The 137,763-nt window shown below is 38.4% G+C and overlaps 1 protein-coding gene across 7 annotated transcripts; it reads left to right on the top strand.

Moving 5' to 3' along the window:
• Positions 1-16,083: 16,083 nt before the first annotated feature.
• ZDHHC14 (zinc finger DHHC-type palmitoyltransferase 14) lies at positions 16,084-110,779 on the top strand. Of its 7 annotated transcripts, XM_059841915.1 has the most exons (10): positions 16,084-16,225; positions 17,156-17,684; positions 69,253-69,425; positions 78,344-78,502; positions 89,297-89,434; positions 93,080-93,128; positions 96,657-96,759; positions 98,851-98,960; positions 101,395-101,497; positions 109,538-110,779. In XM_059841915.1, exons 2-10 carry the CDS (start codon positions 17,434-17,436, stop codon positions 109,937-109,939), a joined length of 1,488 nt encoding a protein of 495 aa, XP_059697898.1. In that variant the 5' UTR covers positions 16,084-16,225; positions 17,156-17,433; the 3' UTR covers positions 109,940-110,779. The 7 variants fall into 7 exon arrangements, with proteins under 7 accessions (XP_059697898.1, XP_059697902.1, XP_059697897.1 ...); XM_059841914.1 differs by lacking the exon at positions 16,084-16,225 and having other exon boundaries at positions 16,375-17,684; XM_059841916.1 differs by lacking the exon at positions 16,084-16,225 and having other exon boundaries at positions 16,377-17,684; positions 69,253-69,413.
• The last annotated feature ends 26,984 nt before the right edge of the window (positions 110,780-137,763 follow it).

The following is a 137,763-nucleotide window of genomic DNA, read 5'->3' as shown; positions in this document are numbered from 1 at the left end:
AGGAGATGACTTTTTTTGGTAACTCAGACAGGTTCCCACAAAAATAGTCAGGCTGAGATCAGACTGGCTGGAGAGATTGTACAGTTTCTTTTCAAGGAAGATTTCATGAGGATAAAGCCATGAGTGAGCTGCTCTGAGCACACAGCTTGAACCTTCTTTGGGAAGGAGGTTGCACCAAGACCTGGGTGTCTGGTTTGACTCCTCCACAATTATGTTCATGGGCAAACACAACTTCAAGCTTGGCTCTGATGGAAGCCCCCAGACCATGGTGGCTGCAGGGTGGGAAGGGGGTGCTGCTGGCACACACTACTGGGCAGCAAAGGGTCCCTCAGAAGCTGCTGTGTGGCATGTACCTGTGGGAACGCTGCTGTGCCTGCCCCATGCCACTGGCCATGCTCATGGGGACCCTCAACAGTGGTATGTGCTGCAGAGGGAGAAATTGGACTGGCATTTCATTTATTGTGGGGAGGTGGCCACTATAAATTTGACTTGTATCTGCTAGTAGTATGTCACCTGCTGAGAAAGCCAACTGTAGAATTAATTGTCAGGAATATGAGATGTGTATTTTTCCTAATTAGCTCTAGTGCAATTATATCCAAAGGCTAGGTTCCTGATTAATTATAATTATCACTTTGTGTAGATGGATGGAAAACATTTCTAATTAAATTAGTCTTGTTACATAAATTAATATTGTGCTCTGGATAAAGCACTTCTGATTTCACATCTAAAATATTTTTAAGAGCACCAAGTTTGTGCCAGAATTTTACTTGGCTGGTCAAATTGTCTTTTAAAATTACTTGACTTTTCAGTAGCATCTTATGATAGGTTTCTGCATTGAAGATGTTTGGCAATGACAGAATGATTCAAGGGTAGGACAGCAAATAAAGTAAAATACAATAAAATAGAGCTATGCAACTAGCATAATTTCCTAGTTCTGTGAGCATGGGGGATTCACAGTCTGAATGACAGGAATTCATAGCATGACTGTCACACATTTTCTTCCTGTATTAATTTCATCTCCATCTGAGGGAGTTTGCGAGACATGAACCGCTAATCTAATACTTTGAAAACAGGGAAGCTCATTAGCAGCTTTAGGGAAGGGAGTGAGATGGGTGAGGAAGGTGGAGGTCATTAAAGGTTTAAAAGTAAAGGAAGTGTGAAAGTTTTAAGAAGGATTCCTCCATGTGCAATCTGTTTGTGCTCTGTAAAAACCCAAAGATTATTGTATATCTCACATTTCTTTCTCATTGAGAAGACCTGCTGTGAATAATGTAAGCAGGCAAATGGAAAGATGGAAAGGTGTCAGCTGAAGATGTCAGGCTGCATTTCAAGGAGTAGATTACAGACAGTCACTCCCTGATGACCAGCAGCTTCATGGCCTAGTACATGCATCCAACACGTCGAGTGTAGAACGTGGCCCTTTCCAACAGGCCTCATCAGACATTCAGTTTAAGTTTCCTGAGCAACTGGAGTCTGTGACCCCAACAAGGCAGGTATTTTTCAAGAGCATAACATGGGAGATAGAAGGCCACTTTCTGGCAGAAGGTAGTGGGAATACTGTGTCAAGACACTCTGTGCATATGGAAGACCGTTCCTGAATTTTTCTGCATGCATGCCCCCTTGTGTATGCAGTACATTACAGCTTACCATATATATCAAAATTTGGCACTACTGTATCTCCCTAAACATCGCATTAATCCATCTGTCTGTCACCATGGTAACAAGGCTCCCTATTGATGACTGAAGAAGAGCTAAACCATTAAAACTAAATGTACACTGTTTTAAAAAAAAATCAGTAAGCTCACTTGGAATAGCACCACAGAGACACAAATGGTCAAAAATAGGCTAACTAATATTTTTAATGCATTATTTTTATAGATTATGTGTATTATGGACCTGAAATAAAGCCTGTTATTGAAATGATCCTTAAATCTGATATTTGCTTCTTCATTTCTACTTTTTATATAATCTGCTGGACTCAATATTAAAAATTGTGCATTTTTTCAGAAATTTGCATGCTCCATAGTAATTAATCCTGGAGGATGGAAAAATGAAATTAATATCCTAAAACCACCACATACAAAGCAGATTAGAAAGATCACTGAATATTTTACTGCACTTTTTCTTTCTCTCTCTTTCTCTCTTGTTTCCATATTTGTAACTTTGCCAAAATAAAATCAGTAAAGTGCACTCATTCATTAAAGGATCAATGTCTAACTGAGCACAGTTAGTTAGTTGGATCTGAGACTTTTTGAGAATCACGATCTTGTGGAAACTCTGACATGAATTACTGGACTTCATAAATCCTTCTTGGGCAATGTATTTCCATTTCTTATTACACTGGCGCCATGCATGCTATTAATGGTAGACTTGAGTCTATAATTCTATTAGGCTTTACAGAGGCCTTTGATTTTAGAGCCAAAATAGAACTTCAAGCTAACAGCTGACTTCTCATCTCCTTCTGTGTTCACTGGATGGTGCTTTTGGTTCTCTAGAAATGAGAGGACTAGAGAAAGAAATGGAAATACTGCGTTTAAGAACACTCTGTCGCATTCACTGAACTGAAAGTATGAGTATTCTTGCTTATGTCAGGATTGATACCTGGTTTAAACTACAGCTCTGATCTTATCATAAACCCTTGGGTCAGGAGGTAGCTCACAAGGGTGCTTTATCAGCCCCACGAAAAGCTGACAGGTTGGAAGGTCAGATGGGGTCATTGCTCTGTCTGTTTGTGGGGATATGGCGTTTGTACACGTGCATGTATGTATATCACACAGATTTTATTAACTCTAATGTCCCAGTGGGCAAACATGGATGGTTGGTCCTGTTACAGGGTATATGAGCCCCTGGAGGACAGGAAAGATCAATTGAACCTGGAAGATCAACTTGGTAGAACCAGGAGGCACAGATGCTACTAAGCAGCCTAGAGTTTCTGATTAACATCTGACATTTAAAATGTTTTCGGCTCAGAAGAAGCCACAGAAACTTACAGGTGTGGAGGAAAGCTCCCTTGCTCTCTCTTTTCTTTTCTCACTTCCTCTTCAGGTGGGTGAAGAACTGTGATCCCTTGAACTGACAAAAAAGGGTATTCCTGTGTGATATGAAGCAGACAAGAAGGCATCAACCGAAGAGAGTCTTCCTAGTCTCATTTTTGACAGAAAATAAAAGTATAATTCTGAACTTTATAAACACCAGGGTTGTGACATGTGGGTGGACAAAGACATGACAAAATGATCTGACAGCAAATGCTTTTGGAGGGCATAAAAGTGGCATTTGGCCATGCAGATGATGGACCCTTGTGATGTATGTTGTGATCTAATTTGTGTTGGTTCCAAGCAGTACATCACTACCACTGGATACAGCGTTTCTCAGTGTTCTTCCAGTGAGCTAAGCTGTTTCTGATTTTGAGGAGATCTTTGTTGGTCAATACAATTTATTTTGCTTTCCCAAATGTTAAAACAGCAATGTAGTGTGTTTCACTGATACAATTAATTTCAAATAGTTTATTATATAAAGAATAATACAGAGCAATAGCATTCCTAAGGATGGAAGGAACTTTGCTTTTTTACTTACAAAATTATAAATTGTGCCAACTTTTTAATTAAAGCTCAAAAGAGTGTGTTAATATTCAAAATTCAAAATCCTTACCATTAAAAATTAGTAATCCCATTCTAATTATTACTGAAAAAAGAGTACATTCTCTCAAAGAGAGCATTTTCAAAAAGAGTATTCTTATTTTCATGATTTTCAGAAATCACACCATATCTCTTTGATTTTTTTATTTTAATTGCATTTTTCAAGATCTAGACAACATCTTTTGTCACTCCAGTGAATTCCTTCCTCTTTTGAAGGAAATGTGAAAATTTCCTTCAAAACAGGAAATTGTATGCCATTGTAATAAAAACTTGGTTTGAATCCTCAGCTAGCATGAGAGAGTTATTTCCCTCCAGCTGTATGTCTGTCTTCAAGCCATGCAGTAGTGATGTCCTCTCACTCCTGGTGTAAGAAATTTGAATGTCTATAGAGGATATACTTCTGCACTGCTGGTGGCTTTAGCTGCTAGTCATATACCATGGAGCGTTTCTTCAAAATCTCTTTTGGCACCTTCCCCTTTTAAAAGTGACTTTTCCCCCTGTTAAAACCCCGTCCAAGGAGGAGCTATGTGGGTTCTGTCAGCCCATCAAGCAATAGAACTAGCTCAAGCATCTTCCAGCCTGAGCATCCCTTATCCATGGTGGCCAAATCTGGTCTTTCTTTTCTGAAGTGGTCTCTGCATAGCGACACTAGATGGAGACTTAAGACAAAAGCACCTGGGTTTATTTAATTCAAGGGGGTTAATTATGATGAACTCTTCTACTTGTAGATCTGCATGTATTGTGCAACATGTTTTTATTTAAAGTTTTCTGCTTGCCATCCATTTTGAGTGAGGTGTTCGAAGGCAGGTGTTTTCTTCCTTCATCTCAGCTCCATGGCTGGCCTCCTGGAGGGGGATAGTACAGAATGTGGGCTGCCTCTGTCTAGTGGGTAAATGGAGCAGGAACAAAGCAGTGAGATACAGCTGATCTGCCCAAAAGAGTCTGGGTTTTGTTTTTGTGTGAGCCTTTCAAGATACAGGCCTGATCACTGACCATCAAAAAAAGCATTCCAACTCCTCGGAAGCAGGGGAGGAGCTAATCTTACCAAGTGTAAGAAGATGGGGAGCTGTATCCTTCCGGTAGGTTGGTGGAGAGAAGAGATAAACTGGTGGTTTTCATGAGTTTGGAAGGAGGTGGGAAAAGGAAGTGGGAGGATTGATTTCTTTTTTTTTTTTTTTTTGGCCTTTTTGTATAGAGAGGAAACTTGTATTTGTCTTCTTAAGGAGGTGCAGAGGAAGGAAAGAAATGAGTACATTTTTTTTACATGTATGAAGAGAACAATTATGCCCTGTAAGCACCGGTTGGAATGAACATTCATTAAAGTAATGCCTTTCTTGCCCTTCAGACCCAGGTGGTACTTGTGAGGCTGTGTTGTCGCTAACACATATTTGCCTACCATCCCAGGGCTCAGAATTGCCTAGAGGCTGAGATAGATATAGACAGACTGAAAGACATCATTTTACCAGGCTATTCCACATTGAAGGGTTCACCAAACCCTGCATACAGAGATAGTGTGGGATGTATCCAGTCATAGGAATTCTCACAGAATCTGGGAAATTGACATTCCATGAATCCTGGCAGTCCACGTGGTCAACAAGCTGAGTGCACAGTCCCTCACAACCCAGCATGTGTGCAGGTTGGCTGGGTGCGAACACCATCCAAGATAAAAAAACCAGCAATGCCTGAAATAAACACAAACTCTCCAGCTTTGCAGAAGCTGAGGTTCTGCAGTGGGGGAGAGAGTGCCAGCTACCCACTCTGGAAGAGTAGAGAGCTGACAATGAGTGATATTTTCTCTCTTCAGTGTAGTTGTAAGAACTGCATAGACACATCCTGTGGGAATGTGAATCCTGTCTTTTGTTCCCGGCAGTGGGGGAGTCCACACTGGGCAATAGCTATCAATATTTTCAGTGTTGCTGAAGATTATGTAGGGATATAAATTGTGGAGAATGGCTTTGAAGATCTTGACTGAAAACAGACCCTTGGATTTGCTGAAGCTCATCTGTACTAGATGCCTCCTGAATATGCATGGCTGCCCAGAATGCCAGTTCCTGCTGAATGGCAGGTGCTAACTCTGAGACAGGCATCTGGCATGCAGAGAGCTTTTGATTATCTGCTGCTTGTTCCAAATACAGACCATAGCATGGTGCCACAGGGAATGTTAGTCTTCAAGATGCAAAACCTTGTAAGTTATGAAGTTATTGAAAAAAAAATGTATTTCATATAATTCTAGAAGTTCTTGCAAGGTATTGAGATGTGATATCTACAGTTGGCTTATCTGGCTCAGGCAGGCTGAGGAGAGGCCTGAGATGCTGTCAAAATTTCTTGAGCTGTTGCACAAGGAGCAGGTAGAGTGGCAGCCAGCAAGCAAAGCAAAATAACAGGAGGTGGGGTGTTTGTAGTGTAGGCTGCACAAAGGTGACGGGTGTGCCTGGCTTATTGTGAGCAGCATGCTGTGGTTAGGGACTGCGGCTGGAGCAGACAATTGCTGAGCGTTGTGCATAAGGCATGACAGGCAGGGCTGTGGCATGCAGATAAAAACAGCGTGGGATGGATTTTGCACTAAAATAAGCTCTGTGAGTGTGAAGCAAGCCAGCCCAGCTAGGGCTCTCCCAGTGGAGCCAGTCCGCTAGGAAAGCCCTAGCTTTGACCTGTGTGCCAAAAGCTACTCTGCACCAGATGGTTTGGATGAAGAGAATCACAAAAAAAAGGGAAGTTAAACTGGGTTCTCCTAAATCCCCGTGAGCTGCCCCTTCATGCCACCAGTTATTTGCTTTTTGTTAGAGTTTCTCTGTGGAAGAAATCTTCCAAATTGAAGTTATCTTCAAAAGTGGAAAAAAAAAAAGGCTAGTTTTTAAAGATTATTTTCCCTCAGAAGGTGTTCCTTCTGAGTCCCTAAAAATCCACCTGCAGTTTCTCCCACGGGCAGTGAATGCCAGGCTTTTCCCCTGTTGATATCCTCTGTACCTAATCCTCAGCTCTGAGTAGCCACCTGAAGATTCAGCCATCAACTTTACCAAGTATCCACCATCTCTGAGGCATCAAGGGCTGATGCTATTTGCATGAAGGACTCTCAGTCCTCATGGAAGAAGACTTCATTCTTCTATATGAAGCCCCACTTAATGCATTTTTGCATATAAATATTTATATTTGTATATCAATATTAATTTTTTTTCCTATTTTATTCCCTCTGGTATTCTGTACCTACACTTCTCTTAATCAAATAAAACATACCAATTCAGAATGCCTCCAAGACTAATCTTTGAATATTATTTATTGCATGAATAATTTTCTTTAGAATTCTGAATAGTTTTCCTGGATTTGCTGGTTACAGTTTTATTGGTTTAAAATGTAATTATACTCCAGACTGCCATTTGCTCATTAGAATTAATTTAGATGAATTCTAATAGATTAGCACTAGAGTTAGATTAACTCTACAAAAACATCAGATTTACAAGTTCACTGTCCTATTATGGTGCAAAAAATCCTATGTTCTAAAGTATTTACAATCATTCTCAGAACCTTGGCCAAAACATTCTCTTGACCATACGAATAATCCCCTAGCTTTTCTTATAAGAAGTTCTTGAATTTTTTAAAGAATAATTATTGGTTAAAATAATTAAGGTTAATAAATCTTACAGGAAAAAATAGAAATAGGTCTAATGGCACCCACATGGACATATTTGAAAAAGACAAACTTCTGAGAACACTTAAAAGTGAGCCATTATGTTGATTTCAATATGGAATATGCATTTATTAAGTGAAAATCAGATTTCCATCAGAAGATGTACTAATAGAAGAAGTACTTGCTAAAACTCTGCTTCCATAAACATACATAGTCAGGCACACACTTGTGAGCAAAGTCCATCCCATTTAAGTGTTCACAGAAATATCAGAATGATCACTATAGTAAATACATGAACAAAAATAAAAGAAAAAATGTTTTTGTTTTATGCTTCTGACCACATTTGTGTATGATCTATATCACATTTCTGTTAATTGTCAGACTTCCTTTCTTACTGCAGTGTTGTCAGCCATATGATTCATGAGTCATATCTAGTCTTTTGTATACAGAGCTCATTGAATATTCAGATTCCACAGAGTCTAAATTACCAAGTAAATGAACTAATTATTTTTTTTTTTATCCTGTTTGGTGAGGGGGAAGGGAAGGAACTCAGGCTTTCCAAATTTGAAATTAATTCAATCATTGCAGTGCTGCACCCCTGAGCAGAAGTCCTGGCTTATTCTTCTGAAAACAACAGCTCTGAGAGGTGTAAAATTACCTGCTCTCCCTTATTCTTTTTACTTATTGTTTTATGTTAGGAAGGTGGGAAAGAGGGCTTGGTATGAAACCTAAGACCAACATTGCTGTTTGCTGAGATAAAGTATTTACAGTGAGAGAGGGCAGGCCTCAGACACAAAACCAAGTGGAAGGCAGAGAAGGGAAAGAAAAGAAAGGCTCAAGAGAAAAGCAATGATATAATACTAAATTTTTCCCGGTAATGATGCTGAACGTGACAATGGGATGATTTTTGCCAGCAGTTAGCTCCATTATGAGATGGCCTAGTTAAGTGTTTCATGATGCAGGTAGCCCCACTCTGGGATTCACAGAAGTCTCTAACTGCCTGATTCCTCCAGAAAGCCTTCTGTGTATTTTGTGTTAATCCATATAAGACATCATGGATGTGTTCCACTGACAGCAACGGGTGGTTCTTCTGTAAATGCTCAAAATGTGTAGTCCAAAACACTGAAACAGCCCACAAGTATATTATAAAGAAAGCTTTTCTCAAAATGAGTGTCATGCTCCCACATAAGCTGGATGGAGTCACTTTCTTGCACTCCACAGCAAAGCATAAGTTCCTACTTTCCCACAGCACTGTGAGTGGGTGTTTACTGAGGCAGCAGAGAAGAGAAGGAAGAGGCACAAGGAAATATACACAGAGGGGGGCAAAAAAGGTTGTAGATGAGATAAACCGGAGTGTATTTGCAATTGTTTTGTCAACCAGAAGTACAGTTCCTTCTATAGCCTCAAGCAGGAAACAGGAGGGGAAAAAGAAAACCTGTAAAAGGGATACTTTTTTAAACAGGAGATACTAGTTAAAGAATAGTATGAAAACATTTTTACTACATTAATTAGTTAATCAAAATAATTGTAGTTGACACCATCCTTTTAATTGTGTGACCCTTTGTAGGTGTGTTCTTTGTTTTGTTTCCTATGGGAACAGACTTTGGCAATTGTTTTAAGTGTCAGTCTTCTGACAATCTTCACAGAGAATAAGTTGAAACTTGCTCAGCTGAATGGAAAAGAGAGAAGACGCTTCAAGTTTAACTATATTTTTTAAAAGTTTCTAGAAAATCAATGAAAAAAAGACAAATTGATGCCACCACTTATTAAAGTACTTGGGTGTGATGTACTACCACCCCGGGCAAGTCATGATGAGCTGGCTGATCTAACAGCCCATCACTAGGGGATACAAAGTCCTGCTCTCCCTTCCTTTTCTGTCTTTAAGCTGTGTCTTGTGTCCTCATGTTTTGCCAGCTCTTGCATCCTGTGGAATGCTTCCATGAGTACATCTGGTTGAGCCTGAAGTTCAGTGGCAGCCTAGACCAATCCAGCTGCCGTCTACAGCCTTACTCTCTGCCCCTTTACTTTATATATATTCAAGTTTATATAATAGATATTTTTTTCAAGAGGAAAGCTCTTTTTTCTTTCACTTCCCTTTCCTTGGGCATTCTGTTCCTGCCCCTCCCTTGTTGGAAGTCCTTTGTCATGCTTTGTCATGTCCTTTGCCAAGTCATTTCAGCATGTTAAAGCAGAAGAAAATGAACTTCCTGAAAAAGGAAAAAAAATAAATTTTTTTTTTTTTTTAATTCTGCTGATATTCTTTACCAAGACAGCTCTGCAAAACATCCCATAAGCTGTGGTGAGACTGCAAGGGAGAGGGTGGAAGGATCTGAGGAGAGGACAGGCCAACAGCCACCCTTCAGTGCAGGTTCAGGCACAAGGAAATGTGGATCAAGAGAGGCTGTCCTCCCCTGGTGCTGGTGAGCTGCAAGCTCTGCTCAGCACTCGCCCATCTTTTGTCACTTCACTTTTGGTGATGTGGTGGCAGCCAGCTGGCCCCTGGTCAGCCTGTGGGCAGGCTCCATCAGCCACAGTGCAGAGCGTGGTGGGCACTGTGGGGCACAGCCAGGTGGCTGTGATGGGAAAGGGAAATCCAGCTTGCTTCATCCACTGCCCCCACTGACACTTGTCTTTACATTAATTGTGCAGAACGCAAAGAATGACACCTGGCTCCATGGCAGGGAGTTGAAAACAGCCAGAAAACAGCCAGAAACTGAAAAGCAGGTGTGTGGTAAGGAGTACAGATAAGTGTGACCCATCATCATTTGTTTATTTCTCTGAAGTGCTACCTTCATTTCCCATACATATTCCTAAAAAAAAAAAAAAAAAATTAAAAAAAATATTTTAAAGAGGAAGCCCACTGGGAAAAAAAACAAACAAACAACTGGTTTGATGAAGTAGGATTAGGATACTGGAAATTTCTGTACAGTACCAACTTAATAAATGATACTGTTCTGCATCTACAAGGCTCTTCACAAGGGAGCAAAGCATCAAACAAACTGTAATTCACTCCACTCTTTGTGCAGCGTATTCTACTAACACATGATGGAAGACTAAGGAAAATTATTTCCTGGCTCCAGTGAGGGAACTTCTGATGTGACTGGTAACACTGGAAAACATGGGGGTTTTCCTCATGTAAATGTACTTTCTTGGCCTTTTCTTTTGGCTGGCTCATGTTCTGTGTCAGCCTCCCAGAATGCTTTTTTTTTCCCTTCAGTCAATTTAGAGCAAGACAAAATGTTCAATAGGCTTAAAATACCACACTGACAACTTCATGCTCATCTTTATTTTTTCAGTTGAAATTGTAAGATTTTGAGGCCGTCTGCATTCATCTTTGGAAATGATCAGGGAAGCATAGCCAATCCCAAAAACTTCTGGATTTTAATTGCATTTTAAGGAGAATTCTCATTTTATTCTGCTGGAATAAATTAAAATATCCATCGATTCTGATTTCTATCCAAAACAATGAAATTGTAGAAATGGTAGAAGGCCAAAGTCAGAAGTTGAAAACCAACCAAAATATTCCAGACTTTATACGATTAGGAAATTTCAGATTTTTAACTTACAAACAACTGTGTTTCTAATGCTTTGAAACAGGGGTGGAAAAAAAGTCACCCCAATCAAGAGATATGGTTTCAACATGCAATGGATAAATGTAAATACAAAATTGATTCTGGTCTCCAGAACTTGCAATGAAATAGCTCTGTTACCTCATCTTGCCTTCTAAACTCACACACTGCAGAGAAGTAATATATGTTGCACTTTGTTAGAAGGCTGTTCAGTAAATGACAGTCATCTTGGTCTTTCAAGAGCAAGACTTAAGAGACACTTAACTTTTTGGACCTAAAAAAATTTTTTTTTTTTATTCTTTAGAGAGATTCTGATGTGCATTCTCACTCTCCATTCCTGCCATCTCCTATGAAATGTAATATTTCTAGTTTGCACAAAACCTTTTTCAAAGAAATTAAGTATTTTCACAAAGTCAATAGTTAATAAGACTCTAAAATGATGGCAGGGAGAAGTAACTTCTGAAAAACAGAACAGAAGAAAGGAGAGAAATATTTGGTCAGAAAACCAGTTATATTGTAGAAAATTCTTAGGATTATTTGCTCTTAACATTGTAAACTGGCATGTGTGATGTACTGTAGCATACAGCAAGTATGGAATGTGCAAGACACTGTCAGTGTCTTGTATGGCTATGGTATTATTGCTACTTTGTTTGAATTTTTAAAATGTATTTTTCAAAATTAATTGTGAAGGGTGTCTGAAATGTGCCTGGAAGATGTGTCCACAGCAATGCCTAACTTACTTTCCATATGTAAGAATAGCAGGATTTTCTGTTCAATATTTGACACTTCAAGTATTTTAGATTTTTGTTCATATAAGCCCTCTTTTTTGATTGGAAGCAAAAAGCAATTTGGCAGTGTTGGATTTATGATGTACAGAGACCTTAAGTCCAAAATGCTAAAGTTTGCTAGTTTGTGTTTATTCAATCAATTAAATAATTTCCCTGATACTGCTTCCATCACATTCAAGCAGCTTCTGCCATGAAGTATGCTAACAGATATTCTATAAATGTAAGGTGACATGTCATCAGAGCAAATTAGCTTCCCTGTTGTTTCAAGACTTGCCCTTGTGACACCTCCACACTGTAGACAGGGTAAGAGACAGGAATTTTCAGCAGCAACAGCTTTTTCATTAGCATTTGCCTAACAGAAAGATAGTCTGTCTTGGTTTCTTTTAAGCTACGTAACATTGCTGCATCATATTCATCTTTTGTGTGAGATCAACCTGAGTCACAGCAAAGAAATTGGAAGAGTACATACTGCAACACATGAACCTAAAAGTTTTTTGAAAGGAGAATATTTGTCCTACCTACTGTAAGATTTCAACTATTTAGTGCCTCAAACCAATTTTCATTAATGTGATAAACAATAAGTACTTTGAGGGATAATGTTGAATCGTGTGAAATATTTATATTTAGTGCTTTTTGTAGGGGAGTTTTCAAATTGTTTTCAAAAAAACTTCAAAGAGGTATTGATATAAAAGATAAGATTAACACTTTAAATTCCAATGCAATACTAGTACTGATTAGGGACTAAAATAGGCTATCATGAAAAGTATAATGTGTAGGACTGGATGATCCTGGTAGAATCAAAATAGAGTCACTATTGAAAATAAAAGTGTGTTTGTTCTCCGAGTTTGACTTTTAGAATTATTCTTCCCAGCACTCCTCAAATTCCTTTATGTATTTCTCTCAGTTAATATGCCTATGGTTCACTTCTCAACTACAATGCCTTAAAATCCAAGGAAAGACTGTGGCATGAGACAGCAGCTTGAATGAGGTGCTGGTATTGTTTACAAGTGTTTCGCTTTTGAAGAGTGTTTCTGAAATTAGCCTGAGTGCTACCTGAGAAGATAAGCCAACAATGACATTTTTGCATAAACCATTAGCTCTATTTGTGAATGTCTAAAATATTCCATAATCTCAGGAGAGAACAGTGCCATCTGACATGATACAGTCATTAATATTGTCAAAGCACAGAAGACAGAGCTCCAGCAATATGCTAATAGAAACCTGATGAAGACTAAAAATGCTTGTCAGTGAACCAAAAAAATCTGTCAGCAGCCTTCTGAATACATAGGTCCTGTATTCATTAAGAAAGAAAGAAAAGTTATTAGCTGTTTAAAAAGACCATTTCAAAGAATAAAAAATGCTGTGATATCTAAGTTATGAGACTGCAGGCAAACTGTTGACAACAGGCACTACAAGAGGAGAGGGAGACGGGAAGGAATAATGTACCTGCATCTATTATATGTGTGGAAAAAGGATGCCAATGCATTTTCATGAGAGATGATATCAGAAACTATTTTTACATCCTGCTGCCAAAGGCCTTCTTCTTTACACCTTGCAGAGGGAGACGCCCCCCTCCCCCCATATTTTTCCCATGTGTCATTAACGTTGCTGGAATTATTTCTGTGTATCAATAAAATGGATTGTAGAATCACCAGCAGAGGGTCTACCAGGCTACTCAGTGTAATTTGGTTACCAAAATAATTAATTTCCTCCAAGGAAGGGGAAGTTACCCAGCGCTGGTCAGTCTGTTCCACGGTCCATTTGTTATCAGGCACTGCTTATGGATAAAGAATTAGCTCATTGTATTAAAGGGATAAATATTCCATTCCAAAATTCAAAATGAAATTATGAAAAGAGAAAACACACTCAGCTGCATCCTTACGTGTTTTTGCTGTCTCTCCTAGGACAACATTCAGTCATGAGAGATGCAGGTGATTGTAATCAACTTTTTTCCCCAACTTTTTACAAAAGTTTGCTCAGTTTGCTTGTGGCTTTTCTGAACTGTATTGATTCCTACCGCATGTCCCAAACTAGCCCACTCTCTATAGCTTACACAGCTCTGCTAGTAAATTGCAAAACTGTAAAAGATGAATCAAAATGAATCTTTGTTAGCATTGGTTTATGCCTGCTTAGCCACTGCAGATCATAAAATTATAGAATAGTTTAGTTTGGAAAAGAGCTTTAAGATCATTGAGTTCAACTGTAAACCTGGCACTGCTAAATCCACCATGCCCCAAAGCACCATATCTACCGTCGGTGGTGATTCCATCACTTCCCTGGGCAGCCTGTTCCAATGCTTGACTATACTCCTAGTGTAGAAATTTTTCCTAATATCCACTCTAAACCTTCTCTGGCACAACATTAGGCCATTTCCTTTCGTCCTGTTACTTGTTACTTAGAAGAGACCAACCCCAGCTGGCTACAACCTCCTTTCAGGTAGTTACAGACAGCAGTGAACTCTCCCCAAGCCCCCTTTTTTCCAGGCTAAACAACCCCTGCTCCTTCAATTGCTCGTCGTAAGGTGCTCCAGACCCATCACCAGCTTCATAGCTCTTCTTTGGAGAACGTACTAGGCAGAAACAACAGCAAGCAGCTTGCCTTAACTGTGGGAAGCCTCCCTGGGCTTTCTGCACACACCCCTGCCACCAGTGCCCATGTAAGAAGGGCTTGGTGCGGGATGGCATTTATAGGAGTTTTCACTTTGTGGCTCATACCTTTCCAGGATGTGCAGTACTTTCTGGGATATGCAGTCAGGACACAGTGAGGGTCTGTACGAACATGTCAGCATTGGTGGACAAACCTTGTACTTCCAGCAATATGCCCCAATGTCCATCCTGGCCTGCATCAGGAATGGTGTGGCCAGCAGGAGCAGAGAGGTCATTCTTCCCCTGTACTTGGCACTGATGAGGAAGCACCTTCAGTGCTGTGTCCAGTTCTGGGCTCCTCAGTTTAGGAAGGATGCTGAGATTAGGAGCATGTACGGAGAAGGGCAACAAGGCTGGTCTGGAACACAAGTCCTAGGAGAAGTGGCTGAGGGAGCTAGAGTTGTTTAGCCTGGAAAAGAGGAGGGTCAGGGGAGACCTTATCACTCCCTACAAAAATCTGAAAGGAGGTTCTAGCCAGATGGAGGTTGATCTCTTCTCTCAGGCAACCAGCAATAGGACACGAGGACACAGTCTTAAAGAGTCTTAAGCTGCCCCAAAGGAACTTTAGGTTGGACATTTGGAAGACGCTCTTCACAGAAAGGGTGACTGAATATTGTAATGGACTGCCCATGGAGGTGGTGGAGTCACCGTCCCTAGAAGTGTTTTTAAGGTAAGACTGGATGTGGCACGTAGTGCCATAGTTCAGTTGACAAGATGGTGTTACTTCACACGTTGGACAAGATGATCTCAAAGGTCTTTTCCAACCTAGCTGGCTCTGTGATTCCAGCAGCAGAATGGAGCATGTGGATGCCGCCGGTGGAGCAGTGAAGCACTGGCACGCAGGAGAAGCAGGGACAGCCGCGCTGGCCCTGCACCGGGGCTGTCGAGCGCTTTGGGCGGGGGACAGGAACCACCTCTGAGTTACACCGGCTGACCCGGAACGCGGCGGGGCGGCGCCGCTCCCGACGGGACGGATTGGGGGTTCCAGCGCCGGCCTTCCGGCCTGACTGAAAGACAAACTCGGACGCAGTCCTTCGCGGCGGGGGAGGGCATATACAGCTGCCCGGGAAAAAGCGAGGCCGTGCATGGGGCGACGGATGCAAGGCAGGCCGGGGAGAGTCTCCGCCCGCCGAGACAAGCCAGGGCAGAGCAGATCAGCCCGGCCCGGCCCGCCCCTCCAGGACGCCTCAGAAGGCATGCTGGGTCTTGTAGTCCCGCGCGACGCCGTCCCGCCTCCGGCGGCAAAACTACAACTGAGCGAAACTACAACTCCCGGCGGGCGGAGGGGGCGTGTCCGAGCGCCGTGTCCGAGCCCGCACGGGGCGGGGGCCGATCCCGCTAGGTCGGGCCGCACGGGCGGGGCTTCTCCGTGTCCACCGTTCGCTGGCGGGACTCGCCCGCCCTCGGCCCGGCAGCGGAGCGGGGCAGGGCGCGGCTGCCGCCTGGGGCTGGCGGCACACACCGCTCGCGGCTCAGCGGAGCGTGGGTCGGGGGCGCCTCGGCTGAGCGGGAGGCGGCGGCAGTGGGAGCGGGGCTCCAGCGCGGACACCCGCTGCCTGGCTCGCTGCCCTGCGCTTCCAGCCCGGCCGGCGAGCGGCTGCCTGCGGGGAGGTGGCGATGGAGAAGAGTTAGTGCAGTCACCGCGCTCCAGTGGCCGGGGAGAGGACCGGGCCGGGCCGGGCCGGCTGGTGCGAGGGACCTGCTGCCCTGTGGCCGAGAAGCGGCTGAGTGACCGACCGGCCGAGAGCGGCGGAGGGTGCGCGCCTGTGTGGTCCCGTCCCCCGCCGGCTCCTCCCGCGGGCGGGCGGGCGGACGGGCGGGCGGGCGGCCGGCGCTGCGGTGGTTACCGCCTCCCCCTGAAAATGAAGAGGTGGTGGCAGCTGCTGCTTCGGGGTCTGGCTGCCGGGGGGAAACCTGGATAGAGGCTCGTAAAGAAGGGTGAAGAGAAAGTCGCCGCTCTCTGGTTCGCGAAGGGGGAAGCCGGGCGTTTTTCTCACCTTGCTGCGGGGCCAGAGCGCAGCGAAGCCAGGGTCGCCGGCGGGGAGCCGCTCTTGTGCGCCGGGGGAGGGGGCGGGATGCGGGGGGGCGCCCGGCACCGCCGCGGGCCGTGGGCGAGAGCCTGCGGCGGGGCGGGGTGCGAGCGGCGGCGCTGAGCCGGGCGGCGAGGATGGTGCGGGGAGGGAGAAGTCCTGGCAGAGATCTAGCGGCGGAGAAGCCTCCCTGTCCCCTGCCTCCCACCCTCCCTGCCGCGGGGCCGAGGCGCTGGGGAGCATGAGGCGGCGGCGGGGACCTGTTGTGTAGGGGGAGGCGCGGGCAGGGAGGATGAGGAGGACCCGCTCCCGAAGCCCTGGTGTCTGTCGGCGACCGGCCGTGCCCCGGGCTGCCACGGGCTCGGGAGAATCCCTTCCTGTGGAGTGGTGACAGGGGAGCTCTGCGCCCCTCGGTCTGCGCGGAGCGGCGGCCGCTTCCCGCTGAACTGCGGCTTCGGGAAGAGGAGAGCTTCAAGTGTTCTTCGGAAGCTGGAGTTGCAGCCTGGTTCCTTACTTGCCTTTTTTTTTCTTTTTTCCTTTTTTTTTTTTCCGTCCCCTCCCCCTTAATGATTCGTTTCGCGTGTCTCTCGAGGGAACGTCTTAGGAATGGTCATTTTTAGCAGTGGAATCTGCTACGCAAAGGAGGATTATAACAAATCTCTATGAATGATAGACTCGATTGCTAAACCTTGCCTTGACCAACCTTCTGACCCTCGGAGAAAACTCTCAGGGTGTGCGTGGGAAGGAAAAACCTTTCCCATTTGAAAATAAACTTGATTTTAAAAGACTGATTTTTTTTTTTTGAGAGCCTAACTGATTTATAATTACTTTTTTTTTTTCTTTTTGTCCTGTTTTGTGATAAGTTGTTTTTAAAAGGATTGTCCTACGTGGCTGTTTTGTAACTGGTGGAGAAAGGAAGGATCCCTCTCAAGCGTTTCTGAAATGACAGCTTTGGTTTCTGAAGAGTTAAGTGGTGTTTGCATGATACACCTATTGCTAGTCTGGTAGCAGACTTTTCATCGTTTTATTTGCTTTTTTTATTAACTGGGGCTGGTGGAGAGGGCTCTCTTGGTCAGAAGAATATTTGCACATATTTGTATATATTTTTGGTGGGGTTCTCCCCACATTTTATTCTTTCTTGATGACTCCTGGAGGTGGTAGTGGGCCCATGAAAGACTGTGAATACAGTCAGATCAGCACACACAGCTCTTCGTCTCCCATGGAGTCTCCCCATAAGAAAAAGAAATCAGTTCCCAAGAGAAAATGGGAGGTTTTTCCTGGAAGAAACAAATTCTTCTGCAATGGGAGGATCATGATGGCTCGACAGACTGGAGTCTTCTACCTGACTCTTGTTCTCATCTTGGTCACCAGTGGACTCTTCTTTGCATTTGAGTAAGTGACTTTAAAGTCTTCATATGTCCCTTGACCTCCTCTAGTTATTTATTTTCTGGCTGAAAGCAAAATTAACGTTTTTATTTAGGAGAGGATGCTGACTGAATTCCACCAATATTGATTTATGTAATTGAAAATACCATCTGATGAGATGCTGAGGTGTTTGGGTTATCATGCTCTGTGGAAAACTAATGAGAATTAAAGTTGCAGTTGATTTTGTACCACAGGTTTCCAGCTCTTGCTGGTGTTGAAAGAGGAGTGTGAAACAGCAGGTTTGGGATGACTAGGAAATTATGAGGCTCCTTATCTGTCAGTTGCTCTGAGAAACAAAACTTGCACATGCAAAAATACTGACCCTTTGTCACAGAACTGAAGGCAAGAAAAGCAGTATTTTTCATAAGTTTATTAATTGGGCATGACTTTTTTTCTCTTGACATCATTTTAATAGCTTGTAAATGAGAATTTGAAGTGAGGAGAAAAAAAAGAGCTCAATTTTGCATGTACCTAGCTTTCTACCACTAGGTAACAGCATTACCTTCTCTTTGTGATAACTTGAATGGGAGTTTTGTCTTAGTTTAAGCTACATTTGCTTTGGAGGTTTTGACTGTATTTTTTTTAAGTAAGCTTCTGGCGTCCTTCTAGGGCCTTTTTCTCTGTAGCTCTGGAGTCCTTTTCATCTGTATAAAGTGAACACACAGTGACAGCAAATCAAATGTACTGATTTTTGCTCTTATGTTGTAGTAGTTAAATTAACTACACATGGCAGTAAAGAATTAGGCACTTGATATGAGCAATATTGTGTAACTTTTATTTGCTTACTTTTAATTAGGAACCAAGTACAAAGAAGTTCACACTGCTAAAATACTTCCCATAAGAATAATTGAGTTATCTTAAGGGGTTAGTAGTGCTCCTTTATCTGCTTTAAATTATTGTGGTTTGACTTGTGGCAGTAAAATATCTTCAAATTACTTTTTTTCTGCAATAAGAACTATTATTTATAACTAAACTTCAATGCTGCCTCCAGAAATTGTTTTGCTGAGCAGTACAGTTGAAAACCAAAGGCCCTTCATTACTTGGTGCCTTCAAGCCAGAAGGACATTAGCAAATCCTAAATTGTACCTGTTAAATGTAGATGATCTTAACAATAGTGGTAGCAGTAAAGAAGGTAAAAATGCTCAGCAGGTAAGCAGTAGCTAAATGTATGTGTGAGCTCAGTAGATGAATTGTCATTAGTGGGCTCCAGGTTACTTTTGAGGGCTATATTAAGTGTAAATTCTTCTGCGGACATTATGAAGCAGCTTAGGTATCATTTGAGTAGTTGAAATAACACAGACGATGATGGTATCCACACTGCAAGTGTGTTTACTTTCCTGGTTTTAAATGGGTCTTAAAGGTGTAACCTTTATTAGTATGGTAGTATTGCATTAGGACTGGGTGCTACTTTCTTCTCTTTGCCATGATTAAGCTTTTGGAAAGCTTTTCTATGTGGTCTGACACTTCTGTCTGTGTGCAGTCTCATCACCTTCAGGACAGCCTCTGAAGCCTGCTAGACTTCCTGCAGATACCAGAACATTGAAAGTATAATGTTTTATAATTAGGATTGTAAAACTGATTTATTAAGCCACCATTTGCGATTTATTTATATGTTTTAACACTTTGATCTTCCAGAGATAATTTTTTTCCAGCTGCATGATTCAGAACTTCTAAAACAGGATGAGCTACTAGCTGTTCATCACCTTCTGATTTCATCACTACTGTGAGCTACATGCTCTACCAGTCTTGAATTCTGCAACTTCCATCGCATATTTGAGAATATTTGCAGTGTAACCATATGTGATTGACAAGAATTTTAGTCAAGGATTTTCATTTATACTTGGTGCTTACTCTTACTGGCAGTCTTGAAGCAGGGAGGAATCTTGGGCTTTATGTAATAGAACTGTATAAATTCTCTGTGTGTGTACTGGTCTTGAGTCATTCTTGTATCGCTTGCACTCCTAAGGAAAATCAAAGTAGAAAGTGACAATGGTATTTCATTTTTATAATGATAAGGTAGATTTTGGTCTTTAGAAAGCCCTTGCATTGAAAAATTATTACTCATCCTCTGAAGGCTAATTAAACCCCAAATCTAAAGACTGTGAGAATTGTGTTCAGTATGTCTGTGATAGTTAGACTGCAGAGGATTGTTAATGTTAGAAAGAGGGGAGTCTCTTACTGAAGAGTGTTATTTTCAAGCAGTTTATACTTGTGTCTGTTTCTAGTAGTGTGAAGTTACTGTTGATTGATCAGTGATAACATCCTGAGTGTTAAGTGTCGCTGCCATTATTGGCTGATTTGATTATGGCGTTCCTCATTAACCAGGCATTTATTGAATATGACAGAAATGTCTTTCAATTCTTCATGTACCTGTGGAGCAAAGTGGTTTGTAAATGAATGTGTGCCCTGTGTGTCTGAAACATAAGGTCAAGCTGCCATTGAGGAGGAAGGTACCCTGTATGTTCTTGGAAGTGTTTGGTTGGTTTTTTTTTTTTTTTTTTGCTACAGTGAAAATAAATTATTTTGTTCCCTTTGGTTTTGGAAACTTGAAAATGGGTACTCATGGTTCAAGTCATTCCCCAGTTACAGGCTGGGAAGGGGGGAAGTAGGAAAGATTACTTTGACAGCTAATTCCTTGGAAAGCATCATGCTAACATAAACATGCTGACGTGTCCTTTACACTTTGGCTTCGTTTGTTCCTTACGTGTGATTTCCCTCCCTTCTATTTTACTCTTGATATCCATACATCCAGAGCTGTATCTCATGTGCTTTGGAATACTCTTCAGGGAAGAAATAGATTTCTCAGAGTCAGCAAATCCTATGTCTCCAAAAGCAGATGTATGTCACACATCTTGACCTGTATAGCTTTTGACATTGAGTCATGCCTTTGTAATCTTTCTTTCTTTATATTTATGCTTTTGTGCTTTTTTTCCTGCCTACTTTCTTCAGCTCCTGCTTTCAGCTGGTTTTATTCCTTTCTCTCTGTTGACTTTTATCTCTCATATACTCAAAGTGCATTGCCACTTCTTTTATCATTTCACTCTTCTTTTTCATTTTCAAAGACATAAGCCAGAATTTGCTTAAAAGAAAAACAACAAACCATGAGTTTTCAAGCAGGTAAAATATTTATAAGTCCTGCTTCCCTCCCTTTCCAAAGGAAGAGATTGCAAATAACAAGCAGTTTTATTTCTGTGACTTGTTTATTAAATGTAATGCGAATGATTTCAAGCACCTATGGGTCCTAAGAGGGATGCTGTGCTCAGCTGATCTTAAAAACTATGCCTATTTTAAATTGCTCAAGATGAGACACCACAAATTACTGGATTTGTCTTTGAAATTTGGGTATGTTACTTTACCTTGAAATGTTTTTCAAACCCTGAGTTATTTAGCTGTTTGTTCTTTTTTCTCGTAAATTTGGCCTTGTGTTGCATTTTGGTTTTTTCCTTTGCCTTGCACCAGTACACAGAGATGTATATTTTCCCAAACTATTTAGCACTCATTTATCAAGGTAGATGCATTTAAAGCTTAGAAAACAAATTTCTCTCCACAGAGCAAGAACAGCATTTGTAACTGAAGGACAGATCTGTTGCTGTGTGTAGCCAGTTCAACCATTGTATTTACATGTATTTAAAGTCCTTTATTTGTGCAATAGAGGCAGAACTAACATACTTCATACTTACTGCACTTAGCTAGGTATACATATTCAAAAGAAATAAGAGCCTTTTATGCTTGTGGTCATTTGGGGTCCTGTTTCTGTAGGTTACAGGAAAGAAAATGGAGCCTGGGTGACACATGTAATGCAGTAGGATTTGTGAAACAAACGTATTGTTGTTAAATGGCAAATCTCATGTGGATGCACAAGATTACCAGTTCCAGAGAGGTGGCTGACGACCTCAGCTATGTTGCTACTGTGAGTTGCCTCTGGGTGCTCCCTTTCCTCTTGGGCCTTGCAGGGGAGGTAGCAGGAAGGAACATGTCTCCACCTGAGCTGCTTCAGCTCAGGCAGGCAGATTAAACTTACCATAGAACGTGGGTTTAAGGGAAGATGCCGACTGAACTGAATTGACTCCAGCAGAGTCATGTTTTCTTCTGTCAACTTATTTGCAGGGTGAGTGGCTCTGGAAGAAGGTTGAAACAGATGGTAGGATGCTGGAAGGGCTGAAGCAGTGCAGCTTTTTTCTCTGTAAATGTGAATCAGAGCTCTATCACTTCTGATACCATTTGACGCTTGCACTGATTCAGCAAGCTGGAGGGTTTTTTAGTTTGTTTTGAGCTAACTAACACTTGATTTTTTTAATTTTTTTTTTTTTTTAGTGAGCATTTGTGTAATTGCATTTTCTTCCGAAGGATGTATGCTGGAGAATTATTTAAACTGAGGCTGTTTATGTGCATACGTGTGTACAAACCATTGATTTCTGTGCTCTCGCGGTTGCTGGCAGTCTGCTCCGTGCCTCCCACTTTGAAAACCGGTGTGACTGGAGGACATTGATGAGTCACACTTTCTGATGCCATGTGTGGATTGTTCAATATTGAACTTCTATGGTGGAGTGGTGTAACTTGCTGCTCACTGCAACAAACCTCTCTGCGTAAACACTGGTGTCAGTAAGCTGAGCATTTTTACTGTGGTATCAACAACCCTTCTCATCTTATGGCAGGTGTTTTCTGCTCTTGCAAGAGGTGGTCTCTTAGCATGACGTTGAATGCCAAGTAGGTGGAATGTTCCTCTAATAACCTCCTTTATCTTTGTTCCTCTGCTCTTAAGACAAGTAAGCTACTTGTGCCTCTTGATGACCCTGTCATTAAACTATGAGTTCTTAGAAGAAAGTGCTGCCAATCCGACTTCAACTGTTAGGGGCTGTTCTAAACTTATAGGGCATTTCTAGCTGAAGATGTCAAAATGGATTTTAAAGAAAAAATCGTAGTATATAAACTAAAATTATTATTCAACAAGAGAACTGCATCTTTTCTACATGGAAGGCAGTCACTGCCTAATTGTGCATGGTGACATAGGTGAGTGCAGTGTTGAGTAGGTGTTCTTTTCTTGCAGTTTTACTTTGTTGTTTTTTTTTTTTTTAAACCTGTCATTAAAATTAAATCAGAGGAATATTTCTGTTCCTTATTTTGTCATATTATACACCTCTGACAACTTAGTGAAAAAGACATGGAATAGAGTAAGTCTAATCTTTAGGGTTTACACTTTGTATTGAGCAAATGATTTCTAAGGAACCATATGCATTCCAAGCAGAGTGTTTATTCTTTGCTCTTAATTGCCCTGAAAATGTTTACTGTCAGAATCAAATATCTCCCATCTACTAAGTATATCTAATACTATCTTCTTGATGAGGGACTTTTCTTCGTTACAAAAGAAGAATCTGCTAAGTTTCTCAGTGATCTGAACAAGTGAGTCTGCTGAAGTTTCTCCCTGGCCAAAAGAGAGTAGTTTTGTACTACCATGTCTCAAAAGTAGTGCATCACTGAGCAGGTATGTCAGTATAAACTTGTAAACCTGCTTTGAATGAATTGTATGACATTAAATGAAATAATTCTGCCCAGAAATTAACTAATGGCATTTGACATTATGTCATGCACTTCTGTTTTTCAAGGCTAGGTCTATTTACATGGAAATGGACAATGATTAAGTGCTTCATTTTTCACAGTAAAATTCTGTGAGGATAACAGAAGGAAGGATAACCTCTCATGTTTTTAAAAGTTGTGTCTTTACTTCCCCTGAAACTGCAGAAACTTTTAATGGTTTTGTAACACTAACCCGCTTTCCAAAAAAGCTTTTTTTCTTTCTTTTTGGGTGTGTTTGGTTTGGTGGTTTTGGTTTTGAATGGGGATTTTTTTTTTTTTTGCATTCAGCTTAGTTGATGGCCTTTATCTGCTGTTTCATGGAGAAGTTTTGAACACTTCTAAAACATTTTTCTACTGATATTTCCACCTTTCCTTTGTGGAGGTGCAGGGAAATAAAAATAGGGACTAAAGTGGTATAATGGGATGTTGGCTTCTCAGATACTATATCATTTGGGGACCTCGAGGAAATCATTGTGTAGCTTTGAATCATCAATACAATACACATGCATGTTCAGAGTGAAATTAATGGTCAGCTTTGCCACCCAAAGCCTTGGGAAATTCAATCACTGCTGGTTGGTGGGTGATTTCTAGGCTTACCATAAGTCTTGTAGATAGGTTTAAATCTTTATCTGGAATATTTTATGTTCATTCCAGAGAAGGGGTAAAAAGGTAATTTTAATAGTTTAGTTCTTCTTTTATATATTTATATATATATATATATATATATATATATATATATATACACACACACACACTCATATAGGTGTGTGTATATGTATGTATATATATGTATATATTCAAATCTTTACAAATGCTGATGGCTAATACTTCTCTGCATCTTGAATCTCCTGAATATGAGTTTTGACTTGTAATCTTGTGACAGTTGTTTGATACAATCTATCTTAATTTATCACTGAAAAGTGTGAGGTTTCTGTTATGTGCGTATTATGCCTGTTTTATTTTGTCCTTCCCTGAGTAGGTGCTGTTATCCCTTTGTCTGAATGAATGTGTGTTAAAGGTATAAAATGTATTTTTTGGAGACTAGTGTAGCCATGTTAAATAAATTTACACTATTGAAATCTCTATCTGTTCTTCTTGGAAGAGTGGTATTGCCATGTGGCTATCTGGAAGTGTTCTCATATCAACTCTGCAGAAGTTTTCATATGTGTTTTAAAGGAAAGATGGTCTTTTTCAGGTGTTTTTTTCAAGCTGGTATCTCAGGAATCATGTTATATGTTTAGGTTCATATAAACTATTCTTTTAATTCATGTTGAAAATTGGGCTAATTATGCAAAAAATGCCTTTGTTGCTATATGATTTAATTTCTGTAATACCTGTCATGTTGCATTATTATTTTGTAAATTGCATTTCAGACAAAACAAAGTATCTCAGTGAATCTGGATGACCAAGAAATTTTCTTCTGAGTGTGGGCAGGGGGAGGGATGGTAAAATACTGTATTAAAAATATCTGGGGTTTTTTTTGTAGATTTTATCACCTAAGTTTTACTTTTTAAGTAGTTAAAAACCCCAGCAGACTAAAGTTTCTAATGGAAATGGCCTCTCCATTCTAGTGCAGCATTGAACTGTGGACTATAACACTCAAACACGAACTAATTAATGAGAGTGAAAATTACTGCAGAAGAGGAGAAATCTGAGAATATTTTTAACTTTCTAAGCTGCATGCTTGTTTCAAAATGGCCCAGTCAAAAACCCTTACAACACTAGCCTAAAATACTGGAACATTCTGAAAAATTGCTTAAAAAGTTGAACAGCTTTATCTAGGAATTTTTTTTTAACCTGATAGGTGATTCTTGCAAGTGAGGCTGTAGCTGATGACCACTTCAGGTCCAGGCTGCCAGTAAAGGTTTACACATAGCAGTGCAGTTCATCTTTCATGTGACAAAGCTGATGGAGAAAGGGGGAAATCCCCTGAAGTGAGTTGGAACTACCAAAAGTTTATTAAACTTCATATAATTACAGGTCATTTGTTTTTCAGAACTTAATACAAAGCTGTAAAGTGGATACATTTTTTACAAAGCAAAGAGACAAAATGAGAAATCAAGATGAAGCCTATAGGTAATAGCCCCAAATAAAATTCTATTCATGTTTCTCATGTTGCAGAAGTACTAAATGTTACTAACATAAAGCATACTTAGGGAACAATGCTGAAGTTGTTTTGAAGTTTCAGTTTAGGGCAACACACACCCTGTCCCTTACTGTGTGGTTTCTGTTTGTATTTGAGTTCCTGCTCATATGGCAGTGAATAGTCAAAGGGGGCTTTTTGCAGTGTGCATCAGTGGAGCTCTTACCCAAATGGATCCTAGAACTTCAACTACTAAGTTGACAGTGTGCTGTAGTGATTATATATGATGATTGTATATGATTATATATGATGATACAATTCTGTGTATGATCACTTCCATTTCATCAGTGTCCATAGGGTTTATTCGCACCAATGTGGGATGGTGCCTAATGAGGTCATACAAAATGAGCTTGGCTAATGAGATCACAGCTGCTTTTGTTTTATGTTTTTCCACCCCTGCCATCCCCTGAAGTTGCTTACTGCAATAAATACTGGCAATGTGCATTTGTTGTAGTAAATATGCAGTCAGTTCAGCTGCTTCTAAAAATTTTGCTCTTATTAAAAAAAAAAAATAAAACAAATAAAATAGAATACTGAAAATCAAATTGAAAGCAGAAAACCTGAACCCATAAGCTGATGTACATTACATCTGAAGAGAATTTTGTTGTTTAAGTGCAAGATAACCTTTTTACACTTTCTGCATTGAATGAATCTATGAAATTAGTTGGAAGGCTTTAGTATATGTTTCTTGTACATACGATCAATATATATCAGCTCTTAAGAGCAAGGAACAGATATATTAGAATTCATTAATATTTTAACATAAATACTTGGCATAATACTGCAAATTATGAATGTAGATTAAAAATGTGGTTAGGAATTAGAAGCTTCCTCTTCCCACCACCTTCCAAAAGGAGTACCAATACAAAATTTCTCTGATTTTGATGAATTTTGTATCCCCTCTTTTTTGGACTGTATATCACTGTCTATATCAGGAGCTTGCAGTCCTGGTCTTGCATGTCCATTGCACTTTTGAGGTACCCCACTGGTTATGAGTGCCATAATTCCAGGCAGAGAAGGAAGTGTCAAATCAGCCTGTACTTAAATTTTGCTGGTATGCTTGTTTGTGCTCATGGTGTGGGTTTTCATGGCACATCTATGCATTTTCCTTAGTAAACACTTGCATTAGCAAAAAGGGTTTTCTAGTGTTCAGTTAGTATATGGAAGAGTTATAATTCCTTATTTGGAACTGTGTAGAGCAGTTAAAAGTACTAGGAAGAAAAGTAGAAGCTAGAATAGCTGTTGTTTCTCGTCAGCACTGTAACTCATTAATAAACTTGCTTCTTCTGAGTGTGGTTTCCTTAGAGCTGAAGCTCACAATGCATCTATATGAGGCAAAAATTCAGTTTTTAAGATACTTTTATTATTTAACATTATTTGAACTCTTTCCAGGGCTGAGAGGCGCAGGGTGTGGGAACAGCAAGTAAACTCTGTCATTAGTCAGGGTAGATGGGTTCATGAAGTGTGCTGCATGGTGTGACACCAAAGATTGGAGTGCACAGTTAAAAGAGGATATTCACTTCTGATTTGCTTCAGCGCACTAGTATGGAGGAGAGAAAGCTTCTGGGGGAATCCTATTTAACAACTACCTGATGGGGGAGAGGGAATGGAAAAAAAGAGCCTTGGACCCTTCTCGGTTGTGTTCAATGACAAGACACAGAATAAATTACCTTTAAACCAGAAGAAAGAAGGGTGGGGTTCTTTGGTTATTTCTTTTTTTTTTTAGTCTGCTTGCCTGTTTTGTGTTGATTTGTGCCTTTTTTTTTTTTTTTTTTTTTTTTTTTTTTTTTTTTTTTTGCGTTAGGGTGATTTGGCATGGGCATAGGTTGCCCAATGAGACTATGGACACACTGAAAACCAGACAGATATAGACCTGAGCAGTCTCTTCTAGCTGACCTTGCTTTGATCTGCAGAAGTTAGACTGAATTTTCAGAATTCCTATCCTACCTCAGCTGCTCTGTGTTATCTGTGAAAATCAGAGAACTTACCATATCTCAGCAAAGCAAGATGTTTTTAATCTAGCAAGATAATTTTAATCTTGTTTTGATGACTCATTTATCACCTGCGTACTTTGTGAGAACTTCAGTTTTATCTAGTCGTAAAATATGAACCTAAAGTCTCAGTCAAACAAAAGTGAAAGTCATAGCTGTTCTTTTTGACCCTTCTCTTTTCTCACATTTGAATGTGGCTTTCTCAGTTCAAAGTGCATTTTCTAACAGTTTTTGGAGGTTCTTTTCCTGTTTTTTTCTGCTGTTCCTCACCAAGCTTTGCCCTCTACTATTCATCTGGCTTTTGCTGAATTATAGTTAGTATTTTCTTTTCTTATAAATAACAGCAGTAAGTTTTAATAAATTTCATACAGAAGAATGTCTCTGTATACAGTTAGATGTTAGATGTTCATCAGGTTGTCTTAGTCTTGCTTTCATAAACTTTTCCCTCCTTCCATCAGTATTCCTATATACTTGTTCACTTTTAATAGGCTAAGATCACTGTTGCTGTAGGAGTGTGAAGGCAGTAAAGTTGAAAGACTTAATTTTTCTCTTTCCATAGTCATAAAAAATGAGCCTATTTTTTTTCCCTGTAATCTGCATTGTTTGCTTATATCATTATGCAGCTATGTGAAATCATGGGGTCTGTCTCCTAGTGCTTGAGCAGGGTCAAAAAGTCCTTCAGATCCTGAAGGTTCAGCTTCCTTCTTGAGCCTGCTACTTGACAAGCTCACCTTCTGTACCTTAGATGATAGTGTGTTCCAGCTTCTAAAGTTCTAGATATGAATGAAATGGCTTCTCTGAAAAGCTGCTAAAGCTGGATTAGTTATCTTTGGGGAATGGAAAACACCCTAGATATGTCAGATTAGTCCAATCTCCCTTTAAAGGGTGATTTGCTAAAAAAAAAAAATAAATGTGTAAATAATTCCAGCAAGGCAGGTGTCCAGTTCTGGATTAAAAACTGGAAATAAAATAATAAGAGAAAAAAGCTTAAATGGTCCAGAGCGTATTTTACTGAAGCAAAATATATATATACGAATCTCTATGTTCCATAGCAGCTATCAGAATTAAGTTTCTTCAAGGCTGGTGAAAGCCAAGGGGGACATCTTCCCATACCACATATCCAAAGCACTCATTTTTTAGAGTGAACTTCATGTCTGTAGAGCTGCCTGCTTTGTTTGAGAGGCCAGAAGTTGACATTCTGCTCAAGAATTCAAACAAAACTTGAGGATTTTATAGGAGTGTCCCAGTTTCCTTTGTGTTTACAAGTCTCCATTGCAGGAAGATAAATCTGATGGTTGTAGAGTGCTGAAAAGGATGGACCCACCTCTTTCCTTCTCCAGGCCTCAGATGTCACTTCTTTTGTCTTGTTCTGCTATTTTCCCCACCCAGTGGTGAGCCACTTCAGGGAGTTCCCTTCCTGCACAAAGACTGTCCTTTCCTTCTGCCCACACAAAGAAAAGCTTTCTGCTGCTTTAGATCACTAAGCTGAATCTCTAAAAATTCAGAAAAAATGTTACTGTAGTTTGTAGAACACCAATTGCAGCATCTTTCAAATAGTGCCCCTTAGTTAATGTCTTAGAGATTTTCTGATTTTTTTTTTAAAGACATCCAATTTGTAACACAACATGGGCAGTAACTGAAGCAATGTTTCTTCCTGCATCATTTCCTGGGTAGTCTGTGTTTCCCATTTCCAGACTACCGAGCCAATGCGTTGTATTTGATAGCAGAGCCTATGGAAAGCTCCATGAATGCTTCTTGGCTTTAGTCTTTATAAAAACAGCTGAGTTAGCTCAAAATATGCTAAACTGAACCAGGATGGGAGTACTGTCAGTCCTTGCCATTTCTCCCAGCTTCAGCTGAGATAGAAAACCACGTAGGGAATTGCATGTTTCTTCACAGGCCCATTTAGTTGCCTGCTTAGGTGGGGCTTTTGTTTTCTTGGTTTGTTTACTGTGGTAAATGTTGAAGCTTTCAGCTTAGGAGGTTGTAGGAAGGATGATAAAGCAGTTAATGGAAATCTGAACAGCATGCAAGAGACTGTTGGAGTGTATGTCTCTATTCACAGTGCGATTAAAAAATGGCCTTTAAAATGATTCTGTTAAATAAGACACCTAAAGCTAATTAGAGCAGAAGGAATTGTCTATAGAGCAGAAGACGGGGAAGAAGCTGTGGACTGAAATCTGATGGAGATTAATATAATTCAATATAAGACCTTGAAAGGGTAATCATTCTTTTACAAGACCCAAAGCTCAGAAGGCTCTCTTCACCTTGAGGTGTGGAGGCTTTGACACTTCTCATCACTGATGAGGTCAGTGTTCATCTTTAGAGTAGAATATGGGTTTTTTTCCTCCACAGACTTTTTTAGGATCAAGCTGCCCTGTGCATTGTTTTTAATACTAGCCTATGAAAGCTGGAGTCTCATTTCTAGCACTTGAGTATATCACAAGTAGAGTGCTGGAGGGCAGAGGGACATTGCAGAGGAAAGCCTACAGGGACTGGGTGGAGTAAAATAATTTTGCTTTTTTACTCAGCTCATACTTGAGAAGTGTTTCGGAAACAGGCAATTGCCTATGAATGTGAAAATCCAAACAGTCTGATATGTGAAAAACAACTGACATACTTGAGTCCCAGTAAGTGAAACTGTTATGGGCTGATATCCAGCTCGATTGAAAGGTAAACATGCCCTTCTCAATGCACATACCTTTCTATTATTGCATCCTAGAAAACTTTAACCAACAGTTCAGACTGCTAAATGGTGCTCTGAAGGTGCATTTACCCAGTGGTTGACTGTTCTTGGTGAAAGTAAGTTTATTTTCTGTTCTGAAACTTTTATAAACAGTTGTTGGCACTAGTTCTTGTTGTCGCAACAAAGAAATGCCTTTTGCAAAAGGAGATCAAAAGTTTGTTGCTTCTTCGTTCAATACAAAAGAAGTGTCATTTTATTGAAATAATACTGTCACATATAATAATATTTTAATTTCAGCTTTATTGCAGGTGTTATTTCTGACTGCCTAGTAAAGGTGAAAAATTTAGGGGGCATATAATTTGTTACTGAAGTTGACCCCCACAGATAAAAGTTGCATAGTTCTGTTACTCATTCAGAATGAGTGCAACCCTCAGCCAGCTGTACTTGTCCTCATATTCTGATGAAAAGATGGACAATTTTGGAAGGTTGTTCAATACATGCAGAAGAGTTGTGGGTTGAGGGGAACAAGGAGAGAAAAACTGAACTGCTGTAGTATTTGCTTCTGGAAATAAATTTCGTATACTCAAGGGAAAGTTGTTTTGTTTCCATATATCCAAAGTTATAACTTTGGATAGGAGTGCTGGATTTTTCAGTTGCATCCAGTACTGTAGACATAGTTGGACTGTACTCTTCAGTTGCTTATGCATGTTGTGTCCTATCAACATCCCTCTCACTTCAGAGCCTGAAAGTAAGAAATAAGCATATGAAAAATAGGTGTGAATAGATATGAAATGTTGACAAGACACGTGATGAAATGCTGTCAGTCCTGCTTCATCAGTGCAGAGTTAAGAATGCTGGGAATGACACCATGGGGCATAGGAAGAACTTTGGTATTGTCTCCTTTGCAGTTTGGTGATTTATATATTTGTTTTAAGAGTGGGTCAGGAAAGACAGCTGTAATGGACAGTTATACTGGTAGTGCTTCAAGGTTTCAAATTCTTTTTTGTGGGGGTTTTTTTTTCAGTCCAGAAATACTCTGCCCTTTTCTTACCATTCTTGATTTCTCTTGTGCTAATCTTTCATGACAAGGAAACTCTGTAGCTCTTCTTTTTTGATTTCCAGTACAATAATGGTGAGAGAGAGTGGGGAGACTGGCTTGCAGGTTACATGTAGAAGAGATAGTGGGTTATTCTGACTCTTGGTTGTACATAGGCAGGAGTTTGCAAGTGGTGGTCCCTCAAAGATGTGTGTTGCATTGTCTTCATAAAAGTACTGACATTTGCCAAAACTTGATTTTTAACAAGTAAAATTTGATACCTGTGCCTCTGCTGGACATGCCTCTCTGAGGGCAAGGCAGAACTCCTTCACTGAAATAATGGTTTTGAGCAATGCCAGCTTAAGCACGAGTTTGGTAGCGCAGCTGGTTTTGGGAATTAGGCTCTGCTCTTTGGGGCTGCTTTGACCTGTGGCTGTAGGCAGCATAAATGAACAAACTCTTTAAATTGCTTCATTCACCACTTGCCTTCCAGTTTCTGCAGTCTCGAGTTCTGTACAGTGCAGAAATCATCTTTGTGTGAACTCCAGTTCATCTCCAGAACTGTCCCACCTAAAGGCGTAAGGGAAGCAGGATTCTCTGGAGGCATTTGAGGTGGAGGTCTTAAAACTAAAAGGCAGAAGAAGGGGAGCCTGGCATAAGAGTATAAAATTTACCTTCTACAGGCATACTGGCATTTTATTTCTTTTTGGCAGTCTTGAATGTAGCAGTCTTACACATTGTTTTAGAATAGCTTTTCTGTGTGTAGTTATTAGACCAGTAAGTTCCCAAACAGGCAGTATTTCTGTTCTTTTCCACGTACTCCCTCCCAAATCATTATCTTCCCTTCTCTTCTCTTGTAGTACTAACACCTTGCATGTGCTTGTGCTTTACTGTTACGTTCTGTGGATTGATGCTTCTTCCTCTGGGTCTTTTCAGAGAGCCATAAAAGGGGCAGCACTGCCTCTTCTGCTCAACAGTGTAGTTACTCACGGTAGTTACTGGGAGAAACTGGGAGATGCTCTTTGCAGGCAACAGAGTACATTTGTGAATGAATGGAATTGGGTGTTCTGCACAGGAGGCTACTGCTCTGCTGTGTAAAACAAGGTGGCTTGATGCATCACCTGTTTTTCACGTGGTACCTAATGCATTGTACAGAATACTTGATCAAGTGTGGCTAAATGCTGCTTGTATAGGAATTAAAATATAAACCCTACTTTGTAACTCTAAATACTGATGCTGCTTTTCAGTCAAAGTTCTGAGCAAGTTGCTGTTTGATTTAAGTGCACATCAGGTGTGAAACATGGTGTTCAAAAGTGACCAGTGAAACTGCCTAGGTCTTGATGACATGGAATTTGTAGCAAATGTAGGTTAGCAAGGTCCATGACAAAATGGTTTTTAGTGTTTATACTTTTCATTTTGTGACCATTTTATGTGCTTAAGATGCTATTCTTCACAAGGTAATGTAATGCAGATAGTTTGATAATTACACCAGCCCTATATTGACTGGTTTAGATTTTCATATTGTAGTGCTTCAGAACCTTCTTGTTTGCTATCATTTTTTGTCATTACTTCCAACATAATTCCTGTGTTCTGATTCTGACAGTCAGCTTTCATGTGTGCTTTTTATATATCAGCATTAATTATTAATGTGTTTTGTTTTGAACGTGCAGAAAATTTACTGCTTCAGCTTTGGTCATATATCATAGTTCTAAATTTATTTTCAGTTTGTAAGATGACTCTACCTTTTGAGTAGACAGCTTGTCTTGACTGAAGTGGACTAAAGTTCATTTACCAGTGGAGGAAACTGAGGAGATCAGCTTGGTTCTCCAGTGACAGCACTGGTCTAGTATGGATGAAAAAAGAATAAATAGATCAAAGTAGTGTTTAACTGTAAGTAATAATTGAAAGAGGGTCAGGTGCTGATCAGACTACAGGCAACTCAGAGGTGTGTGCATGTGTGTGACAGACATGCTGGATGACAATTTTTGCTCCAGTACAGATTTTTTTCAGCTGTTGGTCAGCAGGCAGAAAACCTAGTTAATACTAAACAGCTGTCAGGATGGAGAAGCAAAACTACTTTTGATTTGCTGTTTGTTGTTATTTATTATTCCAGTCTGACTTGGAGTAGGTTTTTTTTTGCAGTAAGATTGGCACTGGCTTCCTCAACTAGTTATGAGGGCTCCCTGCCATTTTGAGTTTATTTTTCTTGCACAAAGCCTGGGAAAAAAGATGAACCTTGTTCTGAAGGTCACTGTGTCCAGCTGTCTTTCTGAGCAATGGGAGTGAATGCATTTCAGAACTACTGACCCTTCATATAATATTGTGCCACTTACTGCCCTCATTTCAAGCAAAGACCCACAGGAGACTGAAGGGATTGCAGCAGTGGTGGAAAGAAATGAGGAGCATGTCCTGTTAAAGTAGCTGAATGCCATGGATTCTTGTATTGGCAGGTTCCACTGGAATTCTGTAATTTTCTTTAAGCAAAAATTCATCCACAAACAAACCTTTTTCTTTATTTGATGACAGCAGAGTTTTAAAGGAGTTATCTTTTTCTTCTGATAAGACGTCGACTAAATTTTCCTGCTGTTTGTGGCTTTTGGTACATGAGGCTGTCTGCTGGGAAAACTTGAGTTCAGTAATCTGCTTCTGTCTCTTCTCCATCTCGTGGTTGTGAACTCAGCTGTGTCATCAGTTTAGTAAAGTATATCTGTAGGGTGGAGTTTGACACATGAAAAGGAGAAACTGGCCACGGAGAGATGCACGATTTTTTTTTTTTCTTCCCTTTTTGACTGGGGACAAGTGACGTCCTTTACTAAGAGGTAGCTTACACGTAGTTGTGTTCTAGAAACGTGGGGTTTGGCACAATTCATGCTACAAATTGAAGGCCAGCTCTAAGGTTTTATTTATTACAACCAGAAATATCTTTTGTGAGGCACTGTATCTTAAGGTGTTTTTTCTACAATCTTCTTTTTTTCATATGCTTATACTTCCACTCGTTCTTCAAAATCTCTGTTTTCGGTTTGTATTCTGCCAGTAGGACTAACATAGTCAAACCAAACCCTTCAGAATAGTACATTTCTCCTTGCAGCATTGCTTGCTTAGGTACAGCATAGCAATTCAACAAATTGTGTGCTTTTTGTTGTGCAAAACAACAATGCAAAATTGGTAAAGAGAAACCTATTCTTAATGAGGGGCACTGACCTATGACAAATAGGGCTTTAAGAATCCATTCAGAGACCAGATTAGATCAGATTATTCTTCTCAGATTTGAATGATGATTTCTGTGAAGTGATGTCTTCCAAATCTTCACATATTTGGAGGACATCACTGGCGCAGTGCTTATGATTTATAGAAAAATGGTTAAATCCTGTTAGCATCAGTGTAAAGTGTTACTGTAGATCAGAAGTGGCATGTGTTTAATTACTTGAGCATGTTGCTTTTACTGGAGAACTCACTCTCCTTCCTAATAGTCCTGATGGTGCCTGGCATTATAATATACAGGCCTATATATATTATAATGTCTATAGGCATTATAATATAATACCTGTAACATACAGGCAGTATAATGGAAGATACTGTATTTCCTTGGGTTTTGCTTTCTTAACAATGGATAGGTTAGGTTGTTAAATTGAGAAATGTTTTGAATATTTTTGTTTCAATTTTCTGAACACCTTCCCTTTTATTTCTCTCAAAAATAGAGAACTCATCACTAAAACTGGCAGTTTTCTTAATCACAAGAATTTCTTCCTTCTTCCCCCCTTCCCTCTCATGACCTCAGGTAACTTAAAAAAGGCTGGGGTTTGTTTTAGTCAGAGGGGATGATGCTGAGAGAGTTACATTTATTCCTTTGATTATGTAGAAATATGATAAAAAAATAGTTCTCACATTGTTTAGGATGTGACAGGACATTTTGACTTTTAAGTTGCAGGAGGAAGAATTCAACTTAGAGCTTAGTAGACATTAGGAGAAAAGAGCCTTTTCCAAGAACAAGTATGGATGAGAACTGAAATAAATTTCCTAGGAAGATTATGGAATTGTCATCACTAGAAGTTGTTTGCAAACCATGGCAAATCTGAAGAAATTAGTGATCTTTTCTTGAAGAAGAGTAACTTCCAAAGATGGTTCCACTGCCATTATTAATGAATCTATGAAATACTAGAAGGATTTCATGTGGAGCTGTTGTTTTTCATGTCTTTGTTATTAATGCAGCACAGCTGGGAGTCGGGAGAAGGAGTGTGCTGTATATTGAATAGAATATAATTATGTCAATGATGTAATGCATTACTACATAGAGGGGATATTAGAAAGTGAACTTTCAAAAACAGAGATGCTCTTGTGACTCATGTAAAAGTTTTAAAAGGAACCTACAATCTGGAGTTTAAGGTAATCATAGTAGACTATTTATGTCTGAAGAAATCAATGTAAATACTCACTGATGCCTTAGGAAAGGTAATTCATGAAATATGACATGAAAAATTTCATAGGTTGCCAAATTGATTAGGTGGTATTTTCCAGTCTTAATATATTTTAAAAACCCATTTTATTGTAAAACGTACAATTTTTTTGTCTGTTCTCATTAATCATGTAGTTGAAATGTATTTTATTGTTAGCAGGAAAAATCACACCCCTCCTAGTGAACATATAGCTTGCTCATTGCCCACTAAGGTGATTCATTTGTCTATCTCTTGCAAAGCCCGTGGGGTTTTTGAAACAGATGTTACTGTAGTCCTGGGCATATTTTTTTCAGATGTCACCTATGATATGTGTTCTGTTGTAATAGGGAAGCGTTGGGCTTCTTTATTCCCCCTGGAAGAATAATGACAGAAGAGAAGAGCTTGGTGATGCTCACAGCTTCTTTGATGGCTGGAGGTAGGCTGGACCAGGTAATTAGAAGTGGTGTTTAGCTCTTGCCTGGCTGATTTCTTGAAAAGTGTGTGCATAGTTTCTGGGAAGCCTTGGAGCTGTTTATGTACACTTATCAGCTGTCTTGACATGTGACATGGAAAGGGCAAGTGCCTGCAGCCATATTCTGCCACTGGGGAAGCTTATACAGTTACCTTATTAGAGACTGTGTGGTCCAGTATCCTAAATTTATTGAACTAAGATCAAAGGTAGGATGAAACTTGCAAAACTTCCAAAGGGCTTCCATGTGATTTACAGAGCTCTAAATATGTGAATTTCTAAATTATAGTATGTGTCACCTTCCAGTGAGTTAGAGCAGCATTGACAAGAAATATATTCAAAATCAATAGTGTGTGAAAATATGTTCGATATGGATGATATAAAATAAATGCTTATGGAATCTGTTCTTACTCTTTGCATTACTGAACTCCTAAATTTTAATGAACTAGTACTTAGGATTATCTTAGCAGGTTTACCTGTCCTGTGTTAGCTTTGGAATCAGAATGAGTCATGAAAACCTCAATTTAGCCAGGTAACTTAGAGTCAGACAAGGCAGGCGATGAAAGCGTAGGCAGACAAACTGCAGGAGCAATCTTGAGTTGACTGGCAGGACAACAGACTGGCCCACAATGGCACGTGGAGGGTGGTTTGCTTCTCTTGCACTGTTAAAGTACATTTGGGACGAGGCTTTTTATGGAAATAATCTCTTAAATAAGTGAGGCCAATTTGACACTGAGAAAACACCTGGGTCTTGCAGCATGGCTGTGATTACTATGCTCCATTTGAATGTTCAGCTAAGTGATTTGAGTAGGTGACAACCACCTCTGAACTGGTTGTTTCGCAGATCTTTGACATCTGGTTTGTGAGTTGTTCTCACTCACTTCTGCTGATAGTCTCTACAGCACTCAACAAGCAAAGACCAGCTGACCTGGTCTGTTGGTTACAGGTCACTTGTAACTCGTTTCCTAAGGAGCAGAATCCTGCCCTCTTGCTACTCTCTATCTGTGACCACGGCTGTGATGGTGCATTAAAAGGGAGAGAGGAGAGCTTTGTGTTATGAGTAGAAGCCAAACTATTTTACTTTGTGTGTGGTTCTGTTATTTTGTGGCTGTAATGTTTTATGTTATAAAAAAAATACTTAATGTTAAGGTAACTATATGGGAACAGTAAAGCTTTCACAGCTGAATGTTAAAAATTTGTGGGGTAGAAATGGGTCATAACTGCCTGGTATCATATTAATTGTGCATCTGTCTGAGGAGGGAAAAAGGCTATCTGTAGATTGTAAGTTCAAATATATTCCTTCCCAGTGCATGCCTGTTAAAAATACTGCTTTTGAGGCATCCTCTTCACTGTATAAAAATTATAAATGAGTTTCTTTGTAGGCCTGCCTTGTTTCCTGACAGTGGGACTTTGCAACTAATTTCATCTTTGTCCTGTTTTGTTGGGTTTTCTTCCTTTTTTTTCCTAAAGCCTGATGTACTGTGGCAAAGACAAATTGAAGGTAAATAGTGTTACCTACTTTTCAGATGTGGTAGATTAATTGATTTGTAGGCTCTAGTGAGGTAATGTGTAGAAATAGGAACATATAGCTGTGGATGATGCCAGACAAATCAGTTAGGGCTTGGTGTTGTCCTAACCCATTTCAGTTGGTCCTTTCAAGAAGTTCATAATGTTTTCTGAGAAATGGAATTGAAATTGGTAGTGGAATTACTACTTGGATATGTTTGAGAATTAGTCAATGGAAGGGATAGGGCCATGGTTCTCCTGCCATCTTTCTTCTGCTCCCATTGACTGATAAACATACATTTTGAAACCTTTAATATTAGCTGACAAAGAATGACTTGTATCTCAAAGATTAGAAAATAATGTAACATACAGAATAAAGATACAATTCTTGCAATGGTTTGGTTCTAAATTCATAGCTATGCTTGCATAAATTTTGTGTGTGTTTATCAAGATCATAATGTTCTATTTTTTCTATTAACTACTTGAATATATTGTGTTGAATTTTTGACAGAAAGCACTTCAATTTTCTGCCACTCTAGGAATATTTAGTTATAGATTGAAAAATTGTAAATATTAGGAATACTTGAAAAAAAATCCTTTTCAGTAGATTTAACCCCCTCTAATTTATAATACTTCATTGAGATCGACCCAAAATCAGGTAGTAGTCATTATTCTCAGTTGGTATTTTCAGGTGTATAACTTCAGATTAGGTGAAAACTTTGTGTTAAAGAAACCTAGGTGTCTCAGTGCCTTTAAGCCAGCAGGCAGTTTCTTCATATATTCTGCTTTTTTTTTTTGTAATGCACTATGTAAATAGCCCTCATAGCTCGGACTGGCTTAGTGACTTAGAGAACTTTCTTTGGGGCACGCTTCTAGTCTGCTTTATTTACTTTGTTGGGGTTTTTTTCTAACACTAACTTATGTGAGGCCTCATTTTGAGGTGTGTACAAGTGCAATTGGTAAAATTAATTGGGAAGTCTGTTTCTTACATGTCATTTCATGATGATAGAATTATGTCTTTGTTATTTTAGGTCCAGAATGTAGTCACCAGAGTACTTATCTTCCTAATTTGGCAGCCATTAACGTACTTGGATTTTGTATGTGAGGTTTACCAACATCACAATTTGATTCTGGAAAGTGAGTAGACTAGATTGTTTTGTGTTTCCAAAAGCATTGATTTAAAAATATTCTTATAATTATAGTTCTTGGGAAGGAGAAAATAGGTCATCGCTTGAATAATAGCCAGTTTCACTACTATTGAAAGATACTAATATTTCTGTGAGTACTATCAATTGCAGAATTTTGCAGAGACAATGGTGAACTCCTTTGATAAAAACCAAAAGGTCACGAAATCAATGAAATGTGGGAATTGATTTTTTTTAACTTTACCATTGCAACTTTTAAGGTTTTCATTAGGTTAACACTGAGTAACTGCTGGCATAGTCAAAGCAGAAACATAAACTTTTTGATGAGCAAGTTCGTTATTCATCCCATGCTGCCTGTTCTTGCCTTTTTTTGAAATCCTATGTGGATCTTTTCTAACTTTAAATATTTTGCTTTATTCTGCACTTCTGTATGTTAAAAAAGACTTTTTAATGCAAACTTTTTTCTGATTTTTTTCTGTAGTACAGTCCTCTCTCAATATCTGAAAAATGCAAATTGAAGTTACCTTCTGATCATTTTCCTAACTTAATAAAATGCTGCTGCAGAGTCCATGAATTTTCTTTCTCTGATTTTCCAAAGTTAAGGAATGCAAGTGTGAAGTAAAGCTTTCTTCCAGGTTTTTCTTTGGAGTTTGTTGTCTACTAATTTGTTGCTGATTTAATGCAGCAATATGCCAGATAGTTCAATTAATTTCTTTTGTATGCCTCTCTTTTCTTTTATACACTTAAGAGCAATCTGAAACACTTTGAAATTAATCAGAATGGGTATCTGCAGGGTATTCTAGAAATCTAAATTAAAGTTTGTTTTGGTTATCTTTTGGAATACGTATTGTTATCGTGTCTTCTATGTGCTGTAGTTGGGGTTTGAGTAGATCCTGTACTTTGGCTAGCTGAGCCAAGATTATGTTGTATGGAATTTGTTTAAATAGGTCTGGGTCTCGGTTTCTAGCAGATAATGAAGATTATATTAAATCAGCTGTAAAATCTCCTTTGCAAATGAGCCAGTCTGACTTCCTTCTCAGTGGAAAAATAGGTTGACTTCTCACGATTTATTTTGTTGATGCAAACTATTTACAATATAAGCAGTATACATGGAAATATTGTTTCATTTCTGCCTTGCCTCTCTTTAAAAAGTTTCTGGAAAGGGGCCAGGCTGTTTTCAGTTTTTGTTTATGGATGAGATTATCCAGAGATAAGGGCAGGGAGAGACAGGACTATAAGGACAGTTCATTTCTAAACCTCGACAAAACAGTCAATGCGCCTTGGTGAGTGGAAGATGACTAGAAAAAAATATAATCATGGAAGACACAGAATAGCATAAAACCTATTGCTATCTTTGCGTTGGCAACTCAGACACATCTGACTGTGCAGGTGTTGATCTCTGAGACTCATTCAGTGGCATCTTATTGCAAGTATCTGGCAACTCAGGTTTAGCAGAACTAAAACAAAACAGCCTCCTCTTTCCACATCTTTGATCAGTAGTAGCAGTAAAATGTACTTCCTAGAGATTTTTGGCTTGTTGGCATTGAGTGCTGGCCACTGGACATGCAATGACACAAATGGATTTCCCTGACTTGCCTTTTCTCATCTGGGATGGCAGTAACAGCAGTAGATTTTGGTCTTGTGTGTAGGCAGCGGGAAATACTCTATTACTTGAGTTCTTTGTATGTGTAGCCCCCAGCTCTCTTGCTGCTTGCACAGTGGTTTACTTTTGGTGTCCTGCTAGATGTTTGCTGGGATTTAGACATATACAGAGGAAGAGGGATTTGTAAAATGTCTGCTGTAAACTCATGGAAAGGTATACAGGAAGTACTGTTATAGATGACATGGTTTATATTTGTAGAAATGTTTATAGAGAGTGCTGTATTTTTCAAAATTTTGCTGAAAGGGTGTAAAAGCTACCTTTGTACATGAAGGAAAACTAATTTGGGACTATTTTATTTCATGGCTGTCTGTAGACCCTGACATCTGTTTGTGGAGTTCTGTCCTGAATTAATCAGTAATATGTGGTCAGGAGACTTTATGATGTTAAAACAAATCTACTTAAAGATGAAGAAAGGAAGTGGTCCCATTTTGTGGACCAGTTGTAGTCTTTATAAAGTAAGCATGTTTTTGTGCTGCTTTTCAGAGAGCAGGAGTCCAGATCCAGGGATTCTTCTGAATACTGTCATTACTAAAATCTGCTCTTGTATAGTTGCTTACAGGAGAAAGCAAACGTCTCTTTGTTACAGTCAGCAGAAATATGAATAACTCCCATCAAAGTAAGCATTAATCCAAATTATTTTTTTGGGTGTGTCAATCATTCCACAAAGTAAAGAGTGGTCTGTTTTGGCACAGTTTCTGACTTCATAAATTTAGCCTTGTTATCAAATTTGTTTTCCTCCTTCCTTGCAGGCAAGGAATTACATTACACGATACTTAACAGAAATGCAGCAGAAAACACAATCTTATTTACCCACTTTCACAATAACCACCATTATTTTTCCCTTATATATTTAATAAACTCTTCTTTTTTAAGTTGTCAACCTGTGTTTTCATTGCTCCTGACATATATACTCGGAAAAAGGCATTTCTGTTTAAAAGCGTAATTTTATAAGAAGAAAGTAGTGAAGCTGCTTTTTAAATCTTCCATAAAATCCTTTTAAGATAACTGAATCTCCTCTCTGGGAAAATGCCATGGAAAACCTTCAGATATAACACCTGCCCCTAGCACCCTCTTACCCTTCTCCCACTGTATCTCCAATATAAAAGCTATTTAGTGGAATACTAACTTTTTTAGCACCTCTACATTTTGATTTTAATTAGAATAAGCAAGTTGTTAGATATTCTTTAGTTCTTTGTACTTTCTCAAAATCACGTGGAAGGTTTGTCCCAGTCTTTTGGAAGTTATGGAAAAGAAGCTGGAAAAGAGAGAGTAGATGGACAGCGTGATTGTGTGCGCTCTGGTCCTTCAAATGTCTAATGTGACAATAAAATGGTTGAACTTCATTTCAGTTCTTCTTCACCTTCCTTGTGTGGTGAAATGCCCAGCAGAGAATTTTGAGTGGTTTTTGTAGGCATGCACACACTGTACACGGTGTTTTAAAGTGAGGTGAAAATACTCAAATGATATTTAATGTAAAATGTAATTAATGTGCTTTTGTATGCTTTTCCCTTATTTTCTCTCTGTTGAATTTTTTTAATCAGAGGTAGATAAACAGTTGAAACTTTAAAATGTTTTTGAAAACTGGGAGTTGAGATGGCATGCTCCCTCAATTTAGCCTGTGATCACAGTCTGAGTGGAAGGAGAATGGCCCAAAATCCTGGAAGTGCAGATCACACACAATGAAATGTAATACAAGTGAAAGAGTGATACTGTCTTGGATATACTCCAGTTTTCTCGGATGAAAACAATATGCCAAATGCAACAATTTGCATTTTTCCTCATGTCTTTTCCCAAAATCATGTCTTTTTTTTCCCTGAGATACTTCAAGGCTATTAGTTAAAATCTCAACAGTAAGCCATATAATAGTTTATATCTGCCTCTTTCATGAAAATATCTATGTTTGCTTTTGGATGTTCATTTGTATATACTCTAAATTATTAGAAAATGTGTGAGAAAGTTGTGTAATCGTTTGCCCGACTTGGCCGAGGGGTTCTGAGGCAGCTGCAAAGGCTGGATCTGTAACTACGGAGAGGAACTGTTGCAGCTGATGGTCACAGAATGTTTCTTTGGCATTTATACTGTTACCTGTCTTCTCCATGAACGGGAGTACAGAGACACGCAATGCTTTGGCTGCATCCTGTGGTTTCGTGTGTGTCTGACTGAGACAGATGCCTCTCAGCTGCTCAACTAAACATTTTTAGTTTGAGAACCCTCTGAACTTGCGTGCACAACATGTAGTTTAAGTGTTAGCTAAGCCATACAGATTCTTCTGCTTATTTTTCACTGCTGCCTAGGTTTAATGGTATTGAGCTCTGTAGAGGACAGAGGAATTGGCAAGTTTGTTTTCAGCAAACACATGTCATCCACTTGGCATAAACAGGATGCTTGTATGTATTTTTAGCATAATTGACTGTCTTTCTGGTAACTTCAGATATGTAAACTCCTGGTTGTGATGTTTTAATGAGGTTTTTTTATTTGAAATAAATCGTATCTTAAATCATGCTGCTATTTATTTTGCTTTTATATAACAGCAAAAATAAACTGTTGCATCTTTCTCATAATAAAGTTGATCCCTATTGGATTGTTGTACAAGTGGACTTGGGTGCACAAAGATGTTCAGATTCCTGGCTTCCTGATGGAATCATTAGAGATTCAGAGAGACACCTTGAATGCATTTTAGAACCTGGCCACAGGTAGTTTTAATGCTTTTTAGGCCTCATCCTAAATAGTTGTGGTAGTTATTTATAGTGATCACTAGGTGAACTCTTCTTTAGAGTGATTACTTTATTGTTTAGAACTGTAAGGTTCTCTTGTGAGAAATATTGGTATGATAACTATGTATCACAGCAAGAATAACCATATTTCAAAAATTTTATGTAGATCTGTATATACAAGCAAAGTTTTTTTTTGCTTGCTGCCAAAGTGCTGCACAGTTGTGTCCTTTAAGGGTAACTTGACTTTGCTTTAGGAGCTGTGAGAGACAGTTACTGTTTTGGTAAATAGCCATGGTTTGAATATTATATTAAGCTGCCTGCTGACAGAAATTATTTTAATTGAGAATGTAATTAAAAAGAAAAAAACTAAACAAGACAGCAGCAACAACAAAGCTGCTCTCCTAATTTATTTAACCTTCTTTAAAAAAGAACATCAGTGTTAGTGAGGGAGATGAAGATGGAGGAGTAAATATGATCAAGTACATAGCAAACTGAATATCAGGAAGGAGGATGTTTAGCATCCTCAGGGTGCTATTCTGCCTTGTGGATAACACCTCTGAAGGAGATCTTTACCTCTGGCAAAGAGGATAGTGATGAACTTTTAGGGTAATGAGTGTGGGCTTGATTAAATTACTTGTAATAATGTATTTATTACATGGTTTTCTTTGGGAGAATTCTTCATGGAGTTTGTGGCTAGAAGGGACCATTAAATTGCCAAGTCTGGCATCCTTTACATACAACAAGTCTTTATCTTTCATTCAGGTCTGCTGAGAATGAACCTTTTGACTTAACTGACCAAAATGCAGTTTCATTTTTATATAAAATGCATTTGCCAGAAGTATATCCATCCTTCATTTAAAGATGTCAAGAGAGTGAGAAGGCACCACTTTTTTGTGCTAGTTTTCCTCTCATGGTTGCTTTACTTCCTTGTTTGTAGGATAAAAATGTACTTCTGCATTATGGTAGTGATTTGAAATTGATACTGACTTTTCAAGTGGAATGCATGTTTAGCAGCTGTACCTGTAGAATAGGAATGTGTATATGCACACAGTATGTACATAGGTCCATACGCTCTGTCTTAATTCCATTCAATAAATGTTTTGGTTTGGAAATTCTGCTGTGCCCTTTGTCTTTTACATGTGATATATGAATATTGTACAAAAATGACAAATTGATTTGAACGTAAATGTTTTTATTGTGGTTTTATTAAGTATAAATCTTCTATTACAATTCTGTAAATTAATTAATAGTAACCCAATTATTTCTGTTTTTTATTAATTATCTTTGCTCTGAATTTGTTGTTCAGAGCTTTCATTAAACAAAATTATCAGAATAGCGTTGCACAAACATCTGCCATAGATTATAATAACTTCTCATATTTATTTTTGAGCATGTGGTAGTTGGATCTATAATTCTTCTCTAATTCTTTTTTTTTTTCACAATGTTCTACAGAAGTTGTATTTTTATATTTATTTTTTTGTCTCAGGTGTTCATGTTCCTAGTAGTCATCAATTCCCACTCTGTATGGGGACCGAAAAAGCATTTTGGCAGTGGACAAAATCCCTAATGGCTTTGCAGACTTCAATGAGAGGGTTCTTTTCAGCCAGGTTTTGGGTTATTAGAATCTAACCCACATAGTATTAATAGACCATCAAATATGGTGTTATTTTCCTTTCCCTTCATTATGTTGCTGTCTGGTGTGCTGCTGCAATAAAGTGCAGAATTGCATTCAGTATGTATGTTTTGGTAGACATTAGCATAGTTTTCTGTCTTGTATGGTTTGCTTTTGGTCATGTTGTGTGTCCTCCCCCTACCCTGCAACAAAGTTTCAGCCTTTCATAGGTAATCCTCTTATTTTTAGTATGGTGACCTACATTTTTCAGCCAAGTATATCTATTTGAGAAGCTTGGGACTACTAGCCATATTGTTAACTTTATTTTAGAATTTAGTTGTAGAGTAGAGCTCAGTATGGTGTTGAGATTGGGGTAGTATTCCTACCTTCCCCAGGTTTCTTTTGGTGATTGTCATAAAATTAGAATTTCTGTAGTCACTACTTCTTAGATTTTGTTGGGTTTTTTTTTGTTTGTTTGTTTGACTTAAGAATCTAGAATTTAACTTAGAAGAGTGCTCTAAGCTCTAATGTGCAATTGAATTAATGGTAATTTTGTGTTAAGTAAATACAAAATTCTACTTTTATATATAATGAAAATACTATGTAAGAACACCTAGTCTGGAAGATATGCTGCTGAGTGTTTCGGTTTGACACGCAAACTTTGAATGTTTTCTGCCTTTCTGGGCCTGAATTCTTCAATCTCAAATTTTGAGGTAATAGTTTATAGGTTTTAGAGATGTATTTTCAGGACAGTGTTTTGTAAGATGCTTAGTTGATTCAATTATGAGCCTTATTGAATACCACACCAGGGAACTAAGGAGTCCACCTTTTTACAAAAACTCGAGTAGTGTTCAGTAGAGAAGGTCTCAAACTGTATTTCAAATGCTGAGAAGAAAACAAAGTACTGAGTAGTTGCTCAGTAAATGTGTGTTGATTCTTCTTTTTAACTGAATCAGGGAGCAGCCTTGTGGGTGGTGGTAGGATGTAATTCTATAAATAAAACTCTCCATAATGCATGCACACAGGACAAGGGCAGATCAAGGCTCCCAGGCATCTTGCCCATTGCTTCTGGCAATGACTTTGACATTTGCTGACTTTGGAGTGCTTGATTTTGCAGCTTGATTTGTCTCTAGGCACGGTGTCTGTTCCAGGCTGTGTAACTAGGAATAGCCTGCAGAACCTATGACACGAGTGAGATATGGGACGGAACAGCTTTTAAAAGTTGATTTTGACAAGGGCCATTGTAAGGTTGAAAAGAAAAATGTCATGCCAGAAAAAAGGTCAGGCGTTTGGGGGTTAAGAACAAATGACTGATATGCCAGTGTATTTGTAAACTGTGTTTAATCATTGCTGTGGACAATCCATAATTTATCTGCTACTAAGGAAAAGGAACATGAAATTTTCTTCTCAGAATGAGCAATCTAGTGTGGGAGCTATTCATCAAAGTTTGAATGTCAGAAAGGTCATGGGAAGAGATTTGTAAAATTTTCATAATTCCAGAAATAACCCCTTCGGCATCCAAAAAGAAACTTGAGTATTTAGGAAAGAACCTAGTGTATCTGATAGCATCCTGCAGGGTGGGTCAGCTCTGTGATGGATGTTCTGTTCAGCAGGGCTGTACGTTTTCTCATACCTCTCCCTTCCATCCTGTGGGAAGGAAGGGGGAGATAACACATACATTTTGGGACACAAACAGAATTCATGCCCTTTGCTGCTTATGTTTGTGTTGTTTGGGTTTTGCTATTCTGTATGAAAACCAACAGTATACTTTAGAGACCCTATATTAAACTTGCTGTTAATTAAGTTCTTCAGATAAAAATCTCCCAGCAGGAGATTTTTGACTTGGGAGGATTTAAACTGGAGCTCTCATACAGTGCCTCCTGCTGTAACATGCTGTGCTCTCTGTGAAGGCTCTACATAACAAAAATGTCAGAATGTGCAATGTATTTATCAGCCTGTTTGTTAATATTTTTTCTATTCAAATGTTTTCTACCTCTCTTCAGTTTTGTCATGTCTCTCTCTTGTCCTTATTTTTAAGCACATTCTATCTCGGAATGGTTTTCCTAGTATTTTTTTTCAAGTTCCATCTCTTAAACTTGTTAATATCTTGTGATTGCACATAGGAAAAGGAAATGTATTTCAGAGATTTTTTTCCCCCGGATTAGGTATGTCAAGATGCAAAATATTTGGTTGCATATTGTAAATGTTTGTGAAGTACTCTTGGAAAATTCTATTTCCAAAGAGATTAATATGAAGAATCAATATTATTCCCCTTTTTGCTCAGCTTTTTTCTCCACTCCCCCAAGAGTTTAATCATTTCTGATCAGTATTGATGCAGGTAGTGGCAGAGAATATATTCTTTTCAAAGCAAAAGTCACCGGAATAACGTTATTTTCTTTAAAAGCAATGTGGCTTTTAATACACAAAAAGGTCACAAAATTATTGAGTTGTTTGGACTGGAAGAAAGCTTAGAGATCATCTATTCCCAGCCTTGTTCCACTAGAGCAGGTTGCTCAAAGCTCCATGCATCCTGGCCAGGAACACTTTGGGGATGGAGCATCAACCATAGAGCAATAAGTGTGCATTGTCAGACAAAGGAGCACTTGCTTCATAATTGGTAGGCTAATATAAATCTTGCAGGGAAGTATTTGATGGCAGCAGGCAATATTACCATGAATAAAAAAAAATCCTCTAAAAGAAATTTCCTCTAAAATAATCAAGGCAGAGAGCAGAGGCCGTTTAGGAACATCTGAGGTTCTTCCCTTACTGTTTCCATTCTTTGAGTAGAACCAGCATGTAACAAGGTTTTTGAAATGTTCTCTCTTCCTTGATCTAAGGCTATTGATACAGTTCATACAAAAATGTTAAGCTTTCAGAAAAGAGTGTGGGTTTAATAGCAAAAGATTTAGTTTTAAGCGTTTTGAGGACAAAGATCACAATGAACAAAAATTTGATTTTTCTATAGAGATTAAAGTGTGACTTCTACCTGGTTTTTCAAGAATGCCTGGTGTTGCATTAATGTTTTGAATTTTGCCTGTTTTGTCAACCATTTAATCTGTCTGCATCCAGTTTCATTGTCTGTGTAATATTCTGTGCCATTTTTTTTCCTGTTTTTCATAATCTAGAGTGCAGCCTGGCAATTTTATTCTTCCTGTATAGTGCTGATATTTGTAGTAAAAGATTGGCACAAATTTAGCAAAGCCTTTTCTTGAAAATTGCTTTACAGAGGAGTTGTGAATTTACAGTCATATGCTACTGCTGTATGAGTGTATATAGAGAACAGGTTTAATTGCAATGATGTTTTGAAGTGCCTTGACCCTACTGAAAGTGGGTCCAGAAAGGATGAAAACTGCTGTTCTTTGTCTGAAAGGAATTAGCAGAGCTCAAGAAGTGCTATGTAATGGTTTTCTTGATGATTCATAGCACATTTTTTAGCCAAGAACAAAAAAGTTACTTCACAACCTGGTGTTTTGAAAAACGGTCAAAGAAATTGAGGAGGTTTGTTCTGGAATGCATCACTCCTGTTGCAAAGTTAAAATGGGTTTAAGTGCTAATCAGAATTTATTTTTATATATTTGGTTTTTAAAATAATTCAATTCTATTTTTTTTTTTTTTTGCTTTTTTTAATATGGATTTACCTTATGATAGAACATTTTCTTTTTGATGGATTTTTAGGCCAAAGAATAATATGACTGTTACAACTTGTGGAGTTGCACTGTCAGTTTTACCTCCTCTTGAATGTATCAATGCTGCTCTGCAACAGACTTGCTGGTTTTAAACCAATTGCTGAATAGGAATAGTTAGTTCTGATGAGAGAATACAATGTCAGAAATACTTCTTGTGAGCTTGCTTTATCAGATGTCCTGGGAGAGAAGAGAATTTCCAGCTTTTCTCAGGCCAAATATATTTTTTATTCCTTACAGTACCATATAGATTATGATTAGTAGTACCATGGTGTGAAGATACAGCTGTAAAGTTCTCTTTTCAGAATGGACTCCCACTGATGTTCACACTTACAGCTAGCTAATGTTAGAAGTGGCAAGGGTCTTTATGTTGACTTTCAATATATTATTTTTTCAGTGTATTGTCCAATTCCCCTTTTGTAGAGGTTTAGGTCAGCTTTTTACAGTTGATTTTAAAAAAGCATGACTCTGGCACTGCTAGTGCTAAGCCTTTGCTTTGAACCTTTTTTCATTTTCCATCCTCAGATTTCTCAAATTCCCTTGCACTAGCTAATGCCTGTGTCACCTGTCTGTTCTTCAGAGATAAAACTTCAAATTCGATTTTGGGTTGCTCTATAGCTAGATACAGTTACACTGGGAGCACTTCATAGCTCCTTGGGACCCTGAGGGTCAGAACACACACACGTGTGTGTGTGTGTGTGTGTGTGTGTGTGTGTGCTCACTCAGATGTGTAAGGATGTGTGCATGTGTATCTCTACAGACTTGTGTACGATATTAGATTCTTATTTTTGTTCAGGACATGCGAAGACAGAGAAGTCTAGCAAATTCCTAGGGGCTTTTGAGATTTACATGTGCAGCTATTTCAGAAGAGTTTAGAAATTGTATAAATTCTGTGACTCTGCATGAGGGGATGGATTTTAGAGCAAAACATCTTTAATTCCCTGTTTTGCTTAGGAAAACAGGGAATTAAAGATGTTAGGAAGCTATATAGGAAGCTTCCTGTTATGGTGAGCAATCGAGATGCTTATAATTTCATAGACACAATTCAGGTATCTAATCTCAGTTGGAAGTCCTGTAACCTTGGCTGTCACCTTTGGAAGCTTTAATAGAAGACTAATTTTAAGTTTCTGTAGCTAAAAAACTCTTCCAGTCTGGATGATATTTAACATGATGTGTTGTGGAGTATTTGATGTATCCTGTACCGTATCTGGTATGTGACTGCCAGCTTTTCTGATTGCCTTGGTAGCAGCATGATGTAATGTTGTGCTGAGAGTGAAATTAGTGTTACTTATAATGAATATTTTTTTCTAAGCTTTTAGTAGTTGTATTTAGCAATACCATGAGTAAAAATAACATTTTGAAGTGGTTTTGAGGAAGCAAAATGAAATATTGAGGCAAAATGATGACTTAATGGCTTACTGCTTTACAATAGTGGCTGCTATTACAGCAGGATTTTTTCAAGTAGGAGTGAGACAGCAAATGTAGTACTCGAAAAAAAGACCTTAAGTGCTGTTTGTGTTGGCTGTCTACTGGGGATGAATTTCATGCTCAGACAGAGAATGTCAAAATGAGTGGCTGTACAAACCCTTGCAAAGCCTTGGCAGAGGTTGAATATGAAAATAGGTATTGCAAGAATAGTAAACTTCAGAAGTTTTGGGGAAATACAAGTCTTTATTTCAAAGAGTGAAGCAGCAGTTTCTTCAGCTGAGACAACCCGATGAGAGGTTACTGTTGCCAGAGGAGAGCCATGATCTTCCTAATCCCCTCCTGCCACTGTGCCTATGGCACTTTCCTCTCCCGTGCTCCAGTTCCCATGCTCCATGGACTAGGCTGGGATTTCCTGCAGTAGCTGCTGCAGCTGGAAGCACCCTTTGCCGTGCCCCCTTTGCCATGCCCCCTTTGCCGTGCCCCCTTTGCCATGGCCCCTTTGCCGTGCCCCCTTTGCCATGGCCCCTTTGCCGTGCCCCCTTTGCCATGCCCCCTTTGCCATGCCCCCTTTGCCATGCCCCTTTGCCATGCCCTTAGCCATGTATTTCCCAGCCCTTGTGCTGCAGAGGAGCTGGCCAGCTCCCAGGGAGGCTGGCACGGGGTGGGCAGCAGGACTGGGCAGTGCAGGAGGTGTGGGCAGAGCAGGACTAATTGGCTCCTTCTGTCACGCTGAGTTCTACCTTTGTCTGTAATCCCTCTGCTTTTTCATGCTACAGGGCAGTCATTTTCTAAATACACCCTACATTAAAGTTCTAATTTTGCACATTTCAAAACCACATTGCTGGTCTGTCCTACCAAAGCTGCCCTGCAAGGGATCAGATTTCCTTGATCTCTGCCTCATGGGGTTTTTTTAGGACTTGCAGATTTTAGACCTCACCTTTTAAACATATATTTTCCCACTTGCACATTACAGTGACTTAAAATTCTTTTTACTGAAGTTGGACTTTTTAGCCTTCATATTTTGCATACTATCTTATCAATATGCCTATTGTAACTTATAAAAACTCTGAGTTTCTTACAAACTGCACTAATCCTTTCTTGTGAAGCTTATAGTACAAAATGTTAACATAATTTTCTGCCTCAGCTCCTGGTTGATCTTTTTTTTTTTTTAAGCCTATGCCTCTCTTAATTTAAGGATTAGTATTGGTTTCCTATAAATTAAACAATTTAGATGAGGATAATTCTTTTGGCTAAAAATCTTTAAATGTGCAGCTTTAACATTATTATTAAAAGTTTCTCACAGACAGAATTTCACTATTTTTATACAAGTTAATCATTGTTAAGAAGATTATTATTTAATATAAGTGACCTTTTCCCGGGTTTTCAGAAGTTCATCAAGAATATATATTTTAGCAAAAAAGTGTAAATTTGAATAACTGTAATCAAGCCTAGACTTTCCCTAAGTCACTTTATTTGCTCTAGATCAAAGATGCAGACTTTTTCAGTTGTTTGCTTGGGGGTAATTTGCAGGATCCATCACTTTCTGTTATCTATAGATTCATTTACTACTATGTGTGCCTTGGTTTATTTTGTGCAAGACTGAATTTATATTTTTTCTTCTTCATTTATATTTTTTTTTCTGAAAAACATATTTTTCTTTTTTTTCTTTGAAAAATGGATTCAAACAGCTGTTTTCAGTGAAGCTAATTCATATCTTTTCTTAAAACAAAGTTGCTTCATAGCAGCCCTTTAAATAAATTAGGATTGTTTACTGTAGTAGTAATCTAGGATCAGAATCTGCTTTTAAAAAGTGTTCTAATTTGAGAAAAAATAATTGAAGTAGGCTGTCAAATAGAGGGTCAACCACTTCATGTTGGCTTTTTGACTTACAAGTGGAAAATTAAAATTGCCAAAATAGCTAGGGTAAAAATGTGATTGTATTGGCAAATGCAATGGACTATGTTCTTCAGAAATTCCTATCTATTCTTTGTCTTTTATTTTAATGGGTTATTCTGCTTTTGTGAGCTCCTGTTAGGATTTAGATGAGGTAGAGGTTTTTGGCATCTGGAGTAGAATAAGGGTTTGGGTCACTGTGCAGGTGTTTTTGCAAAGAGTGTGGGACCCTGAATTGGGCAATGTGTGTCTGGATAGGACAAGAAGCAGGAGTTTCTTTGTAAGTATTATTAGTTCACCTCAACTGATCAGTAAATATGAAAAGAATAATAGTGGGAGATGACACTTTCATTGTACTTTGTTTACTTTCTTCAGTTTGGTCTTTCAAAGTGTGTTCTAAAGCATTTTTTATGGTCATTAAGGCAAATTCAGAGTTCTTGTCAGAATTGGTTTCCAAATGCAATTATTTGTTGCTTGCTATTCCTATGATAACATATAACTACTGTCTTAGACTTGTTACAAAAACTTCCTAATTGATTTCTGGTTTAACATGCTGCTTTATTCAGTTTTCTCAACCATCATTACTGTTAGTTCTAATTTTTCACATTGTATCCTCCAGGCTTCATATATTCAAATGCAAATGTCTGTTATTACTCTTCTGACCTCTCCTGCAAGAGTCATTCAGGTTCAGTTCTTTCATGAACTTTCCTGCAGTGACTACAGTTCCCATCCATACTGCTTCCTCTGCTGTCTTTGTAGCTGGAGAATTCTTTAACCCTATGCTGTGTCTGTGTATCCAGCTTTCACCTGGGTGTGGAAACCAAAACTCAGTTATTACTCTTTGGGACTCCAAGATCCAAAATCTGGGTACTGACTTCATGCAAAAACATCTTATAAGCTTTAAGTTAAAGCTTATGCACACAGGGAGAATCTGTATTTCCTTCCTAATGCCTCTGCTAGACATTTTTGCTTTGGTGAGTAGATTACCAACAATCTACTTAAATTAACCTGAAATGGATTGGGTGATTTAACTATAAAGTATAAAGCTGCTTCAACTTGCTTGCAGTCCTGCCTTTAATTAGGATGATGCAACTCTGAGTGTGAATGAGACATGATTAAATTCTAAGTGCAGTTGATAGTGTCTTTCCATTCTGCTTTCTTAGACCAAGTGAAAAAAAAGTGCCACAAAAAGTGTTGCTGGTTGAAATAATGCACAAATCTAGTCTTAAGTGTCACCTGTATAACACATGAAAGTCTGACTAGATGAGGATTTTTTAGGAGTGTATTTTTGTACTTGGTCAACAAGATGGCACTTGCTGGTCATTTCCATTGTGTTGACCCAATTTACTCAGTGTCATGTCCCTTAACAAAACAGTAGTGGTGGTGTGCAGGTAGTTAGTACGAATACTTTCAAGAAAAAAACTTTGTTAACTAAGGATTACCTGTCTTTTGGATGTTTGTATTTCTTCAGGGATCTTTCTTTTCTTTTCTGAAGCTCCAGGCCATGCAAGGACCTATATTTTTGTATGGCATTCATCATTCACTGCACTGTTGGGTTTTGGTGGGTTTCTTTTTTCCCATTTCAGACTTTGCCATTGATTGCACAGTCACAGAGTGAGCTGCAGGGCAGAGAGGGAAATGTACTTTCCTGTCACTCAAAATTTGCTTTTGTTGGAAAGGAAGCAGTGCTGAAAGGAGCAAAAATGAAGCTATTCAGTCAGTGCTGCATTGAAAATGCCTTTCCTCCCCAAATTATTCTTTTCTCTTTTATTATAGGTTTATAGCACCAGAATATAGCTCTTTCCTGCCAGTTTGAGATAATTGAAACCACTGAGATACAACATCCCTCTGTATAAAGAGGCTCTCAGGTGTAGTCTCGGTAGTTGTTTCACTGCTGAGCACAGGGAATTGTCCTCTCTCTGGACTCTGCAGTGTTGGAGCACTGAAGTATTTGTCAGATGCTGAGATAATCTTATTACCTAAGTAGGAATAAAAAAAATTGGTTGCATTTTTATAAGAACTGTTTATCAGGATGTGTCCCTGGGCTTCCATCTTTTAAAAGTTTAATTTCACTGTGAACACAAGGTGCTGCTTTATGGCTGCTCTCCCTGTCTCATGGCTAATGTGCATGGTGGCTGGAAGGACAGCCAGCACTCAGGACTCTTCAATACTGACAACAGGGATTCATCTGTTCACAGGAGAGGGCTGTGAACTAAGGAGAGCTGTTAGTTTTGAAGGAAGGGGTTTTGGTGCTTCCCAGCTCAAATGGTCAGTAAGCACCACTACTTAGTCCATTTGTAGTCCTGCTCCAGTGTTAATCCTTTCCCAATTTAGAGGTGTTTGTGTCATCTTAGAGGTGGCACTGAGCATTTGGCTTTTGGATTAGGCTCACGTGATTCATTCTGTTTGCTGGAGTTGATGTAATCAACTCATCCAGGCATTGGGAACAAATACAGATTTGCCCAATTTCTTAAGCAGAGATTTCTAACAGTAAATGCTGGAGAGACTGATGTGGAAATGTGCTTTTCTTGCAAGCAGAAGGTGCAAAATGTCTGATGTCTGTATTCAGGCTTTAAAGAAAGAAAGTGAGCAATAAGGGAAGTTTGACCATGTAGGAGGATTTCTACCCATGGAATCATAGGATTGTTTTATAATTTACTTAAGCCTAGAAATCATGTAGTTATTGAAGTATTATCTCTTTATAATATAATATATAATTATATATCTTTTATATATAATTATATCTTGTAGTGTGGAGAATATATATCAACACTAACAATTTACTGTTGTTCTATCCCAAGAAGATTCCAGTTCTACTATGTAAAATCATACAGCTAATATTTTTGCTTGACACAAGAGGAAGTTGCAAATTAAACAAATCTTATATCAAGTAGCAGTAACTCTCATATAATACCAACACTTTTCTTGTTATCTAGGATCCAGAGAACTGCTGTATAACAAAATCAACAGCAAGAGAAAGGAGCAAAGTCAAACTTCCCTTGTTGCTATGATGGTAATGATAGAATTTGCTTTGTAAATATAGTTCATATCTCTGCAGATGACAACCTATTTTAACTTAGATAAGTGTTTTGAAGAGGCTGAGTGGAATTGGAATTTCTGTTTCAAAAAAGTTTTGTGAGTAAAATTCTGTGGAGTTCAAGAGCAAAATGTTGAAAGGGCTAGGGATTTTTATGTGCTTTGGCTTATTTCTTTGATCAGTCATCTCAATTATAATGGGCTGCAAGTTTTGCTTAATAGCACCTATTCATATTATCTCTGAATATCTGTTGCTTTCCTTGAAAGTTCAATATTACTACATAGTACTTAATGTGCTGGAGTCAATCCTGTGGTGTGCCTCAAATTAAATGGAGGTGTCTGATTTTTCCCTGAAAATATTTCAAAGCTTTTATCTCTTGTAGCTGTATTTACAGTTTAACTGAATATTATTTCACATCTTTGAAAGCTGGTGGTCATCTCTTTATTAACAATCAACAACGAGTCACGGACAGCTCTAAACAATGAAAACCAGCAATTTTAAAAACAAACAAAAGACCATGTCACTTCTCACTCCAGCACTTACTCCCTGGAATATTGTGTCAGCACAAGGTACGAGTGGAAATGACTAAGCTGGCTGAGAGGAAGAGGAGCTTCATTTGGACTCTAAACAAAAAGTTACTCTCAGCATGCTGGTGATGGAGGAAATTGCTTTGGTCTGTATGGACTACTGCTGTTCCTCACAGTAGCAAATAGATAATGTCTGATTGCTTCAAGGCTCAGATCCTGAAATTCAGAAAGTCTAGGGCTTTTTTTGAATGAAACTACTTTCTTGGAACATGCTTTTTTCTCAATATCATTTACTCCAGAGAAAAAAAAGGAGAATTCACATATCTCTAGAAACTTTTTACCCCCCAGAACTTTGAAGTAATTTCCTTAGAGTTATTGTCTAAAATATTTACAAAGATGTGCTGCCCATACCGTACTTGGAAAGTATGTGTCTGTCAGCATCAGGTTCCTATTAAATATATCTGAAAACGAGTGAAGTTTTTGTGTGAAGCTGAATTGTATCATTTTATAAAGCAAGATTAAAACATATAAAGGACAAACACCTTGTCTCTTTAGGAGAAGCTGGAACACTTTTGGATTGATAAATTTTCTTAATTGTTTTGTAACCATAGTATTTTTTTAATGACATAACTAATAATCAGCTTAGTAACATATGGAGTTTCTATTTTAAGTCCTCCTCCTTTTTCTTCCCCTGTTGTATTGTGTAAGCCAAGCAGTGTTTCCTGTTAGTAATTATTTGTATTTCAGTATTACCTAGAGATTTCAGCTGATTTGCTTGCTGCTTAGGCAGTGTTTTTGTACAGTAGTGTCCAAAACCATCATCAGGGTTCACTGGCAGCAAAAAAATCCCCCAATAAAAATAAATAACCAGGGGAATGTTTATAGTTATACAGGATTTGGCACATAATTTTGTCTTGAATGTGTCCTGGGTAGGTGTATGCTCCAAAAAAGGAGAGGGATCAGAGTGTGGTGAATTGCCTTTGCACAAGGTCACGCAACAGAATGCTGGCTGATCCAGGAAGCCAGCTTAACTGATTCCTGGTCTCCTGCCCCATGCACTGAACTGTTTCTGACCTCTATTGTAATGGGCCTCTCTGTCTCCTTTTTGAAAGAAAATAAAATATTATTTCATCAACCAAAAATGAAGTCCAATGCATACGTTCAGTGTCCTTCAAAAGAAACAAAAGAAGCAAAGATGGATTTTTCATTTAGCCACAGTTGGAGGATACAGTATTGTTTGTGCAATACTCATTAGGTCTCCAGAGATTGTTTCCTAAGGATAGAAGGGCTGAGGAAGTGAAGGCATTGGCATGGTGTCGAAGCAGCTGCAGAGGGTTGGCTAAGCTACAAGCATCTGACTGCAGAGTAGTTCAGAAAGTAAGGGATGCTTTTTGTTGTTTTGAAATGCTTATATAGTTTTAGCTAATTTTAGTATGAATATCATAACATCATATACAAAACAGAGATGATTGCAGTGTAGGGTTGTAATGTGGCATATTAACAACTGGGGGGATTTACACCATGTATTTCAAAAATATTTTCTGTACTTTTTTTGTAATCTAGGCGCTTCCCTGTACCAGTTTGACTCTAATAGACTGCTTCTGGCCAGTAATGCTACCAGGGCCTTTGTTTGCCCTTTGCTTACTTTTGCTGATTACCTTGACATAGAGATTTAACATTTCATTTAGTTCTTCAGTACCATAAGAGAAATACCTTGAGAGGTTTTTGTCAAGGGCGGTGTGCCTACAGATTTTCCAATTATTTTTGTCTATTGTATGTATGTTTCCATGAACAAGAGACAAGGGTTTAATAAAGTAAAAATGAATAAAACTCTCTCAAAGACTGGATTCATATTGGCACTAGGTTCTATTGCAATCATTGTTAATCGTGTTCCTAAATGCTGTCCTTTTCCTGGAACTTTACTCTAGGGTGGGACAGACTTTCAGAACAAGTCTTAATTTTTTTTGTAGGTTACAGAACAAAATACATCTGAAGATGCTATGAATAATTATCACTGCTGTTGAGAAGCAGCAGAATGTATTCATGTTCAAAGAGGGAGATTTGTGCTGTCCTGAGGATGTTCTCAGTGAGATGATCATACCCTTTGTGTAGTACATGAGCCTGAAACACAAGCCTGGCAGTGGTTCTGGGTTGGCAGATGTGGACTGTTACATTTTAATGGCTCTTTACCATTCTGACAGACTGAAAAATTGCGGAGAGCTCTTAGTAATTCTCAGTGTCGGTGAAGATTCAGACACCAGTAATAGAGCTCATATGAATTTGTGGCTATGAATTTTAATTCAAGAGTAGTTGCATTAAAAATCTTTCGGGAGAATGAATACAGCTGTACTGGTGACTTGGCATTTGCCATGCTGCTTGCTCTTTTAAGGTTTGTAGCTTTTCTGAATAGGATAATTGCGCCCATAGCTCTTGCATGTTTACTTCTATTTCCCTCCAGCCTGAGTACTCTCTGCATGTTGTAAGCAAGGTTGTTAGTATGTATTTGGGACATCGAGGTTATTAATGCTGTATTGCCGTTTAGGACAAAAATGCAATGTTTAGCATTTTAATTAACATAAATTTGAAATAGAAGTTTCTCTCTGGATTAGAGTGTGGTTTAGGATAATGTCTTGTTTTTATAAGATGTGTAGTCTTCAGTCCTTTTTTCATCCATTCAGCAAAATCTCATTAGAATCTTCTGTATCCTTATAAGCTTTGACTTCATGGACAGAATAAAAATGTATCTCACAAACTGTCAAATAAGAGAAAAGAACGGAAGTGGTCTAGGAAAAAGGGGTTTTGTATACCTATGAAGAAACACAAGCTTGTGCTCCTGGTCTGTCCTTTATTTGTAAATAGAAATTGCTTATTCTGCTGCAGTGTTGGATGTACACTTTGCTCTGTCATTTATTCACTATTAGCTTTAAAGTAATTTTTAGAACTAGGAGCAAGATGCATCAGGGTTGCTCCTTTCTGAGCGCTTGCAGACAGAAAATGCTAAAAATCCCCATTATGTTGCACCTTTTCATAGAAAAACCATTCAGAAACTGGGCACAAGCCTGAAAACTGAACTTTTTTATCATGTAAGGGACACAGAAAGGAAGGAGGAGCAACACATTGGGCATTTATCCTTTCATTTAGTGTAGCTATTTGAAGTGACATAAGCAGCATGCTTTTTAGTTCCATGTAGCTCCTGTCTTTGGCTGTAGTACGTTCTGCCAACTGAAAGAGAAACTTTGCCATGGAGAAGAGATGTAATCAGAAGACAGGTTAGAAGAAGCTGTAGAAGGTTACCAAACTTTGGAGCTTCCTCCTGATTATGGTCTGTTTGTGTTGCTGTGTATGAAGGCCCTGATAAATGCAGGGTAGCAGCTTCTCTTTCAATTCAGTTGCAAACATCCTCAGATAAATTGGGACTGTGGTGGGGTGTTGTAAAATCTGCAGCTCCCCTCTGGTGCTGCAGCATGAAGAATGTGTGCATTCAGTTTTGGCAAGAGGGCCCAGGCAGCTTCTCGGGCAGGGGAGAGTCTGAGGGACTGGCCAAAGCAGCAAAACTCGTTAAAGACAGAAAACACCAGGGCAAAAAGTGGAGCTCATGATATCAATGCTTGAAGGACTCAGTGAAATAGCTTGCACATTGCTGATGTACATGTAGAGATGGTGCACTACAGTGATGTAGGCTGTAATGTGGTGTCATTTTGTACAGCCAGTTGCAATCTTTTATTTTATTTTAGCTTCTGTGCAATTGTTTGAGATATTCAAAAGATTTCCATTTCTATTTAGCTTCATGCCCCGCTGGTTTCCTTTTATGTAAAAGTGCCAAAGTGAAGAGCAAGAGTTGGTGTGGTATTTGTATGGTTGAGAGTGACTGTGGGAATGGTTTTTATGTCAGCATCTGAAACTGAAAGGTGGACAGCAGAACATGTTTGACAGTGGAAAGATGGCGAATAAATCTTGTGTAGCAATTCCAGAGAGTATATTCTGGGAACAATGAAGTAACTGAGCTTTTCTCTGATTTTCATGGCTGGTTTGCTTTAGGGAGAGAAAAGCTTGCAAAGCTGTCTGCTGAAGTCTGTATAAATACTGGCAAAAAAAAAAGTATTCTTTCAGTGGGGATCGTGTCATGTGCAGGTGCTAGCAAGTTGCATAACTGAAATGTTAGAAGAAGAAAAGAATTTGAAATTTATAGTCACAGTGGATGTAACAAAGACCTTTTCTTTGCTTCACCTTCTTGTGACAATTTTTAGGAGTTTTGGCAGTCTGACAAAAATAGACAGATGTTAAACTGAAGAATAAATTATGTTTTCAAAGAAGGATAGCAGTAACACCCTGTGTTTGTTAATCTCCCCTACCTGAAATCCTATTTTGGTTCACATTAAAATTAAGGGTTGTGGTAATTACTGGACAAAATTGCGTATTAGTTGGGAAAAGGCTTGAAAAACTCAATGAAACAGTAGTAAAGGAAATTTGCATATGACAAAAAAATTAAAACTGAGTGGGAATTTTGAATAAAATATTTTTAAGAAACTGTAAAAACTGGGCATTTCTTTGTTCATTTTACATTCAGATCTGGTTTATGCATTAGCAGTCAAAATATTTGGTTACTGTACATCATGTAACTGTTGTTCTTAAGTGACATTTGTGTGAAGAGCATAATTATTTTAAATGTGGAAATTTTTTTGTTGTTGCACTTGCTACAGAATCTTCTGTGATATCCTGAACTTTATATCATTCACAGGGATGATTTTCAACCTTATTTTTAATTTTTGAAGTAACTTTTCTGTGATAACTTCATTGTACTTTTCTGTCATCTGTATTTCTTGATGTAGCTGGCTTAAGAGAAAATATGCTGGAATATGTTTTATCTTATTTAAATAGGTGATCTAGTCACCTTTATTTAATACAAAATCATTAAATATTAATCACCTGATTTAATACAGCATTGATGATTAGTAGAAATAACTTTTGGTGAATTATAGAAGTGTTCAGGAAGAGAGTATGAAATTAATAATTTCAGTCAATGGCCTTTCCCAAGAGGAAAGTGCCCCTCAGTGATGTGTTTGTGGAAGTACAGAGAAAAGTATAATATGATAAAGCCACTGATTTTCAATTTGAACATGCTTATCTAGGTTTGAGAAGTATTTAACATAGAAGTCTAGAAAGAGCATTTGAATGTCTTCCAAAAAAAAGGAAATATTCAGACAAAAGTGTTGCATTACTCAAACACTGCAACCTTTTCTGCACACATGCCTGGAGGTAATTAAATGCTATGACATTGCTAAACTCTGGTGATTCAGAAGGAATCTTTCATTGTAGTCTATTTCTTAAACTTTTCATGCCTGGACTTCTGTGACTTGCACCCAAATCTCAGTTCTAAGGCAAAACAGTAAGAGGCTATTCCTAGTTGTTTCAATTATATTGCTAATCCAAATATTTGTAGTGGTGATGCTCTCTGTGTAGATGAAGCACTGTGTGCTTTATTTTTTTTCTATGAAATAAATGATTTGCCTCAAGCTGGTTTTTGCAAGTTGATATATTTAAACTGACCCATTTTTAGATATGGAGATTTGGCACTGCTTTGGAATCAAGAGTGCAAATTAGTTGTTGGGGTTTTTTTTTTTTTTAGTCTGAAGTAGCCTGCAGTATGCCAGTCTGCCTCTCCAATGAGTGCTTAGTGTGGGACAAGAGATTCTCATGAGACTGTGAGGAGGCAGCAGGAGAAAGCAAAGGATGCCATTTCAGGTAAAACTCCTCCAGCACTTGTGGAGACCCGTGGCAGTGAAGTTACTACAAGCAAGCCTCTTGAGTCTTTTTATGATCAAGTTGCTGAATTGCTCAGCTCTACTTCTTTTGGGGAAGAGGAGGTTAAGCTCTCTTGGTTTTATCCTCCTCCTCACTTTATGTTCCCAGTTGCTCTATTTATAACAATGTGATATATACTTTTGATATGTAGGGTGGGTAGCATTATCAGTTCTCCATTTTTATAAGTAAAGGATCCCTAGGAAGTGCTGGATCTGCTTCTCAATGAATATTCAAAGGCTTTTATTATAATGGCTTTCACTGAGAAGTTAAGATGTAAATATTTTTTCCTGTATTTTAGATGAAAGTTCATTTGTATGTTCTATACAAAAGACTTGTGATACAGAGAACTGCAGAGGAAATAAGAGTAAAAAAAAATAATAATAATCCAGGATAAGTGAGCAGCTGGGTGGTATTTAGATACCTCCCAGGTTAAATCATGGCAATAAGACACTGGATCCAGTATTACTAAGATTATGATTATGAGTGGAATTTCCACAAAGCAGCTGAGTGGATCTAGAAATCACAGTTGAACTTCATCCTGCCTTCTGTGTGTTCCTACCTGTTCTCTGGCACTCATTAATTGTGCAGTGAATCAAATTGTTTAGGAAATTGATCAAACAGAAGATGAATGTTTTTGGGAGTTTTTGAGTTTGGTGGTCTTGATTTTTTTTTTAATTTGGTGGGCTTGGTTCTTTTCGGTAAAGGGAACAGATGAAAAACAATTCTTCTGTTTTAGCTCAGCATTAGGCAGCTCATTTGTGCTGTACAGGGTGACAGTGGAATGTGACCAGAGGCAGGGATTGCATTGACAGGCCTTTGCCCTTTAGCAGGAGCTAGGCTTTACATCTAGCCTTTAGACCCTATAGACTGGGGAGGGTGAAAACAAGCTATGGCTCATTGAAAGCTCAGAGTCCAATAACTGGCAGCAGCTTATTTGTGTGTGCTTCAGTTTCCAGAGGATGCTGTGAAAAATCATCTCGAAGCTCTCACTCCTTTAGGGACTTAGTTGTGGCGTAAGGCATTTCCGCTTGTTTTGTCCCAGTTTTCATTTCACTTCATTAGTACTTGGGATTAACCTGGTGGTTTGGTTATAAAATCGCATAACAGGAAATAATAAGAAGTAGTAAGGAAGCAATATGAAGCACAACAGGAAAGAAAGTGTTCTATATGGGCTGTTTAAAAGAAATTACAAGTTTATATATTTAGTGGAATTCATTGATTGGTGGTCTTACACTCTGAAAACCAAACATTACACTGTTTGCAAAATAAGTGCAAATATATTTTTAGTTTTTCAAGTAAGTAATTAGTCAGGCAATGGAAATAGCAGTAAAGCAAGGTTTCAATTTGTTGCATGTTTGGAAGCTGTGCCTTTTCTAAGTTTGTCTTTTGAGGATGTGTTATACCTGCATTGACTTTTCATAAGTCAGGCATTTGATGCATCTACCAGTTTGGTAGATATTCCCCATTTTCTTACTACCTTGCTTGGAAATTTCTGGCCAACAGGTGATGGAATCATAGTTTTTAAGATTGTGTTTTGTAAAACAAAGACGTTCCTTATCTCTGGAACAAAGTAAAATATAATTGCCCTTGTAGGAGCTTCAGTAATCACATCTGATTCATAGACAGGTTCATTTTGCATTATGCATTTTATTTATTCCAGCTTTGAAGTTTGACAGCAGATTGTTAGAGTTAATTCGCAGAGCAATAAAAATTGGGAGGTCATGCAAGGCTGTTACTTTGATTGTTGTATATCTGCTGCATTAAACCCTTGAGATCTTTACTTGTAGGAGAGAGTTTGTGGTTATCTTCTACAATGTCCTAATCAACAGTGCTTGCTTTGCTTCATTTGAACTCCTACATTCGAATTCAACCAGTGTAAGTCTTATTTCAATAGTAATGCATTACAATTTAATTGAGTCAGTGCTGTAAGGAGTTCCATGGAATGCTTGCAGGTTTGAGCCAGAGGAGAGAAGTCTCTGAAGTCTCTCATGCTTAGTAATTGCTCATGGGTTTGAGCAGCTTTAAAGACCAAACTGCATCCACTTTCTGCATGAAACTTGGAAGACCAGTTGTTTAGCTTGCTGTTCAGGGTAATGTTAAGCTAATTTTATTTTGTAATAGGTTGGAGAGAACCTATAAAACACTTACCTTGTTAGGTTTAAGGATCATGCTGGTTCAGTAATCTGTGGGATTTCATCATATTAATCTTCTTAGTTTTAAGTAATTGTTTCTATGTGCTGGTAGAGGCTAGAATACTTAGTTACATGCTAGAATCACTACTAGTTTATATGTGTTTCCACTTAAAAATTATTTTCAATTAGAATTAATTTTAAATGGAGTTAGCCCCAAGAAATATAGCAAGTATTGAAAAAATAAGATGCATCTAATACTGAAAAATAGAGAATAAACTAACAATGGCTCTCATCTGAATCCATTCAATAAATATGCCTTTCTGATTAAGACATTATATCTGAGATTATTAAGACAATGAGGAGGCAGTATTCTGACTATCGCTTCTGTTCCTGTTGTCATTCTGCCTTTTGTTTGACAACTATTCTGTTTTCCATAGAATTCACATGCTTGCAACATTCCAGATTTGCTGAATTTAAAAGGAAGGAAATTGTCAGAAGAGTGATTTTTGTCTTGTATTTTATCAAATAAGTTTTTGAAACTGCTTTACCATTGTAAAATGAGGGAGTGTATGATTTAGAAAGAATGCTCAAAACAAATAATAATGAAATAAATTAACTTTTTAAAAGTAAATTTTAAATCCTATTGAAATTAGTCTGTGTGTCCCTTAATATCCCTTCAAACAATGCAAAAGGATTTTTAAAGTTGTACAAAAGAATGAAGCAGATGTAGGAAACTAATGCAAAACTTCCTTAGCTACTCTTGTTAGGAATTTACATTACTTGGACTAATCTATACTCAAATTATACCACATTTTTTGTGTACCAGCAGCATGCTTCTGAAAAAAACCAGTAAAAAGAAGGAAGCCTCCAAACCCCCAAACAGTGAAAGTATTTCACTCAGATCATTCTCTTTGTCCTGTTTATCTTTATAAATTCTTTATCAGGCAGCAGCTTCCAAGGTTTTGCTGTGCCCTCACGTTTTGCTCATCTTTACGTGTTCCTCTGCCCGTGTTGTTCTTCATGCATGTCCTTGGCTGCACTGGCAACTTATCATTAGAAAAATAAGTTATAAGCTATTTTTGTTCTTCTAGCCCAGAGTCTTGCTTTGCCTTTAATCTGTCTATATATGGGTATTCTGTTGCCATCTCTAAATTGGAAGAGGTCAAGTTTAGAACAGGGTTTCACAGGAGGCTGTGGTCTGAATGAAAACCCTTCTGACAGCTGCTGAAACTGAGGTCTCCTCCCACTGTCCAAATTTCCCGCTCCCTGTGGTTTCGTGTGTGCTTCTTTTTCCCTTGCTTTGTGCTAATATCCTTTTCAGGTGCATGTTTGGTTTGTTATAGAGACAGAAAGAGAAGTCAACAAAGTGGTGTCATTTTCATACATTTTAGTGAACTAACTTGGCTCACAAAAGAACCTGACAAAGATTTGTGTTGGCATAAGGGCAGAAGTTTGGGACAGTGGCTTGGAGCAATGATGTAGTGAAGTTGAAAGGAAGGGTAAGCTGAGAAGAGCCATAAATGAGAGTGGAAGGAGAAACAAACCCCTTGGGCTAGTTTAAGAGAAAGCAGCCCAGTCTCATTCAGATGTTAACTTGTAACATGTGGAGCTGAACCCAGGGTGCCCAGTGCCAGCCTTCTCTCTTCTGCTGGACATGACCTGCATGCCAATAGCCACTGGTATATTAAACAGGCAGTACGTGCAGAAACAGAAACAAAGTTGGTGATGTAGGAAAAGCAACAATAATTTTATTTCTTTATGTTACGTCGCTCAACTATATTTGTATTTTTCCTAGGGTACATATATTTTATATCTGCTGCAAAGAGTTTTATATTGATGAACAGCTTGACATAGAGTATCCTCTTAGCAGTCTTGCAAGCCAAGCTTGTAGGGCTTTTATTTTTTTTTTTAATTAGTGTAATTAAGTGTGATAGCTATTTCATCTTTGCATTAAATTTGTGCTTTTATTGTTTTCCACATGCCAACTGAGCAAATATTAATTTAAATACTTCAGTGTATAAAACCCTGGTTTGTTTGGTTTTGTTTTTTTTTTTTTTTTTTTAAATACAGGCTCAGCCCCTCTTCAGATACCCATAGTGGATAGATTTATCATTTACTGAGTCTCCCCATCAGTGAATTACTGTCAGTGAACCTTTCAGGAAAGTCATCATCTTTCCAGGAAAGGCCTTTAGAGGGCTTCTTTTCTTTCCTCCCCTTTTCTAATGACAATGCTTGAAAGTTGTAGGACTCTGACTGCGCTCCTCAGCACAGTTTCTAGATGTATTTTTCTGCTGATCTCAGTAGCCACAGGGAGTATGGTTCCACAGTTACGAGGGCTGCTGGGTGGTAAGAGTTGCTTTTGTACTTCCCCTGCATCCTTTGTTCACAGGGGTGATGCTTGATAATTATCTCTTCTGTGCCAGGGTGTTTTTATTTTTATCGAGCTGTGACAGACTAGTCTTCCACCAGATTTTATTTCCCTCCTACACTCATGCAAACTTTCAAATGATGCTTCAAAAAAGCAGCTGAGAAGCCAAGCAAAAAGCAGGGCTAAAAGTATCAAAGTTCTCAATTAATTCAAAACTTCAAGTTATGTTACAGTTTGCTGTATGCGGATCCAAACATTCTTGTCTGAAAAAGCTATTTTCACAGGAACAGTTTCTAATGGGGTCTGTGGTCTAGTAATATTTTCTAAAAATGTGTTTTCTGGGATAGACCTAGTCAGTACTTGCTGTCCTTAGAGATGCTGATTTAGAACAACTGTTTTATCCTTTCTAAGATGTAAACCGAGGATGTCAGGTCACATCTAGTCGTCACCAAGTGCCACTTGGAAAAGGTTTGTCACTGCTTGCTCTGCAGGAGGACAGACATCTGTCCTGGAGCTCTCTGCTGTTTATCAAAGTGTTACTGGCAGTGGGCAGGTCTCTGCACAGGGATTCCCTCTGCAGGGAAAATTCTGAAATTTGCTGTCAGGAAATACCCACTAGTGTTTGCTTTAAAAAATCACTGAGAATACCCTCCAAAAAAGATACTTCTTGTCATATCCAAGGAAAGCTGCTGCCTGAAGGGATACATCCTCAATTAAATTAATTAAGGAATCTGAGCAAGCATGAGGGATAATCTTTTTCTGTGTTCAGTATTTGACAATTCTAAGAGTAGTAACACTAGAAGTGTTTAAAATAATATTGACTTAATGTAGCAGTACAAATACATTTGTTATATAAGCATGCAAATATAAAATATATAAATATGCAAGTGTATTTCTACAGATTTTTTCACAATTTTGAGCTAAGATCCATGTTTTTAAGTTGAAGGCATATTTCATAAATTTTTTAATAGCTCAGGAAAAGTAAGATTTTTTTGTCTTTTTTTAAACAAATGTGAAGAAGAAAGGTCTGACGTTATCTGCTGGTTTTTGTTTGGTTTGGCTTTTTTAGATTTATCTCACAAGTATTTCAAAATTTAATTGGCTATTTTTAAAGGAGAGATGTCATTGAGCTCTCTGTGAGCTCATGTAATATTATATGGTCTGTGCATAAATCAGGCTGTGTTACGTGGTCCTGCCCAGACTTACTGTCTGAATATCTATAAGGAGCTGCTGTAAGAAACTGGTTTCTCAGCTTGAAATAATTTTTTAATTGGTGGGATATGACTTGGTTATTATTCCCAGAGATGCCATCTTCAGTCTTTTCTGCATTATTGCTGAATTAATTGCAAGTCAAAGGTGGTAAAATATATTCTGTTAAGCCTTGAAAGCAACTTTAGGCAAAGCAGATTACCTCACACTTGCTTGTTGTGAAGATTATACAGGGCTTTGAGGGTGGGGATTTTTTCACTGCAGGTGGACTTGGTTCAGCAAGGCAGAGACAGATTTTTTTCCATGCTTTTTTACTGTACTGAAAACATCGCTTTTTAGCAATGTTGGGCTTTCTTAGTATTTCAGCACATCAATTTTTTCTTTCTACCAATTTTGCATGAAATTACTGTTAAAAGGAGACATGTTAGAGTCATGGCCCTTAATTTCCATCCTGTGAGAATTAGTGTATGTAATGCCATTGCTGGTTTTGTGTTGGCAAGTGTTGAAATAGTACTGTGCCTGCTGTGCTACCCTGAGATTATCTCATGTTACCTTTCACACACATAGAGCTCTTGTTTGGTCAACAGACTTCGGCACAGTTGCAATTTCTTGAGTACATGTAATGAATAATGCAATAGAAGAGTGAGAGAACTGTGCTATATTTAGTGTTCATTAATGTACACGTTCCCTCTAATCCTTTTAAAAATATGTTCTTGCAGTCTATTTGTACTCTTCTCTGAGCACATTACAGTGGTTTTGATTTCAGTAGTCCTTTGTGGCAAGAAATAAATTGAGCAGGACATTGATGCTATATGAAAGCTTCTCTTCGTTCTGACCGGCTGCTCCTGACACGAGAGGAGCAAAGCTCATAGCTACCAAGGCTTACATCTTGCTGCTGCTTCCTTTAGCTAGTACTGGTTTCATAAATCTGGGTCTCTTAAGATTTTCCTAAAAGCATACATTTGAAAGATGTTTCCTAGCATTTTAGCTGTCTATTTATTATGTGAAACCCCAGTATCTTTTGGGCCTCTTCTTTTTTTAATCCCAGGTATCTTTTTAATCTTTTGTAACTTGTTGCACCTGTAGTATCGCATTAATGTAGGGAGAGATGATTTTCACTCGTTATGGTGTACACCATGTAATTCATATGTACTCACTGCATCCATGAAACCATCTAGGTTTGGTGAAGCAACCAAATATTTTTTATAGGGTTATGCAGGGAGATAAATGCTTTGTACATGGCAGCTGGTATGAAAAGTGTTTCCATTCTCTCCACCTTCCTGTTGCAGAAGTGATGGACGGTGGAGCTGACATTGTCATCACTTGCTTCGAGTTAACATTCCACTGAGGTTAACTGACTTGCAGTGCAAAAGCTTGCACGTCTGAATCATCATTTAAGGCAGTCAGCAGAAATAGAGAAGATAATGTTAATTAAACTTGATGAAGAAACTTTAGATGAAGCCCTAAGGCTTAGAACTTATTGATTTTTGACTTCTGTTTTTAGGCTTATTTTATGACTTCTTATGCAAACATCAGAAGTACATGAAACCATCTTGGTATTCTACCCACACCTACTTAATTATAAGAGCTATGAAGAGTGTCTTCAGCCTGTGTGTTTTCTAAGATAGTGCTGCAGTGCTTCTGTAATATCAGTGTTCATATCCCTTCTTTTTGCAGAGCTGCAAAGAGATACTTGTATTTTTGTATTGGTTGGATTCCAGTCTTTCTGTCGATTTTAATCATATGTGAAACACAGAGGAAAATATTAAACTATAATCAAGTCTTAAACCCTGCATGTACATTGTAAATCTGGTAAACATAGAGCCATTTTTGCCCTGGTCACGGACTGTTGATGTTGCTATAGACATGCCCCTGGATTGTTTGTTCCCAGGTGTGTTGAACTATCATTTGCATTCTTCTTACTTTGTAAACGAGTAAACAGATTTACTAACTTCCAAGAAATGGGTTAAGAAAAATCAGTAGAGACGTTAAAATTTTGATATGCACCAAGACTGTTAAAGGAATGCGTTGCATGTTCTTGAGCACCATCTTTCTGTTGGGTGATAAATCCATTTTATAGACCTAATTAGGTATTTCAGTGTGGCTTATTTCTTCATGTAATGGGCTTCTTCAGGTTATTTTTCCTTTCCTCTCTCTGCCCAATTTACTTTTATGTAATTGGGCAGCAGGTGAAGAAATATATAAGCTTATAATGCTGCGATAAAAATATTTTATCTTCTTATGTAAATGAGTATTGCATATAGTGAGGTCATTATTATGCTACTTGTGCCTTTATTATATTGAACATGTTATGAAAAATTGCAGAACGCATAAATAGAAATTTCAGCTTCAATAAACATTCCATGGCAAGTAATGCATCAAGAGAAGAAAGTGAATTCTTCATATGCATTTATAGAGGTAAAGAGTTTTTGAGAGCAAGTTGCATTATGTGTTGCTGATTGTTGACTCTTTTTCTTTTTCCAGTTGCCCGTATTTGTCAGAGAAGATTACGCCTGCTATACCTGCAATTGGTGGGATTCTTTTCTTTTTCGTGATGGGGACCCTGCTGCGCACTAGTTTCAGTGACCCTGGTGTCCTCCCCCGCGCAACACCAGATGAGGCAGCAGATCTAGAGAGACAAATAGGTAACACCGAAGGTCTGTTGTCTCTTCGCTTTCCTCCCGAGGGTGCATGTACTGTGTGAAGGCAGTGTGCTGCTCTGCTCGTGGCAGGAGTTACTCCTACCTTGCCACAGTGATTTTTCTGCAGCTGTAATGTCTGGTGATGTTGCAGTGATTCCTGTGGAAGGATGATTGATCAGTTCTTCACCAAGAAAGTAAACAAAACCCTGGCCTTTTACAGTGATAGTTATTACTGTAACTACTTCTCAGCAAGTCTGGTAGAAATTTCTCTGTGGTACATAAGAGAATACTTTCTGAAGTGTTTTTGACAAGAAAGCTGATATTACAAAAGATCTACAATTGTGCATTTTTAAAACAGTGTATTCTCAGAATTTAACTGAATTTAATTATGTTATTTATACTGCAAAAGAGTCAGATAAGTCTCTGTGTTAATAGACAGTAAAAATGTTAAATTTTTTTTTTTTTGAGTAAAGCCAGCATAATTAAAGTATAGAGCTGGATTTGAACCATTCTTGCTTAGCTAGAGCACTGTTAACTAAATTCTGTAAGTGGGACTTCTACAGGTACAAATGTGCTGAATAGCTAAAATGTGCCACCTGGATAAGAGAACACAGAATGAGTTTGCAGAGCTGCTTCATAAATAGTGGGTTTGTGTGCTTAGTAGGCTACTCAACCTTACTAAATGCTACTATATCTGCTCTGATATGATAGTCAGTGGAAGTTCCAATTTTTTGAAGCTGTTTCAGAGAAATGCTTACTCATGTAATTGAAAAGACAGGTAACAGGTCTGTGGAAGCACAAGAGAAATACTGGCAGCATCCTTGATGTTTAATACCATAGTGCAGTCCTAGGCTTTTTATGATAGAAGTATTAAAACGTTTGCTATTTATCTGAATTTCAGAAGTGCATAAAAATATGGAAAAATATAATGAAGCATTCATTTAGCACTTTTTTGTAACTCGTGTTATGGTTTACTTTTATTGATCCTGTTCAAGGAATTGCTTATTTGCCCTGTGTTCACAGAAACATTGATCTATGTCAAGAAATAAATGATTTCAAATAAGCAGCTCACAACAATAATTTTATGTTGTCATCTGTCAGAGTTTTGACGAAATACAAAACTAAAAATACAAATTGAATTTACTAGAGGGGACAGTCAAAATGTCCCGTGTGCAGCAATTTCAGAACTTGTGTTTAAAAATGGTAATTATTTTTAAATGGTATTGCATACTTGTTCCAGGTTGAGGCTGCTGAGCTGATCAAAGCCATGGTCTTTTCCTTTTCTTCTGCAGTAGCAAAGGCAGTACTCTTCCAAGAAGGGCCAGTGGAATACTGAAGTGAGGAATTACAGTGGCAGCAAATGTGGAGTCCCCAAGCATGAGGGCTCATGGCAAGTGTAATAGAGGAACAAGCTAGGTAGCTATAAGAAATCATTCTGCCCTAAAATTGTGATTCTGGATTCAACAATGGAAGTGGAAAGAAACATTTTTGTACTGTTACAGTATGGGGTTTTTTATGTGCCTGTAAAAGGTGTATCCTAGTGGAGTGGTATCTGTGTAGCAGGAAAAGCTGAATGGCTCCTGCAGCTGAAAAGAAGACTAGATTTTCCAAATCTATCATGCAGGCTGGATTCCCTTGTAACTTGCTATACCTTTCAGCTTGAGGTGCCTTCTAAAGATGGGGTGCAAGGTTAACAGTAATTTATTTTAGACAAGGAGGTTCTTCAGATAACTCACCTAAAAATAATGCCTTTACCAATTAATTTCTCTGCTAAAATGTGTTAATGTAACCTATCCTATCTATAGCTTATATTTTATTGAAATAATTCTTAGATACTTGAGTCTTACCCTGCCCTACTGGTCTCTTTCGGAAGAAGCCTACCAGAAATTATTACATATGCACTGAGAAACCGTTGTTCCAAGACAAGGAATTGTGATTTAAGAATGCTATTTTCAAGTTCTCTTGAAATGTATAAAACTTTATTTTTTTACTTTAGAAGGCATAGAATAGGATGAGCTGATTGGGAAGAATGGTTCTCAAAATAAGACCACCTACAGAAGTTTTGTCCTTTCAGGTGACTTTCTGGGAACAGGGTGGTCATATTAAGAGCAAAAAATATTTCTACCTAGGCTATCAGCCTTCTTCAGATGAAGAATGAGGAACTAACAGAGCTGTGTTGCTGCTATTTCCACCCCCTGTGTGCAGGAATAGAAAGCAATTATTTCTTGAGAATTTGCTGTGTTCATAGATAAACAAAAAGTGAAAAGAACTTAAAAAATAAAAAGAAATGTCCAAAAACCAAAAGGAACTTCTGTTATTCAAAAATACTATATTTAATGCAAATCATCAAGCTATCCTCATACAGAGGAATGTTGGGAAGTGTAATAAGAGGCCATTTTGACTGTATTTGATTGTAATCAAAAAGATACTAGTGCCAGAAGTGGAGATAGTTCCTAAAGGTCAGTATAAAAGGATGGCACAAGCATATTGGGAAAGGCAAAAGGAAAATAAAGTCAGTTACAATCAGCAAGGAGCAGTAGAAAACAACAGGACAGGTTCTGTTAGAGGTCAGAGGAAGAAAGAAAAGCTGAAGGCGTGCTGTGTAATTGGGAAATGAGAAATAGCAGAGGACAATCTGTAGGATTCAACACTGCTTTGATCTCAGAAGATAAGTTGTATGCTTCTTGATAGCTGATAGAAAAAGAAGAAAGAAAGTAGTTGTAGTTTAAAAGTCTTTTAATCCACTATCCTGTATCTTTATTGGTTTATATAGTGTTCTGCTTTAATAGAAATCTGTCAATTCTATCACTAAAAACTATTCTCTGTCTGGAAAGACATGGTACATGATCAAATTATAAGAATTGTGACTGTCAAAGGTTTGGGGCTTGTGGCTATTTAAGTCTCAAAACAAGAAACAAAGAATTTCAAGAGAAATTGAGTGTAACCAATCTGATATCCTTCATTGTAAGAGTAACTGTCTTGGTGGGAAAGCAGAAGATCTGCCTAATTTTTCACTCTAATTAAGCTCTTGATGGTGTCCTGCATAGGATTCTTTCTATATAAGTTTAGGAAATAAGTTCTAGATGAAATTGCCACAAAGTCAGTAAGTACCTTTTCAAAAAGACACTCTAGCAGCAAATGCTAAGTGCTCAAATAGGACCTTTCAGAGACTGATTGTGGGCTCATGAGGAATATGTTTAACTCTGAAGTTGCTGCTGAGATGGAGAAATTTGCAATTACCGGGTTTGATTTTTTTAAAATGTATTTTAAATAGTTTGAGTAGCGTTAGGGAAAAACCACAAAATGCATGAGTACAAGTGGAAATCAAATACTAATGGAAAGGGATCTAAGTGGTGAATGGTGCAGGAAGAGGAGACTTGAGTGTTATTTCCAAACAGATTGGGTTAGCACTGTGATATGACAAAAAGGAGGAATCCTTTTTGGGGCATGATAGAAGAAGAGTGGTTACATGAAGCAAAAGAAGTGACATTCTGGGATACCCAGTGGTGACGAGGGCTCAGTTAATTTCTGGTTTTCTACAACATATGTAAAAACTCAAGAGGAAGGCAGCTAAACTGAGAAGTCTGGAAAACAGGACCTGTAAGAATATTTAACTCATACATTTATTTGGTCTAAGAGAGAGGAGAAGCAAAAGTCTTAAAACACTCCAGTTTGCTGGAGTTTTCATATAACATAATAGAACAAAAGCAACTAGATGTATGAGGCTTATATAATGTAAAAATAACTGAGGGTAACTTTATTTACTATAAAAGTGCTGTGATTTCACTGAAATTCAGCAGGATTTTTTTTCTTTCTTTAAATGCAGCATTAAATGTACTGATGTAGTATTTCTACTTCAATTATAACTTCCATTAAAATTGAAAAGTAATTTTTCCAGGGATACCCTAGTTGTAATTACATTATTGTCATGATGCATGTAAGCATGGCTTCTGCAATCACACAAAATATTATAATGAGAGGGGCTTTTTCTTCTGTGGAAATACAAATACTAAGAGCAGTCTTATTTTGTAGCCTCTTTGCAGTTACATGTCTTTCTTGGAGTTAAGTCAGTGTCAAGTCACTTCAAGTGGAAAAATTGTGAACTTCTGAACATGAAGGCTTAGAAGGATAACCCAGTCTAGGAGAATGGGTTTTGTAAGCAGGAAAGCATTTGTCCAGTTGATGTATAAAAGTTTAACAATTCTTCCACAATATCAATCTTGCATCGGATAGGTGATGCAGATAATTGAAAAGATGGTCATGGTGATTTATCCTTATTCTTCCAGCCTTAAAAGGCTTTGGATTTTTCTTCAGGCTGTCATAAGTTATGTGTATCTTCCTCCTTTAATCTGTACAATTAGCTCAGGCCAGTTCACAGGACAGCTTCTGCTTGCTCGCTTTTGAGTTTTCCAAGCCCTGAACTCAATGTATGAGCTACACAGGCGCAATATCTCTGCAAATTGGCTGTCTAATTTACGCTGATGCTCAAGACCACATTTGAGACTCCCTCAGAATTCCTTGACTGCCTTTCTTTTGTTTTGAAATGCACAATTGGATTTCATTATAGCCTTATAAAATTAAATCCATGCCACAGCACAGGCATTTCATAGAACTGGCTGTGGCCTGAACGAATTGCATACTATTTGTGGTTATCACATTTTGCTTTCTTTACAAAAGTGGGATACCATCTTCCCAGGCCTATAGTTGTACCTGATACACACCCTTAAGCAACATTCTTGAAATAAATATAGTGAAATTACTTTGTGTGTCAGGTAAGTCTTAGAAAGCTCTTCCTGTCTATGCTTCTTTCCCTCAGCAAATCACTAAATATTATATTTCTTTCTGGGAATGAGCATACCATTCACAGGAAATTTTAGGCTTCAAGAAGATCATGAAACTCTACTTTTAAGAAAATAATACATTATAGTAGAAGAATCTAGGGCAGCAATTCCTTAAAGTTAGGAGCAATATGTGTTCAGTATCTCTTGATGGCTATCAGATGAAAAACTATGTGAAGAATGCAGTTAGCAGCTGCTGGTTTCAGTCTAAACCAGGTTCCCAGTGCTGTTTGTCCCTGAGATTACTGTCTTGAAACAGGAGCATTTTATTTAGGTTCTCTTCCTTCCAAGAAATAAATTACTTTTTTGTCTTGTAGCCCACTGTTGTTAAACAGGTACCTTAAATTTGAACAGTTAAACACATAGGAAGACATTTCTTAGAGATTTGCATTGTTGGCTGGCTTTGTTTTGTTTTGGTTAGAATTTTTTCTGTTGTTTTTCAGATGTTATGGGTTATACATAAAGATTCTTTTCATTACCTTTTCCTTTAGTCCTCAGGAAACATTAGAATAGTTTCAGTTTACTGATTTCTCAAATAATGTTGTTTGAAGATTGAAATTGTGTCCTTTTAAAGTTGTCAACAAACATTGCATGATATGGTTATGAAGCTTGTATAGAGACAATGTAGGGCTGCCTTCTAGAGGCTGTTTGTCTCAAGTCCTTAGGAATGTTGGCCAAAAAATCCAACTCTTGGTTGAGCAGGAGAGTCCTTGGGATATGTAGACAAACTTGCAGCTTCTGTATTTTGTCAGCACCACTTACTTGTTTGTAGCATTGAGAAATCTAAGTGGAGTTTGTTGTCCCATTAGAAGGTTGCTAGGTGGTGTTGTATCTCCATTAAATACTTGGAGTATCTTTCTTGGAGCCGTTCAGGTCTCTTGGTCTTGCAAGGATATGGATTGCTTGCGTGGGATTTTTGTAATTATGGTAATAAAAAAGCTGGAGCCCCATCTAGTGCATGAACAGTTAACCCTGCTAGAGAAGTTACAAAATGTGTCAGAACAGAGAGGATGGATGGCAATCCCATTAGTGGGTAAATTTTAGCCTTTTTTTGAAAGAACTTGCATTACTACATCAGTAAGAGGCTGGATGAGTGAAATGTAGCAGTGATCAAACACAGTTTTTTTGGGGAAGGTGATTTCATAAAGGTTAATCTTTTTGTTCCTCAAAGAGACCTCATATATTGAAAATTTAACTGTGTTAGACCCCAAGTATGAGCAGTTGAATTGAAGGCAAACTACACTCTGAAAATTCACAGTGAGACCAGGACATGTTTAGCACATTTAGGTTAGATAAATTGTATTAAATCCAAGCACATTTGACCTTGCTCTGCAGCTTGTTTCCAGGAAAAAGCTGTTAGTAAACAGAAAGACTGGAACATTCAGGTTTGATTATGCAATTTAGGATTTTGAGAAAAGTTCTCAGTCCCTGGAAAATCAGCAAGACTGTTTACACTTGTTTCATTTGCATGAGCTTTCACCCTTGGATTTCAAGATTAATTTGCCTTGGAGAGCTAGGATTTGCTGTCTCTGTGAACTTCCCTGCAAATGTTTGGGAGGAAATCCTCTTAGAAGACTGGTGTTGTAAATAAAATGGGCTGGACAGTAGTCTCACTTCTCCACCAGAGAAGACAGAAGTTGCCTTTGAGATTCTGCCAGAGCCCATCTAAAATAATTGTGGTGCACTTTATGAGCTTCTTGAAAGGAGGGGAAATACTGGGTTTAGTCAATGTGCCTTTTACAAAATAAATGTTTATCTAGGAAAAAGAGCATTTTCCCTCTAAACAATTCCCCTTGACCGATTTAAGTTATTTTCTTTCAATTATTATGTGCATACTCATGAATAATAAGATTTTGTAAAAGAAAAAAATCTGTAATATTACTGTTATGTTAGGAAATTCAATGCATCAGTATTTCTAGCATACAAAGCTACACCTAAAATTCGGGCTTTAGTAGTATTGTTTATAATTATGCACCTAAATTTGAGTATCAAATGAAAATATTTGGGTTTTTAATGAACATGCCATGTGTTAAATGCTTTATTCAATAAAATAAATTTGTAGGGCTAATGACCTATATTTATGTTCACAGTTTAAGTCTTATCTCAACCAAAATATGGTCCCAAATGGGTCTAACGTTGTGTTTTGTAATGCCCAAAGATTTCTAGAAGGACTGTGACTGTTACAAGCCAATTGGTTATAATGTCACCAGAAGATTTCTTAATGTAATATGAAGTAGAAGAAATTCTTCCCTTTCTTCTGGATTTAGGTAACATCCATGTCTCTCGAAAGCTTGAAATACTATAAGCACAGTAGTGCTGTGTCTTCCAAAGAACATCTTTTCAGCTTATACGCTGAAATACACTGGTATCATTACTTAATCAGAAATATTTGTTAAGTAGCATTGGCCTTGAGTTCAAAATCAGTATAACTGCTAGTTATGGGAGCCACACAATAATTCATGCTTCCATGTGCAGGTTGTAGGACCTGGCCAAGCATCACAAGCACATTGCAGGAATTGCTTTATATTGCTTTATGTATATATAAAGACATTCAAGACAAGTGAATGTCTTTACCTCATCAGGCTGTAGGAGGCTGCTTCTATGCTGCTCTTTTTTAGCATTCACCACTTCATTCTCAGAATGGATGTTTAGGAGCTTTATACCTAGATTCCATCCATCTCAGCTATTGCCCCCTTCATTTCATCCTCTTCTCCATTAGAGTTTTCTGAAGTCTGGTTGTTTTAATGGTCAGGTTTATGGTAGTGTCCCACAAAGACTTTTATTTATTGATGCATGTTTATGGATCATATTTATGGGTGAGCACTTTGCAAATGAGAGCTCCTTAAGCTGGATTTGCTACCAAATCAGCACGTTGTATAATTGCACCTTTGCTAGCACAGCTGTGCTGTTGCCAGTTTGAATGCCTTGCTAGGTGGGAGACTTTCTTGTTGCCCTTTTGGAAAATACATAATTTGTAGGCTGTGTAATTGGCAGAAATTGAAATTGTGGGTGATATTTTTAACAATTGGAGCTCAAATACAAGTCATAGATCTTTTTGTAACAAGCCCCATATGAAAGCAGAACAACTTAAAATGCAGTTGTTCAAGGAACTTGACTATGACTTTGAAATGTATTTTCATTCATATACTGGAAAAATATTTTTTTTAACTTCCCTATTGTCTTAGCTGATCTGTTTTCCAAGTGTAATAAATTTAGGGGTTTCTTTTCCACTTCTGTGGTTTGATTTGATTGTGATGACACAAGAACAGACCTAGAAAAAGGCACCATTTTTACATGTTGAAGTTTCAGAGTAAAGCTCAGCTTGGGCAAAATTGAACTTTATTAGCCTAATCAGTCCTTTAGATGCTGTAAAAATTATTGATAATAGCCTAAAATAAAATAAAAGGAAGCTTAGAAACAAAACCCAAAACTCTATTACTTATATCAAACAAGGTAGTTGGAAACCAGTTGTGTGCAACAAACTTCAAGGTGTGTAGAGATAACACTGGGAGTTGAGTGTCTAAACTTCTAAACATCAAAAGCTGTAAGATACTTTTGTGAATGTGCTCTGTTGTATCACACCATGCAAGAGATCTCAGCATTCACCAGGCTCAGATGACAGAGCTGCTGCTGTTGCTTGAGTAAATGTGCAGATTCTCTTCTGGGCTGTAGAATTCCTGCAGCATTTCTAGGGAGATTTTTTGTTATTATAGGAATTCTGAAAAAATTAGGAAGATTCTAAAGGTAACCTCCAAGTTTTGCTGTCCTACACAAGTAGTTATAGTTGTCTTTAATATGTTATCTAAGAGCTATTAGGGGGTATGAAACTGTAAGAGTTTTGGGATCAATGTCATTGTCAGCATTTGAGAATTGGGTTTGGATGGTTTCTTTGATTCAGATTGATTTGCTCTGGATGCTATTTGCAATGAAATGTCTCTTTGCTGCTTAGTACTCTTGAATTAGAAGGGGAAAATTTGGTTTTTTTAAATGTGTAAATACGAATTTGAAATCTGCTATAGCATGCCATCGAGGGCAGTTTTGTGCATACATCATGGCTCATGTGCAACATTTCATGTCTTGTATTTTCATGCTTAGATATAGCAAATGGCTGCAGTTCAGGAGGATATCGTCCCCCTCCCAGAACAAAAGAAGTGATCATCAATGGACAGACAGTGAAACTAAAATATTGTTTTACTTGCAAGATTTTCCGCCCACCTCGTGCCTCACATTGCAGCCTTTGTGATAACTGCGTAGGTGAGTAACAAAAAGATACAGCATATGTTCAGTTTAGTGGCTTAGATTTTGAAATGAATACTTTCCATAGGAGACAGAAAAAAACCAGTTAGTGACAAGATTAGTCGTGAGGTGACTTGCTCTGTTCATCTTCCTTTCCTACAAGATCTGTTAAATGTTAAGGATTTTAGAGGAGGCAGAAAAGGAGACTTGGCCTAACAGATGTTGCTAGTCTAAGAAGACTTTCCTGATCTGCCCTAATGACAAAGAATACACCCAACTCGAATAAGGCCACATATAATGTGCAGTGACCTTTCCAAGCTTTTGGAGAGTCTCAGAATTGTTTTTTTCACCAAACTAAATTGAGGGCAGGGAGCTGCTTCTCCAGTTCGTTAGTAACTAACTGTAAGGCACCGTTCAAATGGTTAGGGCTGGGTGACCAAAATACACACTGCAGGTGATTCTTAGCTTTGAGCAGTTCTATGACTAGATGTACTTATGTCAGAATCCGTAAGAAATTACTGGGCAAACATGCTATTGTGAGAGTAAGTACATGTTGTCAGGACCTAAGCATATTTTATAATTATGGGGTTGTTTTTTTTCTCTCTGAATATCATGTCCTTTTTCATTACTGTTGTCTATGGAGGTCAGACCAGGTGATTAAGATATGCTTGGATTTAAAAGCAAACTGAAAAACCCCTACTAATCAAATCGGAGTGGTTTCCAGTTAATTAGATCACATTTGCAGTTTAGTGCAGTTGATTAGCACACTGTTGAGTCTGGATCTTATGCATTCAAGAAAATAATGTAGAAAGATGTCTCCAGCTGAGAAATGTAATTGCAGCATTCAGCAGTGATATTTTTAGATATAAAGCAGTCATTGGAAGAAGTGAAGTTTTATGTTTAGATGATACTGGTTTAGGGAGAGCACTTACATCAGACTGAAAAGCTTATTAGCCTTTTGGCCTTATAGAATTGATTGGTATCTGTAGATGGTTCCTTCAGTAAATAAATTTTTCTGATGTGTTAAAATTTTGTAAGTGTTGCAAAAGCTGTTGAGCTTGCTTTTATTGAGCAAGTAGGGATGTTTATGAAATGCAGTTGGTACATTTTTCAGAAAAATACTTTAGCAAATGTGTAACTTTAATGCTACGGTGTTGTGATACTGCTCAGCAAACTGGATAATATGTAAATACAGTTGTTGTCCAGTGCGAAAAGTTGAAAAGCTGTTGTCTTTACCAAGAGAGCAAAAAAATAAGAGCAACTTCACCTGTGCAACCTGAAGCTTATTTTAAAATAGTGATTTGGGGTTTTAATGCACTGGTGTGAAGGATTTTCCAGCAGGTTATTCTGTAATCTGTGTCCTTTTCATACCACATCTGGAAAACCTACTCTATAAAACAGTAAAGTAGTGATGGCAGGGAAACAACTGTATAAGTTGTTCTGATCACGTCTGGGATGAAAAAACAGATGTGAATTATTATGAATATTTATCAAAAAAGAGTGAGCAAATTACTTATATAACTGAGATGGTTTTTCTGCTCATAAGATAGGTATGATCATTGTAATTTCCTCTTGCACATTTTTATATTTGGAGTTATTTGTTTTAAAGTAATTGATTGAATTTGCTGTGGTTTTTCTCCTCAGTGTTTATAATGGGAATTACAATAAATTGACTTTTTCAGGGTGCACTGTATAGCAGCTTTGTTTCCTGATTAGATATGGGTCATATAAATATTTGGGTGTACTGAATGCAAAAAGTGAGATCTACAAGTACCTGCAACTAATTTTCTATTAAAAATAGGTGTCAAGAAAATTGGATGGTTCATGTGTCTGTGGAAATGTAACAATCTGAGAGTGTACACTTAATCAGAATTTGCCACCACTTCTAAGTTAGTATTGTCTATATGATGATGCTTTTATTTAGTTTCTGAATAAATCTTTAAATAGCAATGAGTATTCTTGTGCCACTAATTGTTAGTTCCTTACTGATTTAACTAAACCTGTGCACTAGTAGTCCTATTTCACATGCATATGGATATATAAGTAATTTATGCTATTTAAACATAACATATGATATTTAAGCAGCTCACTACTTGTATGACCATGCATTCCTTTTTGCCACATAGTTTCCAAAAATTTTGCTGCAGTTATAAACCAGCTACAGACACTCTGTGGTACAGGAATGGAGTCTGTCCTCAAACCAGCACTGCTCAGAAAAAACAGTGTACTACTTTTACCTAAAGGTGTCTTATGATACTTGGCAAATAAATGCAGTGTGAAAGAGAGGTTCATTCAATCTGAGTTTTCTATTAATGTTTTTTATTCTGTAAGGAATCTATGACAGCATTTTAAATGTGTAAGTACATACAAAAACTTATTCTTTATTTCTGCCTATTTGTTTAGTAGGCATATCTGTTACTTTACCTTGCTTGATTTTTGTTTCATCGTTGTTTTTTATAAATGTCTATGTGGTATTTGTAGATAAAAATAACAAATAGCTTAAAATATGGAAAAAAAAAAAGAAAAGAGCTAATTTGAGTTCTAGCCATGGTAATACTTCAGACTCCTTTAGCTCTGCAGTATTTTCCTATTAGTGTCCAGAGAAATCTCTATTTTCATACAAATGTCGTTTGTTCCATTTATGTAATACCTTAAAAAATTTGGCTGAATAAGTGTTCCCTGAAGCACATACCTTGGGTATGATTTGCTTTCTTTACTGCCTCTGTGAATGTCAGTTGGAAGTTAGCCCCTCAAGGCTTTTGTCTACCATTATGTTGCTCAAGAATTACAAATGAGTTAAACATAATATGCATCTGAAAACAAGAGATAAAGACTTCAGAATAAAAGTAGCCAAACCAGACATAAATTCTGAGCTCAAGGTAGTTATTGCTGTGTCTTGACGAGAGGTTTTGATGGCACTGTGTAATGCTAGAAAGAAGGCAGTGGTTGGACTTGTTTCTGAAATGACTTTATGGCGGCTCTTAAATTTATTTTTGGTCATTGGAACATTGACTGTGTAATATCCCTTTTTTTTTCGTTGGGTTTTAATAAATAATTTTTGTTTTGTTAAATCCCTTTTCTGTGATGAAAGCTGAACAGGAAGCAGGTGGCTATATCAAAACAATATGGGGAATTAATTTCCAAAGCACATGTAACACAGACAGTGTAAGACAGTGAGAATTACCAGTGTGTTCTGGGGACAAGCTTTTCCCTGTAGTTACTCCAGATACCCCCATCTTCCTGGCTAAAGAACGCCAATCATTTCAAAAGCAGGCTGAGAGGTGGCCTTGTAACAGTTTGGCTTTTCTGATGCAGACAATGTTTCTGAGAACAATTTTCTCAGGACTTTGTAGTCCTTGATAATCAATGTGTATGTCAGGACTTTGGTCTGCTTGGTTTTAATTCTATTCTGTAGCACTCTTTCTTCATTACCTTATTATTTCCTTTCTTGCCATCACTTCCTTTTCATGGCCTTTGCTTATTTCCTTCCTTACATTTCCTGCAGAGAGCAGAGTACAATTTTCACTTCATTTTGAACCTGTTAAACCTTAGCTCCAGTTGTCTTGAAATTACTGAATCTTTTGCTGAACAGTTAAAAGCACAAATTTGGCTGCTGTGACCATTCTTTTCTTTTTTCTTTCTTTTCTTATGGATTTTTCCCAGTTTTTACAGGTGAGAAATGGCTTGGACTCTTTGTTTGGGTGCCCCAAAAAAGTAGAACAAGAAGCTGCCAAATGGAGTACACACGAGCACTCTCAGAAGTGGTGTATTATTTATGATTGTGCCATTTGTAAAATTAGACGTGCTTTGGAAATTCAGGGAGCATGGCATGTGTGTCAGGGTTTCTAAATCCTAAGCCAATGGACTGCAAAATACGTCAGTCTCTTTCAGAAAGAAAATCGTAATATAAGTTACTTAAGAGAGGTTGTGGCTTATGCATTGGTCTATGTATGAAAAAATGCAGAGATGAGCAGAACATCTGACTGTGTAAATGATGTTGTAAACCTCAAGGTGTCAGAGTAAAAATTAAAGAGAGAAATTACCAGTTAAAAAAATTAGGAACCTAAGAAAATAAACACATATTTACATTCAGTGCAGTAACAATTTGCAGAACGGTTAAAAAACCCAAATCCCAATAAAAGACAGCCGTGGAAGTGGAAGAAAATGTGGAAGTGTGTAAGAAAATGTGCTTTCCTGTAGAAAAGAGAAAAATTAATCCATAAACTTTGTGGATGTTGTTACTTAGTAAGGACACTATGCTTCCTCTGGGGACAAATTTGGGGTTTTAAAATGCCTTCCTCCCCAGCTGGGTGTGTCAGGCACTTGTGTGGGTATGCCAGGGTGTGTGTACTCAAATGGGTATGTAAGGGAGATTGTCAAGCAGTGAGGTCCTTCACTGTGCACTCTTTGTACCTCCCAAAGAGCAGCCATTCTAAACTGCTGCTGCTGCCTTTGGAAATGTCACCATTTATGTGCATGCAGCCAAAGGAGTTTGTTAATTAGTCAATATTTATTATTGATGAGTGCACTGAAGTGTTCTATGTGACAATACAGTTTAATTATTATGAGCTATCCTAGGGCAATGGCTGGGTGTTTTCCTAATAAATCAATTGCTATTTTTATTTTGAAAATGAAGCATGTTTATTTTCTTTTTATGAATAGCAATAGTCTGTTAGTATTAAAGTTGATTAGCATGCAAAAAGTTGTTGTTGCAACTTATTTTCTTAAAACCCCACCCATAGCTGTCTGGAACGGTTTAAACAGTCATGAAAGTGAAATACATGTTAAGTAGCTCTTTTGTTTATTTTTCTGATTGACTTTTTGTTGTAGATACCCATGCACATTTTTAACTTTTTTCATTAATAGAGGCCCATCTGAAACAGTGTTACATTACTGTTTCAGTTTTTTCAGTTCACATCACCTTGTGGAGATTAGTCCAGAAAGTAATTTGAAGTAAACTTTTGGCATTTCCCAACATGAGGGTCAGAAGACGCTCTCTTTCTGTTTGATTTTCATGGGGTGTTTTGATTTGGAATCAGTGTCTGAAAGTGCTGAAGCTTGGTGATTTAAAGGATCCATTGTGCATTGTCTATAACAGATGTTCTAAAATAACATCAGTGTGCCTATAAATGTAACTAGCAATTGATCTTTTGTTATTCACTGCTTTTTTCATTTAAATTTCTACTCAGATTTCATTCCCCAAAAGTAACAGCAAAGGTATTGACAGGGGAATGACTGTCACACAGGTGAATGGTGTGTTAATTAAATTGATCCAAGGGTTTGATTGCTGTTGCCAGTTGATGGCAAATCCTATCCGTGGGGATGGTTTTTTAAATATTATTTAAAAAATAATTTTCCTGGGAGTGGTGATTTCAGTTGGTGAAACTGAACATCAGAGCTAAGGATAGTTTTTATGAATATGCTATGATTACTGGACATAAATTTTTTTGTTATGTTAAATTATCAGATATTTTGAACTGACTGTAAAGGACTTAATGTAATGGTTGTATTTATTTTTGTGCCTGTGTGCATCACTTTCAGCAGTTGGGATTGGACTGCTGTATCTTAGAAGAAAATAGATACTCTTTGTAATAAAACATATTTCTTATATGGGTTTCTAAAAACCTCATTTGTTTTCTTAAGCATTTCAAGAGCAATCAGATTCTGAAGGTACTATTTGTTGTACAAAATGTCAAGTCAAGAAGCCTGAATGGATGTGATCATATCCATGACATCACAGTACTTCAAAAAGCTTTAATTGTTACCATTATAAATAGGTGCAGATGTGTCAGTCTCTCTACATAATTACTCAGTGTGAGTCCTTGACAATGGACATTGTGGTCCTGTGTTGTACTACTGCCACTATCAAAGTAATTTCGAGTCATCCTGGCCCAGTTGCTTGAGCTGTCGTGTGACTTCTTACTGATGCAGGATTTGCATAGTGGGCTCTTGAATCTTTCCAATCATGGGATACCATGTTTGCATGTTTTAAATAAAGATGGTAACATTCAGGGAATGCCTTAGGTTTGTGCCTTTGTCCTACAATGCTTTACTTGCACAGGGTGGAAGAATTACCAAGTGAATTCTAACTTTTGCTCACTGGAATCTCCTGGTAACATGACCTAGATATTTTTGCACCTGTCGACTTCTTGTCTTTGAGTCCTACCTTCCCATTGAGCTTTAGAAAATGTGTGCTGGTGTGCAGTGATCCAGTTGAGCAAAGAAAAAAGGAAACAGTTAATAAATACTGCAAACTGAAGGGACAAGCTGGCCTACAAATGTTCCATTTAAAAATGCTTTTGCGTTCCTTGTAAATTATTAGGCTTTCATTAAATGTTTTGAAAAGGGAAGGAAAGCATTTGGGTCATTTTGTGCATGGTTTCCTGGAGTGTAGTGAATGAAAAATGGAAGCATAACATTTAAGTATTTAGGAGTCTACATGCTGTGCTGTGGAAAAGTAGAGATTTGACTCTTTGGTTCTGAGCAGCAAGGAGCGTGCTTTGGTGTGGCTTCTGAAGGAAATGCTGCATGTGTAAGGCCATGGCTTAGTAAAATGGGAAATGTTCTCAGTTTGGTTTTTTATCTGAGATATCCAACAGTTAATGTTTCTTATGCAAGTTTTAAATGTAAATGTTTCAGGGAAGGTTGAAAAGGGGGAATGTATGAAGTAGAGTGTTTTTCTATCATCCAGTTAGCATAGATTATTAGGTGAGTGTTAATCAGACCACTTGGGTGAGTGTTAATGAGAACACTGAGTCCAGCTGACAGCTTGCTGCTTCCAAAGGGATTTGAATGTCCTCCTCTTTATTTCTTTTCTTCCTTATTTCCATGATTCTCTGGTTTGTGCCTGTTCACAGACCATTGGGTAACACAGCCATTGGTAGGTCAGTTTTTCCCACTCATCAGTGAGGAAAATAATTCCTTTTTTTTCTTTCATCATCAGCTTAGAAAGAAGAAAGTGGGATGAAGTGGCAGGAAAAGCAGCATTTGACCATCTCTTTCACTGCTACTGTGGTTTTGGATTGGCTCAGTTATCCTGTGAAGCCTCATCCTTTGGATTTAGTTATGGGGGTGCTGGCTATCCTCAGAAGTTATTATTTAAATTCAATGATGCTAATCACTTGGGAAAGAGTAATGAAATATTCTTTTTTACTGTTACTGACAGTTCCTGAAATTTCTTACCTCTTTGGTTTTCTATGACTTGTACAGCAGCATTTTTAGTCTCCATTTACTCACCTCCTCTTTTCAATGATGCTTTAGTTTATAAACTCTTCACACATTTTTTCAGTCATTTTTTATTTTCTTCAGGTTTTAATCTCAGACCCTGAAAAAATATTCAGAACTGGATTTCTCCTGCAGTTGTGATAAGTGCTAACTTGTAGTAAGGTTGGTGTCACAGCTAGGCTGAATTAACACTTAGCTGCTTCTGAAGGTGTTATTTCATTCCTTCTCTGGCAGTGTGTTCTCAGTGCTTCACTTGGGCCCACGTTGGTGTTTGTCTGATGAGGTCATCTGAGGAGATAGGCAAAAGAAAGCCATAGTTTTAGGTTCATCTGGCTCTATCAACCTGCTCCCTGCTGGGTAAAATGAGCACCAGGCTTGGCCTAAGAATGGAGAGCCATGAACACACAGGCAAAAGACTTCACAGAACTGCTGGAAGGGTAGAAACTGGGCCACCTGTTCTATCACCAGTTCTTGATTAGGTACATACCAGATACAGCTGTAACATCAAGAAGGCAAATATCTTGCTGCTTTTGTTTGAACTGGATGTAGTGATGATAAATCACAATGTTTCTGTCCCATAGAGTGCTTCAGCTTTCTTCCCTCATTACGACTTCAATGCTCTTCTATTAACAGAGTTTATATTGCCAATGTTTTAATTGTCTGTTTGCCTCAAATATTTTTACACTCACCTTGCCACAAATGTTTGTTTGAATACAGTAGTATGTATCCAGAACTGCATTCATGATTTCTTAACAGTCTGTTCTTCACAAGAAATTGCATTTCTATTTGCTCTGCATTTTAAGTTCATGAGGGCTGGAATTCCAGTTTTTCTCAGCATTTTCAGTTTTTAATTCTCAGTTTTTCATTTCTCAGTGAAGTTGTCTTAATTTTGCTGCCAGCATTGTCCAAGTAGAGATGTCAGAGCTTCCTTTACAAAATCATTGGTTGTTCAGTTTTAGGACATCTGGAATGCTGGAGGTGAACCTTAAGACACCTTGTTACTTCTTCATTAATACTTACTATTAGGTTGTGTGTTTTTCTAAGGAAGAAGAAACAGCTCCAGATTTAATAGATTTTATATTTCTTAACAGCATTAGAAGTTTCTGCTTAGCATTTGCCTCCTCATTTTGCCAGGGTTGGCAATTTTCTCCTGCATTAATAACTAAGCAGAGCAGCTCACAAGCTGTAAGGCTGTTATCTTTAAATTGCATTTACATATTTGTATTCTGCTGAGTAGAATGTCTTGCCTTTTAATATACTGTTTTGTGGCACATGTCACATGCCTTTCTGTCTTCTGACTGAGGAAAAAGAGACCAAATTTATTTATCATAGGATTCATGTAAACCTTTTCATATGCCTCTTTTTTCAATAGAGTTGATTCCGGTTTAATACTGTAGTAGTGGTTTTTGCATCCAGCCTTTTTAGTTCATTCCTCCTTTGTAAATATCTTAGGTAGTTACTTAACTTCACAATAATTAGTAAGGTATTTATTGAGATAGCAGAGCTTTTCAGTTCACCAGGAAAGTTTGAAGATGGAGATTCAAGAGGACTGACAAACAGGTTAAAAACCCTGAGTCAGTCCTCAGTAAGGAGTGTGTGTATATATAGGAACAGGAGTCTATAGATGGAGGGGTTGTGTGTATGTGCCTGGCTTTTGTCTGCATTTATCTGAATCCATCAGATAGATATCTGCATATATATAAATGTTATTTCATGGCTAGCAACAGCTTTATGTCTGTTTTTATTTTATAATTCATTTCCCTACCATGTCAGCATAGAGGAGAATGAATCTATGTGTATGGAATTTGTCTTCCAAGACATGTCATGTATTTTTTTAGCAGTAGGTTACAAAAATACCCTAAGATTCTGCTTTTTAAAATGGTTCTGTAGCTGTGGTTTTTTGTGGTGTTGTTTGCTTGTGAGTTGTATGGATGAATGAATTTAAATTAAGTAGAGTGTTTATCAGAATATGAGGGCTCATTCAGAAGCACAGATTTAAAGACAAGCACTTTTAAAATGCAATATCAATTTATTTTGGGACTACAACTGTAGTGCACTGAGAAAAGGTGGGTATCACCTACCTGGAGTGTTTAGTACTCGATATTCTTAGCAGTATTCTCTCAATCACAGTATTATGAAGCCTTATCCTAAGAAAGTTCAGTAACTTCACCTTGAATAGCCCTGTTGGAATTTGAAACAGATTTATGGCAGAAACATGTGGTCCAAACAGCTGTCATGCAAAACCGTTTTTAAAAAAGCCCCTGAAAGTCTGGTAGACTCAGAAATCTGTTGTGCATGTTGTTTCGACTTTTTTAAAATTAAGATAATACTAAATACATCCTTCAAGAAAAACCTCTAATATAGGCCTTTAACACAAATCCACCACTAAAATAAGTTGGTGTTCTTGGTGAGATGTGCCTTTCTAACCTAGGGCTTAAAGGACTTTGGATTTATAGCTTGCCTTTCCTGTGAAATTACAAATAGTTTGATAGTACGTCAGTGGAGGCATAAAAATCACAGAAAACAAACCAGGATTTGGACAAGGATCAGAGAGTGAAAGAAAGAGTCAGCATGAATGCATGTCTTATGGTTTTGGATTTGATTAAAAAAACCTTAAAATTCTGTCAGTGTAATCTCTCCAAAGTAAAGTTAGGAAATGCAATTTTGTTTCCTGGCAATAGCTCTGTTTCATTACCCAACATACTGGGACGTGGAGGGTGGGTCCAGGCTGCCTGGGGAGAAGCAGAGTCAGCCATTCCCTCTGCTGCTTCCAGCACTGAGGCATTTCCCCCATGTTGGGGACACTTGTTTCTGATCCACCCTGGCCTTTTCCTATCTCATGAATGAGTTTCTCTGAGAGGTAAAGAGAAATGGTTTCAGTTAGTAAAAAGGATACAGTCTATAGTGCAAAGGGCAACAGAGCATGCAGATGACCGGTTTTTATATGATGTATTTAAATTTTAACATTTGAAAAATATTTGATGTGAATGATTCTGCTATTTTTAATGATCTTGTATGACAGCATCAACTCCAAGTGGAAGAATAGGTGGTCTAGAATGAAGAATGTCTTGAACGAAGCAATAAAAGGAAGTGGGAAGGTGTAAATATCTCATGCTCCAAAAATGGATGGATGATATGATAGTAGGCATAAGTCAGAGGTGTGATCATGACAGATGTAAAGGAAAGAACCTCAGAAATTCCAATTTTGACTAGAAGATGCACTGAAGAAAAAAGAACCACCTTGTTTTGAAAAAAATCAAATACTGAGTTGCTAATGCCCTATGTGACAATGGATAAATACATGCTTGCTTTTCTGACTGCGCAGTTGGTCACACTTAGGCTGTTAGTTTAACAGGAACTCACCTCAGCCATGCTTTAATTTCTTTAAAAACTGTAAGGTTTCATTCAAGTACTCCTTTCTTTTCTTTTCTATTTTTTGTTCCTTTCTAAATAAGAACTTCTCTGTGGCTACTTTGCAAATTCCAGAGTAATCATAAGTTTTAGTATTATATTCAGAGAGCATTTTTTTGAATTAACAGCATTTTATTAATTGTTTTCCATTTTTTTTTCTTCTGCCTCTCATTTCAGAACGGTTTGATCACCACTGTCCCTGGGTAGGCAACTGTGTGGGGAAAAGAAACTACAGATTTTTTTATATGTTTATTTTATCTCTGTCCTTTCTGACAGTCTTTATATTTGCATTCGTTATCACCCACGTCATCCTTCGTAAGTATGCTGGTGAAATCAGATTACGTATGTAGCCATTTGCTTGAGTTTTTTAAGTTAATATTTTGATCATTCAGGATTTATTTATTTATTTGTTTGTTTATTTGCCTTTTCTCTGAAGCTTCACAATCCCCAGTGAGTCCCATTCTGGTCTATAGTAGGCACTACTCATAGTAGTCATTGGCCTGGCACTGGCTTTACTTTAATGCAGTCTTAATTTTTTTTAATTTTTTTTTTTTGTCCCTTTATGGATGATTAATTGGAAAAGCATCACATATACTGTATGTTGAAGTATACAGGTAGTATCATTTACCTAAAGAACTTCCATGTGCTTTTTTAACTGTAAGCATGGGTCACTTGCCATCCAGACAAAGAGGTAAATTACTAGAAAATAGATTGGAGCTATACTTTCTGTAGTTTGCTGTTTAGCTTTACACCATTCTCAACCCTATTTTCATTTGCATAGACATTCTGAGAATAACCAATTCATAATAGAGTGAATCAGAAATATTTATGAGTTTGAGACTGATTTTTATTTGTATTCTGGGTTGTGTTTGAGGTCAAAACTTTTTTGGGTACTGTCTTTTGTTTCCATACCCCTGGCTAATTTTGCTGGCTCCTGTATGATGATGATGGTGACATTTATGGTGACAGATTACATGACTTGTGTTTAAAGACCTTTTGTATGTTGGGTTTTTTAGCCCATTATCGCTAGAAGAGCATTCTATATTTTTCACGTGTTATATAGGATATTGCCTTAAATTGTGTTTCTTTAACCACTTTGGAAATGTGATCTGTTTATTCCTTTGTATTCTGTATTGCAACAGAAACCTGGTAGAAATAATAATTTCAGTATATAACACATTTATAAAGCTATCTTGATAATGATAATATTCAGAGAATGTTTTACTGGAAAAAATATGTCAGATTGTGCTCAATTTCCAAAATTGTTTGCAGCATGCAGGGAGAAGTTGTGTTTTAAAGAGCAGAATGCCTGCTCTTACTCATCCTTTGCAAAACTATGAGGCAAGCACTGAGAGGCCCTTCTGTAGCTCAGAAATCTAGTTTATAGGCTAGAACTGGGATATGTGATTTTGAGGGAGTCTGAATGAACAACTTGTTTACACTACCAGATACAGCATTTCTCATCCCAGTTGGAAAAAGCAGAGATAAGATCTATATATTGTTTGAAAAAGGAAAACTACTGGAAAAAGAACACTTGCCATTAATACTGAAGTGCTTGTTATTTATCTGGGCATACATGAGCATATACATGCACACCTTTTACATTTAAGAAGAAAGGCACGTGGATTTTTATGCAATCTTTGCTAGTGTTCACGAGTTGAAAACGTTCCTAGTCTGACAACTAAAAAAGCTATTTTTGACACTAACCTACCTTTTGAAAAAGGACTCCAGTGCTTTTTCTTTAGTTTTCAGTATATGAGTTATCAATATGTCAGTATTTCATGTTATGTATGTTAGGTAGGTTTACCTAGTGGTTTTTAAATTTACGGTGTCCAAACCTAACTCTTGAGTATGATTTAGACAAAGAGCAGAGTAATTCATTGTGCCTCTGTGTGATTGAGAAGCACTTGGGCATTGTGTAGGTGTTACAGATTATGTATAGTAAAGGTTAAATGCTGAATTGCCTGTCAGCTGCAAAATATTCTTGCCATGGAAGTTCGTCTACCTAGAATGAGACAAGGAGAAACATCCTTAAGCTCTAAAGAGTGGTCACTCCTCAAAGGCAATGGGAGCAGGTAACATGTGATTAGTTCCTTGATGTTTAATTGATAGACTGGAGCTTCAAGCCCAGCATTCAGATTTGTCTGCTATAGTCTTGACGGTGTCCAAAAAAGAGTTCTTTCCAAATAAGGTTTTCTTATCACTCCACTCTCTTTGTGCCTACCATACCTCTAGAAGTCCTCCTGCCTACCTTTCTAATAATTACCACTCAATACTTTGTGTTCTGGTTTGTAGCTCTTCAGTTCTTTAGCTGATGCTAATCATTAAGCAGGGTTCTCAGTTCCTGAATCTGAACCTTTGCCCTCAGCACAGACTGCTTTTTGTTAGCGTGGCTGAAGGAAATCTTATTTTTTAGACCTCAGACTATGACCTTCCTACAATATTTTAAAGTCATACATAAGTCCTGGCAAAATTATTTTAATGCCTCTTCATTTAGACAAATCTTTAAAGTTTGTACATTTTTTATAATGCATCTTGCAAGGTGGCACTTTACAGATTTTGGTGGGCCTAAATGGTGATGAGATATAAGATACATCTTTTTGTTTTCTGTGGCCTTCTGAGGCATAAATTGGAAATTTGTTCTTTCTAGGTTTAAGAATATGTGCACATAACATTACTAAAGATAATAAAACTAATTTGTAAATCAGTTACTAAAGGTACTATCTTGTGAGATTTTCTTCCCTCTCCCCAAGTTGAACACGTTTCCAGTAGTAGAATCTGTCTTTACAGTTTCTTGTCTCTCTTTGAGACATCAGTATTTCACCTGTTTGTTGCAGTGAGCAGCCTTCCATCCCCTTCTGATGTTTTGGGCACTGCTTGGAATAGTAGGTAGGGCATGGAAATCACATCTGACTAGCAGTAGGGCATGGAAATCACATCTGTCTGCTGCCATTGCCATTAAGGATGCTAAAAATAGTAAGAAGGTAGGGAAAGTTCCATTAGTCTTGTACCTTGAGACTAAGAACCAATTATTAGAGTTGAAAAGGCTCAGAAATACAAGGTAAGTAACTTCCCACTTGTAACAGTCAACAGTAAAACTGACCAGATAGGTCTAGAGAATTATACATATATTTCTTTATTTCTGTCAAGGGAAGATTCTTCTCTCCATACAGATCTTCAGATTAATTTAGCTAAGTGGAAAATTTTTCCTCTGGGGAAAACTTTCAGCCTGATGCATTTAAATCATTTATGTTATACAGTGAAGTTCAACTGTGTGCCTGTAGCTATGTCACATTAAGTCAGTTTCCGCAACAAATTCACTTGTTGCAATTGTGAAATCACCCTAATTGATTAATATCTCATGGTTATGGAACCCAAGTGCTCTTTTACTTTGCCTGCTTCTACATTTCTAGTTGATGGGCTCATGCTTCTTTTGAGCTGTTTTCAGCTACTAGATTGTCTTTTAGTTGCCCAGAGGCAATAGTAACCTATTAGAAAAATCTTCTGCGTAGGTGCAGTAGGAGCAGAATTATAAATAAGAGAGCTTTGCTTCCAAAACAAAAGATGGAAAGTTGGGAATCTGAGTTTATAGAATAAATTTTCCAAGTCAAAAAGTTACTTTGAAAAATGGTATTTCAAAACAAAACAGGTGGTTATTATTTTTGTTTCCATATTAGGTCTGAAAAGAACAAGGGTAAGCAGAAATCTTGTTCATGGGAAAGTATGTGTGCATCAGTTTAGTATGACTGAGAAAATACCCTGCAGATGTTAAACCTGATAAGTTGCTCAAGGGCTTTTTTGATGTTGTTGCTGCTGAGCAACATATTCTCAGATTCATATTAGTAAAGCTATTCTATGATTATTTGGTTATCTTCAAATGTTAATTATTTTAACTATAGTAAAAACAGCCCATAGTCCAGTTTCTTACTTGGCTGGTAATTTTGGGTTCTATTTCTACAGGTTCTCAACAAACAGGGTTCCTCAATGCTCTGAAGGACAGTCCTGCAAGATATCCTTTCACTGAAACATGTTGTAGATTTTGTTGGAAAATAACATCTGAGATGGTTTTGCTTGTTTCCTTGCTATTGTTGAATGCATGCTTTGATATTAATCAGTTAATGATTTCATCACTTCCTGCACAATAGGATTTCTTGCCACATGTTGGAGGTAGGAAAGAGACTATAGCCTGGGGTGGTTTTTATTCTTCTGTTTTGCAGAGCAGTACTCTTGACAAAGATCTGTAGTTTCCATGTCCATTAAATACGCTTCATATTTTGAGGTGGAATTCATAAATGCATTTTGCACTCTACACATGCTATGGTTTCACTAAAAATATTGAAGAATTGTTCTGCTTTTACAACTGAAGGTATCCAAAATGGCTGATAATTTTTGGAATAGATTTTGGAACAACACAAACAACATGCTTTCCTTGAAGAAGTCAATTTCTGAAACTATTCTTTATGTTTTTAGAAAAGTCATTTTCAAATAGCAACTTGCATTAGGTTACATAGCAGTGTGTAAATTGCACACACAGGAACTACAATTGCTGTTCGGGTTGGAAAAGACAAGGCTCTGGGGAGATTTCACTGTGGTCTGTCAGTATATAAAGAAGTCTCAGAAGAAAAACAGAGACTTCTTAGCAGAGCCTGTAGTGACAGAACAAGGTTTTAAGCTGAAAGAGAGCAGGTGTAGATTGGCCATAACAAAGTTTCTGCAATGAGAGTGGTGAGATATGTGAACAGGTTACCCAGAGATTTGGCTGATGCCCAATCTCTGGAAATGTTCAGGCTGGGTGGGGCTCTGAGCAACTTGGTCTAGTGGAAGATGTCCCTACCCATGGCAGAGGGGTTGGAACTATATTACCTTTTAAGTCCCTTCCAACCCAAGCCATTCTGTGGTTCTATTCTGTAAATGCTCCATGCACTTTTTATCACTTCATGGGAGCCTTCTGTATATTTTCTACTCAGTGAGATTGGAGCTGGAGAGCAGCTAACATAATAGAAAAATGGGAAACTGATGAAACCACTGGCTAGTTTCTCTACAAACAGTAAGCTTCCCATTGCTTATGTATATGTTTTGAATGATTCCTGTCTGAATAAAGAGTTTTCACCTCTCACAAAGACACTGTAAGAAGTATTCTTTCCTATTTGTCCATTGTGCCTCACACAGTTTGCTTTTCCACACAAAGGTAGGAAGAAAAAACTGTCATTCATAGTTGTGCACCTCTTCCCAGGTCATTTTCCCAAGTGTCACGTTCTGCAGATACATTTTTTTTGTGTGCTTGTCTTCATCAGGTAGAGTCACTGAGCTGTAAACTCCCTTTTTAAGTAAAGCCATGTTCAGATTATTTTTCGGAAATAATTTTAAAAAGCACAAACAAACAGTTCTAAATAGAACAACAATAGCTTCCAGTTAAAACAATTACAATCAATTCTTACAAAAGATAATTCTTTCAAACCATTTTCAGATTGAGAATAGCTTTCAGTTTGCTTTAAATCAAAAGAGAATGGCTTATGCATTTGAGGATTTTTGTAGGAACAATAGCCTGGAATTCATAATTTTTGTTCAGAGGTGTGCTGCTTTAAAAGGCTTAGTAGCACGTCTTGCAGAAATGCCTGGCTTGATAGTGGTATGTTGGACAATTTAAAGCTTGGTTACAATTCACAGCAGTAAAAAATTGTCCAGATAGCATTGGGAATGCTACTTTGGAGCCAGTCGATTCAGACACAGAGAACATGGCCATTTAAATCTTACTAACAGCCCTGTGTGAGATACTAAGGGAAAATTATACTGTATGATGCTAGTAAGATACTATACCATAATATGCTACAAGGCTGTACTTTGTTGAGAGTACATTGCTTCTTTGTGTTTGTTTTACAGGGGAACTGAAAGAGGTCGTGAACTGAAAGGAATTCCCTTTTATTTTTATTTTTTTCTCCCCAGCACGAATTATGACATGGAGGGAAGAGCACACACTTTTCAGTACCCTTTTGAGTGCAGTTGTGATGAGGAGCATCCTGTTGATGTTATGTTCAGGTTGCAGGGAGCTCTTTTCCCTCTAAGGTTCTTGTTTTCTGACCTGGTGAACCTTTCTCCTGGTGTGTAGATTCTACCTAACAGTGCTCATCTGCAGCCTTCCTTACTATTTCTATTCTTTCAAAGCCCAGTCTGTATTGTGCATGATGTTTTGGGCTATTTCCTTCTTTTACACATTTTGGAACCCTCTGCCAAGAGTCTGTTTCCTTACCCATTGTCTCTCATACTCCTTGCTTTAGCTGTGGCTGTTGCAGAGAGTCAGAGTTCCTGTCTTGTGTTGGTTTGACATCACATGGCCTGAGGAGGAAATGGGAGGCAGAGCAGTGAACCTGCTGCTCAGCAGTGCGCTTTGGTCATCCTGCTGCTTTTGGAGCACATCTGCTCAGAATGCAAATGGCTCTTTTCTGGCTTTAAACCACTCTGATTGAAGTAGGTCCTAGGGAAGATTATGCAAACTCTTGAGGTATCTCCCAGTTCATTAGGGGTGAGCAGCCCTGCAGTACAAAACTCTTCACTTTTAACTAATGTTAGGATTTTTTATTGCAAGTATTTATATCCATCCATGCCATTTCCAGGCCATGACTCTGTGTAATGGTCAGGAGCTGTCATATTTTTCTTCTATTGGTAGGTTCAGTAATAAGGGTGTATTTTCTGTGTTCTAAGGCTATGTCCTTGTTCTGGAAAATTTTGAGTCGACGTTGTCTTGGAAACTGACTTCACTAAAGGTTGATATGGTTAATATACAGATTATTTTTATCCTATTCTTCTCTCATCATTTTGTTCCTAGTGATGAATTATATGTATTTTTCTAGGAACCTAAGCCTTTTCTTCTGTTGAATCGTGTTCCCTTAAAATAATCCCAAAAATATTGAAGTATTATAGAAAACAGCATTCTCAAAGTAGATGTATTCTGAGTTCATGGCTGTAAGTAAATAAATAAAAGCTGTAAAAGAAAGCCTTCTACAGAAAGTTTGGAATTTTCCTCTTTATGCTTGATTCTATAAAGTTTAGAAGCAACTTTATTGCCTTACTTATGAGATAATGACTCTTTTTGAGTTAAAAGAATGATATAAACTGTAGTAAGTATGCAATGTTGAGTGCTGACTGTTTTTCCTAGTATACCAGTCCATGCATGTGCACACCTTTGCTGCTCCCCTCGAGGTGAGGATGCTTGTGCTGGACGTGTCCCTGTGCTCTTCCCTGTAGGGAGCACACGTGAGGGCCCCCCACCAGCTCCCCCCCATGCACCTGGGCTGGGCAGCCCTGGACTTTGCACCTCACAGCAGCAGTCTGCTGGTGGGACACACTCTCCTCACGGTGTTTGGCAGGGGTGGTGCTGTGTCGGGGCTAGGCAGATGCCTTAGAGTTTCTTTTTTGCTGACCTCTTTGAAGTACTCCAGAGATCTCAAAGGACTTGTATGCTACCCTGTATTTTGTGATTTTAACTACTTGTTACTGGATTTTTTTCCCATTTGTGTATATTTCCTTGACTTTTAATTACTGTGCTGGAAGCTGTGGTGTGTTTTTTCTCAGTATGGTCCATTGTTGGCCTCTCAGGTTTTCATACATATTTGATCAGCTCCAATCAAACAACAAATGAAGATGTAAGTTTGTAGTATATTTCTACATATGTATTGCTAAATAGTAATGAGGTTTTTCTCAAGTCAGACAAGTCTGCATCATTTTGTGAATACCTCAGTAGGAAAGAAGGAATTAATATAGTCCTGCTTGATTCAAAAGATCAGATGAAATCTTTTTGACTATGTTTGTTGTGGTTTGAAGATGTGCTCGTTATGTACCTACTATGTCCATTGTGGTTGACACATGTAGGATCTCTATCTTGAAATAGGAAAATACAGGAGGGAGGAGACAAGCAAGTATCTTTTATACAGTAGGAAATTAGTAAGTGCTTTTCAGTATCCCCTTTTCACTGGGAGTGCTAAATATTCTTTAACTCAAAAATTGCTTACTGTGAAACTTAAATAATGTGTTGAATTCTCTAAACAAAAATTTCATCCTTTATTTTATCTTACCTCTGAAACTTCTTTTGCCATTCTGAGGTCCAAAACCTCTGGCAAGGAGAATATCATCCATTTAAAGATTAACTTTCTCATTTCTACAGCTCTATTTTGCATGAAGGATTCCTTTGTTTTGGTGTTGAATTATGCTTAACTGTGTGTGGAGTCTTCATGTGTCCTTCCCTAACTAAAAGGAGAAATGTTTAATGAATGAAAAGAGTATATAAAATTAACTTGGGAGCTGATGGTGTAGAAAGCCTTTGGAAATGTAATAAGTGATCTAACAAAGCACTGCAAGCTTTGAGTTATTTTATTGTAATTTTCTATTGTACTGAATAATGTGTTGAATTCTCTAAACAAAAATTTCATCCTTTATTTTATCTTACCTCTGAAACTTCTTTTGCCATTCTGAGGTCCAAAACCTCTGGCAAGGAGAATATCATCCATTTAAAGATTAACTTTCTCATTTCTACAGCTCTATTTTGCATGAAGGATTCCTTTGTTTTGGTGTTGAATTATGCTTAACTGTGTGTGGAGTCTTCATGTGTCCTTCCCTAACTAAAAGGAGAAATGTTTAATGAATGAAAAGAGTATATAAAATTAACTTGGGAGCTGATGGTGTAGAAAGCCTTTGGAAATGTAATAAGTGATCTAACAAAGCACTGCAAGCTTTGAGTTATTTTATTGTAATTTTCTATTGTACCTTTTTCATAGGTATCTGGTAGATATAAAAAGTAGCATCTTTAGTATTGTCAAATATGTTTTGCTATTGTTTAAGGTCACAGTTAAAAGTATAAATTTTACAGTAAATATCAATCAACCAGAAGAACACTTCCCAAGCAGGATCAAAATTAATTGTGCCTCAGCATCAAGTATCAGAACAAGTAGCCTGACTTGGAAGAAATCTCCCTTGTTAATAAGACAGATGGGATACCCCGTTATTCCTCGGTCATTAGGTTTACCCAAAGTTGTCTCTCTAGATGGACTTAGTGTGCTTCCACCCTCTTCCCTCAAATAAATGTCTCTTCTGGATTGTTGAAAGAGAGATAGCAGGGAACTACAGTAGTGGAACATGTCTGAATATCAAGTAAACTGTTCAGTAATTTAATTTAAAACATAAATTCCCAATTGAATACAGCAAGACATTTTACTCAGGCTCTCAAGTATCTCACAAACAGAAAAGAAAACTAGCTAAGGGAAAATGTAATAGGCAATAGAAGGTAGCAATGGCTGCATTTGCTTTTCAATCTTTTAGAACCTTTTGTGAACCTTAGGGACGACAATGTTGTGTGGTATTGCGCAGCTTGCAAACTTACCCAAGAGTAGGGAAAAGAAGCGCTCAATTGCTAGCTTTAATCATATTTTGCAATTGAGCCTCTTCTGTAAAACATGCTATAATATTTGTAAAATTGAACTTGGACTATTATGTTTAGATGCTGAAATTCCTGTTTTTAGTATATTGATCTCTTGAGATGGTGGGTTGTCTACATCTATGGAGATAAAGCATATGCTCATAGGGTTCAGCCTTCAAAACAACTCAGAACTATGAAATTATTTGGGAAGTGTCATTATGGATTTTCTGTGGTCTCTTCTGCAAGTAGCATGTGCAACCTTAATTTCTCACAGCCATTTTCTGTATTGTATTTCATGTAAGGCCTATTGTTCATATCTCTTCAGATTAAAGGATCATGGTCAAATAAAAGAGGAAAAGAAAACTATAATCCCTACAGTTATGGCAACATCTTTACTAATTGCTGTGCTGCTCTCTGTGGGCCCCTCTCTCCAAGGTAAGAGTATCAAAAGTATTGTTAGCATAAATGAAGCCATCTGATTATTAATGAAAAAAATATTCTTTTTGATTATTTGATTTTATTCAACAAAATGAAATTTTTGGATTAGTGTCCATTAGAAGCTTTAAGTTTTTCTTCAGTGATAAAGAGATAAGTTGGTAAATTGTGTTTAAACTAAGTGATCAAATCTTATAAAATTACATCTGAAATGGAAATAAGCTTGTTTGTTATTTGAACTTTCACCACTACAGTTAATAGCTTAGAGCAATAAAAATTTTCTAGTAGTTAGCTGTTGCATGAAGGTCAACCTTGAAGTTTATGAAACTTTTACATACGTAGCAAATGTGACATGAGTTAAGGAACCTTAAATCTACAACTAGCTTGATAATTGTTGATTTTTGTCTTTTAACTCTGAAATGTTGTATTTAAATGGACAGTATTTTTTTTATTTAATACTGCTAACATATATACATTAAATTGATTTTGGTGGTCTTACACCAAAGCAATTCCAAAGAACATGTAATGGATAATGTTTTGCTGAATACAGTTTCGCCTCTGGAACTCTGAAATATTTATATATTTGAGGTTGGAGGTGTTTTTTCATCTTGAAGAAAATGTAGTACAGAGCTGAGACTAGAGAAATAAAACTGGCAGCCAGAAAAACTTAATTCTTTTCTTATTCCAGTGCTCAGTGGTTAGGCAGTTCATGTACTACATACACAGTAGGGGCCCAGTTTCACTGTGGAGAGGGGCAGAAAAACTTACAGATAATTTAGTGGCCTGCTCCTTGGTTGGTATGTTTTTCTTTGCCTGGAATTGTGAAGTTATGAATCTGAGCAAAAAGAAAGTAAATTACTTTATGGTCCAGAGTCTCAGGTGTTTAATTGGAGTGAGATTTCTGGCTTTGCTGTCAGGAATGTCAGAGGCAGTTCTACAAGCAGAGTTTAACAGGGGAGACTGACATCTTTTCCTAAAGGGGAAACAACACAATAGAGATTTCCACATACAGGGTTACCCCTGGTGAGAGTGAATAGCTTTGTCTCTGCTTCCTTCCTGTATAGATGTTGCCTGAAGCCAACCTTTTAATTCTGAAATTTTGCTTTTGATAAAAGTATGTGGCATAAAAGCTCCATGCCACGCTTCAAATTCTTTTGACTCCAGATGGAAATCTTTATTAAAGCTACATCGTGTTTCTCAGTATATGAAATAGTACATTAGGCTGATAAAAGCAGCAACACACAATTGGACCAGACTGGCATTGGCTCATGTGTTTTAGGAGAGTTTGTGCATTTTTTCCTAAATTCCGTGTAGCAACATTATTTAGACATTGAGATGTATATATAGAGGTTCTGCAGGGAGGTATTTTGTGACCACAGGGAAAAATTTACTGACTATAACATGTAAATTATAGGCTTGCTTCTTTTACTTTTAATCTCAGCTATGTGGCAAGTCACTAAATATTAGGGTTTTTCCTTAAATTCTGGATAAGTGGCTTACCAGTAATTTCAGCTCAAAATTCAAAATGTTCAAGTGCCTTGAGCATGGAATGCAGATGAAGAAAGCATCCCTAAACAATCAAAACTTACCTCACTTATGTTAAAGATAATTTATCATTTTTAAACCTATGCTAGCAAATTCAGAATCTATTTTACATGTCTTCAACAGTTACTTTCAAATCTTAATTTGATCCTTGGCTGTTAGCATAGGTCTAACCAGTATTCTGGTACAACAAATTATATTACTTCTTTAGGCATCTTTAATCTTTAACTAGGTTGGATTATTTTGTTCTATGTATTTGGTTATAATCTTACACAGATTTCGGTTTTTTTGCTTACATTTAGTAATTTCTCCACAGAGCATTTTCTTAGAAATAAGAAATTTTATGAGCACATCACTTTGGTGAGCACAGCGGAACACTCTAAGCAGTGTTAAGTGGCTGTCATGAAACACCTGGCAAGTTAAGTTGTCTGTCAGAAAGAAAGATTAACTTTTCTTCATTCCTGCTAAATTTTGTGATTAAGTAGTTTCAGTTTAGATGTGGAAGCTGGTAAAAAAATAAAAGAACCTTTGAAAGAGATACTGAATCAAAGTGCCCTAAGTGAATTTTTTCATTTGTTTTTTCACCTGTGGTATAAATTCTTTGGTTTTGTGGTATCTGCTGGTGAGCTTCTAAGTCTATGCGATAAAAATCAAAACAAGTAGCGGTGCCTGTGCTTATATGACAGGCAGTATCACAAAGAACAAGTACCTTACTGATGAGTAGGAAATCAAGTCTAGTACTTCATTAGACTAAAAGGGGACATTAGAAGGTGTTGGTGAGGTATTAAGGTCTGTTGTGCAATAGAAAGTTTTTATTTCTTTTAATTTAGAGGAGATAGTTATTGATCAGCAATGTCTCTAATACTTTTCCTTTCTTGTGATTATTGTGTAGCTTAATTGACAGAAGAGGATTTATACAGCCGGATACGCCGCAATTAGCAGGACCATCAAATGGCATTACCATGTACGGGGCCACACAATCTCAGAGCAACATGGTAGGAGTCATCCCATAGTGTTGTTCATCAGGATTCCTGTGAATGTTTTTCTTCTCCACTTTCATGTGAACTAATCAAGTAATAACTAACTGGATACAGCTGACACACTGGGTGCAATGAGTTGTTTAATAAGAGTAAAGAAAAAAAAAAACAAAGTCCAAGGCTCTTTTTAATGTACATTTCACACAGTGTAATAGTTACTGCTCATGGATTCTTAAAAAAAAAGAGTCTTTTCTACGCTGTTGGTTTATTGAATATACTGGCATTTTGACTTTTGCTGTTGACACCTATTGTGTTTTGAACTGGAATATTCAAGTATCATGGACTTACTCTGGTTCGTCATTTTCCAGCTAATTGTTATTTTGTGTGGCACTTTCTTCATACTCTATTTCCTTCTTTGCTTGTGCACTGTGATTTTGCATTGACTAATGTATTTTAAAAAGCAAAGATGAACAAAGAGATGTTTCTAGGGGAGAAATACTTTGAAGAAAGAGCAGGAGGACACTGAACCCGAACAAAAAATGGCAACTGAATTATTACAACAGAAGTTCTTTAAACATCTTTGAAACTGGGCCAGTAGTGTTTACTTTGTTTTTTTGCTGGTAGCATTGGCTATCATAATGGAAGATAGGATTTCCAGTGCCAAGAAGAAGAGAATAATTGGAAAGAGATCTTTTTCTGAAGGCAACCATCTTGCATATGTGCCTATTTCTGAATTGTTGTCCACATATCTTCACAGTATGTGGGTTCTAATACTTTGTCAAAGAAGTCATGAGTTACGGATACCCTCCCTCTGCCAAAAACGAGGAAGCCACGAGGCCTTCTGACATAGTTCAGCCTTTCTTTTGAACAAAAGAAGAAAAGATGCACTCTTCCCAAACAGATTAGTTTTAGTGTCACTGATAAACTGGTAGAAAAATTTTGCTCTGGTTCCTAAGCTGATTTTACTTAATGTTTTGAGAATTAAATAGATTTGTCAGTCTCCTTAATAAGACAATGTATTAGAGACATGGTATTACGTCTGAATCTTCTGAAGTACAATTGAGCAGAACAAGGTAATGCTCTATGTAAATTTTATTCAAAATATTACAACCTGAAGAGAGAAAAGGGAGTTAAAAAAAAAGCAAACATTAGAAATTGTCAGAGGTCTTTCAGGAATTACCCAAACATTACGATGCTCTCAAGGCTTCTTATTTGTGAGGATCATAAGCTCACAATGTGTCCATGACATCAAATTGTCTTTATCATTGCAAGAATTTAGACATTATCATTATTCCTCGGTATTAATGAGAAAATCTTCACCAGTTTGGTAGAAAATTGACTAAGTTTGTCTCTAGAAATGGAGAAATCTGTTATGGTATTACTTTAAGTCAAACAGGTAGCTGTTACACTTTTAGAGTGTAATACCTCTAATTAACAAACTCTTCAAAGATTTCTTCTTATATCCTAAAATGAGCTGGGGAATGAGCCTATATCCACATGAGCTGGGAAAAGCCTGTGTTCTTTAACAGTTGGAAATGTGCAGATTTCACTCCTGAAGATGACCTCTTAGAAAAGCTTGAAAAATGTAATATGTCTTGTTTGGTTTGAAGGAATATTTTGGAAGACTGTAATGCCATTTTTCTCAGAGCTTCTTTTCTCTCAGTCTGTATCCAAGACCAGTTGGTTTCTAAGGACTGCTGGCTATCAGCATTAAAATTTCTCCCTTGAGTTTTGTTGTAAACTGTTAAAGACTGGCTTAGTTTACCCATCTCTCTAACACTATTTTCCCTTCCCTGTTGAAGGGGATATATCTGATACTGGAGCTGGTATTATTATGGTTTCAGATAAAGACAGACGAAGTAAAATTCCTTGACTTAAAGGAGTATGTGTAGATCATAGCCATAGACCATAATATTTTTCCAGTTGCAGCAGTTTGGCCATTTTTACATTTTTCAGAGATATTTGTGCTACTTTAGCAAGCTTAATTCTTATTGATTACAAGAAATGAATCAGCAGAAGTCTGAAGCGTGTTTCAGTACACCTTTGTGGTGTGTCTCTCTTGATTTTATTGCAGAATGTATTATATCAGGTCTTCATGTGTAGATGTTACCCTGCTTAATCCACAGTGTGCTAAAATATCTCTCTTCATCATTGATAAAAAATAAAGATTTAAATCAGCATATTCTCTCTCACTTGTCTTCTCTTATTCCTTCCCTCTTTCATTTCCTTTCTTCCCTCAAATCTTTTACAGAATCAGCTAGGTTGGAAAAGACCTTTGAAATCGAGTCCAGCCTATGACCAAACACAACCTTGTCTACTAGACCATGGCACTCAGTGCCACATCCAGTCTTTTCTTAAACACTCCCAGGGATGGTGACTCCACCACCTCTCTGGGCAGCCCATTCCCATGTGTAATCATCCCATCTGTGAAGAACTCCTTCCAAATGTCCAACCTAAACCTCCCCTGGCACAGCTCAAGAAAATGTCCTCTTGTCCTGTCCCTAGTTGCCCGGGAGAAGAGCCCAACCCCCACCTGGCTATAACCTCCTTTCAGGGAGTTGTAGAGAGCAAAGAGGTCTCCTCTGAGCCTCATCTTCAGGCTAAACAACCCCAGCTCCCTCAGCAGCTCATTATAGGAGTCAGTGACTAGTGGCTTTCTAAATAGAATTCTTGTGTTCCACCCAACGAGTCTCTTGTCCCTCATTAAGTCTCTGTGGGTTGCTCAGTATAATAGTCTCTTTTCATTTATTTTAATGAATCTTTTAGCATAGCCTCATTTTTGCTGTTAAGTTCAAAATAAATATCAGGCTAAGTGTAAAGATGCCAGACGCTGGTTTTCAGCACAACACATTATCTCTTTTCAGGATACCATTTGTGGGGCACTCTATTGGTATTTAACAGCTTTTGTGGTAATTTTATCTCTGATACTTTGAATATTTAGTACAGGATCTACCCTACTCATGGTAGCAGCCCAGTTTGTCACAATCTCAGGAAGTCAGAGTCATAGCTGTAATCAGTGCTTGATAGAACCATACTGTGATTTTAGTTTTTTTTCTAGATCTTCATAGAAGAGGTTTTTCTCATGTTCTCTCCATAGTATCTATCTTGTTTTACCAAAAGCTGAATCTCTGTTTACTTCCATGAAGGCTGGAAGCACATACAATTATTTTCCTGGTGCATTCCCAGTGTTTTTAATTTCTTTTTCAATATAATTTGAAATTAGTCTGGTACGTTCATTAGCCAGCTTCTTAATATCTTTAATCCACATGAAAAGCATGGTCACTTGGAACTCATAATCTGTAGTACTGGTAATTTCCAAAGTATTTCCCTATTGCATTTTATTGCTGATTATTTTTATGAGCTCATCATCAGTTTGATTACCCAAGTATTTTCCTTATTCTTAAGAAATTTTTTTGGATGAAGCACAGTCTGAAATAATAATTTTCTCTGCAATTTATTCTTTCTCTTTTATTTTAAGGCTTGTTTTCTTTGTGTTGTGAAAAAAATTCTTATTTACCCATAAACCCATGAAGTACCACTACTTGAGTCTTGACCACTGTAGTACTTAATTTTTATCTTAAAGCAGGAGTTGATTCTTGGGGTTTGATATAGGGTATTTTATTCTTTAGTAATCCATTAGGGGGAAACACAGAATATGTCTCACTTCACGAAGATTTTTGGAGGAATTAGTTTGGTTTATATTTACTATGGTATCTCTAGGAATTCTCTAATGCCTTATAAAGTGATAGACTTTGCTTTGGTTTCACTCTGTGTCAGGACAGGTTTATTTCCTTATTTTTAAGAAATTTCCTTGTATTCCTGCATTCCTGGGCATTTCTTTTTCAGTGTATAGGTAGTGTGTCCCAAATTCCCTTGTTTTCTAATTCTCCATTTCCTTTCCTGGATGCAATTTTTTTAGTGTTTTCTAACATATACTGCTGAAAATTATAGGAATTGTAGTGCATGCACAACATTTATTACCAGTGATAAGTGCGGGAAGTCCTCTCCCACTTGTTCACTTAAGTGTTTCTGTTACTGATCTGGAGATAGATCCAGCTGACTCAGGGAGCATTAGCTCTGACCATCCTTTGCTTTTCATTTTTTGCATTATTAGGAGAAAGTATTTCTATCATGACAGTAACAGAATTGGCAAGGACCACACCCCCATTTTTCTGGGAGTTTTGTGAGTGTGTTTCCTTGTATATTTACTGATGTCTTCCCAGATGCCCAAAACAAAACTCAGGGTTCTTACCAAGTCAACATTGCCACAATCAAGGTTGACAGAGGTTTTTCCTTAATGCATTTTACTTCACAGGTAAAATGGGTTATGGGCACATGCAAGAAAATCAATTTCAGCATCTGCTTTGGGTCGAGATATGTTTTAGGAGCAATTCTTTTGATAGTGCATATTTACTGCATTTTTATGAACTAGATTTATTTTAGAAGATACGCCCCTGGAATGCACCCAAGTTGCTCTAAGCATTCTCAGACTTTCAGTCCATAAGAACAAACAGTCTCCAGTCTGAAGTAAAGTCTCTGGGCCAAGTGTAGCTTCCTGTTTGGCTTCAGAAGTGTTTCCCTTCATAAATCTACTCATCATGAATCTCTGGCTACTCCTCTACTAGCACTGTACTCCTTGATAGTAGAGCCATTGGCTTGGTGGGGCTTGTGGCTCAGCTGATGCACAGCATCCACAGCACACTGATTTTGGTTGTGAAATGCTCCACTGCCAGGAGCAGTTACACAGCTCTGTCCCTCCACTCCTCACCATTGGTTGTGTCGAGAATTTGGTATTCCAGCATTCTTCCTGTAACTTCACAGCACTGTCAGCCTCCTCTGAACTCCGTGTTGTTTGTACTTTATTCAGAGTTCGTGAGACTACTCAACCTGCTTTTTTCCATCTTCTGGAGAACTGTAACAATTCTTGAGTGTTACTAGCATTTAGGAAATTTTCAACGAAGTTTATTTAATATTTAAAGTAAATGACTCTGATTATTTAAAAATAATCACATTTAGAAACGTGAAAAATATATTGCCATGTACAACAATATTATCATATTTTTGTGTAGCTTAGATAAAACAGATTTTCTTCAGAAAAAAAGAAAATATTTTTCCGTAATTGTTTGTATTTATTGTGAAATAAACACAGAATTCTAGGTTTTGTCCAATTTGCTTCAATTTCTGCCTTTTTATGTGGAAATAAACGGATATCTAAAAATTTCTGTGCATATATTTAGTTGAACTTCTGTACTTGTAGAACTTATTAAACTTGTTCTACCTTCAGAATCTGCTGTTTCTCTGAAACAGTGGAAAATTTAAGTGAAAAATAAAGTCAGCATATCTGAAATAAGAAGATACTGGTGGAATAATTTTTGCAGTAGATTTTTAGTTATTTAGATTTTAATGCTCAGCTTCCTTTTTGTTACAGTCATGGGCTTTTTTGTTTTATTTGAAATTCTGGTGTTGGATAATTCATGTAATTAGTAGCAGCTAAGACTTCCTGCCCTAAATTTCATTCAGTCAAGAGTGAAATAAGAAAATCAACAAAAAAACCACCATGCCAACCCTATAACAAATATTATTTCCTTGGTTTAGTTTTGTGTTGGCTGTTTAGACTCAAGAATAGTCTACCTGTGTATTATGAGTTGTTTTTATCAGATGTTTTTGAGAGCCTCATAGAACTCACATACTTTTTCTGGCTTAAACCTTGCAATAGTTCCCTTTCTGGAAAGCTCTTTACAGCCTGTATTTTCCTAAGGATTTTGTGCTGATCACTGTTTAACAGACAAGAAAAAGAAAACCTGAAATTTATCTAAATGAAAGGAGAGGCTTTGGGGCAGTGACAAGTACATGGAGAATGAAGAGATTTTAGCACCTGAAGTTGTAACACTATTTAATGGAGCTTTATGAGGCTACCTTATCTTTTTGATATTAAATTAACATTCCTTAAGAAGAAAATGAATTCAGACTATACAATGAGTTCAAGTAAATTATCTTCAGCTAATACAAAGCTGTGTGCTTGTATTGCCTGGAACACGTTAATGATTTCCTTTGGAAGATCAGAACTGAATGTTCTCTAAAGCACTAAGTCAGCCGCTAACATTATTTGTTTTCAGTGTACCCCAGTGGTTATAAGCATTCCTTTGTTATTTAACTTGTTCTTTGGCTACTGCCTTTCAGATAAAATAGTTTGAAAATTCAGTTAACATATTTTTAAGGTCTGCATGGTAGGTTGGTTGAAGTTTTAATTCAAATAAGCAGATGTGAATAACAGGATATTAATCAAGAATGAGTTATTCACACTGAATTAGTAATTGAAAGCTTGACTTTAAAAGATGCTGACAGTTTTCTTCTTAGTAAGGTTCTTAAGCAAGGTTATGGCTTTAAGCCTGTGAGTAGTCCCTCTGAAATTATAGGGAGCCACTTTAGTTGTTTGGCTGGGGCTGTTCATCATTTTGTAGGGTGAAGATTGCTTGCAATTTATATGAAATCAATTTATGTAACAGAAGGCCAGTCCATTTGTCTTTCTGAAAGCAGAAGTCTTGGAAATACGAACCTGAGGAAGGATTGAGCTTCTGCCTGTCAAAAGTAATTGGTCTGGGAGTCTTAAACCACTTAGATGTGTTTTAAACACTACCTATCTCTTATGACCAAGTAGTCTGTTTGCACACTTGCTGAATGTTAGGTGTGTGTATCCATCATTCAGCCATTCGGTGGTGAAATTGGAGAACCCGAAAATAACAGATTTACTTTAATTAACCATTGTTTATTGTGATTTTCATCCCACAATAAAGGAGGCAAAGGTCTTCCCATGAGTTCTCAGTGTGGCACAGTGGCATATTAAACTCAAATGGGCATTTTAGGGAATTGCCCATTTTGTAACTATGTTAGTAACAATGGGTATGGTCAGGAATTTCTGAACAGATGATGGATCTGTAATATGTAGTAATTTAATAAAAATCTAAGGGGTCAGTCATAGAGCAGAACATACTGCTTTAACAGAATACTTGAAATAACAGTGAATAGGATGTCTTACCTCTGGATATATCTTTTATTCTGCTTGCTTGCCTCCAAATGTCCTTCATTGCATTTGTAGTTGTATTCACTGGTTGTAGTGTTTTTCTTACCCAGCAGAGCAGTACTTTGGCAAATTAATCTAACAAGATTTTGAAAAACTGCAATGTTAAAACTGATCAGACAATGAATTAAATATTTTTTCCTTAGGAGCTCTCAAAAATCATGCCACTTCATGTTAAAGAAACTTAATTTGGCAGTAGGCTACGCACTTAGCTAGCTGGACGTTATTAAAATGCACACCTGTCTTTTCATCTCAAGGAATGAGGGGTAATTTTGTGTAAACTGTTTTTAGGAATTGTGGAGAGCCAAAAAAATCAATTTCTGCTAACACTCATTGAGCTTAACTGGATTTATATAATGCTGGATTTGGCTTATTATTGAGACAGTGCTTGCCAGAAAACTTGTGTTTTGTACCTTGATTCATCACATTGTCAGGATTAATCAAGAAACAGCCTAAAATTCATTAAGGTTGATCTCGATGCAACTGCAGTGCTGCCTGCTGTCTACACATCCTCTGGAGTATGGAGTATAGTGTAGGACATTCTCTAGAATTTATATATAATGTATTAAATTGTGAGAAGAAAAAATTGTAACTCATGGAGCTTTATTACTAACTGTGTAAGATATCTCTGTCAAAAGAATTCTTGTTCTGGAAAACCTCTGTGGTAGGTTAATTCCTACGTGTGAAGAGCAGTTAAGAGGAAAAAATTGCCTAGTGTTCCCTTAAATGAACACTGTAAATGTATATCATCATTTTCTTTGATAATAATCCAAAGCATTGGCTCGGTTATGCATGCCTTTCTTTTTTTTTCCTGGGCAGCATGCGATGGGATGTTTGGGTGGCTAACCATGGAATGATACTAATGGCTTTCTTTTTTTCTCTTCACATCCCATTCTTTTCCATACCTTTTTTTCCATATCCTCCCTTTTTTTTTTCTCTGTTCTGTTTTTATATGATTTTGACACCCTTCCATTCTACAGTGTGACCAAGATCAGTGCATTCAGAGCACTAAATTCGTTTTGCAGGCTGCTGCCACCCCCCTCCTACAGAGCGAGCCAAGCATAACTAGTGAAGAGCTCCCTTTGCCTGGAAAGACTTCTCTCAGTGGGCCTTGTGCAACTCTGACTCTAGGGCAACCAACGCCGCCATCCTCTATGCCTAATCTCACATCAGACTCAGGTCTGACAGACATCATACCGTTAAAAGAGGAGCACGAGGGCCACCAGTTCCTCACTCCCGACGAAGCGCCGTCGCCCCCCGGGATGCTGCCCAGCGGGAGCCCCATTGCACACAGCCGCACGATGCACGTCCTGAGCCTGGCCAGCCAGGACTCGCTGCACGAGGACTCCGTGCGCGGCCTCGTGAAGCTCAGCTCAGTTTGAAGAGCTTTTCTGAAGGCCACGCCGTGTCCTGGTGGCTCTACAAATCTGTGCTTGACAGGAGTGACGCTGCAGTGCCGCTGTAAGGCTTCGGAACATGCCTGTAATGGAAACTTTATCACTTAATGGAGTCTACTAAAAGGACAAGTGATTTTTTCAATGGAGCTATGGCATTTTTTTGACCAGGTTGTTAATGGTTGTGCTTTGATGGTGACTGCATTTTACTTTTAAATAAAACCAGAAAAGGTCAATAATCTCGTTTCCTGAAGCTTGGGTACGGCGAGTTGGAAGTCAGCCTGTACCAAACACCATGTACAGTAGAAAAGAGAGAGATTCTTGGATGTAAGTGTCATGCTCTGTGTTCTATGCTCTTGTAATACACACTTGTTACGGCTTACCACACCTGTGGCCAGAATGATCTGCACTTACATGTTATGCTACCAATATTTGAGATAGAAAATTGCCATTCCATTTGTTAATACAAAACAAAACAAAAGACTGCAGATGTGGATTTGCATGCCACGCTACAGTATGTGTTACAGTGGTGTTGGTATTAAGAGAAAGTGCTGCTTTTTTATTTGTGACTTTCAAAGTGCTGTTTCGTTTAAAGACAGTACAGCAAACAAATGAATGGACTATATTTTTTGAATTTATTAAATTTTATTTTAAATTAATCAGTGGTGCCTAGAAGATGATGAATTACTGATTTGATCATGTTGCATATCATTTAACCTTCTGTTTAAGTGTTTAAGTGAGGTATTGTGTTGTGCCATACCACAAGATTCTTCCACTCCCTAATGTGATACAATTACCTGTGGACCTCCAATAAAATGACATCCTCTATTTTTGTGGACGTGTACAGTTATCCTTGCACAGTTTTCATTGGGCAGAGAGGGGGAAATCATGACTTGTTGACATAGTTTGTAAAGGTTTGGCTGGAATATGTGTGCCTGATAAAAGTAGAGCTACAGAGGGATAGCTGGTTACAATTAGGATTGCTTCACCATTTTTTATGGTTTTGTTTGAGCTGTGTATTTGTTCCCAAAGGAGCTTTATTTAGAACCAGTAGAATTAACCTCTGCTTGCACTGTAATTCAGTGTGGCTGAAGGGTGAGGGGCTTAAGATTCAAGACAAAGACAGAGCTTAGTGAAGTAATCTTAAATGAATAATAGTCTGTAGCTCTTTCCCGGCCCTTGTTCATCATTTGTATTTGTCCTTTGATATTTTAAATGGAAATTTTGATTTCTTGGAATTCTTCTGTGCTTTTTCTTTGCTTGCTTAAATGCAACTAAAAGGTTGAAGAGAATTTTACAAGTATTTTTTGTGGCAGCTGAAGAGAACCTTAGTTAAGCTGAAAAATTGTAATAGCTTTATTACTGTATTTACCTGCTTTTCAGGGTGTGGAACCTGTATTCTTCTCTTCCTAGGACAAATTTCATGCAGAATGGGCTTTATCCGATGTTTCTATGGCATGAAAGCATTTGCCAGTTAAGAAATGTAACAGTTCTGTATTGTTGACCATGGTCATTCACTGACTCCAAGCTAAAAAATCTTTTTTCTTTTAACTTTTGTTGTTGAAATTGAGAATAATCAGCCTGCAGAAAATCCTTCACCCATGCTATTGAAGATTAAGACAAAATGCTGACAAAATCCCTACTCCTGTAAGCTTTCATGAGCAGTCTGTTTCTAAAACTGATGATGTTGCCTTGGACCTAATTCAGTGTGTAGAACACAGCAGTGCTTTCTGTCTGTAAGTGCCGCAGTGGGTCCACCAAAGAACCTCTGGCAGACAAATCTGTCCTGTTATTTGAACCACTGAAGAAGCTCTGGCAGATAAGTCTGTCCCAGCTATTGTAAACCACCTTCCCCGTATTTTCCAGAAGCTGGGACAGTCTGGAGTTCTTTCCACCAGCCAAAGTGTAGTGACAGACATGTCCCAGTTGGCTGGTCTCCCAGTAAGCCGTGAGTTTCAGCACTTCTATGTCTGCTCTTGAAGAAGTCAGTGATGCTCATCCTCTTGATTTCACCTTTCCCCAAGACAGCTTCTTGGGTATGAAGCCATGAACACCTGCATTAAAGCAGGCAGTGGATTGAGGGCTGAGATACTGCTCTGAAAGACCTGGGGAAAGAATCCCACCTTTGAGTTTGTAGACTAGTACTTGATGAATCATTCTGTTCTTAGATAGGTGTCTGTGGGTACTTAACTGTGGATGCATTACTCACTACTTAGAAGGGCAAGTCAAATATTTTTAATGTGGTATCAAAACTTTCCATTTGTACAAGTCATGATGAGGATGATTATTTTAAGGAAATTGTTCTTTTTAAGTTTCCCTGAAATAGCAGATGGATTTTATGTTTCCAAGAATACCGGCTTCGTGACATTTGTATGTCACTGCCACTAGGGAGTAGTGAAGAAGGTTCTGTGCACAATAAAATTAGTGTCAGTTTTAACATGAAAGGGAAGGGAGGGGGACAGGATTAGAGTCTTTATGCTATTTGCCTTGTGCTCATGCTTTTCACCATCATTTTTTGAACCTTCTGTTTTGTTTACATGAGAAGTGTGAGAATGACGAAACATGGTGGAAACAGATGTGCTGCTTCAAATGTACTTGCTCAGGTGACTTTCTTTTAGTTTTTAAGATGGCACTCCTTTTTTCTGAACGGGCTGCCTATGCTTTTAAATTTGGCTTTTGAGAATATACTGAATACTTTGAATTCGTTTATACATTTATATCGCCCCTATTTTCAGTCTTTTCCTCCCCATCTGTCTGTTCTAAATGGTGACATCTTGAACCTCCCAGACATGCCTGCCTTGCGAGGACATCTGCTGGAAGGCTTCGGAACTAAGTCCTAACCCATCCGGATCGGTGATTGCAGCCTTTGACTGGCAGCAGTCAGTGGTTCAGCAGCAGGTTGATCACAAAGGTAACTCTGACTGGGCTTTTGGATGCTTCCCCTCACCTCCATCACACCTGTCTTCAGTTCTGGGCACTCCCTTCGTTGGAAATTGTATATTTATTTGGAATGAGTAAGCAAAGTAACTATTCATCAACTTCTCTACAGATTTGATTGTTGATATTTTATTTTGAAGTATGATTACAGAGCATGCACACTGAGGATCCAAAATTATAATCCTTGTGAGTACTGCACGGGGTTTTTTCTATTTTTATTTTCTGTGACAGTATACTACTATTAAATAGCTCTTTCCATGTTTGATTTATAAATCTAGAATAAAAATTGATATTTTCAGAAGAGTAAATTTTTTTTCTTAAAAGTCTGAAGTCTTTGAATGTGTAAAAACTGGTTAGTCTATCTGATTTAAAATATTTATTCTGCTTTGATTTTTTAATAATATTTTCCCCTTCTAGTTATCTATATAATCTTCTTTGTAGAATGAAATACAGTGCTTCATAAAAAAATTTAAGGCTCTTTATTTTTGTGATTTCTCAAAGATATTTCTATCTTAAAGTGAGTTTTGTATTCATAGCAGTTAGACAGTAATGTAATAAATATCCAAGTACTACTGCATTTTCCTGTTATAGTATATCCTTTGGTAACTTTTCATTCCTTCCTGTGAACTCATGATACAGGTAGATGTATTTCTGCATTCCTTAAAAATAATCTTATAGATGGAAGATTAGCTGGTTTGCAGTTGTGTGCATCCTAGACAATGTTCCCAGAAGAAGCAAACTGATGTCATAAACCCAAAGACATAAGACATGGGTAAGACAAATTTTGAGACACATCTTACAAATGTGATGACCAGCTTGCAGTAATGGAGATTTTTTCTAATTTTTTCAGTCTATTCAATGATTGTAACAGTTCACAGTACCAAAATGGTTGCTAATGTTCAAAATCCTAAACAAAGGGGCTTCACTGGAGAGCCAACAAAACTGAGCTTCTATTTGTCTTTTAGTTCCCAAATTCAAGACAGTTTGAAGAAAAACTCAGCAGTGTTGTAGAGATCTAGTCCTTACTTTAGTTATACTCTGGTTTAAATGATATGTGGGAACTGTCATGTATTTGTTGACTTATTCCTTCTCTCTCTTCCCCTCCTTATCAGCAGCGGTAATCTGAAGCTGAACGTGGTATGTTAGACCATGGGCCATTCTGAGTCTTGCTATTAAAAGCCAGTTGCTGCCCAAATGATCCTGTTTTAGGGACTGCCATGAAATGAAGTAGTATACTTCAACACAATTTCAGATACTCCTAGGCCCAAAATATGAATGAAATGTGTTTTAGGCAGTTGTGTGTGGATTTAGCTCACTTAAATTAGAGCTGTCCTAGTTTTCAGGATTCATCTGGGTCAGGGCTCCCTGATTTTGGTTGCCTGCCTGCAAAGATGTTGCAGTTTGACACCTGAGTGCAAAGCCCTGCCTGGGCTACCAAAAGGCTCATGAGATGTAGTGAGCTATTTAAAGCTATGGAGATCTAGATTAATTATGAGTCATTGCAGCAATTCAGTTCTATCAGCAGAAGGCAGCTGTCTGTTGACATTCAACTACACAATTTGAAAGTTGACGAAAACAAGACAAGTTGGGGAGAACAAGTTTTGGATGTTCTAAGGAGATTAAATAGGAGTTTGTTTCTAAGGTAGGTCAGAGAGGACAGGAATAAGAAGATGAGAGGGAGAAAGAGTGAAAGCAGAACAGATTATCAGGTGACATGGAGGAAAAGAAGAATTACCTGTAAGCTGTGGAGGGCAAGGGAGGGGGTAGAAACAAAAAAGTCTCATGGGAAAAAAAAACAAGGACAGCTGTCAATGTTGATCAAACAATATATTTTTAAAACCCAAAACAACAATTACTCACTGGTGGTTTTTGGGGGTTTTTTTTGAGAAATTTCTTAAAAGTCATTCTAGAGAAAAAAAATAAGGTCAGACTTTTGAGAGAAAGTGATTGTAGGAAGATGGTAAGGAAAATGCGAGAAGTGAGTTTGCCCTCAAGCTCGTCTCCCTTGACATCTTTTTCTATTTCTGTTTTGAAAACACACCTGTAAATATAAAAACAGGTGAAGTCTTGGCTCCTTAGAAGTTGACAGGAATTTAAGGACATTGATTAAAATGGTACTATGATAAAAATGGGAATTGCTTTAGCATTTTGAACTTCCAGACTGTTAATCATTTGAGCATTCTGTATTTCCATACCAGAAGTGCAATTGCCTTGGAAAAATGAATGGGGTAATATGGTTTAGTGTTTCTTGGTGATGCCTTAATTAAATTTGCCCATCCTTTAGTGGAGTGTTTTCCTAAGCAGTAGTCTCACCAATTTAATATGAAGCCTGGAATTCAGTCGGAGTTTCTGTGACTATTGTGCAAATTGGAATTCAGACTACAGGCTAGATAAAGTTTGGGTTTGAAAGCTGGAAAGATCTGTCCCATAGAGATGTTTTTACTTTGCAATATATAACGCAGTCAGTTCCACTGGCAACAGAATGTTAGTGCAATGTTTTTACACGCTTTCCAACTTTAGCTACATTGCCACTTCTGAAAACCTGGAAAAGCAGAACCAAGTTTAATCCTAATATATTTAAAATCTCCTCAAACCCAAAGCTGGTAACAACTGCTGGAACTTACCTGTGTGTATTTAAGTGTAGTTACAAAGCAGACATGAAGGGAGCACCTTAAAACAGCTTGGCTGAATGATCTGTGATGTGAGGAGAGCTCTTGTAGCCTTTCTTTAGCTCCTCTTATAAGCACTGTCTACAGTTGAGGAAAGCTAGAAGTGTCTCACTTTGGGCTTGTGCCCTGCAGTCTGTCCATGGCAATCTGCAGGGATCCAGCTGCCCTGGGCACTGCAACTCAGAGGTGGAAATGAGCTGGGTTGCTGAGAGGCTGTACTTGCTGGGAATGAGCTTTGAGGGTAGGGAGAGTCAGCCGAGGCAGTGGCACTGCGGTCACAGCGGCGTTCCCGGGAAGGCTGGGAGTGATTCCTGCCGTGTGCTGCCACTTGGCATGAGGGGTTGGGTAGCAAAGGTGTTAAAGTCCTGGCACCTGCTTCCTGAGTCTTCTGTCACTTCTGCTAGTGCGGGATGGGTTCACACAGGAAAGTTCATTTCTCTATGTCATTATTCTTCATAGTAGCTAGTTTGAGGCTATGCTTTGGATTTGTGCTGGAAGCAGTTGATAATTCAAGGATGTCATGTAGTAGTTTGTAGTTTGCAGGCAAACTACAACAAGCAAGAGAGATTGCAATAAACAGAAAATTGGTTTCAGGACATCTAATGTGTCTGCCCTGCTACCTGCTCTGTGGTAGGGCAGCAGTCGATGGTGGTTATTGGCTGGAATGGGAAGAACACAGCTAGACAGCCTTCCTTTTTTTATTAAAATGTTAAGTTTCCTTCTATGTAGGTCACAGAAAATTAAAAGAATGCTCTGTAGTGCTGACCAGCTAATTTCCTAGCATGCAGAAGATTCCTATTATTTTTATGTACCTTAGTTTTCTTCCCAAGTTGAAAGGAAAAATAAAGTTAAAAAAAGTTTCCACAGGTTCTGGAGACTACAATTGAAGAATCTTTTGGAACACAAATGCTGTTTGATTTTTAAATAAACAGTAAGTGTTTAGTGTTTATTTTATTACAAATATGAAATTGAAATACTAAAAAATCATCTCAGAGTTCTTCTGTTGTTTTTGTATCCACAAAAGTTCATTGTTAAAGATCATCCAGTTCCAGCTCCTCTGCTGTGAGCAGGTACAGGCTTTTATCAGTTAGACATGAAGAAAACAAAGCTAAATGCTTTATTCCATTATTACATGTGTAGAGGCTGTTCCTAATATTCTTGTCTTACTCTTGAATATTTTTTTTCTCTCATATGAAAGATTTAAAATCTTCTTCCATCTGTAAATTAATGTTCTGTAACACGTTGTACCTTGGTTTTTTAATTATTTAATAAACTTCTGATAGGATAAGTCAGGACTACTAAAACCAGTTTACACAAATCAGGAAGAAAAAATCAAAATGCTATTTTTTATTATTTCTGTCACAAGACTTCACAATAGCAATAGATTCATGCAGTTGATGTGAGATGACTTGCTCTGGATTCCACATACTGACCTATACACATAGGAAACCATCCTGGGAAAAAAAACTAAAAAAATTGCATTGACAGCCTAAAATATGTTATGGGAAAGGAATATATTGGTGAGGAAGGGGCCAGAAGATTTAATCAGAATGTTCTGGATATAAATGCCTGGGACCCAGTTTCTTCTGGCCTTTGGTTGAGTATGTATCCACATAAGTATTTTAATGCATTTTGGAAATCTGTTTTCTTGTTACCTCTGCTTAGCACTTAGACTCATTCCATGGAGCACTCTTGTGAAACAATGCAGGTTTCTTTTAAATAGAAAATTAACCAGAAGGTAAGTTCCAGCAGCATACTTAATGCAATCCAAATGCTCAGAGGACCAGACTGGAACTGGTCCAGAGTTTCTGTCCTCAAAACAAGTCCAGTGTGGACATGAGGTGAGCAGCACCAAATGTTTTGCTGCAGAAATCTATGCATATTAAACTCACTGCTTGTGAAAGTAGGTATAACCACAGATTGATTTTCCAACTGACTTGTATTGTTCCTCTGGTTCATACTGCTGAAGTTGTGCTCTTTCTTAGCTGAAAAAAAAAACTAAAAGAAAAACCCCAAGAACCTAGTATCTGTCAAAATTAGCTTTTATTAATTCATAGGTTGTTTTTTTTTTAATATAAAAAATAATTCTTACATTAACAATGTGCTGAAAAAATGCTCCTCAAAGTTTGTGAAATGCAAGACTAACACCTGCATTTCAAGGATGAGCTTTCAGTAACATCACATTCCTCTGTAAGCTGCCTATTCACTCTGACAACCTGTCATCTAAAAATCTAGTGGCCTCTTTTCTGGTCCATATCAGTTTGGTTAGCTGATGAACCTTAGCATGAATTATTATAAGGAGATGGCTTCTACTTTGTTTTAATTTATGCAAGTCTATTTGAAGAGTTTAAGGTATGTTTTATTTCAACTATTTATGTTGTTGCTGAATTATGGCAAGATTTTTGTCTCTGCTCAATAGGCTGTTGCTCTGATCTTACATCCTCGACACAGTAATTAGTGATCCTGATGCCTCAGGAATGCATCAATGTTTTAGGACTGATGGTTGCATAGTTGCAGATTTTCTTCCTACGTGCTTCTGCTGGCCTGCAAGGACAGTAGCACCCTACAGAATTTTACTGGCACATATGTCAAGGATGATTAAGGAGCACTGATTAGATTACACACCTAGAAACTCTTTAAGAGGTGCATTCCTCCCACTGACTGTAAGGAAAGAATATTGAGTTGCATTAAAGAAAATAGAAACGTGGTGTAGCATGTTGGCTTTTATCTAGCCTCATTCAAGCAGTATCACATTCACACAAACTTGTATTTGTGGTCACCCTACAGTTTGTGAAGAAGCCACGTGAGTGTGAAGAGGTCACCTTAAAGTCTTTAATTCAGTGTCTTTGCAGCAGCCAGGTGTTAATAGCACAGTTCAGTGACAGATGCATTGCCTTTTCATTAAAGGAAAATGAGTGGGGAATGCTGCCTGCAGCCTGGTGCGTGATTCACAAGGACTGTGTGTTAATCAAGCACACATACAAGCCTAAAATTTCAACTGGTTCAGACTTTTGTCTTAGTCCAGAGACTAGCTCTTGACCCAGCACGCTGTTGATGTTATCCATGCTTCAACATCTGCATTGAAGCCATTTGTTCATACTGAAAATTCTGTACCAAAGCACACTGTAAGTAATCAGTCTCAAAACACACCAATTTCTTGATTTTTCTTCAAACTACCTCTTGCTTATTTCTCAAATCAAAAAAAAAAAAAAAGGGAAAAAAAATTCTTTACAAATGGTTCCCCAGGGTTATAATTAGGCAGTTTTATATAACCAAAATGTTTGAACTAACATGAATTAAAGGACATGCAGTGACATGATTAGTTCTTAAGATTAAATTTACAATTTGTAAGTAATTTAGAAATAAAACCACATGCATGTCTTCATGTGAAACCACAATTTTGGATATTTGTCTTGAGAGTGCTGGTAAGTTTAGATAAGTGGAATTTCCAAAAGAAAAATATAGCTCAGAGGCCAAAATCTCTGACTTACTTAGTTCAGGCAGCCTCACATAATTAAAGGCTTCATATTTATTTTGGTTTTATCATTTCAAGACTTACCGAAATAACTCCTGTGTTCATGCAACAGGCAAATACTGTGTTCGTGCAACAATATTCTTGACATGCAGACTCTTGTAATTAAATGAGCAATATTTTATGAGCAAGATAGATTGAAAGACCAGTGTACTATTCTTGAGTGTAGAAAGTCTGTTTGATTTTACTTTTTTTAAAACACTTGTTTAAAGCTTTCCAATACTCTGTTCTATTATATTTGATGTCGTATAATCTATATCAAAAATCAAACAAATATCCAGGTTTGTTGTCTCAGTAAGGTGCTTAGCTGATTTCACAGAGCCTGGTGTTTTCCCAAGACATTATGATCACGTAGATCTGAGGTCCTTTTTCTGTCCTCACAGATTTAGGCACTGTTCTGCTTTATTTACTGCTCAATGTTAAAACTTTTTCTAATGGATAATGCAATTGCCTACAGTTCTGCCCCTATCAAAGAGCAGGAAATCTTTTCAGGCTTTTTTCCTGCTACTTGAGTTTCATACTTACCTCTATATCCTGTACTTCCTTATTCCTGGTTTCTAGATGTTCTTCTGTCCTGCTCTGTTTTTCTGATTTGGTTCTAAAACAAGATGTTTCCTCAGTGGATATAGGAATTTACAGGTATAACAAAGATGCAGTCATATTTATGATCAAGGGAGTGGATAAATTGAAACTTGTTCTGGTGATGCATGACCTGAAAAAAGTTTTCCTTGTGGTTGTATGAATTTCAAGGATTAGGGAATAACAAGATTGTATTGGATTTGTCAATGAAATACATTTCAAAAGCAAACAAAAAGGCACACCCCATTAACATGGGAAAAGAGCTCCACTCTGGGATTTTTAAAGGGGGCCTTTTTTTCTGGCCACACTCACCTTTGTTACTTGCACTTAACTGTCACTTGTCATCACCACTCATTTTTGTGTTTCCATTTGCTTTCTAAATTTGGAACACACCAATTTTGACTCTGAGCTAGCTGATGGAGGAGTATATTGCCTCACTCTTTCCATTTTAAGGGTATAGGTTTCCTACCCAAGACTCATATTTCCTATGATTCTCCTGCCACAGCAGCATGACCATCTCCCACAGCCTTGTAATTTCATATATGTATAGATATGGATATAGATATGGATATAGATATATAGATAGATATAGTTATAGAAAGACATATAGATTATAGATAGATATAGATATAGATGATATAGATATAGGTATAGATGATATAGATAGATATAGATGTAGATATAGATAGATAGATATAGATAGATAGATATAGATATAGATATAGATATAGATATAGATATAGATATAGATATAGATATAGATAGATATAGATATAGATATACACACACATGCATGCTCCCTGTATTGCTCCAGGGGTTTGTTGTGCTCTGGCTGCCCTGCTCTGTGTTGGCTTTTGCTGAACTTCACAGGGATGCTGCCAGTCCTCTGTCCTGCCTCAGGCTCCCTCAGGCAGCCCTCAGCACACTGACAGAAGCCCATCTCCACCCACCATACAACAGCTTGCTGTCATCCTTCTCTGGCAGCCCCAAGGGTTTTGGGAGGATCCACACCCTCAAGCTCATGCTGAGTGCTTGAGTCTGTTTTTCCTTAGAAAACCCTTCTAAATGGTCTGCTCAGTTTTGCTCTATGCTTTGACTTTCTTTACAGGCAAGTCCACTGTAGCATGGACTTCTATCCACACACATGTAATGCTGAACCTGATTTTGTTTTCCTGCTCAAAGAATATAAACCATAGAGTAGAGCTTTTTTCAGTATACTTCTGCGGCTCCCCTGTGTTTCTAAGTTTTATCTAAAGTAATTCTTTGAGCTCATTTGAAAGTCTGCTGAAAGCTTCAAGATAGCAGATTACTTTGTGTAAGTGGCTTGGTGGACGACTCGACCAGTAAATTATTTAGTACCTGTCTTTCCAGAAGGGCTGGAGCTAGGTTATGTGTTCTATAATTCAGAAAATACTTAACACTTGAGTGAACAGGCACATACAAAAAGAAACATGACTCACACAGTACTAAAGTAAATCTGTTGCTTTCAGGTGTAATTTTTTGTCCTTCATCATTGTTCAACGTTCCTCATTCTACATTAAATAAAGTAAGGGATGTAGGATTATGCACCCAGATCTAGTAGGTAACAGGAACAGCAACAACCCTGCTTTATTGTAGCATTTAAAACCTGTTGGATTATAAAAACTGATCTTGTTTGTTCTTTTTTCTTCCAAAATAACTGCTCATTTCGCTGCAGTTGGGTTCAGTGATGTGGTATTTCAGTCCTCCAGAAAATTTACTGCTTTTTTCCTGTGAAAATATGTATTTGCAGAAGGGATCTGTGCTGTAGATAAATGTGTTATCAGATCATCTTAATATGCATCTCTTCCATTAGTTTACTGAAGTGTAGTTCATAGCTGCTGCTTTCTTAAAAGGGAAAGTTTCCATACAATAATTGTGCCCACTTAAAATAATATGGGAAGATTGTAATGTAGTTTTTAGTAGTGAAGCTGAAGAATTATAGTGAAACTGAAGAAAAACTACTGTGAAGTGTGCCTTCACATATGGCACTTGAGCAAAACTGTGCTCTCGATGTCTTTATGTTGTGAAGACTTTGTTCTTGAAATGGGAGATTAATTAGGAATTAATATATTTACCAATCAACGAAAAATAAATGTTTTTTTCAGGATCTAGTGTAGACAAAATTAGCAAAATGGTGTGAATAGGAAAGAGTTTTGTAATAATTCCCATGAGGAAAAAAAGGACCCCACTTCCTCAATTTTGTCTGCAGTCAAGGTCATCTGAAAGTCTTTTCTTACCTACCTGTAATGCTGCAAAATTGGCTAAGCAATTGATGGTTTTACCCATTGCATGTAACAGGAGTTGGAAGCTAACACACCTGGTTTTATACAAAACTTCATCATCCAGTGGTTTGATCAGCCAAGATTTAAGTAAGATTAACAAGTAGGGAAAAAATCCCTTTTCTTTTGATCTCTTTATTGCATTATCTGCCAAGCCCTGAGTCACTGCTGCCTCAGGTTAGTGTTTGAAAAGAACAATTAAGTAAAGAGGTTTGCATTGATGCAGGGTTCCATTTCTAAATTATTGAGTCAGTGGTGCTCTGCAGTGATGAGAGTTAGATGTATGTGTGACCTAGCAAACAGATTACATTTTTGTTATCCTTTCTTGTTTGCTGCTTTAATGTTGCCTTCAGTAAATTCTGGGATTTGGAGTTTTTATTTGTCTCTTATAATTTCCAAGAAAGTAAGAAGCTTTTGTGTCTTTCAGGAAATTAGCTGGGGATTTTTTCTGCTTGAAGCCTCCCAGTCTTAAAATTGGTGTCATTTGTTCCAATTTAACCCATGTTCTAGGCTCTTAGCCCTACAAGGAAGCGAAATGTGGGTTTTAAGGGTGTTTTTTGTTCCCTACTCCCATTTTCACTGTGAGGAAACTAAATTAGAGGTGTGTGGCCCAATCAAGTCATTAAACAGATGTTAGTACTGCAGTAGGTTTTATCTCCCAGAAAACAAAATATATGGGCTGAGTGTTCACCCCCAGATTAATTTCAGGAAATAATTATTGAGAAGGAGTATTGCTGGAAGGGACCCTGAAAACTTCTGGTCACTCCTTGTGTCTCAAGACATACAAATACCTGTCTCAGTCCCCAGTTCAAGCCTGAACTCTTTATGGTTATATCATGTTTAATGAGGGAGACTCTCCAGGCTCTCCCCTTCTGTTGCTTCAGCAGCCTGAATTCATTAGACACATTTTCTTTGGGTCTCAATTCAATCTTAAATTATCTTTCCTATGACTTTAGATACAACATCCCACAAGGTGACTGGTTCCTGTTTTCCCTCGTCGTGGCTGTTGGGGGCATGTTGGGCAGGCAGCACTTTTCTTGGCACTGGCACCTGAGTTCTCCTTGAGCAGAGGTGCCACTGGTTTGCTCAGGTGAGGCTCATTCCCCTTCTCCCACCTCTCACTGGACCAGCAGCAACTCCGTGGAAAGCCAAATCTGAGACTCTGAGCCCCAAATCTTTACTGAAGAACTGCTGCCCAGCCAGCCCTACTTGCTTGAGCCATGTTCTGCACTGTTTCCATAGGACACTTGGGGCTGTTTTGTAAAAAGAAGTAACTGTTGTTGTTTAGGGAGGCTTTGTATATCCTGCTTGTAAAGGTCTTCAATAGACATCTTACTGGATTTGATTTTATTTTGGTTTGTTTTTTTTTTCCCTAAGATGCAATAAAAGTGAAATCTGAACAAGTACTTAGATCCTATTATCTTACTGAAAGTATGGGGAAGATAATGGAGATTTTTAAAAAATTCATTTCAGTGGATGCATTGTGACAGTCTGATGCCATTTCATTCAAAATTCCTCATGCAACTGGTATAATTCCTTTGAAAGAAAGCTTGTCTTCATAATACAGTTCTGATAAAGTTTGGGTACAGCGCAGTTCAGAAATTTGGGAGATGGATGGGGAAGGAAAAGGAGAGAAGGAAAGGGATGAAGTAAAGAAGAAGCATGTATTTCTACAGGCAGGAGCTATTACCTGGTTTGAGTCTAAGTAAGAAGGTTATTTGTACGTAGTTCTGCACTTTAGGATGTGCTGTGCTGAAATCATTTGGATATATGGAGTCTGTGCTTTGCTTTTACAGGCAAGTTCTGCTTGCTCAGCACAGAGTAAACAAATTTTACACTCCAGGAGCTGCCTCCTGATTGTTCTGTGGAAAGGACCTTAAAAGCAGCAAATCCCCTGCTCTCACCCCAGAGAAAATAGTACAAATAGCAAATGCCTAACCAAATGGAACATGATGTGTAGTTTCAAGCCACCATATATATATCATTTGCAAAGTATTTGTGGATTTGCAGTGTTCATTTAGTCCCTCAGGCTCCCTTCTCAGTCATGGGGGGCACCAGTGCTCCCCAGTAATCCTGCAGTAAGTGCTGAGTCCACTTGTTCTGGTGTGAAATATCCTTCTGTCCCAGCAGAAGTCTGAGCATGCAGACTGGTCACGTCAGGGGTCCTTAGCTCCCTTCTCTCACATAGCTGAAATGCAGCCTGCTTGTATGAGAGATTTATTGCTGCATTTGTTTGTTTGTTTGTTTGTCAGAGAATTTGAACAGAGCAGCATTGCTGATGTTCTCTGTTTGGTGAGAGGCTGTGCAGGACCAGAAGGGTGCTACTGTTCACTGGCAGGCAGCATGGGTCTCGTGCTGTGGTTCATGCAGTGCTCTAAGGGTGTTCAGGGGATTTGAAAGGGAGCTCCAAGGAGCAGGTGAGAGGTGTGTAGGCAAGGAACTTTGGGTACATGTACCTCCTGCCCTAAACAGACAACTACACTTCCAACAGTTCAGTCTTTTCCAAAGCAACTTCAATTACTCTTTACAAATGGCTTGATGAGATAGCTGTAGAGGAAGAGAGAAGTATGAAAGACAAGTAGAACCTCAAATACATGTCAGCTTCTGGTTCAGCTCAACCCTCAGCAGAAAACTTCTGGAAAGCCTGGGCATCTCAGCAAGCAGAGGTGAAGACCAGTCTTCAGAAATCCTGTAAAAACATCACTGGCCTGGAAATAGCAGAGCCCTGAACTGGCCATCACTTACACAGGGAATTGGAAACAAACAAACAAAAAAAACAGGAAGCACAAAATTATAGTAGTCATTGCTATGAAAGTTTGATGCTTCACAAGCACTCAAACCTCGTGATCTTTCCAAGTTGTTTTTTGTTGAGATGAAAGCCCTCTTTTGAATACAAGGCAGTAGCTCTAAGGGATGGGGGTGGTTTGTAAGATTGGGAACCATGGAAGGCACGTCTGCACAGTAATCATGGGCTAATTAATCTTACTGTACAGTCAGCAGAGCCAGTCATGTGGAGCAAGTGTGCCATGCAGATCTACGCTTCGTGACTGAGTCGTGGGACTCAGGAAGCTGGATGGCTGACTTGCTTTGTGTGATCTCAAGCAAGTTGTTTATTGTCATCATGTTTGCTGTACCAAATGTTCCACAAACTGGTTGAGTTCATTTTGGGAACTAATGTTGTGTTACAATACAAAGATGCAGTTCCCAGGCAGAAAAGGAATTTCTCATAATCTTCTATTTCCTCATACATAAAATGTGGTTTCATGCTCCCGCCCTCCCCTCCAGAGAAGAATTGTATTTACTTAAATTTGCTTACTTCAGTGAAGACCTGCACCAGTGATTTTGAACTTGACAATTCTGGAGTTCAAGTTTCTCATGTCCTGCAGTCCTCAGGTGCTCCAGATTGCTGGAGTAATATGTGCTATAGTGTGATGTGCTTTAAGTGTATGTTATGGCACTTTATAGACTTGTCAGGGATCACGTATTTTTCACACAGATCTTTACTATATAAATTTACTACTTGCATATGTGCACACGTACCTACACCTAAGCACATTGTAATAGCTCTATTTGTGTGTAGATAAACATGTTCTGATATTGATAGTCATGGCAAGTTACAGTCAGCAGAGAGGAAAATCACTCCGAGTTATCCTCAGGCATTAAACTGTCTCCATTCAGGGATGCTTTGTTGGGTAAGAAGACAAAATATGACAATGTTGTGCTTTGATTTATTTATTAATATTTATTGTTATATACTTACTAATACTCAATAAATTAGGTAAATACTATATTGCTAATAAGTATATAATGAAAAGTGGCATTATATTTCTTAAGAGGAACGTGTTTCCTATGGTATTCTGCTGAACAAAAGCTTGTGGTGACTTTGACCATGCGTTAGATGCTATACAGGGATCTAATGATAGCTAAAATAGCGGTTTCCAAAGTCTGTTTCTCAGACTATCTGCAATTTTTGGACTTCCTGTTAGTAGTCTATTAAAAAATTAGCTGTTCTTGTTTGCTGCTGCTGTTGCTGCTGTACTAGACTTAACAGAAGCTGAAATTTATAATTTGGTTTTTAATTTGTTGCCTCAGTAAGAAAAAAACAGTTGTTATTGCCATAAAGATCTTATCAGTCGCTAGCAGAAGGAAGAGCAGTCATTTTCAGTCTAGGAACTGAACTGAGAACCTCTGGCTCTGCCAGACTTTTCCAGACAATGTTTCTGCAGTGTCTGCCAAGCCACATGACTCTGTACCGAGCTGAAACCTTTTCCTGCTCTTCCAGAATCTCTGTGGACAGATTGCAGTCCAGGTTCAGAAGATCTTAGTGCAGCTTTGTTTGCTTCATTGTAAATCTGTCCTTCAGATTTCCGAGTTGCACAGGAGTTCAGGCATGCCAGGGTGTTGAAATGCCAAGTCATGCCTTTCTTCCCCCAGCTGTCTCTCCAAGGCATCACTGAAGCACTTTCCTGAGTCATAGTGCTGCCACCTTCCAGATCCTGAAACAGTTTTTATGGAGCCCTTACTTATGGATCCTACACATCGGTCACAGGCAGGATGGTACAGCTCTGGGAGGAGACTGCACAAAAATTACTCGTTGTGCTGCCCAAACCAGTGACAGCTGTGAGCTGTCCTCCTGCTCTGAGTAGCAGGTTGGTGTCCTACAAACTGCTGCAGCTCAGGCTAATCTGATAATATTTGATGGAATCCAGTGCAGCAGAAAAGAGCTGGCAGAGTGCAAGGATCCAGACTTCCTCATCCAAGAGGAATGCAGTGCAGATGCTGCACAGTCATTGTGCCACTGGAGATTTGCTCTCCAGTGTGGAGACCTTGCAGTGACATCAGCCTTAGTGCCTTTTAGTTCTGCCAGGGTAGTTCAAAGCAGTGACTATGCAAGCCAAAATCTAGGCCAGTCCCTTTTTAAGCACATGGAGTTGGAAGAGAGGAGAAAATATTTCTTTGATTTGGGCTGTGGCCTGGATGAGGCTGTCTCATTGTTGGCAGAGATCAAATGTATCTGCCAATGACTGGCAGACATGTATGCTGAGAGACTGGAGAAGCAGGGATGAAATGGTGTTGTCCAAATTCTAGGGCTGTCCTTACTGGATGCAAAATAGGAAAGGGAAGACAAATTCCAACTTCTTTCCCTTGCAGTCTAGCCCTATCCCAGTGTGGACAGCAAGTTTTAAAGTATCCCATTCACTCTGACCCCTTCCTTACCTTTGTGGTTATCCACAGCTGAACTTGTGCCTGTGCTATAGCTACCCTTGTTATTAATTAGCCCTCTCAATCCTAATTATCATTTCCTAGGAGTGGGTAAGCCAGTATTTTCTGTGATCTGCATTTCAACACAGTGCATGGGTCTATATCCCATAGCATAGTCTTACTTCTGCACCTTCTTTTGTCCTTTCAACCCATATTTCAAGATGATTCAGATGTGGTCATGTTGGCTAAAATTATACACCTTTGAAGGGTAGATATATGTTATTTTCAGCCTATCATTAAATCATAGTGGAATTTGAATGGCTATTTTCCAGGTTGTAGCTGGGGTGGTTTGTTTGTTTTTTTGTTGTTGGGGTGTGGGTTTTTTGTAGGTTGGGGTTTTCTGATTGTTTGGGTTATTTAGATAAGTCAGTAGATTGCAAGGAGAGGAGAGGGTTTGATTTCAGTCAGCCAAAGGTAGTGATACATGCCTGCAGTAGCCACAAGGGAATGAGGACCAGCTGTATCTGCTTGGCTTGCAACTGCTCTCCCAGTGCCCAAATGAACAAGAAAAGATACCAACAGCCCAGTGAGTTTTTGTTCATGCTGAAGCATTTGCTCTATGGAAATTATCTTACTGAAATGAATAACTTCTTTCTTACTGAAATGTCTAGAAAACTGTGAAGAACCTCTATAGGTTAAGTTCAGCTCAGCACACTTTAGGAAAATAATAGTTTTTAATCCTCCTTTTCACTAGCACTAGTGTAAAAGTAAAAGCTGTTCTGTAGAAAGCTTTTGGCTAATATCACAGTTTTGTTCCCTAAAAATCCAGTAGTAGATAAAATCTGTTCAACATGAAATTAATTTTAGTATTTATTTCTTTTTGTTTAATTCCCTGGGAGCAGAAGGGGTGGCATCTGTAGTGTCCTAATAAATCATTTAGATTAATTCAGTCAGGACTGGTTTCACATGAAAAGGTTCCTGGAGCTGGTTGGTTTCTTTATTTCCTTATTATCAGGATTATTTTAATCATTTTGAAATGTCTTTGTACAATTAATAAAATAGAAAGTCAGAGCAAGTTTCAGAAGTAGAACTATGTGTTACTTCAAGTTGTAAAATTAAACTTTGCCCCTTCTTTAGGCCTTATTACACATATAAACAGAACTGGAGGAGCTGGCAGGTCACTGACCTGTTTAGTCCAGTCACATTTGATTGCAATGGCCAGAAGGAAGATGCACTATGTCCTGCCATGAGCACTGAGGAAATAATCTCTCAGAGGAAGGGCAGGTCCAAGATAGGAAACCTGCTGACTTTTAGCCATTTCATATCATCCAAGATGGTGGTGTTCTTTTCTTGTTTAAAAAGACAAATATAAAAAGCTGGGTTTGTGTTTCCCTAGAAATTTCCATTGCTTTTTGTTCCCATTAAGATCTTGGAATTTGTTTTGCTTGGCTACATGTGGTTGTGGCTTTCCCAGATTAGTCAATACATGTTTCTTCCCCAAAAAATAACTTGTCAAACACTTTGTTTTCTTACTTTTGATCCCCATATTAAATACTTTGTTGTTGTTTGGTTTGTTTTCTCTTTTGCCTTCTGAGGCAAAGCAATCAGATGCCTTGCTTGTCTATGGTACGAGGTCATCAGTGAATTTAGGTTTGCTGCAATTTGCTTGCATATTGAGACAGATGCAGGGCCAGTTCTGGAGAGCAGCACTCCTTGCAGATCACCCTCTTCACAGCAAAGCTCAGGACCCCCTGGGCTGTCTCCAGAAACTGCTTTCTCCAGGCCTTACCGCCAGTTAAATCACTGGAGCTGAGCTGGGGTACCTCCTTTCGTGCAGCTGCCTGGCTCCACAAGTAGCTGTGTGTGGAGCTCTGACCACCCAGTGTGCACATTTAAGCTGTGCTTATTTAAATGCAGCAATGTACAAAGCCCTCTTCAACAGAGGCTGAGGGCATATACCTTAATGTCTCATAGAGCATCTTCCAGCTAAACATGGACAGAGGGCTTTCACTTCACAGTGCCTGCCTGGGAAAGCTGCAGTGGTAATTGGGGTCTACAAAGAGTGCAAATGCCTTTTTGACTTCTGGCCCTCTGATATTTGTGCAGTGGTGGCAACAGCCGGTATCCATCACCCAAGCCCTGTGCTCAGCCTCTGACGTGTTATTTGCTCTCAGAGTACACTGCTATACATCCAAAGGGTTCTGGTAATGTAGTTGAATTCTAGAGAGCTTTAATTATGCCCATGCTTTTCCTTTCCTCTCCTCTGGTGCTTGCTGTTAGCAAAATAAGACTTTGTGATCAGGAGGGCAGGAAAGGCTGACCACCAGTGCTGGGAGGCTCTGGGAGCTTTCCTCAGGCTTTCCTCCCAGGGCAGCAAGAGACTGGAGCAAGAAGGGTTTGGCTGCCTTGTGCTTGTTTGTGTTGTTGATCTCCCAAAGCAATTTTTAAAAAACAAAGAGATTGCCTGAATCAGTGTTTTCATAGCCTTTGTGCATGACACTTGCCAGCTATTTTGCACTGCCTTTTTTTAAAAAGGGATGCATTCTGCTGCCTGCTGCACAGATATCCAGCTGGAGTAATTCCATCACTATCCAGTGAATCAAACAGTTTTGTTTGAACAAGTAATTTTCTTGGTGAATAGAAGCAGAATAAATGAGTGCTCCAAATGTATTCTCAGCAGAGGCCAGTGGTTTAGGTTATACACAGCACTAACCATGCAATTCAACATTTTTTCCCCAAGTTAGGGAGTTGGAGGTTCAATTGAGTGTCTGTGCAAGAGGTGTTCCCTCAGCAAAGCACACAAACCCATGTGCTCTGAAACGGCTTTACTTTTCCCAGGACTGATCTGTGACCTTTTTTCCCTATCATTTTGCCATGTTCAGTAAGGTGTGCCTGAGGAGTTGTTCCAAACTCCCTCTGAGTTCCTATAAAAGACAGTAAAAAAGCCATGCTTATTTACTAATGGTGAAAGTCTTGGATTCCACCTTTTCTAGGTGACAAGCTGTAGATGCTGAAAAGTGTTGAGTCTTTTCAGGGTGTATTTGCAAGAGACAACTTCAGATTAACAAAGAAGGATCATTAGTATATCCCATTTTTACTTTATTTTTGAGCCTGGAGTTTCATTTTCCTGTCTGCCAAACTTTGTGCTGTCATCTCCTGCTGCAGTTCCTGCCTTCCCAAATGTTAAACTCCATTAAGTAACTAGCACTTCAGAGCCAACCTGAGTCCTAACAGATTGCAAACCCACTGTGAAGCAGAATGTCCTTCCACACGAGGCTGGACAACATTCATATTGCAGGTTCTTTCACATCATTATCCATGTACTTGATATGAGAATATGAATTTATGGGGTAGTATACAGTAAAATTTGTCATGTAAAATTAATGGGGTTTAATGCACATAACCTATTACTGCAGATGCAGTATTGATTAAATCCCTTTACTTCAGTATAGCCTCTGTGAAGAGTAGCTTGCCCAAACCCTGCTTCTGAAACAGTGAGTTATCTCTTCATGGGACTTATTAGTCAAAGCAGCACCTTTGGCTTTTCTTCACCAGGCATGAGATCTGAAATATTACCTGGGTCCAGATCATTCCTTCTGCAAAAAGAGGCCTGGGGGAAGCTGAGGGACAAAATCTCTGTCAGCAGACTGCACCACAGTCCCTCACTGGGGCAGGAACTGATGTACCATCATAGGAAGCTCCCCAAGGCGTGGCAAAACCTGGGACCTTACATGACCTAGTACAGGATTCTGTGCTTCGGTGTAGGAGTTTTCCCCCATGGCAGCTCCCTGAGCTGCAGCTGCCTTGGGGGAAAAAGGAGCCCCATATCCCTCAGTATGGGGCAGTTACTGTTGTCTGAGGTGCTGCTTCAGGACCTGTCGCTGTCACAGCTGAATGCTTTGCACATTTCCTGCCCTTGCCCAGGATTTGTGCTGGTGCCTGCTCGAAGCACACTGCACCTTAGCTGTGCTCTGCCTGCCTGTGGCCAGGGCTGAGGTGAGGGTATGGCTGGGCTCTTCCACAGCCTCCCTTCAAGTCATACCAGCACAGTCATACCCAACTGGAAAAAACTAGGTCTGCAAAGGTAGTGGGCACCTGCTACCTGCTTCAGCAGTCTTTGTAGGAGTGCTGGCACTTAAATAAGACTGGTGCTCAAATTATTTTGAAGACTTGCTGTGAAGCATTTGAGTGAGGCTGTGTTGCAGCAGGGAGTTGAAGTGTGCCCTCCAGGACTTACTCCTTCTGACCTCTTCTGGAGAGGAAAAAGGAAGTCAAGTCTTCTGTTCCTGGTGCACTCCAACTGCATTTCCTCCCCTGAGCAAGCCCCCAGCACAGTCCTTGCCTGGTGGATGGGAGCCCATCATTGTGCCTAAGGATTGTGCCCTGCAAGTGTGGGATCTGTGGGGTGCACACATCCCAAGTTTCTCCCTTGCTGGGCACTTGAATGCTGCATCCTTGCAAGAGCAGTAGGAATTATAAAGCAGCCAGCCAGTTGGTGCCCTGGCAAGGATTCAAGCTTTGCTTAGAGTATCTATGTTGGCCAGAACTGCACAGCTCCCTCTTCTGCCTTCATCCTGGCTGAATAAATGTAGAAAGACACCTCTCAGTTAAAGAGCATTCCAACATCTTCCCTAGTGCTTTGAAATGTTTTCCTATCTCTTTTATCTGTTAATATTGGCAAGTGCCTGTGTTGGCAGCTTTCCGGCTTTTGTCAGAAGCCATCGGATTGCTCTGTTAAGCCTCAGCTCCTGAAGCCAAATGATAAATGACAACCTCTAGCCTTGAGGGGTTTTTTTATGGCTGAGAAAGAAATGCTGCCATATCAGAATTTTAAAATCTAAAAATTAGGAGGGGAAAAAAGAGAAGTGACTACTCATTGTTGTTAATAATAATAAAACCATGATGTTACACTGCTAGTCACACTGTGAGACATGTGGCAGTGAATAACCCTTACCAAAGGTCACAGAAATTTAAAATTTTACTAGGAGAAAATTCTCCAGGGAACACCACACTGACACAAATCTTCATGCTGTTTCAGCCACTTGGGCAGCACTACTTGCCTCTCATGCAGTAGATTTGTCGGTGTAATGACTGGTATCTGCAAAGTTCCTTGCTGTTAGCAAGGACGTGGGTACTTTCCGAGGCAGAGCAATTCCCTTCCTTCAAATGCCTCTCTGTGTCCAAGGCTTGGCCTGGCATTCCTGCATTTCTGCGCTCTATTTCCAAGGGGAATGTGGCAGCCAGCCAGCATCTCTGAGCAGAGGCGATCACGCTGTCGGTAAGCAGAGGTAAGCCATGATTTCCTTTGTCGGAAGGACAGAGAATAGCTCCTTGTACAGCGCAGTGTAGCAGCTGCGGGGATGCGCGCTGCCGGAGCTCAGGAGCATGGCTCTCGGTCGGAGGTTAAAGATCAGCAGCAGCACACCTCGAGTCCCAGACAGACCGTGCCCCTTGCACTTCGCTCTGTCCTCGGCTGCGGGCGGGCTGTGCCGGGGAGAGCGCTGATGCCTCTGCTCTCTCAAAGAGCCCCTGTTTGCCCAGGCAAATGCAGCTGCCTTGTCGTTTTCCAGGGAGGGAACTAGGGACAGAGAGGTTAAAATGACTAAGCAAGGCCAAACAATGAGTCAATACCAGCAGCCGAGCTGGAGCTCACGAGTCCTTGGCTTGCGCTCCCGTGTTTTCTCTGCTGCTGGAGGAGACGGGAAGCCGAGAGGCGGGCGGCGGGGAGAGAGGCGGCCTGCGGAGGGCAGAATAAATACTCGCTTGTGCGCGGGGGAACACAACCTCGTCTGTCTGCTCCTGAGCGCCGAGAAGGAGTCCAGTGTGCGCTCCTGCCATAAACTGGAGAGCCAGATCCTCTCCTGCACTGCAGCTGCTTTGTGCTGCCCGGAGGAGCGTGGCCCCAAGGCTGGCACGGCTGGGCAGGAGGGGACACCTCCGGCTGTGCCATGACCGCTTTCCCGGGGGCTGCCGGAGGGCTCCTGCCTCGGCAGGCAGGACTTGAGCGCACCTGCAGATGGCTGGCACGGTGCTCCTTCAGCCTCCATAATTCGGGGAATTTTGGGGAACCTACAAAACACCAAGATCCAATTGACATCCGTGTTCTGGGCCACCACCTGTAGCATGACAAGCACAGAAAAATGTTTTACGGTGTTGGCTCAGTAGATGAAAATAGCTTTTCTGAAAGTACTGCATACTTTTGATCAATATTATTAATGTTATGAATCCAGATGGTTTGAATTATGAATCTGGATGGTTTCATGCCAGATTTCAGTCCAGACTGGAACTTTCACAAATGAAATCTATCCTCTCCTTGAGAGAGCTGCTCATGGAAAGAACAATATACCTTAAAATGCAATGAAGGGCAATATCAAATAGTTTCCTTACAGTGTCATATAATGTGCATATAAAATTAAAAAACTTAACTGCTTTACAATTTTAATTTAGGCCTTATAAAAATCAAGTGAACTTATCAAAAGATATTATGATGTTTGAATTAAATAAAGCTAGATTTGTTGCATTCCTGGTCCTGCCAATATGAGGTGACTAAAAGGTCACCTTCCTTGACCTCCTGCCTTTTAATTCCAAGATGCTTTTGACTGTTTCCTGGCTTTGTTTAGCAGAAGCATCCAACTCTGTCACAGAGTTGACAGTCACTGAGAGTGTCATGCTATATTTGTGCTTTACGCAATATTTGTGTCAAAAAGCCTCTGTCTAAACAGACTCAATGTCAGTAAGAGATGACCCTGGAACAAATGGTCTGAAGTCCCAGAAAGCTGATCTTTTCCCAAAAGTGACTAATGTGAGGCAAATGGAAAATACGGTTCCGAAAATATTGTCTGGTCCAGCTGTGTGCATCTGATTAAAAACATCAATTGCTAGATTTCTATTCCAAATAAATTATGACACATTTTGATTAAACAAAACCAGGAAACTTCCAAATTTTAGGATGCATGTAATTGTGTCAGTATCCATTATCTCATATACTGACACTTTTGGTATCTATTTAAAGGAACTCCAATGTAAAGACAATATATACTCCAACTTTTATCCCAAATTGCTTTTGTTTCCTTGCATCCAAGATGGAAATTCTTGTGCCCCCTGGCAATCCTTCTGAAGATCACATACAGCTGGTTTTCCAGTAAGTCAGCTGCTTTCCTCCAGCTGGCCTCTGTGCAACTGGATAGGTTTTTTCAGGCCTTGTATAGGTCTGTCTGGAGTGTTTTCACTGTAGTCTGTACTCTACTTAGTAATGGGAAATTTTTTTAAAGTGTCTAACAGAGTATAAAATCTGAGGAAATCTGATAACTCAGAAGAGAAAAATTCAAGAAGAGAAAAATTCAAGATGAGAAAAATCATGTCATTTCAAACACAAAACATAATCACCAGAATAGCTTAATCCAAAGAAATTCCCGTCAGAATCAGCATGGTCATATGACTTTGGAAAGAGCTGAAAATGCTCCTAGCACCATTCTTCTTAGGGCTTAGAATATCTATGAATTTGATTCTAACATATTAAATAAACAAACAAAAAAGCCATCTCAGTTCAACAGTTGAAAAGGAAATCTAACTCCTAATGTATATGCTCCATGTAGATATCAATAATAATAATCATCATCTGCTTCTAATAAGGAATTTAGTAATTACAGCCAAACTTCAGTGGCCATAGCAAATGGTGGCAAGAATTACTTCAGAGGAGATCTGGCACTTCTTTTGAAAGTAACACGAAGTGGAATGTTAAAAGTACATTTTCAGGATGTTGGACTGCTTGAAGTACTCTGATCTGTTGAAATTTGGGCAGGTGGCTTGACAGGGAATTCAGCATAGCATGCAAGAATGCCTTCTAGTTACAATGTAATGTGGCAAGATAAAAATTTGGATTCAAGAACTAGTTGTCAGGAAATTCAATCTCCAATGAGCAGCTTGGGACACAGGGCAGAAGGGTACAGGAACTGTATGAGGTGATGTATGTTAAGACCCATGGTGTGGCTTTTTAGACAGAAGCAGTAGTGGGGCAGCAAAGAGGATTGTTCCTGGATTCAGCATGAAGAGTTTCACAACGCTCCTAAGGAAACACGAGGAGCTACTCCAGTACAGCAGCCCTTGCTTCTGTACCAATTTGTTTGGGGAAAGGGTGAGCCAGTCCATTACACACAGTGCAAGGGAACATCCTCTACTCTACCAGAGGATGGCAAGAATCCATCTGTCACCACAGCATATTTTGCCCTCTCTGTTGCAATGTGGTGATAACAGTTCCTGATCCCTCTGGCATGTCGCCCTAAGGCAGACAAGGAGATTAACCTAAATTTAGCATGATATTGTTCAAAAAAACAACCTCATCTCTCAATTTTTTTTTCCTTAACTAAGCAGTGCCATTCTGGTAAGTGGAGAAGGTAGGAAAGGGAAATGCCTTTTTTGCAGGATAGAGGCCTCCTAATTGCAGGATACCATCTATCTTCTCAGGATGCATCTGACACTGAATTTCCTCCAGAGGCTTGTGAAAAAGAAATATTTTATCAAACATCCTGAATTTTGCTGCTGTTTGGGTCTAATTATGTCATTTGCTAGTCAGGAGAATTCTGAGATACCTAAATATGCCAAGATACTATGAAGTTCTTTGAAGGTCTTTTTGTAAATTCTTTTGTAATTATGCATAAATCCAGTCTGAAGGAGATGCATCCAGATAAAGCAGTGTAGGTTGACTAAAGGTATGTAAGTCATTAGAGTGAAATTCAAGATTTGTGTTGGTTTATGTTCTTACTGCCTGTACAGGATGCAACCTTGATAGTTGCTACATGATCTGACAGAAAAAAAAGGTTATGTCTTGTCCAAGGATATGTGTTAAATCAATTTTTTCTGTTGTAAATCTAATTACAATCTAAACTATATAAATTCTTATTGTGTGTAATAGTTGCTGCTTCCTCCAAAGTATTTGTGACAGGCATCATAGCAGCTATCAAGGGCTAGCTTTTCCAAGACTTCTGTGCTCTGAGTCCAAGAGTCTTCTGAAAAATTTCTCATGTAATGCCTGCATATAAGCTGAGCTTGTGTTTGTTCAGAGATTTTATACTGTGCTGTAAAAAGTAGTCAGATATTCCACACAGGCCAGAGCCAGTTCTGGGTTTACTTGTGTTTACTGGGTCATTTTCTTCAGCAGGTCTGTCTGTAGGGGTGAGAGAACAAGGAACTTAGAGAAAAAATAGGGGACAGCCAGCACTGTTTTGAGGATGAAGTTCAGCACTAGCACAGGTATGGGGCACCAGCCCCATGCACTTGCCTTGCTCCAGTATAGGCTGCTGCTCAGAGACACCACCTTGTCACTGTGTTTTTCAAGCTCTTCCTGAAGCTCTTATCACATGGTCCTTATTTATGGTTATTGCATCAGGACAGCATGAATAGCCTCTATTTGCTGATGGGTGGAGGACTGGTTTGGCAGAAGAACCTGATTCACTTTGTGAAGCAATTTGGCCAGCGGGTCATTAAAACACACACACACACACACACACACACACACACACAAACAGAGCACAGCCATGTCTGGGGAGATGTGTAAGTAATGACTAGCTGAGGGGATTAAACACCTGCTGACCCATCAGGTTTAAAGAGCTGGGAAAAGGAAGTTGCCTCTAATCCAGAGCAAAGCACGTGATGAAATAGCAGCAAACTCATGGTTTAGGAATCTCTGAGTGGATAATTCAGCCTTTTCAGGCTGCAGTGATGAATCACTGAGTGTTTTTCTGGGTGTGAGCCCTCAGGTGAGGAGATGCTGGCCACACTGGAAGTGACCTCAACAACAAGCTCACTGGCACAGATCAGGGGTTGTTCTGAAGCAGAAAGACAGTGGGCCAGCAACACAGAGCATACAGCTAGAGTTTAATTTAAGGTTAGGATTAAATAATGATTTGTGAAGATTTAAGAGCACAGCTTTATTACATGTCTGAGGCCAGATAGGTGCTGTTGGCATCCAGCTCAGCATAATTATACATGCTATCTTCAAAAGAAAAGTAATCTGAGCTGCAGTGAAATTAAGTTATAAAGGTAGCAGTGACTGGAAAAATGTGAGGGTTTTCTTTCTTCTTTGTCACTGCAAAGCGCTGATGGAGAGACATTCAGATTTTGGCTTTGGAGACTTGTGATCAAGTGTAATGTTGTTGTAGACCCATCAAAATCAATGAAAATGCTTTAGGCATGGATTCAGTCATATTTCTGTGATCACAGGATGGTATATCCATCTTAAAATATAGCATTTGAACAAAATGCTTAAGTAATCTTAATACACTCGAGAGTTTTAAAAGTGCATAGGAAGTTTTGACCAGGTAAGTTTGAGTAGCTGTGTGTACATACTCAATGGCTCACTATGATATTTCTGGGATATTCTGTAAAATGGGTTATCTTGTCATGCTGCAAGTACCTTCAAAAATAAGTTATGAAAAAAGCAAAGGACTAGAGACAAGCTAGCACAGCAAACAAAACTACCTGTCCCTGCATAAACAATGCTCCTGTGCTCCAGGAGAACAGACAGACACCACTGTAATTGTAGTGAAGTCTGGCACTTGCAGGCATCAACATTGCTGGAAATGAGGGTTTGGATGT

This window comes from Haemorhous mexicanus, chromosome 3 (genome assembly GCF_027477595.1).
Source record: "Haemorhous mexicanus isolate bHaeMex1 chromosome 3, bHaeMex1.pri, whole genome shotgun sequence".
Classification (NCBI taxonomy): domain Eukaryota; kingdom Metazoa; phylum Chordata; class Aves; order Passeriformes; family Fringillidae; genus Haemorhous; species Haemorhous mexicanus.
This window is presented reverse-complemented; position numbering and strand designations above follow the sequence as displayed.

Excerpts from the sequence above, each read along its gene's own strand:
- ZDHHC14 (XM_059841915.1), top strand. The coding sequence starts at position 17,434 with ATGACTCCTGGAGGTGGTAGTGGGCCCATGAAAGACTGTGAATACAGT. Across the intron at positions 93,129-96,656 it reads CTGAAGGACAGTCCTGCAAG|TGTGCTGGAAGCTGTGGTGT; the intron begins ATATCCTTTCAC and ends ACTTTTAATTAC. Across the intron at positions 96,760-98,850 it reads ATCAAACAACAAATGAAGAT|ATTAAAGGATCATGGTCAAA; the intron begins GTAAGTTTGTAG and ends ATATCTCTTCAG.